Genomic DNA, 144,179 nt, shown 5'->3' on the forward strand with positions numbered 1-144,179 from the left:
TTAGTCTGCAATGGGGTCGATTTAAGCGGAGCCAAATAAACAGAGTAACTTCTGTCAAAAATGTTCCGAGCCATTATAGAGTGGTAGAATGCAGACCTGCTTTGTGAAGCCTACGAACTTTAAAGTTTTCCAAAAAGTTCCTTTATTGATTCAACATTAGACACAGACAGCCGACACGTGTTTCGCCCTATGTGGCGAATGACGCCAGGGCTTTTTCAAGGCTATTTCAATTTCGTTTAGATATTCCTCACAATTCTTCAAATTTCGTCGATGTGCAGAGGTAACAAGGTGGTTTCCTACATACAGTTTTTCTGGCAGCTAAATCTCCCGAGTTGGCAGTGTCCTTCACAAGGTTCTGTGTGCGATGCAAGTCCAGCACACGGAACCTTGTGAAGGACACTGCCAACTCGGCTGTCTGTGTCTAATGTTGAATCAATAAAGTTACTTTTTGGAAAACTTTAATGAAAATGGAATGAATCCCTTATATTTGAATGGTGTTTGCAACTAAGAGAAAAGGATTTAGCCTTGAACCAATACACTTACAAAAAAGGAACATATACTCATACCTATCTTAAAACCAGCCAAGTGGTGTAAGGGCTTAAAACCGGGGCTATCCTGGAAAAAATAAAATGGGGACAGGGGTCCAAAGGTGAACCCGATTTCACCTCCATCATGGTCTTCCACAGTTTCTTGCGAGTTTTGTTACCATATACAAAGAGGAGGCAGAGATCATGTTCCATTGTAAAGTCATCAATACAAATGAAACCCTGTCTTATGGATGTAGATCATGTCAGTGTGCCTAGCAACAGATCAAACTTGTATCAGTGTTTGCTTTGACAATACCTTCCTAGCTATCATTTTATCATAGGTATCTACTGCAATGCATCCAACAATTTTTTGAAAAAAACTATATTTCGTGTTGTCTCCACGTTTAAGCATACGATTGATAATCACAATCGCAAGGGCTAAAGTGTATTGAAAAAACCTCACTGCAGGAGGTTTACGTCCAAACCCATACCCTCTGACAGCTGGTATGACTCAAGAAAGCTGCTAGAGGTCCCTACAGAACAAAGTGTCCAACAGTGGTGTGGTGACAAGGTGTGTTGCCCTGACGAATCTGCCGTTACTTTTGAGGCAGAGAAACATGTTGGCAATAGGTAATGGTATGCGAGGTTAGCTACCAGCCTTTTTAATTCGACAGTTCTCGCCTTGAAATTAGGAATAAAAGGTTGCTAATAGGCATGTCTGTTGATTTTAATCACACCATTTTGTCACTAGCAGTTCCTATGGTTCTGCTCTAGCTCACTCACACTTTTTTTGGGGGTTCTGTTTGGACACATTTTTTCTTTTTTTTCTTCTTTTGAATTGAATGACGACCAGTGATGAGAAAAGGGGCGCAATCTGGTAAGAACTTGCCAGTTACCCCGAGGGTGGTGTTCCCGTAAGGTGTCATTCTCATTGCTACACATTTTTCTGACAGATGATTCTTTCTGCAGAAACTGCTTTAACACATTTCCAGATATTGTTTGGTGTATGCACTGTGTAGACTGATTTTTTTCTGTCTTCTTATGGTGTTTTGTGCGATTGTCAAGATATGGTAATCAATATACCAACTTTTCTTCCCCGTGTTTTATTATAAACGAATATAGTTTTTTTCAGAAAATTGTTGGATGCATTGCAGTACATACCTATGATAAAATGATAGCTAGGAAGGTATTGTCAAAGCAAACACTGATACGAGTTTGATCTGTTGCTAGGCACACTGACATGATCTGCATCCATAAGACAGGGTTTCATTTGTATTGATCTTCTTTGAGTGGAGGGCAACGCTGGTCTTTCTTTTACCTCTGAGCTCCTTCTTGTGATAGACCCCATTGTAAAGTCATGCCAGGAATATATTAATCCTTGATGTGTGATCTCCCCTAACACTCCTTTACTCTTTTAAAACCTTAGACTGTTGTTGACAGATGAGATGCAGCGGTTGCAGATATTTAGAACAAAGATGTTGCTTGTTCTGTAAAACTTAATACCAACTTGCACTGCAGTCTGAAGCTTGTTTCAAAAGCATATTTCGTTCATATTTAAGTGAGTGAATTTCAAAACCAGATCCAGTTTAGAATGTATTATAACTAGGAAGTGGATACTTCTAATACTGCAATAAACTCCAGTAATTTAAGAAAAAAACATTTATCATGAATATATTAATCACTCATTGTTCAACACGTATGAATTTGCAGTGAAAAACATTTTAAGAAAAAGAGGTTACAGTCTTTCTACTATTTTGATTATTCTTTACTGATGGTAGTTGTACTTCTTCTTTGTGACCTGTTTGCACACTGCTTTGGTAGAAGGTACTGTGATGTATTAAATCCATTATTATGAAGTGTTACAGTACAGTAGTGACGCAGTTCTTGTTATAGGTGAGCAGTCAGTTCACATCTATACCGTAATAAGCAAATTAGTTACACATGTCCATAGAGTTATTCTGAGCGTCTTTTAAAGTTTAACTTCTTAAATTGGCAGTGGTCTTTTTATTAACCCTGGGCGGTGAGCTGTGCTCCGCTCGCGGAGTTTGCAGAGTTTCCTAAACTCCGCGTTACGCGGAGTTCGTGGAGTTCCGGAAAACTCCGTTTGCATAGCAGAGCAGAAGTTTTTTTCCTCTCTCGCGATCATCGATGTCATGTTGGCGACAGCGAGCAAGGAAAATCAGCCTCCCTGCGAGATTTTTCCTCGTCCGTGATTGTCAACATCAAGTTGGCGAGCGCGAGCATGAAAAATATACATCCCGGCGAGATTTCTCAACGCGGGGTGGTCAGGTTTCTCATTGCAAGTGGTCGCGCATGCTCACGACCGCTCGCAAAAAGAAAGTGCTTGTTCATTTTGAGAAAGCAGCCGCTTGAGTAAAAATCTATTCAAGGGGCATAAAAGGGAAGGAAGGGACCGATTACATTGTGCAACGTGCCGTTCGTGATGATTGCACTGTGCTGACAAACATCCACACTGTGCAATCACCGCAAACAGCATTTTTCTATGGAACTCCGCCGCTTGCGGAGCTCGGCGTAGCGCGGCAGAGTTTTTTTGCCACTTTGTGGAGTTCTGCATAGCGCAACTCAGAGAACTCCGTCCAGGCTTACTTTTTATCACATGGCTGTGGCTTATTCCTTGGGAGTTAGACAGACTGTAAGAAACAATAAGTTGCCAGGCATGCATACTGCTTGCAGAGTGATCCTTACCATTTGGATGAAAGGTCAGCAATAAGGAAAGAGTGTTTTGATTACGAATATTGTGCTGTCTGTGCCTTTAATATTCTACTATTGAATATTTAAAATCAGTTACTCGCCATAATCTCTTGTCATTATTGATGGTTACGCCCCTGACTTTGGGCAGGAGCTTAGCATCACCCATACATTAAATGCCCGAGAGACCCCCAACCCTCTAAGGACCCCAGTGGCCAGAGTATGGGTCGAACGGAGAGAGTGTGGAAGTGAACTTTAAAGAATACTACAGGTTAACACAGGAGTTGGGGCAATTAAGATTTTCCTGTTACATGAGGATTTAAGATAAAACAGTACTTCGAAGACCCAGAGAGACCCAGCTCCGTTGGACTTGGAGGGTGAACGTATGGCCAGTGGTGATGAATACATGGAGAGAATAAGGATGCTTAAACACCCTTCAAACGTCAAACGAATTTGGAGAACATTATTCTCTAGAATCGATGATGGCTTCAGTGGGCACGTCCACACTACAGGAGGCTTCTCTGCAGCATAAGGGATGGTGCATGACCAGCGGCAGGTGAGATACCCGCCCTGTCACCGTCTAAAAAACTTAACCTGTGACTAAAGCAGCACTTTCCAGTTCTCCTTCCAGCGTTTTTCACAGCACTTATATTCTAATGGAAATTACTGGTTAGAGTTTATTGTCTCGAGAGTCTTCCAAATCAATCCCCAGGCCTCGAGTGCCAACAATGACATCATGGTGCTGAGGGCTGAGAGGAAATGGTGTTCGGTTGCCGGTGTTGCGTTTCAGTCACTTCCCCGGCCTTGGCTGCGGTCCATGGATTGTGTCCCACAGGGTGTCTTCGGAGACTCGCTGACGCTTCCAGCTAGAGGTGCTGCCATTAGCTGCCACTCACAGCAGCTGAGACAAACCACACAGAAGACCGGTAATCCGCGAATTGCGCTAGACTGTAACTGTATAGGCCACCCGTATCCCGTTGCCGAAGTAAGCAGATGATTCCAGCCATTAGCCTCTTGCCACGACCCCCTTCCATGGGAGATACGAGCGACCCGCAGGCCACAGACGTGGCCCCCTCGTGGTGCAAGGTCGCGAGGAAAAGATGGCGTCATGGGCTGGCAGCAGAGCTCTTTGTGGAGAAGGTCAAACAATTAGGCAGAGTAAGGGGCATCTTTGTGCTTGTACCTCTGCTACTTTGGCCGAGTCGACGGATGGTGGAAACGGAGACGTCACTTAGTCTAGCGAGGCTTATCATATTAAATATGCGTGAAAAGCGTTCTTTGTTTCTGTCCTTTCTAACGCGTTTCACTCGCAGTCTGTCAAAGAACATCTCTGTCTTATGCTTGAGAACGTGATGATCATATGTCAGTGCGGAGGATGGAAACAGGGAAGCCATTGAACAGGGCCCTTTTTGTGGGGCCAGCAATGCGTGTCCTTCGGTTACAAGCCTGGGCTGACAGGAGAAGGAGCCCTGAGGGAAGAGTTTTCCTAAGAATGTGAATATTTTGGTCCCTGAAAACAGATTGGGGTGTAGGCGATTTCCTGTAACCCAATACATTCAGAAAACGGTGTTATTATCACACCTATTTACGTTTCCATGTTTTCCAAAACACTGAATAATGGGATTAGTGGAGTGTACATTTCGTATTTGTAAGTAGCACTGTTGTGTTGCTAGACCCTACAAGGTCTCAATAACGAATTAAGGCGTGATATTATATGCAACTTACATAGATGGTCATATGCGAACACTCTCAGGGGCGCAACTAGATCCGTACTTGCGGGGGGGGGGGGGGGGGGGGGGAGGGTTGACTTTGAATATGTGGCGGAGCCTTTATCAACGTTGGAGTCATAATTACACTTAGGGTCTGCCTTCAGTAATGAACATTTGATTTTAAAGCTCAATGGGATGTAGAACATTATGATTCAATTTCTGGGAAACTCATGAGCAACCTGTGCTTTGTGAACTGATTGAGGGTACTTGAATGGATCTCAAATAAATATTTTCAAGATATTTGAGATAACGCACCCCCCTGCGCCACCCTTCCCAGATGTTTTTGAAAATTAGTGGTCGGTGGTGTAGTTTATGCACATTTCTTTAATTATTTTATATTCATACACCATCAGCATCAATATCTTTTCAGTATTTGTAAGATGGGATGTTAGTACACAAGATAATTGGGGAGAGGATGTTGCGCAATGGCCAGAGTTGCTGAATATTCTCCAGAATATTCAGAATTATTAAGTAATACCCGTCTGTAAGCTAAAAGCACATGATCATGTGACGGCTGTAAAGCATAAACTGCACTTGTCCTTGAACCAAATAATCTGGTTAAGACCCTCTGCCTTATCCATAAAATCTACTACAAGAATACCCCATCGGACTACTATGGACTACTACCCCCCAATATAAAGACTAGCTCTTCCCTGTCAATCTTCAGGCGAAACCTTTAGACCTGGCTTTTCAATCTATAGTCTCTGCTTTCTGGTCATTAATATTCTTGCTGTGCTACCAGTGCCAAGATGCCCTAGGGTATTCGAGCGCTTTATAAATTTATTTTCCATTTCATGATAATCAGTGCCGGCTTTTGGGGGGTGCGAGCGGTGCCACCGCACTAAGTGCCAAGGTCAGGGGGCGCCAATTGTGCTCTGAAATCAGCGCCAGTCGTATTTCTCAAAAGCCTGCACTGTTGAACACTGTTGCCCCTCTTTTTTTCATGGTTTTTTCCATGATGTTAATCTTCGTAGAAATAGAAGAGAGATAACAGTGCTAAACAGATCAGGAGCTGCAGTAACATTTTTGCTTTGCTTATGAGTCTGAAAATAAAATAAACGGTTTTGCATGAACGTTTGGGAATTTCATTTAATTGAACTAGGCACATAGAGCCGAGCTCTGCTCTCTACTCGCATCATCAGTATGTCTTCCTACCGCCTTGATTTCTACGCGCACTCAATTTTGTGAAATTTCCTTTTAGTTTGTGAATTGAAACAAAGTAAGTTGTAGGCAGGGCTGGCTCTGTGGTGGTGCAACATATATTATGGTTTTAAAAGCACCAGCTGCTGCATCTTTGCCTCCAGCAATTTTCAGGCAAAAATAAATATGTCACGATAACTCATGTGATTAATGTTCTTTCTGGAGAAAGAGATCAGAGCTTTCTTTAGTGGAAGTTTTAATTCATCCTAAGGTAGCAGAGAGGGTTAATATGCATGCTGCAAAGAAGGTGCACCATGCACATCACAAAGAGCATATTATGTAAATAAGTCAGTAGGTTACTGCTTTTGTCAGAGAGATCCTATTGTTACTAGCAGTTTTTAAGTTAAAATCCTAATGTAGAACAGTGATATGTGAACTGTCATCAAAGAACTACGTGCAAACTGCAAGGTATAGATTAGAGCGCCATGATTTTATCCCCAGTCTTTTATTATCCTAATATTGCAAAATGGGTTCATTGGGGAAGAAATCAGTTCTTATTATTTAAGAGAACCCCAACCAAGGTGTTAAGTTTTATATTTTAAGTTTGTGCTTCTCTAGACCAAGCAGTCTTAAACTATACTGCCTACAAGTATGATTGACATGACTCCTATTGTAGTCCTCTGTATCATAGAACGTTTCCCATACACTGATTTACACACAAATAATTGATTCAGTGGCGTAGCAAGGGGGTGGTCCGCCCCTGGCTGTTTGAGTTTTGGCGGCGGCCTCCCCCGCTCTACCCTGCCATCTCGGGGTGGCAAGCCCCCCCATGCTTCAATCATCCGATGCAGGGCGGCAAACGCAGTGACCACCACGGGCAGCCAAAGGGCTAGCTACGCCACTGGGTTGATTGTCTCTGTGTGACGTAAAAGGCTCTGACATCCTACACTGGTATGAGTGGCGCTATAAAACTAATTTAATGCATCTGTGAAAGATGAGTTATGTGAGGAATGAGGCAATCCATCTTAGGATGTTTACCTAGATTCCGAATTGATGGAGTCTGTTGATCAGGATGTGGTGGGAAACAGTGCTGAAGGTGGCTGACAGGTCCAGGAGGATGAGGGCTTCAGTTTCCTGTGGTCCAGGAGGGCTCTGATGTCGATTGTGGCTGTGATCTGGGCTGTCTCAGTGCTGTGGTTGGCTCAGAATCTGTATTGAGAGGGATCCAGGAGGTTGTTGATGTGCCTGGGGCCCAGGGCTCAGAGGTGTGCGGCAGTGTAGCTACGCGTGGTGGAAGAACCAGGGTTCCTGGCGCTGGGTGCGGTCCAGGCGCAGACGGGCTCGCCTTTGGCATGCCAGCTTTGCACCCGCAGTGTGAGCCTGCTGCACAACCATGCTACGGCCTCCAATAAGTAGGTCCTGGGAGGAGGGAGAGGGGCTGGGGGGTGGGAAGCAGGAGGCGAGAAGTGGCGGAAAAGTGAGCAGTTGGTCGGCTTGCAAGAATAACAAATAACCAAGGCACAGAGTGACAAAACAGAGTGACAAATCAAAACAGAGTAATAAATAACCAAGACACAGAATGACAAAACAAAACAGAGTAACAAGTAACCAAGGCGCAGAGTAACACAATGGATTAAACCAGGCACAGGACAATTGACACGCACAGACTCAGTGGAGTGGGCGGACAAGGCACGAGCCAACTGGAGTCAGTAAGGCACATACAAGGCACTAGATAACAGAACAAGTCAGCAGGGCACAGAACGGAGTAGCGAACAGGGAGGCAGCAATGAAATAGCATGGAAAACGGCAATAGAAGGGCAGCAAGCGTGATCTAGGGGGCAACCAGCAGACAGGAGGAGCGCACTAACCTGTGAGGCAGCGAAGGGGGAGCTGGCACATGCACCCGCTCCTTCTCCTATGATGATTATATTGCAAGGAGAGTGATCAGGCCGAGAATGGGGTGGCAAGGGACACAGAAAGCACTGACAAAATAAACGCAGCCTCGCCCAGCCTCAATAGATGTGATCGGGCCGGAGGGATAATTCATATTAGGCTGACCGTCAGCCTGGCAGCCCATTCGACAGAAACTGACTGAGGGGACAAAGGGGGAGCGCTAAGGCCTTTTTAGCCCAATGGCTGTTTCACCCCTGCTCACTCACTCTCTGCACATCTGCATATATGGTTTATTGCATACTGTCCGTTCACATACATTAGGTATGAAAACATGAATTTCAGCAGACCCAGCACATAGTATCATCACATGGATAGATAATTGGAGTACTGAAGATTCGAATGAATATTGCATTGTGAGGAATATATGACTCTACTCTTGTATTAACAAGAGATTTGATGTTATCTTTGCTCTGTAGTAATGCGTCTGATTCCGCATGTATTACTTAACTTGCTCCTAAAACCATGTTTCATTGGCAACATTTATTTTCACTGCCATTACATAAATATATCCATGTATATACTTAAAATAAGTTCTAAGGGAGTTAGAGTATATTAATATATGGACAGTGTCTGCGCGACAAAACTAATTTATTTATTTTCGAAATTTTTATAGCGCAACAAATACCCTGGGGTGTCTCGGCGCTGTGGAGCTACTAGAATCAAGCATCATCTTACTGGTTGAACAACCATGTTTTTAAGAGCCTGCGAAAGCTCATCAGGTTCGGGGCGGTCTTAATGGCCAGTGGCAGAGATTCCAAAGTTTTGGGGTGGCCACCAAAAAGCGCCTGTCTCCCCAAGTGGCGGTTCTTGTACGCGGTACAGAGAGGAGGCAGGTGTTAGCCGATCTTAATTGCCTCTTGGGAGTATAAAGCTGAAAAGCTTCAGTAAGAAACCTAGGTCCTATGCCATGTACTGCCTTATAGGCAATGCAGAGGGCCTTAAATTTGATGCGGCTTTCGATTCTCAGCCAGTGGAGGTGGCGGATGGCAGGGGTAGTGGGCTTGCGACGAGGGATATTTAAGAGAATTCTTGCAGCCGCGTTCTGGATAGACTGCAACTTCATTAGGACACGCTTCTGCGTATGTAGCAAGAGAGCGTTCCCATAGTCTATTTTTGAGAAAACTAAGGTAGAGACCAGAGTTTTCCCAGCTGAGGTGGGGAGGTAAGGCAGTATTTTCTTAATTTTTTTCAAAATAAAGAAAGCTGAAGAAACAACCTTATTAGTGTGGAGGTCAAAGGACAGCTTACTGTCGAACATCACTCCCAGGTTCCTGGCCTTTTCCACTGGGACAGGCGGAAGGCCCAGCTTTTCAGGCCACCAAATGGACGACCATTCAGGGGAGAGCCTGCCGAAGGTCATAATCTCGGTCTTATCCGAGTTAAGCCTTAGACAATTCGAGGCCATCCAAGTGCTGACCTCAAGCATGGCTCTTTGAAAGTTGGCTGCCACAGTAGGGCCGTCTCTATGGATAGCCAGAACCAGCTGAGTATCATCTGCGTAAGATGTGAGCCGTACCCCATGGGCCTTTATTACCCTCGCCAAGTCTGCTACGTAAATGTTGAACAACATAGGACTTAGCGAGGAGCCCTGTGGGACTCCACAAGGGAGTGCAGTGATAGGGGAATAGAAATCTCCCAGCCTCACTGTCTGGGTACGGTTTTCCAGGAAAGATGAAATAAGATCCCTGGCCAAACCGGTTATCCCCAGAGCTGTGACACGGTTGACCAGAATGGTATGGTCGACCGTGTCAAAGGCTGCTGATAGATCCAGAAGGATCAAGACAGCCGCCCCTCCCTGGTCCATGATCGCCCTGATCTCATCAGAGGCCTTTATCAAGGCGGTCTCAGTCCCCTGCCCTTTCCTGAACCCAAACTACGTTTCGTCGAGGAGTTGGTGAGCCTCGACGAACTCTGAGAGTTGTCTATTCATCAGAAATTCGCATACTTTGGCAGGAAAAGGTAGACACGCAATGGGTCTGTAACTGGCCACAGCTGTAGGGTCTAAGGAAGGTTTTTTTAAAAGGGGTTTTATAACCGCCTTCTTCCACAGGCTGGGATATTGACCTGTGTGGAATATAGTGTTACAGATTTCCATGAGTGGACATGAGATCACTTCTGTGAGTTTTACCATCACAGAAGGGGGGCAGGGGTCCAGGGGAGAGCCCGACTTAATGGCGGAGATGAGTCTGATAATGTTATCCTGTGAAGTGGATGTAAAACAGGGAAAACAGTCAAGATTGTGATCACGAATTACTTCATCCTCAGTATAGATTCTATGTTTAGTTCTAATATCCCCTTCAAAGGATGCATATATATCCGCCACCTTTGTGGTAAAGAAAGTGGACAGTTGATTACAGAAACTCTGTGAAGGTTCGACCCCAGGTCCAGTAGAGGGAGCGGACAGAGTCGTAACAACAGAGAACTGCTCTCTAGCAGAATTGGCAGAGTTCTCTATCTGTGCCGAAAAGAAGACAGTTTTTCGGGCAGTAATCGCATTTTTATATATTCTGAGGGCATCTTTATAGATTTGTTTAGCTATGGGGCAGTAGAGCTTCCTCCAGCGCCTTTCTAGGTTCCTGCAATGTTGGCGGTGAAGTCTAAGATCTTCAGTATACCACGCGGCCGACGGAGATGCTCTATTAGGTCTTGTGAGTTTCTCCGGGGCCACTAAATCGGCAGCACTTCGGATCCAATCCTGGAAGTCTGAGGCTGATAGAGCAGGAGTATCTCCTCCCTGAGGGCAGGACAAAGCCAGGGAATCTAACATCTGAGGGATGTCCGCGTTTTTCCAGGCACGAGTCCCTCCCCTGGTTCGAGGCCTGGGTAATAGATGATTTGCGGTCCGAATATCTAGCTGAAATGTAACGGCCCTATGGTATGACCAGGTGATGGGAATAGTGTCCAAGACAAAAATGTCAGGATCATTAGTGAACAGGCCATCTAAGGTATGTCCCGCCTGATGTGTGATGCCCATGACCAATTGATGCAATCCCAGATTGGAAAGATCAGAAATAAGTTGGATAGTATCGTGGTTGTCCTGCTCTTCCAAGTAAAAGTTAAAGTCTCCCAGTATCATATATTTCTCAGAGCTTATGATATGATGATTTAAGTCAGCAAAGGTAGAAAGAAAGAGGTTTCGGGGGCCAGGAGGCCGGTATAGTAGTATGCCTTTCAGCGATTGTTTGGAATTAATGCTAATAGCAAAGGTAGCTGCTTCACAAGTGGCAGAATTTATGGGATCCAAGGTGGTACGATATTTATCCCTATAAATAATAGCGAGGCCGCCACCTCTTCCTATAGGTCTATCATGTCTGGCTACACTATATCCATCAGGGGTTGCAGCACAGAAGTCCGGCCCTGACCCGGCATCTGCCCAGGTTTCAGTGGCAAATAAAAAATCCAGGTCATGGGCGGTTATAAACTCGCTGATCTGAAAACTATGGGATGGAAGGGAGCGAGTGTTAATAAGTGCTGCTCGGCAGCTGTGAGAAACAGCGTTATCAAGAACACAGGACAAGGTGTAACTAGGGTCTAGGTGGGCTGAAGAATGAAATTGTGAGAGTTGATATTTACACCCCGGACACGGGGGGGGATAGACGCCCACCGCCGTGGTCAGACACACCGTACTGCAGTCGTGATGTGGCTTACCTAAATTCAGCTCATTTAATTGCAGAGAAGAATAACGCAAACGGAGACCAGGGGTCGTGGCCCTGGGCCGTGTCCGGCCGCTGACGGGCGCAGACGGGCTTGGCTTTGGCGCGGCTTCGGCGCGCGCCCGCTGCGCCAGCCCGCTGCGCCGTCTGGTCCTAATGCTAATTTATTGGCCGTTAGGAGGGTGGGAGGCCAGCGCGACTAGAGCGCAGCCCCAGCCCACACCCAAGATGGCGCCCGCCGCCGCCTACAGACAACCAAAGCGGCTAGGCGAGGCGAAAAGATAGCTTGATAGCGTGAGTAGGTGTTAGTGTGCCTCAACTCCAATTCCCGTTATGCTAAAAGAGTAAAATGCCCCCAAATAGAATTTTCCAGCGCAAAATGTAAAGTCCTTTAAAATACGAAGTACAACAGTTTTAAAATGCAGCAATGAGTTAGACTGATCCTAAGTAGCTCGCAGCCCTAGTGCTCACACAGGGAGAGCTCAGAAGGCAGCGAGCGTCGCAAACACAGCAAGCTAAGTAGTCTGGGAGGGCGGGAGGCCAGCGCGACTAGAGCGCAGCCCCAGCCCACACCCAAGATGGCGCCCGCCGCCGCCTACAGACAACCAAAGCGGCTAGGCGAGGTGAAAAGATAGCTTGATAGCGTGAGTAGGTGTTAGTGTGCCTCAACTCCAATTCCCGTTATGCTAAAAGAGTAAAATGCCCCCAAATAGAATTTTCCAGCGCAAAATGTAAAGTCCTTTAAAATACGAAGTACAACAGTTTTAAAATGCAGCAATGAGTTAGACTGATCCTAAGTAGCTCGCAGCCCTAGTGCTCACACACTAAGAAGCAATTGGGTATCATGATTTGATCTCCCACCTCCACTGTACTAGGTCAACCACAAACAACCCCCTTCCCCCCATCCAGGGCTTTAAATCGGATGAAAAAACTGGGGGGTCTCTCAAAGCGACGTAACCAATGTAATTAAGGGTGTGGCTTAAAAACACAACAGCTAAAAATCTGTGCTTAGCACAGTGTGCCGCCCGAATAGTATTTTGCCTTTTGTCATTGCATCCAGATATATGATACAAGTATTATTACACCTACAACAAGTCAGGACTATCGGCTTTGTCAATGGTTGTTAGCTGCTTAAGATAAATAAGCAGCAACTATTGCTTGTACCTAATATTGAAAACGCTTCCACTTAAAGCCCTGGTGACACCACCACAATGTTGCTGCTCCTGAGTTTCAAAAAGAGAAGGGAAATCCAGAGAGAAAATGACTCTCTTTGAAGGATTTCCCTTCCCCTGCAACTCTCACCTGGCATGACGTCATGCCATAACTTCTCCACTACCGAGAAGGGACCAGTGTGAGCAGCGCACATCGAACTGCCTACGTCACTGCAGTCCGGAACAAGCATTTACAATGCAATGGTCTCTGCATTATTAAAGGGAGAGCTATTGGCATTGCTCATGACATTTAAAAAAAAAAATCATAAATAAATAGCATTGCCATTTACATTGCCAATAGCTTGATCGTTAAATAAATGGCATTGTCATTTACAACGTCAATATCTTAATCGCTCGCATATGCATGACCTATTGCATTTACACCCACACAGAATCACACACACACACAGAGCCACCCACACAAAGTCATTCACATAGAGCCACCCTCACACACACAGAGCCACTTACACAGAGCCACCCTCACACAGACAGAGCCACCCAATCATAGAGCCACCTACAAAAAAGCTATCGACACAGAGCCACACACACACACAGAGCCACCCCACACACACACAGAGAGCCCCACACACAGAGCCACACACACAGAGCCACACACACAGAGCCACACACACAGAACCACACACACACAGACAGAGCCACACACACACAGACAGAGCCACACACACACAGACAGAGCCACACACACACAGAGAGAGCCACACACACACGGACAGAGCCACACACACACGGACAGAGCCACACACACACAGACAGAGCCACACACAGAGACAGAGCCACACACACACAGACAGAGCCACACACACAGACAGAGCCACACACACAGACAGAGCCACACACACACACAGTGCCACACACACAGAGCTACACAGACAGAGCCACAAACATTCCACTACAAGTCCATCACATTTACTGAACTGAGCCCTGAGGCTTTCACAGTCTGCAGAAATTGATTCATTACAATATGAGTACAAGGCTGGCTACCTGATAGCGTGCTCAGGGTAGCCGGTTGGGCACAACAGCCCCCTCTTTGTCATACTGTCCAAATGGCAGAGAGAGCAGTCATTGGCAGTAGTGTCTGTTCCTGTCTCACCAGAGCTCAGACCCATGTTTCTATTATGCATCAGGCCCTTGCTTGCTGTCCTCTCTCCGTGACCTCAGACTGACCCACAGTTTGGAAAGGCATATCCATGCTGACCGCCTGCAGCTACTTCTACTCCCTCCCTCAACCCCAGCCGGAAGAAAATGGCACTCGAGGGCTGTGTGGTTACTACAACTTGTGAATCTACTAATCTACAGACACAAGTTATTGTTGGGACTACCTCTCCCTGCCAGACTCACTCTCACAAGAGACACGAAACTGACACTTGCGAGAGAGGCCACGAACTGAATGAGCACATTCCCATCAGACTGAAAAAGGGGTGATATGCGCTGGTGGGCAGTGTGAGGAGGCTTGCACTGCCATGGAAGAAGCAGAACAACAGGAAGCACACAATCCAGGCATCTGTCACCTCCCGGGGAGAGGTAAATGGATTAGGCAAAGCCACAAAGGCACGGGACATCCCCTCAGAGTGTAGAGAGTGAGAACGGAGAGATGGTGTGTATGGAGAGAAAAAGGAAAAAGAGAAGACAGAAATGGAGTTAAAGGAAGGAAAGGAAGAAATAAAGTAAAAAGCAAATAAAAAAAGTGAACAAGGCGTACGTGAGAAAGAGGTGAGGGCTGAGATAAAAACCAAATGAGGGAAATGGATGTGAGGAAGAGAAGGAGAGAGAAAAGGTAGGAGATAGCAGAGAGAAAGGGAGAACATAACAGCATTACAGATGAGTGTCCGGTGCGTGCCTAGATCGCCAAGGGGTGGGGGTCAAGGGACAAGCAAAAGCACAATGACAATTCCAATATGAAACCACAACATCAAAGTTTTCAAAAACAGTTGTACATAGCAACTATCCTTTCAGGTTAATGCATTAAAAAAAACAATAAGAAATAAACTTCTGAACTGCATGCACTCAAGCCCGTTTTGGAGGAACACAACTTATCAGCTGACCCTGGCATAAGAGGCAATTGGCCATCCTCAAGGAAGCCCAGCCAGGAAAGAAAGGCCAGGTGCTCTGTCTATGCAGGTAGTCCACTGAAGGGGGGAGTTGGAGGGGTCCCTAAGTAAATGGATGGGAAATCCCGAACTGCACTAGAAGAACTCTAAGTGGTTCGGTACAGGAAGAACATGTAAAGAGGGTCGGCAACGAGAGAGATAGGGTGGAAGGAGAGCGTGGAGAGAAAAAGAAAGGAAGAGCAGCGGAAGTGAAGGAGAGAAAGCAGGGGATAATGGAGGAGACTAAGATAGCAAGAGAAATGGGGTCACATTGTATAGAGCTACCCTCTTCTGCTGGCAAGTCACTGAAGACGCAACTCCTCTTTGCTTGTGTCGCACTTAGCAGCCTGAGATCTTCCAATCTGTGCAGTGAGGTTACACACAGCACAGACCTCATTCCCTGTGAAGTGATACAACGAAAAGTGCTCTCGACAGTTCCTTCAGTGCAGACGAGTCAGCAACTGCAGCAGACTGCATCCCGTACGAGTGAAGTCACACACAATAGGTCTCTTCATCTGTGTAGACACACACTACTACAGGCAATCGCTTCCCCGCCCAGTGGCGCCGCCTCCCTATGAAAGTAATTCGATCCGAGGCACCACAGAGGGTTACGAACGTTCAGGCTGCTAAGCTCCGGAAATACAATCTCTTTGACAAACACACAGCTGGGCTCTTTTGTATAAAAGCTGAAGTGGTCACACAAGAGTTTCTCATTATTATGCAGTGTAGTCCCGGCGCTCATTTATACTCACAGTTTTCGCAGGTTCTCTGATCTGAGTGATAAGGTTCTTTCTCCGTGACCCAGAAAGGCACGGACTGTCCGCAGGGCCCGAGGGACGCAGGGTTACCACAGAGCAAGCTGCAGCATCTAATATGCCAGCGCATCATCTACACTAGGGTGCCACATTTAGCACGCAAACTGAACTTTTCGGACCCACCTCTAGAGAGACCGGCAACACCAAAGGCATTCTGGGATTACACGCTTCTCTCGGCATTTCAAAAGCAAACGCGACCTCCAGTTCTCGACGGTGTTCGGGACTGCAGGAAGTATCCCAGAGTCTGCAGCAGCCAGGCGTGCCTCGGTAATCACTGTGAGCCACCGTTTGGAAAATCGATTTCCTTAAGATTGGGACACGGGAGGGTGGTTTCATACTATTTACATAATTTATTCGCCTCTGGTGGCTCCTCGGATACATTTTCACCCTTTCCAGGAAAAGGAGTTATTTTAGCGGTTAGAGGGCACGGGGTGGTAATGCGCTAGAGATCAGGTCAGTTGGGTAGTACCGTGGGGCAGTATTGACCCACGGTGTGTTAACAGTGAGTCGTGCGAATCCGACTCAGCCTGTCACATTTCGAGCACAATTGGCTTAATATATCTTATATTAGAGCACTGGATACCAGGGCAGGAAGAGCAGGGTCTGGGAGTTTGCTACGGAAGCAGGAAACCCCACACCAACAAGGGAGACTTGCAAACCGAACTGAAATGTCACTGGAAAGCTGACAAACATTAATGTCGATCGGCAGCAATACAAGGCCCGAGCTCTAGTAGTAAACAAGAAAAACTAGCAGACTTACCTAAACATGCGAGCTCCGGGTGATCACCACCATCTTTCTCCGAGGCGAGGCAGAAATGCCTCGGAGAAAGCATCGTCTTTTTCAGATTCGGGGGCGTGGTTTTCGTTCTCTCCTCTTCCCATTGGCTGGAAGGTAAAATTCCAGCCAATGGGAAGAGGAGAGAAAGAAAACAAGAAAGAAGCTTAAAAAAACGCCCCCGAATCCGAAAAAGACAGGGCTTGAACCGAGTGACGCCCCTCTCCTCCAATGGCTGGCCAGCATTTACTAGGCCAGCCAATGGAGAAGAGGGGCGGGTTCCAAGCCCCCTCTAAGAAACATAAAATCTTCGGGCTCCGCCCACACTGCTTACGCAGTGCGACGGAGTCCTCGACCTAAAAAATAGATCGCCCGTGCCAGGGCATAAAACAGAGCCCGATAGAGACACGTTTCGAGACCCCTTTAAATAACTACCGGTGCTCAGCACCATCAATAAAGAAAGTTGAAATGAGACGTGAATGAGAGAATAAGTCAATGCGTATTTTTAACCTCTTCAGTGCAGACAATGTGATGTCCATAGTCTCTGTAATGCCTCCGCAGTGAAGAGAACATGAACATTGTTTTCTCCTACCAAAGGAATGTAAATCTTTGGGTGTTTGCACCAGAGGCTTCCTCCTGTGATGCACCCACTGGTGGCATACATTCAAGCACTTCTGCAGCCCCTCCTGTATTAGATTAACGACGTCAGTGAACTGAGGGCGTGCCAACATCATCATCATCCGGGAAGAACATTGGGCCACTCGAGACAAGTACGTTTTGCGTACCCCGTCTGGGAAATATTTCAACCCTGGACAGCTCTCAGCATGGGAGAGGCACTGTTGTGAATGAGACTTCTTTCCAGTTGTGCCCTTCCTAAAGGATTACTCCTCGGGGGTCGTGGCAGGGCAGTGATCTATTAGCAGGACCCTTCCACCATGTTTGCTTTGTTTTTTGGGTGTGACCCACCCCCGCACGGGCTGACATCCCTCCATAGACCAAGTTCTTTTAGAACCTTTTGCGGTGTCCACATGGGGTAATTGGGCCTCGTCCCCTCAATAAGCCCTCATAAGGAAGAGAAACTGGCATAAAACATAGTTTGTCTTCGGTCAAAGCTTATCGACCAAGCACCACCTTGAGAAGATTATATGACAATAAAAAGACACTGAAAAGAGGAGATTCCCCACTTTCCAAAGGTGTACCACCCCAAAGGATTCCTGCTCGGGAATTCTGACCCATGAGCCCTGAGCAGGAACCCTTCACAATGTCCCAGGGATTGTTTTGTTTGAGAGGACAGCCTGCGGCAATAAGGCCCACCTCACTTGGGGCCCAAATTGTTTTGTAACCTTTTCCCTTCAATTAGTTGTGTGGGCGGATAAGTCCCAGCCTTGCTTAATCTGCCACCCTGCCCGTGGGAGGGAAAGGTTCCCTGGAGACTGGAAAAAATGACATCAACCATTTCTTTCAACTGCGGTGTGCGCCAGGGTACCTAGCACTACCCCTAAGTAAACAATTTGGTAGAAAATACAACAATGGAAAAGAAAGATGAAAGTCACTGCTTTCAAATGGTGCCCTTCCTCAAAATATTCCTGCTTGCGGATCACGACTGGGCTCAAAAACACCTGAGCAGTAACCCTTCCACTAGACACCTGGGATTTGGGGAAATAGTGGCAGAGAAATGTAAAGTATTTATTTTGGTTTTTTTCATGTACAATGCTATCTACTTTCCAGATGCCTTTTTATTGAATTTCTTGGTTGTTAGAAGAGACTTTGTGGCTGGTTTGATTATGGGTTTTGCTGTTTGTTAATCACAGTTTCTTTACCCTACTCTCACCTGCACTGCAGTGCATCCTCACTTTCAGCTCACATCTCTCACACAATTCTTATCATTCACAGTTTACAAACATTTCTAAAAGTTCTTCTGCACCCTACCTAGCATCAAGTATTTGGGGACAATAAATGTATTCAGAAAACAGACCTGGCCTTTCTATGGTTGACTGCTGCGTAGGACTTAAGTCAAGTATTGGAGAAATGCTATGAGGTTGCATGCAACGGTGAGGTTCGTGAGTCAGAATCTGGGAGTCATTATTCCAGTGGTGAAGTTCATCAGATAATGACTACTATCAAGTGAATCTGAAGATCACAGCCAGACAGCACAGCTAGGCAGTTGTGATGTCCCTTCACAAGCACAACCTGTGCTGGTGAGAGACAGTGGCGTCAAAGTACAATACGGAGCGCACAGAGGTGCCATTGATAGAGCGCGGGCTCACCTGCTTGTTTTACCATACTCACCTGGGCCCATATAAACATGCACACTTTGAACAGGTAAACCTATGCTAATCAGAAATCTTAATTAACCATTTAGGACCTATACCATTGACTTACCAATCCTTGTTAACGGTACCTAAAGTCCTAAGGGATCAAGGGTGTTAGAATAATAGACAGTAATACACATTTCATTCATAAAATAACCACAAACTCGGGAAACGTTTAAACACTTTATCTATGTAAACTCTTAAATGTCAGAGTCCATGCCAATTCAATTAAAGCTCGTTCAATTAGGAAGAATATGATCAAAGCGAAATATGCAGAAGTTTGATAAGAAGTGTCTTTAAGCATTTGGACATAGGGAGGGTAGAAAAAGGAAAACAGTAAAATGACGAACCCACACTAATTTATATTTACCTAGAATGGTGTGAAGACTAACCCTGGCCACCGGCTGGCATAAAGGACAGGACCCCTGATAGTTCCGGTGCCAACAGGGTAGAACAGGTGCAGACCAGAATCAGGACAGGTACGGACCAAATTGGATCAGGACAGGACCACCGCAGGTCAGGACGGGCACCCACAGCTAAAGTGCAATGCCAGCGTCGCAACCCTCTCTGCAGCTAACAGCCGGACCCTGATTGGGTTATCAAACTCCTTCCCAGAACCCCGATTGGGTTATCGAATTCCTCTTCCTCAGAACCCCGATTGGGTTATCGATTCTTCTGACAGAGTGCTCCGCCAACCCCTCTGCTCTTGTTCGCCTAGTGAGTGCTTTGGGTCACTGACAGGTCAGCTATTCGGACAAGTCGGACAATTTAACTAGCTAAGCCTACCTTAGATATACCATTTTCCAGGGCAGTGTACCACCCCCCAATGTTGCAAGTTTGTGTATTCCCTCAATTTGATTGGTCAAAATGCGAGGAGAGGTTATCACACCATACCAGTTATGAGGACACTTGATTCAATAATGCAAATTATCTTTCCCGCCCATAACTTTGTTTTCCCATGCACTTTGATTCCACCCAACAATGAATGTTCTAATAGTAAATACAATGTTAAACAATTTAACAAATTGTCTTCCACTTGAGAGGTCGAAGGGTGAGTTTCCCAGGCACATCTTCAGGCAAGACTGTTGTTGGCATGGATTCAATGCCATGACTTGTGGACTTGGGAGAATTCAGCACATGCGCAGTCGCGGGACCCAAGATGGAGCAACATTGTACTCGATTGGTCCAAACACGAGCTAATAGCAAAGTCAAAGAAGAACAGTTTGAGAACAAAGAATAAATGAATGCACTTTATACCACTTATCTATACTCTATTCCCATTACTATAGCATTAGGAATTAAGCAGAACAAACAATTTAGTAAAAGCGGCAATGCAAGCGTTAGTATGCGAAAACATAGAGAAGCCATTTTAGTTCTAGTGCGCAGAAGCAAAGTTTTCCCATCAAAGCAGAGAGTACGTCATGCCACATGAGTGTGACAGAAGCATGCGCAGAAAAGTTCCCACATTGCGACGGCCATTTTTAGGACACTCGAGTTACTATTAGTAAAAACACATACGCAAGCTTCCCCCAGATGCTAAAATTGTCCGGTGGTGCATTGTTAGTAAGACAAAACATGTTTATTAATGTATTACGTTTCATTTCGAGAGGATTGAATCCAAGCAAGTCTCTTTACGAGCTAAACCTTCCTTCATCACCATGCAGAGCACCGCAATGGTCCTCACTTGGAAAACCCCTTATAGTTTCCATTTTGTAACATGTCAGTATTTGCTGCATGTAATGTCAAAAACTTAAATATTTTGCCCGATCACTATTTTCAACTATTTGAGGATGACATGTTCTGTTTGGCAGTTGTGCAGAAAACAAATTTGTGTGCCAACCTTTTGTAAGGTGGCATGAAGGCACTGTGGTGCCTGTTCTAGGGCACATCTGTGGACTCAAACCTCACTTGGGGAGCTGAATATTTGTTTCAGCCTTATTTTGTGCTTGACAATATTGTGTAAGTCATCAGTACAGTCTTACTGGTCCTTTGTCTCATTTTGAGCAACACCTAGCTTCCCATTGTTCAACAGCAGAGATTGTGTTTAATTCTCCAAAGTACACTCTATTTCAATGATAACTCTGCAGCCTTACCACTGCAGACCATGAAAGACTGTTCACATTGTGACCTGTTGTGGAGGATTTCTCAGCAAAGTTTGATGAGGTTCATACACTAAGGCAAAACATAGCAGTGGACCTTGTACAAGCATGGTTACTGTTCAGGCAATGAATACCTAGTAAGAGACATTGACACAGCATCAATATGTATGTGGACTTAGAGCGTATACTGGAAGAGATTCGACCAAAATGATTGCACAGCATCTTGCTTGCTCTTTCCTTCATTAAGGCTATATCCTTTATATATGGCTATATCCTTTATATATATATACAATTTCTATACAGGAATACGATGTTCAGAAATCTTTACATTGTTGGTACTGGGGTGTGTGGGACAATTTAGAGTACTCACAATTGATCTCCTCAAATATTTGTTTGTAAAAAGCTGTAACAGGTGTGTGTAGTACCGTGCATTGCAAAAAAACAGCTAGCTATGAAATTCTGTGGCAAACCAGTTATTCATCTGCTCACTACATCTTGTGGTGAAAGCACTTCTCCTGTCACGGTTTGGGGTCAGTTGACAGAAGTGCATTAATCCAAATCTATACTTAATAGTAACTATAGAAGGGATGGAGATGTTAAAACTGACCAGTTGCTTCCACTATGCAAAATCTGCACTTGGTCCAAGAATTTTGCTATGTACCTGACACACTTAGTAGAGTATGATACATACATTGCATGTTTTCACACTATCACCAGAAGACTGATGAGCTTCCTTGACATTGATATTGCCAGTAGCATCAGTTTCATAATTGTCACTGCTATAGAAGCAGCAGCCTCCACCTCAACTATTTTGGAGGATATTGTAAGGCTGGAGGATGGAAACTGTGCTGGTAGCATTCCTGCAACAGGGAAGGGTTGACTATTTAAAAAATGCATATATTTTACTTGGCAAAGAAGGAGGTTGGAGACTCAGTGCTATTATCAACAATGCTAATCTATGCCAGTTTGGTGCATTCAGACTTCCTTTACTATGTACCATGCAAAATTAAAGTTCTGGTAAATTTAATGAAGTGAAATAGTCAGTTTGAGAGTTAGTATGTGACTTTAAATTGACTTGCATGGATATATAACTTTCACGGCTCATTTTTTGACTTGCCTTTGTTATCTTTGTACTTATTTCATCTGAATTTGAAATAAATTCATAGAAAAAGGCCTTCACCTAAAGAATGACCATAAATCATAACAGTTTTTCTTTACTAGTTATATTTGAGCCTTTGTGTTTCTAATTAACTTAAGTAAGTATGCACAAGTTGGTGACAATTGTGGCAAGGTTGATGGGGCCCTGTTTCATTTGACTATGTTTTTATGGAAATGGATTTTAGGGATTGTGGGAGTATCTGCCCTATGAATACTATGCTAGTGTTCAAATTTAAGTATGCTCACAGGGCCGTTGATTGTTCCCATAGACGTCCTCATACAAACCTCAAATTTCTACCATGCATCAGAAGGAGATAGATTTTGGCAAATATGAAAAAAATATGTTGAAGTCTTAGAACCAACCAAAAACCTAATTCCACCCATAGGAAGCCTCCTGTCAAGCACAGCGAGTGTGCTAAAGGTGTAAGTACTTCTGTGCCTATCTTGGTGGCCATGGGCATATGTAATAAAACTTAATCTTCTAAGCTATACATTTTTTAGTCAGATCTCAATGTGAGACAAAGGCAGAAAGGACAGTCAGAGTTGTAGACTTGTTATCATAAGGATCTCACATTTGTGAAGAAAGAAGGTGGGGTCTTAGGAGGAGTGACACACCCAGCACTATTCACATAGTCCATATCAAAATCACACACCTCTGCAACCACACATACTAGTCCACTTGTTAACTGTGCACTAGTGGAAGTTGTGCAACAAAAATAATTTACCAGCACTAGATGAGAAGATAGTATGATGAGGCATGCCTCACTATGTCCTCCTGCCCCCTACATTCAGCTGAACTTAACTTGGCCACTGTGTCCCAGGTCCGGAGGGCCCAAGCAGAAGGCTTCTCATTTCGCACCAAGGCTCCTGTCCTTTGGAATGCACTTCCTCTTTCCATCACGACACTGAAAATAATCTGCACCTCATGAAATCTCTTAAGACATTTTTTTCTACCTAAATTGCCAGTCTCTTCTCTCTGAAAGGCCCATAGCATCAGCTCTTTATCTGTAAAGTTTAGTGCTAGGAAGCCCCATTGTTGGAGCAGCTATGTGCTCCATAAAACCGCACAATATTATATAACATGTCAGTGAGGGCCAGCCTTTAGGCTGGACTGTTCCCATGAAGAGCAGGGTCAAGATTGATTTTCATATGGCTGGGTCCAAAGACAGCTGGGTTGAGATGCTACCCAGACCGATTGCCAGTCATTAGTCAAACTGCAAGTATTCCTTCCATTACCTTTTGTGTGTTTGATTATTTCTCTCCATGTCAGCAGACTTAGACCTAAGTACTGCAGCTACCCACATCCCCAAATGATTCAAATTCAAAGGGAATGTCTGGATGTGTTCACTTTGCATTGTGAGGTCTTTTCTGTATCAGGCAATAGGCCCACCCTCAAAAGTTGAGTGCTATTTCTATCAGAAAAGGTTGAAAATGCTGAGTGGCAGGACTGTTGTCAAGACATGCAGATCCTGGAACTTTCCATAACATAAATCTTACGAAACTCTGTGATGTTAGCCAAACTTTGACATTTGCAGGGCATTCTGTGCAAGAAAGGGTAGAGAAATCTAAACACACCACCCTGTAACTCCTGGGTGTCTAATTAAAAACAAAATGTCTTGGATTGGTAGGCATCTTTGGGTGCTGGGCAACCCTAGGCTCAAATACTGCAACTACCCATATCCTCTTATTGGTTACATTCAAACAAAAACACTCAAAGTCTCCACATTGTCTTCTGGGCCTTTCCAGTTCTGGGCAATAGGCTCACCCATATACATATGGGACCATTAATATGAAGATAAGTGTGGGAACTCTGGGTGGCAATTGTTTTGTTGGTCCTCACAGAGTTCAGGTCGTTCCTCTCACAGAAATGTAATTACAATCTGTGATGTTAGCCAAAGTTTGGTGTTTGCCAAACTTTCTGAGTAAAACAAAGTAAACAAACCACACAAGCCACACCAACCTGAACTCCGCCTGATTTCTAGTTTTCAGAAATGTGTGGGGTTGGTAGGCTTCCCTTGTGTTGGCCGACCCTTGGTCCAGATACCACAGCCAGTCACATTCCCAGAATGATTGAAATTTAAAGTAAAAAGTTGAAGTTTAAACATTGCATTTTGGGGTTTTTTGAGTCACGGGTAACAGGCCAATATTCAATTTAAATGTAAGTAAAATCTATGATTTTAGATGACATTTGGTGCCTGCAATGCATCTTGGTTTGAAAAAGTAGTGGGATCCACGAAAGCCACACAACCCTGGACTTCTCCAGGGGTCTAGTTTAAAAAAAAAATAATAATAATACTGTCATTTGTAGGGCGCGAACAGCTACCTCCTAAGAGGTGTCCCAGCGCTGTAGCAACTGGTGGTGTGTCAGGCATCCTGCGTAACACAGAGAGTCCAATGGGAGTACTCCTGGTTAAATACCTGAGATTATTAGACTTCCCTGGATACCGACCAGTTCCATCTTAAAACACTGCTTCCAACCATGTCCTCAGATTAATTGAAATTCAAAGGAAAACTCAAAATGTTTCCAAATTACACTTTGGGACCTTTACAGTTGCGGGTCATAAACCTACCTATATTACCTACTGGCGGACGCCAGTAGGTATATATAGTTAGGATTTTTTCTCTATGGGTTTTTTGAAAATTCTATGTCTAATAACTTTGGCGTTTGTGGACGGAATTGGCTGAAATTTTCAGGAAAATGGCACATTTTGTTTCTGAGCAGCCCTTGAACATTTGGGGGGGGTTCGTCAAGGGGGGGCCGAGAAAAAAGGGGGGTCCCAAAACGCGTTTTTCCCATGTTAATTTCCATAGGGCGGTTGGCCTCACTTTTAGCCCGAACGGCTGAATGGATTTGCACGAAACTTGGCAAAATTGTAGGGACTGGTAGCCCGATGTGCCTTTTGTAGGTCTCAATATATGTGCTCCAGTGGATTTTGAGAAATTAACGTTTAAAAAAAGATATATATCTGTAACAGCGGACCGGGCAGCGCTCTGGTTCGCGGACTTTTCGCGCAACGGAGCTTTGTGAAGCGAAGCTGATTGGTTCTCCGGCGTCTGTCAACATTCCAAACAGTCCGTAGCGGCCGCCATCTTGTCTCTCGGTAGGATCGAGAGACAAGAGGAGGCCAAAGCGAAGGGGCAAATGACCATAAGGGGGCATAGTACATTGTCGCTCACCCCCTAGGTTTGATGTGGAGGTTTTAAAAGGGCCCCGCGGGGCAAAAAAAAATAAAAATAATAATAATCGAACAGCTGAATGGATTTGCACGAAACTTGGCAAAATTGTAGGGACTGGTAGCCCGATGTGCCTTTGCTAGATCTCAATATATGTGCTCCAGTGGATTTTGAGAAATTAACGTTCAAAAAAAGGTATATATCTGTAACAGCGCACCGCTTCGCGTACTTTTCGCGTTACGGAGCTTTGCGAAGCGAAGCTGATTGGCTCTCCGGTGTCTGTAAACATTCCAAACAGTCCGTAGCGGCCGCCATCTTGTCTCTCGGTAGGATCGAACAGCTGAATGGATTTGCACGAAACTTGGCAAAATTGTAGGGACTGGTAGCCCGATGTGCCTTTGCTAGGTCTCAATATATGTGCTTCAGTGCATTTTGAGAAATTAACGTTCAGAAACAAGATATATATCTGTAACAGCGCTCCGCTTCGCGGAGATAAAATTATATGTGTATTACCTAGCTGTTGCTAACACCAGTTAGCGACGGCTAGTAGAAGATAGCGACCATCTTGGGCCCCACTTTGCATGTGAGTGATATTTATCACTAATGACATGCAAAGTGGGCATGCCAAGATGTTAGCGACTGGAAACAGTCGCTAACATCGCTATCTCCTATTATCAACTTTTGGAAATATTCGAGATAAGGGCGAATATTCTCTAAAAGCTACCACCTGCCCTGAGCAGTTCTTAGCCATGTTATCCAATGGGAGGTGGATAACATGGCTAAGAGCATTAGCTCGGTAATGCATGAATATCGCTGAGTTTTCAGCGATATTAATGCATTGCGGTCGTTTTTTATCGTATTTCCGATAAACCTTGATAATAGCAAGGTTTATCTGCGATAATTTCTGACGGTAAAAAAATCGTTGCTAAGCATCGTTAGGGATAAATATCGCTTAACTTTGGTAATATGCCCCAACGTCTGTTAACGTTCGATTCGAAGGAAATCAGGAAGTGTTGAAAAACATTGTCTGCGCCATCTTGTCTTTTTTCAAATGCCACACTTTTGTCGTGCACGGCAGCCATTTTAGATGCCTTGACCAGACCCACTCTGTGCACGCTGTCGATCCTTAGCATGGCTCCCCACCCTCACAAGCATCTCCCCCAGGCAGTGGTCACCCCCGCTCTCTGTCTTATGCATGGGTAATAAACCTCCCCCATCTGCGCTGCTGTTCCCTGAGAATCACACCCTGTGCCCGCCCGACACCTCCCTTTCGCCCTATTCACTACCGCACCCTCTGACACTCCTTTTCCTCTGTGTCCGATTGTCCAGGCTGGTCCTAGGGTATCAGCTAGCCCTGCAGATGTAGTTTATGGCCACAGCTGTAAAGAATCACCCCTCTTCAAAGGAGTTATAGTAGATCAAGGCCCACACTCGATGAGATCCGTCACAGCAGAAGCGTTGCTATTATCTGAAAACCATCCTGTATTGTGATTGGGGAGGGGACCGAGCCTGAAGCGGAAGATTCCAGGGATGACTCTTTGTACATCAAAGTTTTTACAATTATGTGTCACATTAAAAATATATAGCACTCCGACAAAGTAGTAAGATTATAAAACTTTAATAATTTATAAATATATACAAGAAAACAAAAATAGTAATAACATATAAACATTTTTAGGGAAAAACAACGAAGTAGCGGTCGGCTGTGCGAATAGTCCCAACGCAGCACAACGTCCAGATTTCCGGCGTGGGGCGTCGCGGGGGGTGGGTCATCAGTAGCAAACTGTTGTGCGAATAGTTCCAAGGCAGCAGAACGCGCCGAAATCTAGATGACACGAAAGTGATGTCTAGTAAGTTGCCACCCAGCAAATAACGGCATGGGGCGTCGCGGGGGGTGGGTCATCAGTAGCAAACTGTTGCGCGAATAGTTCCAAGGCAGCAGAACGATGGCACCAAGGTGATGTCCAGTAAGTTGCCGCACTGGTTTTGGTATCCTACAATGCTGCTCCGAATAACGGCGTGGAGCGCCCCGGGGGAGGCGGCGTGAACGGGCCTCTCCAGGTGGAGTCTCGTCTGTTGTAGTGGGGCGCCCCTTTACCGTTTCAGTTGCCATTCCGTCCGTTTTTGGTCCACTGTGTCAAAAGCCGCAATTCAGCTGAGTTGCGCCCACTCTTGCGGTGCAGCAATAGGCGGCTGTCACAGGACTCTCAAAATGGCGGCAGGCTGTTTCCTTTTTGGGCCTGGTCCACTGAAATGGCCCTGGGACACCTTGGAAATCGGACGCTTGTCTGCTAGGTCTTGGACCTCATTCTCGAAAGCGTCCCCTCCGCCTTGAGAATTCATCAAAAGTTTTGGGGGCTCCGACTCCTGCAGGCTTCTGGTGGGGAGCGGCTGCCATGATTGCTCGCGGAATGACCACGACTGAGCTACGAGATGGTGGTGCTTTCATGCTGACGCCAGCTTCAGTCTGAAACATCCAGAAACAAGGTGGGGCTTTCATCGTTTGGGGAAAAAAAAAAGTTTTCATCCTATGAAAAGTGTTGTTTTTAGGTCACATGATCAAGCCTTCCATCATTAGGAAACCAAAAGTAAAATGAACCAATGAAAAGTTTTATAAACAAGTCACATGACCTGTTATGCGGCATAGGGTGTAAAATTAGGAGAAAATACGTTGGCACGTGAGGCGGCGTCAGTAGCGGACCGATGTGCGAATAGGCCGAAGGCAACACAACGCGCCAAGATCCGGATGGCACCGAGGTGGTGTCCAGCAAGTTGCAGCACTGGTGTGGCCATCCTACAATGCTGAAAGTCGGCGTGGGGCGCCCCGTTGGCTTGTGAGTTTGCGTCAGTAGCGGACCGATGTGCGAATAGGCCGAAGGCAGCACAACGCGCCAAGATCCGGATGGCACCGAGGTGGTGTCTAGTAAGTTGCCGCACTGGTGTGGCTATCCAACAATGCTGAAAGTCGGCGTGGGGCGCCCCGTTGGCCTGTGAGTTTGCGTCAGTAGCGGACCGATGTGCGAATAGGCCGAAGGCAGCACAACGCGCCAAGATCCGGATGGCACCGAGGTGGTGTCTAGTAAGTTGCCGCACTGGTGTGGCCATCCTACAATGCTGAAAGTCGGCGTGGGGCGCCCCGTTGGCCTGTGAGTTTGCGTCAGTAGCGGACCGATGTGCGAATAGGCCGAAGGCAGCACAACGCGCCAAGATCCGGATGGCACCGAGGTGGTGTCTAGTAAGTTGCCGCACTGGTGTGGCCATCCTACAATGCTGAAAGTCGGCGTGGGGCGCCCCGTTGGCCTGTGAGATGGCGTCAGTAGCGGACCGATGTGCGAATGGGGCCAAAGGCAGCGCAACAATATTTTCTGATTTGAAGACACCACAAGGCGCTGAGATGCCAAGATCCGGATGGCACCGAGGTGGTGTCTAGCAAGTTGTGGCACTGGTGTGGCCATCGTACAATGGTAAAAGTCGGCGTGGGGCGCCCTGTTGGCCTGTGAGATGGTGTCAGTAGCGGACTGATGTGTGAATGGGGCCAAAGGCAGCGCAACAATATTTTCTACTATATTTTCGGAGTAGAAGACACCACAAGGTGCTGAGATGCCAAGATCTGGATGGCACCGAGGTGATGTGTAAGTTGCGGACCGATGTGCGAATGGGGCCAAAGGCAGCTCAACAATATTTTCTGAAGAGAATACACCACAAGGCGCTGAGATGCCAAGATCCGGATGGCACCGAGGTGATGTCTAAGTTGCGGACCGATGTGCGAATGGGGCCAAAGGTAGCGTAACAAGATTTTCTGTATGGAAGATACCACTAGGCGTTGAGATGCCAAGATTCGGATGGCACCGAGGTGATGTCTAGCAAGTTGTGCCACTGGTGTGGCCATCGTACAATGGTAAAAGTCGGCGTGGGGCGCCCTATTGGCCTGTGAGATGGTGTCAGTAGCGGACTGATGTGCGAATGGGGCCAAAGGCAGCGCAACAATATTTTCTGACTGACACCACAAGGCGCTGAGATGCCAAGATCCGGATGGCATCGAGGTGATGTCTAAGTTGCGGACTGATGTGCGAATGGGGCCAAAGGCAGCGTAACAATATTTTCTGTATGGAAGATACCACTAGGCGTTGAGATGCCAAGATTCGGATGGCACCGAGGTGATGTCTAGCAAGTTGGTGTGGTCATCCTACAATGCTGAAACTCGGCGTGGGTCACCCCATTAGCCTGTGAGATGGCGTCAGTAGCGGACCGATGTGCGAATAGGCCGAAGGCAGCACAACGCGCCAAGATCCGGATGTCACCGTGGTGGTTTCATAGTTGAGAGGCACTTCATCTGCAGTGGGGCGCCGAGATCCGGATGGCACCGAGGTGATGTCTAGCAAGTTGCTGTACTGGTGTGGTCATCCTACAATGCTGAAATGTAGTGGGGCGCCCCTTTACCGTTTCAGTTGCCATTCAGCTGAGTTTCGGCCGCTCTTGATGCTACAGCGACAGGCGGCTGCAAGAGGACTCTCAAAATGGCGGCCTGTTCTTTGGATTTGGGCCTGGTCCACTAAAATGGCCCTGGGACACCTTAGAACTCGGACGCTCGATTTTTTTTTCCTTTCCTGTACATGCAAAAAAAGGTAAATGCCCGGTATGTTACACGCTTCATCTGCCACGATGAACTCTCCAGAGGAACCGAAAAAAAATATAGTTGTGGTAACTATACCATGCATCGTCATATGGAGAGGTGGCACCAATTAATTATAGTGCTGCATAAAAGAGAGATTTGGAGGACAACCCCTGACCTGCTAGTACATTCATCAAAGAAGTGGCACTGAGAGCTTCAGAGGCCGCATTCGATACGGTTAGCCATGCGGTTCTGTTAAGTAGATTGGAAAAACTGGGCGTGAAGGGCAAGGCCCTGAGGTGGATACAATCTTACCTAACAGACAGACAACAGGTGGTGACCTTAGCACCCTTCTCATCTCCCAAGTCCAAGGTCTGTAATGGAGTTCCTCAGGGCTCCTCGATCAGCCCTATTCTTTTTAATCTTTATTTGCAGCCTCTGATCCCCATGATCAAATCCTATGGAATTGATTTAATAAACTACGCCGATGACACCCAATTGGTGTTCTCCCTAGAAGGAAAACAGGCGGTGACCATGGAGACCTTTCAGGACTGCATGAGTAGGGTCTCCAGGTGGCTGAAAATAAACTCCCTCCAATTTAACGAAGGGAAGACGGAGGTGGTTTATTGTTCGTCAGCCAAACTGAGTCACCAACCTTCTTGCGAGATCAGGCTTGCGCCGGGAGCTGATCCTTGTATCCCAGTGAAGACTGTGCGTAACTTAGGGGTACTGTTTGATGCAGATCTCCAAATGACCTCCCAGACCAATAAAACCATCAGTGTCTGTTTTGGATTGTTGAAAGCACTCAGACAGATTCTGCCCCTTTTGCCTGATGAGTCTAGACCGCTAGTGGTCAGGAGTGTGATCCTGGCCAGACTGGACTATTGTAACTCTCTATATCTAGGGGCCCCCTTATACATCTTACAGGGGCTCCAGAGGGTCCAGTCTATAGCGGCTAAGCTGGCTCTCAAAAGACCTCGTAGCTCTTCCACTACGTTGGCGCTTAGAGATTTACATTGGCTGCCAATCGGGAGCAGAATCGCTTTTAAGTCCCTATGTATTGTGTATAGAGCCCTGCACAACATGGGACCTATTCCCTTACAGGAAAGGCTCACCTGGTATAAGCCTACAAGGTCCCTGCGCTCCTCCAGCTTGGGTCTGGCAGCAACTACCAGGATTAGGAGATCAAGGATGGGAGGCAGAGCTTTCTGCACTTCTGCATCTAGGCTGTGGAATGAGCTCCCCCAGAATATCAGGCAAATGGACACCTTGCTGGGGTTCAGAAAGAGCCTGAAAACATGGCTGTTCGTCAAAGTTTGATTTTTTCCTGAGCCTATCTAACAGTCCAGGCGGTTTGTTTTTGTGGGACATGACAGCCAGTGTATTGTTTGTTTCCATCTGACTACTTCCTGTTGGCGCCAGGATACCCGTAGGGTGACAGTTGCGCGTTACAAATAATAAATACAATACAATACAATACAATACAATACAATACAATACAATACAAGGGAAACGGTCCCAAATATTTAGAAGAACTTTGGAAAGATTAAAATGACATGTTTAGATTGTGGTAAATTAATTTCATGTGGGCAGATGAGTGTTACTCTAATAAATACAGCATATGAACATCATCATAGTCGATGGTTGGTAGAGACATTTTGACTATATCCTGGACCTGCCCGTCCTCGCCCAAAATGGCGCCGGAATAAATGGGACTCGTAACTCCTTGTTGTGTACTGGTTGCAGAACCTTGAAATCACGAGATACGTATGCAGTTTTGAAGCACATGGCGGGCGGGGACGAGAATTGATTGAATATTTCGACATCCCTATTGATATTAAGTTCTGATGTGTTATTGATTACTGTACTGTTGAAAATTCGAATTAACGTCACCCATGGTACTTGCCCGCAAATGTATATCTAGATAATTTTATTGTAACTGGCCCTGTCGTATTTTAATTATAAAATGTATGTCCACCGATTCCGTAACTGTTAGACACCTTAGTTTATGCAACCTAATGGCCCTCCCGTTACGTTCCTCTACAGTGTAAATGTCTATTCATCATATACGATTACAGTTTGCTCCGTGGCAGGCCCACGTGGTTATAGGCTCGTATTTGTATAATGAAATTTTCACAATAAAGGTTTTTAAAAGAAAACATGGTAGTAGTGTATACATTGGTAAAGTTTTTAATAATAGTCACTGTTTTAGAATCATTAAAAGGCAAGTGAAATAAAGCAGACCAATTACATGAAGGGTAAAAGGTATAATACGAAGGAACGCAGTAAAGATAAATGGTCAAGGGCTGTTGTGTTTTCTATTCCTGCAACATAAAGTGATCGATAAGAATCTCATATTCAGGCGTATCGGCGACTAAGACAGCAGGTCGACCCTCTTTTGCTCAACGGCTCCGTCATGGGACGAAGAAACGCTCTTTTTCTCGAAAAAAGAATATATTTTACTTGCAGGACAGTTGTAAAATTTCCGGGAAAGTACATTAGCCTGGAACATTATAACATATATTTAAGAGAAAATAATGTTCGGAAGTAATTAAAAGCGTAATTTTTAGGTGATATGACCAAGGCTTTCATCATTAGAATAAGAAAAGTAAAATGAACCAATGAAAAGTTTTATTAACAAGTCACATGACTTGTTATGCTTACGTTACGCGCTGCGCGCCCCGGATGACTTCCGGATGCGCTAACGCGGCGCGTCATATGACGCATTGCGCGACAACGCAGGTCCAGAATATAGTCAAAATGTCTCCACCAACCAGCGGTCGAAACACAACCCCTTTCAGCAGGCTAAATAGTTCTGTTAAATGACAACAGAAGGGACAGGCAACAAGAACCATCAGTCAAAGAGGGGAGGGCTAGTTCTTCTCTACCGGGTTACATTGGGGCGCTACCGGAACTGATCGAATTGGTAGTCTACAGTGTTTCTGGATGTTTCAGACCGAAGCTGGGGTTAGCATGAGAGCAGCACCATTTCGTAGCTCCGTTGTGGCCATTCCGCAACCAATCATGGCAGCCGCTCTTTATCGTTATTTTGGGCGGGGTGGGTGGCGGAGCCGAGCTGTTTTGCAGCCATCATTGTGTGGAGTTCAGTTCATCTCACTAGTTTTGTATTTGTCATGAGGGGTTGTTCCTAATGTTTCTATTTTAGCGAGGTCAAAAAGAGATCCCATTAGTGGCCTACTGATTTTGCTCGATTCCTTTTCTTTTTTTTTACACGATTTTTCGTTATCTGCAAAGACTAAACAGAGTATTGCGACTCTGTGTTTGTTTGTAAATAGAGAATGAACCAAAGAGAACTAATTCTAAAACAGTAAATACTTGGATAACAATCAATCAAATGGAGAGAGAAGCAGGCACGACGGATTACAACGGGGGCAAAGGCCTGCGTTAACTACCTTTCACTATCTGCAAAGAGAGAGTACTCCTAATAGAAATGAGGGGGGGGGCACCATTCAAAGCAGATCAGTGTGCATAAACACGAAAATGTTTTCACTTACCACGTACTTGACATTCGACAGCTTATGATATTTGCTATTAAAAAACCATTGAAATTCACTGAAAAAACCATAGGTTATAGACCATATATAGTTAGGAATTAGCATTTACAAAACCTTGAAAATTCACTGAAAAAACCATAGGTTATAGACCATATATAGTTAGGAATTAGCATTTAAAAAACCTTATTTTACTCACACAAAACCATTGAAATTCCATATATAGTTAGTTGCACTAACTATATATCGCGCACCCGCAATCCACTGCTGATCATGTCACATATTACATCATTCATGACATGACTGATGACATCACTGATGACATCTCAAATGACATCACTGATGACATCACTGATGACATCTCATTTGACATCAATGACCACATCACTGATGATATCATTCATGTGACAATACAATGCATCTCCTCACATTTTAATATAACCTCTGTTTCACCCAGTGTTAAATACAGAGTATAATTTTTGAAACCATTGACACACCAATACTAGTTACTACATACGTACTCACTGATTCCTACGTCTACACACACATTCACTCATTCACCCATACAATCATTCATACATACAATCACTCATCTTTACAACACTATCATATGCACTCATACACCTATACAGACACTCACACTCTGCCACTCATCCATGGAGTTACTCACACACCTAGTCAGTCCTGTAAAGAATCAATCACACTTCCATTTTCTTGTCTATACAGTTAAACATAGAGCACCTTACATTTTCAAACATATAGTAACACATACTTACTTTCTTATACAATCATTGATACAAGTACACATTGATCTGCACAGAGTCACACACCTCCCAGCCAGCCACACACACACTCAGTCTCCCATACAAATACTTGGACAATCAATCAATAACCCATATAGTTAATCATATAGCTACTGATCAACACATGCAGTAGTTTACAGAACAACAGACATAATGATGCACAAATTAAGACAGTTTAGTCACTAACCCATGCACTCAGTGAGACACATTTAATCACTCACTCATACATTCAGTCATGCACCTACTAAATCCTTCGTCCAGACAGTTATACATCTACTCATTCTTCAATATCTAAAACATATTTAAACTTTACAGAAACACACAGTCACTGGATGATGTCATCAGTGATGTCATCAGTGATGTCATTTGAGATGTCATCAGTGATGTCATCAGTGATGTCACTGACCATGTCATGAATGATGTAATATGTGACATGATCAGCAGTGGATTGCGGGTGCGCGATATATAGTTAGTGCAACTAACTATATATGGAATTTCAATGGTTTTGTGTGAGTAAAATAAGGTTTTTTAAATGCTAATTCCTAACTATATATGGTCTATAACCTATGGTTTTTTCAGTGAATATATATATATGTAGAAGTGTGGGAAACCAGAACAATAGAGCCTTTGCTATTATCTGCTGAATTTCCCCACTTATATTATTATTATTATTAAATGTGATTTGTAACCGCGCAATTTAGCCCAGTGGGCGTCAAGGCGCCTAACTCAATATCTAGCTGAGTTCACCAGGTGACAGGAGCTTACTGATAGGCCTTAATGAAACACCAGGTTTTGAGGGCTTTCCTAAAGAGATCCAATGAGGGCTGTGATTTGATCTCCAGAGGAAGTGTGTTCCATAATTGGGGTGCCAAGATGGAAAAAGCCCTACTCCCCCATCTGGCCTTCCTAGAGCGAGGGACTACCAATTGGTTCAGCTCTAGAGAGCGTAGACATCTGCTCGGGACATACCGGGTTGAGCAAAGACACAAGAGCATCGGTGTGGCCAGCCATGAGGGCCCTGTAAGTAATGCAGAGGAGTTTAAAAGACACTCTGGAGGTAATAGGGAGCCAATGAAGGCTCTTCCTTGCCATGGTAGCGGATGACATCCATGGCAGGGCCAACACAAATCGCGCCGCGGCATTCTGCACAACCTGTAAACGCTGCAGAAGCCCCTTGTTGGCCCCGGCATTAAGTGAGTTGCAATAATCGAGCCTTGAGCCAACAAGAGCAATCACGATCTGCTTGCGTGCCTGGGGGGAAAGATAATGAAGGATTCTTTTAAGGGTCCTAATAACACCCCAACAGGTGGCCACAGTCCTGTTAACCTGAAGCTCCATAGAGAGCGAGGTGTCGAAGATGACGCCAAGATTCCTAGCAGATTTAGTGGGAGTGGGGCAGGCGCCTAAAGATGAGGGCCACCACTCACCCGACCACACGTCCTGGTCCTTGCCAAAGACCAGGACCTCTGTTTTGTCGCCGTTCAACTTTAGGGAGTTGAAAATCATCCCCTCAGCAACAAGTTGCATGCAGGACCTAAAGTTGGACGCGGAGATACTCACAGAGTGGGTCAGGGACACCATAATCTGCGTGTCGTCGGCGTACGACACCACCTCCATCCCCTGAGATCTTACTAGTCTCGCAAGGGGGGCCACGTAGATGTTGAATAGGGTCGGACTCAATGCCGACCCCTGTGGCACCCCACATTGCAGAGATTTCACCGGGGAGAGGAAATCACCAAGCATCACACGCTGTTCTCTCTGCTGTAAGAAAGAATTCAAAAGACTCAGGGCCGACCCTGTTACCCCTGCCTCCCTTAACCGAGATGTCAAAGTAGAGGGAGACAGGGTATCAAATGCCGCTGTGAGGTCCAACAGTACTAGCACGGTGGTTTGGCCCAGGTCTACTTTTCGGCGAATGTTGTCTACAACCTTAGTCAGTGCAGATTCCGTGCTATGAAGCTTCATAAAACCATGTTGGGACCCGTTCAGGAACCCAGAAGAGTCCAGAAAGTTGGATAGATGACAGTTCAGATGCGCTTCCAACATCTTGGCAGGGGCCGGCAGAAGAGATATTGGTCTGAAATTCTTCAGGAGACCCGGATCCAGAGTGGGCTTTTTAAGTAGCGGTTTCACTATGGCTTTCTTCCATGCCATAGGAAAGGTGCCCTGTTCCATGGCTCCATTCATTATTTCCAACAGGGGAGGAAGAATAATGTCCCTACATTCCTTTAGTACTTTCAGAGGGACAGGGTCCAGAGGAGAGGCTGATTTCGTTCTATCTAAAAGTAGATTGAGACCGTCCAAAGAAAGCGCTGGGAAGTGAGTAAAGATTTGGGTGGAATCACCCGTCCAAGATTCAAGATGCTTAATTCGAGAGGAATCATTGTCATTCATGATATTCCTCTGGGATTGTAGAGCCAGGTAGATATCATCTATTTTTTTTATAGAAGAAATCCGAGATGTTATTACATAGCTCCTGCGAACCTACCACAGGGTCAGGTGTCTGAAGAGAGCAGAGGGAGTCCACGATCTTAAGGAGCTCTTTGGATGAAGTAAGAGAACTGGTAAGATTGGTGAAATATTCCTGTTTCTCCTTAATAACTCTGCTTTTATATTCTCGCAACAGGCACCTGTACACCTCCCGTTCTGTCGGATCCCATGATTTGCGCCAGCCTCTCTCCTTCCTTCTACATTTTTGTCTGAGGAGCCTCAGTGTTTCTGTAAACCAAGTGGCTGTGGGTTTCTGTCGTGCCATATATCTGAGTGAGGTAGGGGCTAACTCATCAGCTGCTTTAGTGATAGAGTCGGCGAGTTCCTGAGCCGCCTCATCCACCGCCCTCTGAGATGAAATACTGGTGGTTTGGATAAAGGGGGCCAGAGCCTCATTGGTGATATTTCTGAAGCTTCTTTTAAAGCATTTATTGGTGGCAACTGAGTTACCCTCGATACGGGGAATATTTAAGTCCGGAGGTACTGCTAGATGATCTGACCATACCAGTGGCATAGGCGTACCAACTGTTAGTCTCAGATCATTGGAAAACACCCCGTCCAAAGTATGGCCAGCCCTGTGAGTCGGGCAATGTACCATTTGGACGAAGTCACAGGCTTCCAATGCGTTAACCAGAGTGGATGTATCTTTGGCTTCCAGATCATCAAGATGAAAATTTAAGTCACCAAGAATAGTAAAGTGAGATCTCCCAAAATAAGGCTCCAGGATTCTAAATAGCTCAGGACAGAAGTTGGTTCTCGGTCCTGGGGGTCTATATAAAAGAATTCCAGTGAAGGACATCGAGGAGGAACACACTTATAAGTCATTGTGATAAAAAATATGCTGTGTAAAACACCCTCAAAATCTCCAGGTAGTAAAGATAATCCCAAAATCGGAGAGGTACGAATAACATCGAATCTAAACTCAGATTCCTGGGCACATTTGAAAATGCATAGAAACCCTTCATGCCCATTTTTTATTCATTAGAGTTTTGCTTGTATATTGATGCATGGTCAAACCATAAATGAAAAATCATTATATGTCACAGTTCAGCTGATGGCAATGGCTATCTTGTGATTTGTACAATTGACAGACTATATGGATATGGATGGATTCCACGCTTAGCTTGCAGCCCCATACTAAGATAACTGCTGCTACTTGTACAGGACTGTTAAGGGGTCTCAACCTCTCTTAAAATTCTTTGATCCTGTAGTACGACAGCTTATTGTGCAGTCTACTATACTCTCCTGTCTAGACTATGCTAGCTCCCTGCTTCTAGAGGCTAACAAAGCAGAGATACGGCAATTACAACGAGTTCAAAACTCTGCAGCCAGAACTCTAATAGGTCTACCCCGCCACTGCTCGGTTGCGGCTAAAATTCAAGGGCTGCATTGGCTTCCGATTGACAAGCGGATCCAGTTTAAAGCTTCTTGCCTATTATTTAAGATTTTAAAAGCTGGCAGCCCGGCGCTTTTGCGCGATCTTTTGAGCCCGTATGTTCCTCACCGACAGCTGCGTTCGCTGGGACAGCATATGGCGACTGTACCGCGGTTCAAACGCTGCTGGGCAGGAGGACGCTCGTTTGGTCATCTTGCTGCCAAGCTATGGAATTCATTGCCGGTACAGATACGGGGCATGGTTGACCTGCTCGCTTTCCGGAAAGCTATCAAAACTTTCCTTTTTTCCTCAGTGTAGGATATAGGTCTGACTGTTCTGTGCTTTAACCTCTCTGGACTGTTGTACCCGTAGATCTGATAACGCCGGGACGCCCCTTTGCTGGGGCAGCTGTGCGCTTTAGAAAACTTTTAACATAACATAACATAGCTCTCTGTGACCTGAAGAATCAGATGAACAAAACGGTATATTGCTTTTTAGACCAGCCCATTACAGATGAAAAGGTGGTCACCCATTGCAATGATTAGTGCCTTTAGAAAAACCATGAGCAATCTACAGAAATGACCCCTTGTCGATTTTCAGAATGTTGTCTTTTTTTCAGGAATATATAGCTTTACAGGTTAACTGACAGGTTTCATACCTCTTTCCCACCTCAAACTACTAGTATGTGTACATCTCAAAATAGGAACAATTGACCGCCAGTTACAAACTATGGAGATCAAGGGCCATATGTAGGTAAATGGCATTTACCGAATTGTAAATACCGAATTTTACTGATTCGGTATTTACAAATCGGTAAATGCCATGTAGGTAATTATTCGGTAACAATTACTGAATCGTTAAGATTTGGTAATTACCGAATCGGTATTTGCCGATTCGGTAATTGCCATTGATTCCTATGGGCCTTGATGCCCATAGGAATCAATGGCAATTACCGAATCGGTAAATACCGATTCGGTAAAATAACCGATTTGTCAAGGGGGACAGGGTGTATCTTTGACACCCTGTTGCACCCCGCATGTACACAGGAATTCGTTATTTACCAGGCAATAGTATTTCATGGTAAATAACGATTTCCTAAGGGCCTGTGGCACTGTTTCCAGTGCCACCTACATCCCATATTACCGATTCTGTACATTTACCGATTCGGTAATTTACAGATTCGGTAAATTTACAGAATCGGTAATTATCTGGCCCCCTACATCTGAAACTACAAATACCGGTCGGACCGGTATTTGCCCACCTACATATGGTCCCAAGTTTCTAACATTTTTTGTGTCTGTTTCTGAAAGTTTGGAAGAAGGAAATCCTAGCTCAGTGAACCTTTTATTGCCATTATTTGGAAAAAACACACATGCTTTGCTCCACAGTACTTTTTCCCATTTTTGAAAAAAAAGAACTTTTAGACACATTTTGCTATTTTTGCAGTTCTGCCTTGTGGAAACCACAAATTCTGAAAGCTTTTCAAATCTTCAACAAGTGGGGAAAAAGATGCAAATTTGACATGGATATTTTTAGTTGAAAAAAGTTATGAACGCTTAGGTGAGAACTGCCCCAAATATCAAAAAGTGGTTCAGCACTTTGGAGAAAATACACAGCACTTAAGGAGTTAAACGTTTGTTTGGTTGTGCCACTAAACAGCGGAGTCGATGTTGTTGTTGTATGACTTTATTCGATATAAAATATCATAAAAGTGTGAACAACCCAATTTAATCACTGAAAACATGCCAATATCAAGTAAAGAAAAGGGAACAATATCTCATTGTCATACAATCTGTACAAGGAAGACAATCATCTTTTTTTTAAAAGTTATAAAAAATCTTAAAATCAATACAAAGATAAAAACAATTCATATACAATAAAAACAGCAGTGCAGATAGGGGGACCTCAATTGTGTTAGTAATTATTAGCGGTGATATCCCTCAGTAGCTTGCTTCTGGTTATCCAGGCACAACCCAATTATTTAGCTGTCCCACAGATTGTACTAAGGGAGGATGTGTCAGTTTTTAAAATGCGCAACGCCTCCTTGTAGTTCTTAGCTCCCACGTTGATGCAGACAGGTTTCAGCCACTTTCTTCTCGCCTGTCTGTACGCTGGACAAGCAAAAAGAAAGTGAGGGATGGATTCAGTGGGAGCTGCGCTGCCAGGGCACATAAGACCTTTCGCAGTGTTTGATTTCCACCCTGCTGTAAATTCATTGAGTGGGAGTGTTCCAAACCTCAACTTTAGATATAATAACCTTTCTCTCGGGGATTGAATGTAATCGAGAAAGGGTTCCAATTTGGAAGTGGGCTTATGATCAAGAAACTGCTCCGTCAAGGTGCCCCGTTTGGAATTCAGTATGGCTTCTAAAAAGACCCACTCCCAATAAGCTTTCTTAACTGCCTGTTTTGGCGGCGGGGTCTGACTTTCCCATGCATCTGCCAGTCCGATGCCCACAACAAGCTGTTTCAGTTTGGATATTCATTTGATCTTATAGCCCATGTCAAGTCGGACTAGCTCGCTAAGGGCAGTAGCATAATTGGACAGTTCTGGGGTCCTTCTCAGGTGCACTCAGAATAGTAGAGGGCGTAGCCTTGCTATTTCGTTAATTGGATGTTTCCCATAATCATGACGGAGCGGAACTAGTGGGGTCGATGGAGGAAGTGAGACCAAATCTCTGTAGAACGTGTTCTCTGATCTCACTAAGTCCATGATGTTCTTGAATCCCCAAAGTTCCACCCCGTAAAGGGTCGATGGTAGGGCTTAGCCCTCATACACCTTGATGGCTGGGGCTACTGGTCTACTAAGGGAAAGTCGCTGGTGTCTTGAGATTGCCCCCGACACCCGTTTGTGGTTGAGCAGCATTTTTGTGAAATGGGAATTCCACTTCATCAAGTTGTTGACCAGTATACCCAAATAGTCGGAAGCTTCGACTAGTTCTAGTGGGGAGTCATTCAACTTGATGGTGTTCCTAGACCCTTTGGATGGTGCCAGGGCCATTAGCTTGATTTTAGATGTATTAATACATAGGCCCCTGGAGTCGCAAAACTGACTGAACCGATCTAATAGTTTTTGTAGTCCCATCGGGCTTTTTGAAATCAAGAGAGTGTCGTTGGCGTAGAGCAGCGTGGGTGATTTCTCGCCTGCCAGGGTTGGGGCATCGGCTGGGTCCTCCCTCAAATGGTCTAACACCCCATTTACAAAGAGGGAGAACAAAGACGGGGCCAAAACACAACCCTGGTGTACCCCCCTCTCTACCGCTACCCTTTCTGTCAGCTGGCCCTGTCGACCCCACCTGATTCTGGCATAGTTCCCCTCATGGAGGCGTTCTATAAAGTCCAGAATCGAAGGGGGGATACCTAAGTCGGATAATACCTGCCAAAGTTTGGCATGAGGGATCAAGTCGAAGGCAGTTCTTAGATCAATGAATGCCAGATAAAGGCTACCTTTCTCAATGATCACGGATTTCCAATAGATCATGTAAAATCTGAAGACCTGGTTTATCGTGCCAACCCCCTGTCTGAACCCTACCTGGAAATGTGATAGGACACTTTCTTCGTCCATCCAGGACCTTAACCTCATGAGGAGGACCCTGCCAACCACTTTCTGTACTACATCGATTAAACTAATTGGTCTGTAGTTGGCAGGGTCCTCCCTATCCCCTTCTTATAGATGGTCACTACCTCAGCGCCTTTCCAGGAATCTGGAACAGCATGTCCCCTGGCAATGAGGTTCATTACATGGAGGACGAAGACGGGCCAAAGCTTTTGGTCATGCAATAATAGATTGCCAGGGAGGCCGTCAGGGCCCGCCGCCTTACCCGGCGCTATGCTTGCAATGGCCGATGTTACCTCATTAAGCCCAAATATTTCCACTGGTGTAGGGACCTTGGTGATGGGGGGCAGGGTCCCCTGCCCACAGGGTGTGCTCACTACATCTCCAGAGTACAAGCTAAAGAAGTGGTCATACCATTGGCGGCCTGTTATATGATTGGGGAGCGGATCTGTTCCCCTCCTAGCACTTATATTAATAAGCTCCCAGAATAAGGTTGAATCCTTCAGCTGTGTGGTGGATTTAAGCTCCTGCCAATGTGATTCTTCCCACGAACGCTTGGCTTGTTCTATTGTACTTGTATAGATCTTTCTAGCTGTTCTTATGTTTACTTGATCTTTTGCCCTAAGAGCTGTGGATAGTTCCTGTCTTTTTTCTCTGCATATAGCAGAGTACCACAGATTGGGCGATCGTGGAGTGCAGGCTTTCTGGTCCCTTTTACCTTTTATGCGGAAAAACTCTCCCAGCCTTCCTATGGTCTCCTGATAGAGCCGGGGAACTTGGAATCTTGCGTATCCTCGCAGGTGATGTTACATGATTCAAATTCCAAGATCCTCTGTTCTATAAGGTCCCTGATAATCGCAAGTGTCTCTCCCTGATTAACGACCTTGTGCCACTTGAGACGACGGTTGCAATTGGACGGTACCACCTCCCTTGTCGACAGCACCAAAGTTATAGCTGTCGCAATGGATGTAGTGTTCTCCCCTCTTGTAATTTGCATGGACAGGGGTTGTGGTCGCTGTCAATACTTGGGATAACCTCCATGTCAATGAGGTCAGCCCATGAACGTATGTCGAGCAGGATGTAGTCGATCCGAGAGGGGGAACTGATCCTATTGTATGTGTTTAATCCGTGGGGATCCAAATGGGTCCTACCATTAACTGCTCTTAGATTATGCTCTAGGGTCAGGGCATTGATTTGTATGGCTCTTTGGGTCCATTTCTTTATTGGAGCTATATATCATGTTGGAATGGCCCAGTTGGTATCCTCATCTCTGATACCCAGGATGTCTTCTCTGCTCAAGGGTTCAAAAGTGCAGTTAAAGTCACCTGCAACAATGATACCAGAGTGGGAGCGATGGAAGACAATTCTAGGTCCAAAGCTGTTAAAGTGGCTGACAATTGGGCCCTTGGAGACCCTCTAGCATACACATTAAAAATCTCCATGTGGGGAACATTTTTGCCCCCTCTAATTGTCAAATGCAAGATATCCTGGGAAGGGGAATTGTGTTTAGTAACAAACCAATTTAGCCCAATATTAATCCAGATATGGGGACCTTTGCCTAAGCTAATCGCCGGGATATAATATGTGGAAAACCCTGGCTTGTGTAGGGGGACCAAACTCCATGTCTCCTGGAACAAGCAGATGTCATATTTGCCAATAAATTCATTCCACTCAGGAAGAGCTAGTTTTTTTTGCTACCCTGCTATGTTCCAGGAGAAAATTGGATCACCCCTATACTTTTGGTGGTTGGATCCGCATGACTAGCCTCCCCTAGCACTGATGAATCGATGTTATCTTTTATATTCTCACTTGTTTTACCTCCTAGCACCAAGGAACCGGGACCCGGAACTATTTCTCTAGGTATGTACCCCTCGAAGACAGGGGGAATGTCAGATGGCCACACATCCTCTAGTCAATCAACTGAGCTCAGCCCAGAGTCCCTCACCTCCCGGGCCACTGACCAGAGCGGGAAGCGCCGGATCTGGATGGAAGAGTGCTCGGGGGGGGGGACGTTATGAACCCAAGTGCCAGTAGGTTCTCTGCAATCTCGGAATCATAGAGCTGTATCTCAATACAATCGGTCTTGGAATTGGCCAGTGTAACCCACCTCACTTTTGCCATGTCCTCCCGTATAATAGATCTACAGCCCCTTATGTGCCTCAACCAGTGTATAGCTTTGTTGCGTACAGACTCGCTACTTTCATAACCCCTCGCATTATTGAGTCTTGGTACCTGCGTCATGTATATTGTTGGCATGTGCTTGTCACAATGGATAATGTAGCCTTGTGACCTAGAGCTAGCAACTTGCTTACTCAGGGCTGGTTTGGGGGGCAAGCAATGGTTGTTTCTAGTGGGGGTGGCCTGGCCCATAGCTCTCCCCTTGGGATCCCTAACTCTCTCGGAATCGGCATATGATCTAGTGTGGGTGGATATAATATTGGTGCCCAAGGAGCCCTGTGGTCGGCAATCTACTGCTAGAGGTGGGCTAGAAGAAGGGTCCCCAAGGTTTTCTGGTCTAGCCCTTTTAACCAACATGTTGGGCATCAGAGGCGGGGATGAGGCAAGTACAACAAGGGGACAATCACGTCCGGTAATAAGGACCTCGACCTTGTCTCTTAAGGAAGCCAGGTCCCTTTCCAACTCTTTGATCCTTTCTAATAGCTCCTTCTTTGTAGACCCACACAAACCACAACTAGCCTCATTCTCAGTAGCTTCAATATCAATGTGTCCCCTCAATGGTATTGAGATCATGTCTTCATTTACATGTTTGAAGGCTGCAAACCTATTTGAACAGGGTACCTGGGTGACGGTAACATAATCCTGATGCGTCCCCTCGGAGGTGTCAACTAATGGTGCTGGATTAATGGTAAGGTTTGGGTCAGATCCCTCTTTGGCCAAAGTTGGTATGTTATGCCGGGTTTTATGACAACAAGGGAACCCTCAAGGTAGTTAAGGACCCAGGGTAACAATTCTTTAAGGCAACAGTGGTGCTTAACGTATCATGTATTAGCAGAAAAAATATTTATAGACAACAATGTGTGCTATAAGCAAGAAAGTGTCCAGCCTTCAATGTAAGAAGAATTCAAAAGGAATTAGGTGCACAAATATACAGTGGGATACAGTCCTGTATCCAGTACATATAAAACATCAACATATATGACATGAACAGAAAATAATGGAAAGATGGTGGGGTATTTTCAGGCAAGCAATGGAGAGGGGACGCTAGTAATCAAAAATTAAAGGTATACCTAGCTGTCCACATATAGTCAACACTAATTTGGTAACACTTACGAGAACCTGGTGTGTAACTATTTAAACTGTCGACGGCGTTTCGATCCTATACAACCATTACAAGGATCATCATCAGGACTGAATTATTTACATTGCCCGCCATGTCATATATGTTGATGTTTTATATGTACTGGATGCAGGACTGTATCCCACTGTATATTTGTGCACTTAATTTCTTTTGAATTCTTCTTGTTTTTAAGGCTTTTAGTATTCAGCACAACAAACACAAGCTCCATAGCCTACATCCACAGAGTGGCCGGCCGCTGTATAAGGAAAACAAGTGAAAATAGCTGGAAAGCAGCATTATAATACACAGCAAGCCGCCTACAACCACAACGGGCCGGCCGCGTCAATCAGTCAATGAAAATCACTTCACTTTAGCTTGTAATACATAAACATGAGCTGATGGCGTGTCTACATTTACGCTCTGTTGATACAAATAAAAATAAAAATAAAGAGAAGAGAACAAGCAGGTAATCAGTGGCATTAAATTTTCAGACATGTCAATACTGGGAAGCAGAAAAATTAGGATCCTTCGCAGGAGGGACATATGACAGACCAACTATCAGGCCCCAAGGTACTAGAGCACCTACATAGTTGAAGAGCACATCCACCAACACCAGCAACAGCAATTCACACGGGTGAGTGCGCAAAGGCATATCAGGGTTCGAAGAGCATCGCACTCAACGCTGCAGCGCGATGCACCAAGAACATGACCATCAGAAGTGACAAAAATCTGCAAATAACTCTCACGAGTCATGAGCCTCCAAATTCGCGTCTCCATTATCAGCCGCTCTGGCTGAAAGGTAGGATGACAGAGGCGACCAGATGTCGCGAGGTCTAGAGGAGCTAGGTAATAAATCAAAATAATTGGAGAGCTGTTCCTGGCAATAAATCATATCTTCTAGCCATTCCTTAAACTTGGGTGCCCTCCCTCTGCCACAACGGCAAGCCACCCACCTCTTTGCCATCAATAACGCCAAAGCTATATACTTGCGAAACGTCGGCGGCACGAGTTGGACATAACCTAATAGGGCCAACAGCGGTGTGCTATCTAAGTCATCCAATGTAAAGCTTCAAAGACCTGTTCCCAGAAGGCCCAGACGGCTGGGCAATCCCAAGCTAAATGTAGCATGTCCGCGTTGGGTACACGGCACCGATCACAGGTATCTGAGTCTCGTAACTGATATCGGTGCATTTTGGCCGGTGTGAAGTACAACCTGTGGAGGTATTTGTAGTGTATGACGCGTAGCCTACTACTAGCCGATATGCGTTCAGTTTGGAGGCAACAGAACTCCCACTGGTCGTCAGTGATTGCAATCCCCAACTCCTCCCCCCATCGTGCTCGGGTCTGTGGAGGCGGTACATCTCGCTGCTCTTGGACAGTGCGATACAATAGGGAGACCAGTTTCGTAGGAGCTTCGCGCTGCAGGAGTAAGTGGAGGGGTGCAAGCGTGGGGGGGCTCTGTCGGAAACGCAGCGTATAAAGCTCGGAGACCATGTTGGAGTCGCAAGTATAGGAAGCTGTCCAGAGGCGTGCGGGTCAGATTTTGAAAGAGGCTATCCGACATGCGGAAGTGACCATTGTCATACAGGTCACCCCAGGTAACGAGAGTCGCCCTCTCTTTAAGCTTATGGAAGACCGTCTCCTGCAGTAGGGGCATAGCAGGTTGTATACCAAGGGCAAAAGCGGGGAGTATAGCGAATCCGCCCCCAATAGCTTCTCAATATGTCGCCATGCAGTGATCGTGGCATTCACAGTATTCTGCGTGCTCTCACGGGCCTTTAAGTTAGCAAATAATACCCCCTCTACGGGGATCAGGTGCGCTAGCCAATGTTCGGCGGCTAGTTGCGGCATAAATCGGGGACGTCGTATCCAATATTATAAGTAATGAGCCTGAGCGCATATATAGCAGAGTTCTAGGTCTGGGATGCCAAAGCCACCCGTGGCGTAAGGCCTGGTAAGAATCGCCCACTGAAGGCGAGCCCGCTTCCCCCCCCACACCAGCCTAATCAGTTTGGTTTTCAATAACCTGAAAAAATGGCGCCCCGGATGGTACGGGATGGTGAGGAAGAGGTAGAGTAGTTGCGGGAGTATGACCATTTTAATCAGGGACGCCCGTCCAGCCAAGCATAGAGGGAGCTTGATCCAGCGGGTTACATTGTCGGTGATACGGGCCAGCGCGACTCCATAATTCAGCCTCATAAGTTCTTCTTTGTCTCGTGTGATACCAATCCCCAGATAGCGAAATTCGTCTTCGCACCATTCCAGCGGGTAATCTAGATGGAAGCGCTGTACCGAGTTTGTTAGATGAAAGAGACCTGATTTCCCCCAGTTAATTTGGACTCCGGATATAAAGTCAAATACAACAAACTCTCGGAGGAGCACATTGAGGTTGGCACAAGGATCCCGGACATACAGAGTAATATCGTCGGTATACATAGATATAAGAATCTGCCGCAGGTGGCAACGCAGAGTCATGTCGTTATGCCTTTGCCGCAGGCGGGCCGCCAACGGCTCAGTGACCAATGGAAATAAAAGAGGCGACAAGGGGCATCCCTGTTGGGTACCACGGGCGATCGGGAAAAGTTTGGACATGTGTCCATTAACCAGCACCTTAGCGTCCGGCTGACTGTACAGGAGTCGTATCCAAGAAATAAAAAGAGGGGGAAGCCCATCCGATGCATAAAGCCAAATATGTAATCCCATTCGACAGAATCAAAAGCTTTGGTGGCGTCAAGAAAGACAGCCACCAAAGGTAAATCTGGGGAGACTGTATCCATAACAGTGAAAAGAGTGCGCAGATTATGGGAGGTGGACCTCCCCGGGACAAACCCAGATTGGTCCGGTAATACCAAGTGTTCTAGTAGCAAACTCAGCCTATTGGCAATGAGTTTCGCCAAAATCTGTGCGTCACAATTGATCAAGGAAAGGGGGCGGTAGGAACTGCATGGATGAGGTGGTTTTTCGGGCTTCAAGAGGGAGACAATGAGCGCTTCTCTCATGGATGGAGGAAGGATACCCACGTCCAAAGAGTCTTCAAAGTCTTGGCGCAATATAGGTGCCATCAGATGTATATATGTTTTATAAAATTCAATCGGGATGCCATCCAGGCCGGTGGCCTTGCCCGACTGCATGTTCATGATGGCCTCCCGGGCCTCTTCAAGCTCGAATGGCGCACTTAAGAATTTGCGGTGCACATCGCTCAGCCACCCCAAGGCAACATCGCTCAAGTAGGAATCCAAATCAAGATCGCGTCGGCCAACGCTCGTATATAGAGTGGCATAATGGTTGGTGAACTCATCTAAAATGCTGGCGGTATCCCAACATCTCGAACCATCTGATTTCTCTAGTTCTATAATGTAGCTGGAGTGACGTGGTCGCTTAATCGCGTCTGCAAGCGCTCTGCCGGGGCGCTCCCTCTCCCCATACCTCCGCACCACCCAATGTTTCCCACGAAAGCGCACCTTCCTGCGCGCTTCTGCCATATATTCAGTTAATGTCTCCCTAAACTTGCTCTGAGTGTCCCCATCTGGATGTGTTGCTAGGTGGGCTTCGAGCGTGCGGAGCTCTTGCTCCAATCTAGAGAAGGAAGAAGTGATACTCCTTAGAACTCACGCTCCTTTAGATATGCAAACTCCTCTAATGGTGACCTTAAATGCCTCCCAAACCGTTTCGACACTCTTCACAGACCCCTTATTTTTTTCAAAAAATTCCCTAATCTCATCCTCTAGTTCCATCCTGAATACCTCATCAAGCAGCATACGTGTGTTCAGCCTCCATGCGCTGCGCGGGTGGTCAAAGGTCTCGGAAGAAAGCGTAAGCAGGACAGGTGCATGGTCAGAATATGTCCTGGCTAAGTGTTGTACCGTGCTAATCATAGGGCCTAGGCCACGAGATAAAAACCAGTAATCCAGCCGCGCCCAAGAGGCGGCGTGAGCAGTGAAATGTGTGCCCTCGCGTCAGCTTGGATGGACGTGTCGCCAAGCATCTAGCAAGCAATTATCAGAAAGGATGTCATGTAGCATCGCAGCGGCTTTGGTGTGGTGGTGCGGTGCAGGGTTGGATCTGTCCACAGCAGGGGCGTAGATGACGTTAAAATCCCCCCCCCCCCCAGATGATATAAATCGAGCCAATCTCCCTCACCTTGTCCCATATGGAAGAGAAAAAGTCAGGGGAATCCGTGTTTGGGCCATAACAACACACAAGCGTCACCAAGTCGAGTCCCAGCTGCCCCCAGGCAAGGCAGAACCTCCCCTGCTCATCACCAAAGGAGCCTACCGCGGCAAAGGGCACATTGTGCTTAATCAGTATGGCAGTACCCCTGGCGTAAGTGGAATAAGAGGAAAAGACCCTGTGCATTGACCATCGGGAAGCGAAAGCAGGGACCCACAAGGGGCTAAGATGGGTTTCCTGTAGCATCGCTATATTAACGTGATGGCGATCCAGGTAAGCTATGATCTGCCTTCTCTTCCGAGGATCCCCCAGCCCTCTGACATTCCACATGATAATGTTTAATGGCGTCTTCTCATAAGTCATCATGTGTGTGAGAGAAAAAAAATAAAATAAAGAAGACCAGAACATGCCCAACCAGGCGAGAGTGCAGTACACGCAAACAGAGTGAGAACCATCATATGCAATGTCGAAACCATCAATCCACACAGGTAGAGTAGTCTCAGGAATAAGAAGAGTGCAATGCAGTACGACCAATCATTCATTACAACATGCACGCCATGCAACACCCCCCTCCCCCCCCCCCACTGAAGCATCGCAAACATGCCAGTCCCATACACCCTCCCCCCGTCCCATCCCACCCCCCACACAAGAAACCCATCAACAATATAGGGCGCACTAAGCTCATGTAGTGGACCAGAACAGGGGAATGCCCCTTGGGGGCCATCCTAGGTGGCGACACAACCTCGCCTCAGTCATACAAGTCAGCAGCCAAAGTCGCCGAACATGCAGACAGAGGTGCCCGGCGATAAGGAATGTGGCACACACAGGGTCACCCAAGGCACTCATGCATACAGCTGCAGTGCGACTGGCACAAATGAAGTGTTCGTGAATAGATCCGCGACCTGAATAAAGAATAAGTGGTACATCAAAGGAAAGACTGTATTTCAAAGCGTACATGAGGGTGGCTACCCCTATCTTCACATCTAAAGGGCAGTTTTTGGCAATGCAATCATATAAAGGTAGAGTAGCACTCACGCCGCTCAGCAAGGCAGTCATAGAATAGAGCCACCCCCAACACAGTCAAGATTGATAGAGCACATAAATCTTACTACTGTTCCATGTCTACTTCAGCCTCCGGGGAATCTCTGGAATCTTCTGTAGCCGCACCACTCCTAGCCGAGCGTTTCAGCTGTTTCAAAAATTCCTCCACTTGTTGAGGCTTTGTAAAGAATCGCTGCTTCCCCTGATGAGTAATTTGCAATCTTGCCGGGTACAAAAGTGCATAGTCAATCTGTACTTAGCCTTCACATCTAAAAACTTCCGGCGCTCCTCAAGCACCATGGGGTAAAAGTCAGGATAGATGGAAAATGTGACACCATTATAGGACAGTTCCCGCTTGCTGCACGCAGCTCGCAAGGTCACATCTCGGTCTCTGTAGTTCAGGAGACGTGCTATTATAGGACGTGTGGTGTTTCCAGGTTTTGGGTCGAGGCCCCAGTGAGCGGTGCGCACTTTCGATAATAAATTGGGCTGAGAAGGCGTCAGCACCCACCGTCTCTAGGAGCAGCTTTTCCACATAATCCTCCATGCGTTCAGTGTTGGTGGATTCCGGAATGCCAATAAGGCGGATGTTATTGCGCCGGCTACGTGCTTCCAAGTCCTCGTTCTTTGCCGCGATGGTGCGGAGCAGGTTTTAAGTCTTTCATCATGCCCATCAAGCTTGTGGGCGATGGCATCTATCCGCGATGACAGCCTGTCCACCTTATCAACAATGGTGGCAAATCCTTGCCTAACCTCCCGGAGGATATCTTGTATTTCAGCATTCGGGGCAGTCGCCACCGCTCCATCCGCACTATTCCCAGCCTGTTCCCAATCACCCTGACTAGGTTGGTGCGTTTTCTTGGCGGCATCGAAGGTAAGCTTGGATTGGCGTGTTTCCCGCTTGCCCATTGTGCCCAAAGAGTATCACAGGGGTCACAGACTTCGCGCTCCGATAGTGCGCAGGGGGATGCACAGCCGGGTTGAGGCAAGGCGCTTAGCGCAAAGCGTTGTGCAGAGTGGAAGCCAGCCCCTCCATTTCGCCAATGTAGCCACAGAGAGCTGGGACAGACGTAAAAGCAATGATGGTAATAGGCGGTCGGGAGATCAGGCGCACTGTGCTGTTTGGAAAGGTGTACTCTCACCTGTGGGTCTAACAAAAATGCAATCTTCCCTATAGTGCAGCCATCGCGCCTCCTCAACACACTCCTGCGCACAAAATCAGGCCTTCCGGCTCCACCTCAGTGCCGGCATACAAAATGGCGCCGGTGGTTCAGCTCCCTCAGCGTGGCGCTACCATCATCTAGGCACCATACGCAGGCAGCAACGGCAGTTCGCAGGAGTCGGAAGGGTCACTGTGTGTCTCTCAGGCAGGGGCCATCAGGGGTAGTGTCTCGCCCTGCAGCGGTATTTAGAAGCAAGGAGACACCGCCGCATAGGTCGGCAACGCCACAGCAGCTCAATTAAGCCAGTGTCCAGCAACGGCCGTGGGTGCGCACTCTTACCGCTGCTCTCCGAGGCTTGGCTCACTCAGGGTCACGCCCGCTATAGGTCCGTCGGTAGCAGTGAGGTCGCGGGGATCAGTGTCCAGATCCTAAAGGGTGTGGTCCGTTAATGCGGGCGATGCGGCCCAATCAGTCGCGCTACAGTCCCGGTGAAGGGTAATCCCCGTGATCAGACCTCAGGCCCTGGCCGGGGTCATGTCCGCTAGAGGCCCACCGGCAGCAGCGTAGACGCGGGCACCAGGGTCCAGGCTCCGCAGATATTGGCCTGACAATGCCGGCGATGCGGTCCAGCCAGACGCACCGCAGCTCCAGCGGATTGCAATCCCACTTATCGGACCCCCGGCCCCGCTTAGGATCACCTCCGCCAAAGGTCCGCCAGCAGCGGCAAAGACACGGGCACCAGGGTCAAATCTCCGGAGGCCGCGGCCCAAAGGTGTGGCGGTGCGGCCTATGCAACCGCACCGCAGCCCCGGCGAATGGTAGTCTCTATGGCCGGACCCCAGGCGTCGGGAGAGTCGCAATCAGGCGGGGACGTCTCTCTCCGCCGATTCCTCAGGCAGCAGACAAGCAAAGAGCACGGTATTTGGCCTCCAGACGCAGAAAGGTCAGTGCCATCGAATAGGTGTGTCAGGGTTCACCAGATCTGCCAGAAAAAGGATAAATTATAGGATAAACGTCACCGGGCGGCAGGAGCTCGCTATAGAGCGGCCATCTGCTAGTGCGCCACCTAGCGCCCCCGTCCTTTTGAATTCTTCTTACATTGATTAAATTGGTGCCCAGCTGGACACTTTCTTGCTTATAGCACACATTGTTGTCTATAAATATTTTTTCTGCTAATACATGATACGTTAAGGTATGTTATGCACTTCACAAATAGGATGCCTATGGGGGGTTTGTTTGGTGAACATAGCAGGGATTACTCTTGTTTGGATCTGGGAAAAAGCCTCATCAAGTGGGCACGAGTCGCTGGCTAGGGATTGGTGCTATTACCACCCAGAACGTCTTCACACTCACTGACTATTGCTTCTATTCTAGTCAAGACACAGTTGGTCGCTGCATGGGGCACCTTCTTTGCTTTTTTACCTTTTTAATTTATGGGTACCCCCCACCCTCCATGGCCTTCCTTTTTCCCATTTTGGTGTGGTAGTGACGAAACACCTCACTTACAGGACCAGTCACAGTCTTGAAATGGGGCAAACCTAAATACAAGCAAGTAAAGTTCAGGAAACCCAGCTGGTATCAGCGGTATATTTACAGTACCTTGGGTGCTTGGTTTGCCAGACGATAGGTGAAATAGGGGGGGCCCAGCCCAGCCTCCTCCGGCCCCTGGCGGCCACAGATGGCCCGCCCTTTGCCCGGGCTTAGCCCGGCACCCGACCGCCCGTGTCCCGCGCCGCGGTAGGGACCAGACGCCTATAACCTTCCGGTGGTTAGGGGGAGGGGCAAGCGGTCCGCCGGTGTCCCGCTGCCTTCTGGGCCTCGCAGTTCTGCCCAGGACCTTCTGCAATCACAAGCGTCTCCCGCCGAGCGGGAGACGCGAGAGGTATTTGTAGCCCCCGGTGGCTAGGGGGAGGGGCAAGCTGTCCGCCGGTGTCCCGCTGCCTTCTGGGCCTCGCAGTTCTGCCCAGGACCTTCTGCAATCACGAGCGTCCCACCAAACAGAAATAGTAATTAGGGTCGGATTGCATTTTATATTTTCTTAAATTGTCTGACGTAAGTGAAAATGGTCAGCAGTGTTTTATAATGGTGATGAGATATCATTATCTATTATAACGTACTCTGTACATAATAGTGTCTGATAGTACTTTTTGTAAATATGTTTTTTACTTGCTTTATTGATTTATTATTTTGCATTCATTAATATTATAACTACTACATTTGGAAACTGCACAGTCTTGTGGTATTGTGTGTGTCCGTTCTTCTTTCTCCTTGATTAGCGTTTCTTGAAGGAATTCGGTTATGACAGGTTCCCTGATACTCGTCCATTCCTTTCTCGTCCATTCCTTTGAGATAACATTCTTCGCATTTGATTGTGGCCTTTTGTGTTATTTAAAGATTGTATCCAGCCAGATGTAATTTAAGATGTTGCACACTGCGCACTTTGTTACTTGGTATGTGAACATTTGTTTGACCACCTTTTGTTTTGCATGTTATTAGTTTTCGTTTTTTTGTGGCGCAGCCACTGTCAATATATCAGTCAACTTTAATTGCATTTCAACTTTAGATTTTTTTATGGAATCTCATGATTTCTGAGGGGATTGTTTGCTTTTGTGCGTAAATTGGTTGGTGTATGTTACTAGTTGTCTAGGCATATTTTGTTTGTCTACTCTTGGATGTATAGGTGTATGATGTAGGATACTGAGTTAGCTGGCGTATAATGGTGGGTGTCTTGCTGTATAATAGACTGTGAGGACACATGAAGGAGAGTGTATTGAATTTTAATGTTGCTTGTGTTGAGGTGGCAGTGTTGTCAATTGATGTTGGCTTTGTGGATGTTAGAGGGTGAGTGTAATGCATTGTGATGGTGGTTATGTTGGTCTATGAGGTTGTATGCTGGCATGTGATGGTGGGCTTATTGCAGTATAATGTTGGTTGTGTGGACGTATGATGATGGATGTGTTTCTATATATTAGTGGGTATGATGCCGTGTGAAGTGAATGTGTAGTGGTGGGTGTGCTCCTGTCGCACAGTTCCACAATTGTGTCTGCCCACACCCATAAAGCACCTCTTTTGGCATTTATGTTGGCTTTCAAACCCTAGCATCTGTCTTTATTTTATGGGGTTGTAGAATCTAAATTTGAACCCACCAGAGTTGGAAATTTGAAAACAAGAAAAAAACACCTTGAAGTTAGAAGAAAAATGTTGAGGCTTTTAAAAATGAACAATAAGTTATGTAAGGACTGTGGCTTCATGCTAGTAGAATCATCGTTCTGTCCTCCCTCTGGTCTTAATTTAGGTGCACTTCAGTTGCTTTGAGACATGCACTATTGCAAGTACTGAATTAAAGAACTATAGTTAAAAGAACGCCTGTTTCTCCATGCTTTCCCTGGGGGAACAAACACTCTGTCTACAGTAACCTCCCAACCACTTAAGTTGAAAAACAAAAAATGTTATGGTTCTCAAAAGATGCATACCTATGGTTCACTTGCCTTTTGCATGTATTTCTATTTTGTATCTGTTGAGGAATGCTAACATTGCGACAATAAATTGCATACCATGAAAGACTTTCCAGGACAGCATGGCTAGTGGTCATGTTAAAAACAATAGAGAGACCGTAGACAGTGGGTAATTGGAACAGTGAATATATGAAGATGATCGGAGGGCAGAAGTTGGGAGGGTGAATGGAAAGAGTGTCTACAAAGCAATGAGTTGGCTTGGGTACTGGGATAAGAGGCTTGATTTGAGTTTGGTGAATGATAGCAAGTTAGTTGACCTGTCGTCTATAGCAGGAGGTGGACAGGTGGACAGGTGTAAAAGGTGATTGAACAGCGCTTGTAACTGAAAAGTTGATAACTTCACTTAGGAGATCCAAGATGGACTTTGGGATACGGCAGGCAGATGATTACCGGCATCTTATTCTGACATTAACAGTGTGTTGATGAGAACCATAGCAGTACTGAAATCGAGGTTGAAATTTAAATGTGTGATAATGAGCTGCTGAAACCTGGCAGCAGTGGCTTTGATGGAAGTGATGCACAGCTGCGCAATACTGTCCAATAGCAAGATATTTAGCAAAGGGGGAAAGAAATCAAGAGGTGAAAAAGAGTTGCTGCCAACTTGGATTGGCTGGAAGAGGTTGGAAAGCAGATAATTCTTGTTTTCGATTGATTGCCCATAACGTCATTGTTATCGTTATCGGCACTGTCTCCCTACGGGTACCCTGGCGCTGTCATACGTGAGCCCATAGGTCATGGAGCAGAGTTGGCAGAAAGTAGTTAAAAGAGTGAGAAGAATCATACTCTAAGATAGAGCCATGCCTTCATTCTTTCCTTAAACTGAAGAAGATCTTCTAGCTGTCTCATCTAAAGTGGTAGATTGTTCCAAAACTGCGCGGCAGTGGTGCTAAAGGCCCTACCTCCTGATTTCGTTTTTTTTAATCTTGGCACTTTCACCAGCTTGACCAAGGCAGAGCGAAGGCTCCGGGTGGGGGCATATCAAGCAAATTTGTTCTGCATTGGTTTAGGTCCAGCACCATGCAGAGCTTTGAATACTATTCAAAGTGACTTAAATTGTTCTCTGCAGTACTGGGAGCCAATTCCGAGAGAGTCAGGGAGGCAGATGAGCGTTGTGGCCTTTTTAAAGCAAGCTTGGCTTCCATAGTCTGGATCCTCTGGAGTCCCTCAATCAAATATCATGGGGACTTCAGTAGCAAGGCATTACAAAAGTTCAGCCTGCTCAAGATAGTGCTTCTCACTATCAGCACTCGAGCCTGTGCTGGTAGTAATGGGAGAATCTTACTGAGGGCTCTTAAAATTGAAAAACAGCTCCTTACTGTTTTATTTACTTGTGTTTCTAAGCTCAGTCTGTCATTGAACATAACTCCCAAATTAAGCACTGTCTCTGAGGGAGCCAGTGGGGTGACTGTGGGTATGGGCCAAAAGTTGATAGGAAGTGGGGGGGGGGGCAGTCTTCCCGGCTGCACAGTACAGGACTTCAGTCTTATTAGCGTTGAATTGTAAGGAATTATCTCTCAGTCAGTGGGCAGTATTCTTCATACAGGCGTGAAAGTCTTCCATGGATATAGACTGGTCCCCCTCTAGTGATAGAATAAGTTGGGTATCATCTGCGTAGGTTACAAGATTGAGATTATGAGCCCTTATGACAGCAATCAGAGGGCTCATATAGATGTTAAACAATATTGGGCTAATCGTATATCCCTGTGGGACACCGTGCAAAATGTTGGTAAGGGTTTATAAAGTCATTGCTAGAAATGGGGGTCTCTAGTTGGCAATGGTTTGCACCTTTGTCCAAGTAGGGACCCTTCTTCCTAGTAAGGGTAAGGGGGATATACTTCTAAAATGACCCCTGCTCACCCCCTTAGTAGCTTGGCACAAGCAGACAGGCTTATCTCAGAGGCAGTGTGCAAAGCATTTGTGCCCACATACAGTAATACAGTGCACACACTACAAATAGACACCACACCAGTTTAGAAAAATAGGTAATCTTTATCTAAACCAAACAAGACCAAAACAACAGAAATCCACAATACGGTAATCAAAATATGACTTTTAAAAGATAGAACCAATTCTGTCCATAGCAAACTATAGATGCAACACTTTCAACACAAAGTACCTTGGATGCGTCACAATCTTAAACAAAAACAACTGCAGGGAATGTGATGCATTTGTTCCTTACGCCTAGGAAAGGCGATGCATCCGTCCCTTACTCCAGGGGAGGTGATGCGTCAGTTCCTTACTGCCACGCAGGGGACGCGATGCGTCAGTTTCTTACTGAAGGGGAGGTGATGTGTCAATTTCTTACTGAAGGGGAGGTGATGCATCAGTTTCTTACTGCGGCCCCAGCGTTCTTGTAGACTTGGCGCCCTGGTACGATGCGTGAGGATCGATGATGCGTCGCTTCTCGATGCGACGGTGGTAATGGCGCTGCGTTAGTCTCTCCAGCCACTTTCTCACAAAGCGTTGGTTCTTGCAGGGCCTGCATCAGAATCGGTGCAGTGATCTCAGACTTTGGAGGTGCTGCGTATGTTTCTTCGGTGATGCATCGGAAACAGGTGTGGATGCGCCTCGCTTCTTGAAGTTGCATTTCTTTTCCAGCTCCCAACTGCAGAAATAACTCAGCAAAAACCACCTCTTGGCATGTCAGAACTCCCAGCAAGAATGTTCAGGGGAACTGGTGGTGAAGTATTTTTATCCCTGAGACTTCAAAACCGGAGGCAAGCTCTACTTCAAGCCCCTGGAAATCTTCCTCAAGCGGTAGACACAGCACACAGCACAGTCTTTTTCCTCTCCTTGGCAGAACAGCCACTGCAGGCCAACACCAGACAGCACACAGCAAAGGGGTAGTACTTCACCTTCAGTTTTCCCAGCTCTTCTCCTTGGGAAAGATTCCTCTTGAATTCCAGAAGTAATCTAAAAGTCTTGGGTTTGGGCCCCAACATTTATAGTCCATTTTTCTTTGTTCTCTGTTGTGAGAGAGGCTCTGTGCTCAACCAAAACCTGTTCCATCATCTCTGGTGCAGCTTCCCTGCAGGAGGTGGAGACAGCATTGTGTAAGGCTGACCAGGCCCACTCAGGTGAAAAGGAAATCTCATACCGCTACTCTAAATGCAGCCTAGGCATATTCAGCCCAGTCCTTACTCACCCTGGAAAGGCAGGACACACCTCACCCCCCCCAAGTGGCTGTCTGAACGGAATGACAACGCCAGGCCCTGTTACTCCAAAGCCAGACAGTTAATACACAAACCTAGCAGAGACACACTGAATGGCTAAGCAAGAAAATACCCACTTTCTAAAAGTGGAATTTTTAAACCCCGAATATAAAAATCACCCTTACTAAAAGATGCATTTTTACATTCTGAGTTCAGGCATACCAAACCCCACTTTCCAATCTTGTTTCCATGGGCAGTTATACTTATAAGTTGTTATAAGTAAACTCCCCACTCTATCCTATGGGACAGATAGCCTTTCACTACTGAAAAACTAAATTGGCAGTGGTTCACTACCAGGACATGCCACCCACATCAGGACATGTCCTACCTTTAACATACATTGCACCCTGCCAACAGGGGTAACTTAGGTCTACCTTAGGGGTGTCTCACATGCTATAAAAGGGAAGGTATGGCCTGGCAAGTGGGTGCACTTGCCAGGTCGATATGGCAGTAGAGACTGCGCACAGACACTACAGCAGCAGGTCTGAGAACCTTTTTAAAGGCTGCTTGTGTGGGTGACACAATCAGTGCTGCAGGCTCATCAGCAGCATTTGATTTACAGGCCCTGGGCACACACAGTGCAGTGTACTAGGGACTTAGTAGTAAATCAAATAGGCCAATCATGGAAACACCAATCCATAATAACAATTTACACAGACAGCATATGCACTTAAGCACTGATCAGTAGTGGTAAATGTCCCAGAGTCCTAAAACCAACAGAAACTGGGTCAACAACAAGAGGCCAAAAAGCTAAAAGTCTGGGGGTAAACCCGCTGGAAAAGCCAGGTCTCACAGTCATACTGTGCCCGTTTATTGTTTAGTTTGTTATTTTAAGAGTGATAGTACCACGTTTGACGAGGTAAGACATGAATTAATGTGCCTAGACACCTCTAGATAGGAGTGGGTTGAATACATCTGAAAGAGATGGAAGAAATGGAAGATATCAGTATGACCAGTAACCCTGCTTATCTTGCTGACAAGTGGCTCTCCACACATCCGTTGCCAACCCACCATCAGACTGCCAACTAAGAAGTGTGAAAAAGACAAAAAAGAAGGCAGGAGGCCATTTCTATCTATGCACCTAAGACCTGGGACAACATTCCAGTATCCATAAAGACCGTCCCAAAGTTGAGCCAATCTTTAAAGAACACTTCATAACAATGTCGTAACAATCCAATAACCAGTAATTTTTCGTTTCACACATTGGCTGTATGCTTCCTATGACTCTGTACAGCACTCCATTGCCTTTCTGCCAAGTCTGCAGTATATAAATGCCACATATATACATACATAGAGACCTCCAAGTCTACATCGGTGCTTACAAATCTGCTCCGTCCTCCCGAGCATGCAATATCTGCTATTATACCATCTGCCCACCCCCTACAGAAGGATAATGACAGAGTTTCATTAATGTACAATCAGGCAAATAGGAAAAATTCAACTATAGATAGTTACATAGAGACATAGAGCTACTTCATAAATAAAAATTTGACATTACAGTTTAAAAAAAATCCCATTGTTACAAAGTCAAGGTAGGAGGAGGGGTACCTCACTGGTATTCTGATTATTCCAGCTGGTGGACATTACATGTGAATCTTTCATCAGATAATCCTGTCTTCATAAAAATATGAATATACTTACTACTTACAAATCTTTACCTGTCAGAAAGGTACTATGGTATTCTTAATTACAGAAATGTAATTCCACCAGTTCATTAAGGAATACAATCTAAAGCAATACAGTGCAGGTCGCACTAGTATAAGCAGATGCAGGACCTTAAAATGAATCTTCAAAAGTATCTTTCTCCTGAAGTTATGTAGCAAGTATTATTTAAAAGTTGATCTTTTTGGGAAGAATGTGTATTCTAGATAATGTGGGGGAATTGGTCACCAAAATCCTTACTACCGAATACAGTTGCTTATGATATCTTCCACAAGCAGCTACTGAGTAAAATACAACATTTCAGCTCCAACACTACAAATGACCTCTCACATACAGGAGCTTCTGTTAATTATTTACTTTCCATAGTATAGAAATCAGCGATCTTACAATCCAGTTTAATGGGGGCGGTCGGGAAAACGAAGATGGCGGATTGAGGACGCCGCCCGGTGCAGCCCGAATACGCTACTCTCTCTACTTCACAGTTAACGGATAGAGAGACGGCCTAAATCAATATATGAGCACATGAGCTAAAAGAATACTTTATTATTAAAGCGGAAACGTGAAAGCGCTCCTGCACTGCTATCAATTACAAACTACAAACTTGTCACAAACTTACTCGGTATCACTTACCAAAGCGGAGTGCCGGTTGCCGAAGGTGGAGAAACGGATGCGGCTTCTGATTGCGAGAGGCTGCGGCAGCCGCGAACTGTGGGCGGAGGCTGGTTGTGCTCGCTGGGCTCGCTGGACGCTGCTGTCTTGGTTAGGCTCTGCAGGTCCGGGCGGCGGCTCAATATTTCGAAGGGGGTACTTGACAAGCGTCTCCAGCTTCGACGCCCGGAGGGGGCATTCGACGCCTGAGGGCTTAGATGACAAATTGATTCCCGTCAAGAATATGGCCCCGAAGAATCAACCACGTAGCACCAGGACCACCAAGGGTGTAGTAACCGCCGAGGAAAGCATTGTTTTGGGAGCAACAGCTGTCGGTAATGCCGCGGGGGAGAAGAGACCGACAGCAGAAAAACAACAAAAGACACCAGCCAGGCCCCTCTGGAAGGAAAAAGTGGGAGTGGGAGTCGAAACTGGAGTCAGCTCACAGAAACTGCTTGATACAGAAAAACCAATGACTGGTAAGCTACAGCCACAGCCACCATGGCCCACTTTGCTAATTGCTGATGAAAAAAATAACTTAACTAAAGCAAGGGGAGCTAAGGTAATTTTAAATCCTGCTGTCTCAGTTAACCATATAAATAATGAAACTATAACGCGAACAAACAAGGGAATTAACAATAAAATGATGAATAACACTGAGAACACTGAGAACAACATTGAGAATATTGAATATGATGATATTATTATTGGCGAGGATACGGATTCAAAGGCGGCAGAATATTTAGATGAACAATCTGAAACAGACAAAGAGGTCAACCATAAAGGAAAGGATAAAATTCAGTCACAGATACATGCTTCAGCATCCGAGGGTACGGAAACAATATTGATCACGGATATGGAGCCAGACGTAACTGTTGCCGAAATCAATAATCTATCTATTCATGAAAATCTCGTCACTCAGGAAACAGATGTGCTCATTACAAGCCAAGCACACAAAGCTAAGGGACTCTCTGAAGACTGCACAGAGGGATTTAATGATAAACTATTGGAATCTAATGACGAATATGAGGAACTGGTCAATGAAGAAGATAATACTGGAGAGGGTCTGTCACAAGATGAGTGGAAAACTGTGTCTCGAAAAAAAGGAAGAGGAAAGGCTAAAAATAAGCTGAAAAACAGGAAAAATACCAATCGTTCTACTCTTTCCTCAGTTATAACCTTAGCTAACACTAGGGGCAAACCTATTATTGATGATAGCCCTCTACGTAAGTGGATCCAAGCTAAAGGAGGGGTAAAATCAATGGCTTTACGTTTGTCGGTAAACAGTTCAATGAGACCACCAACTCTAACACAAGCTGGCCCAGTTCTGGATAAGGCAAACTCGTCTGAACCTTTAAGCCAATCAATCTTAGATAACTCCATGGGGGCAAAGAACCCCCAAGAAGATAGTAATGTCAGAGAAGGTGTCAATCAAAAGGATCTCAATTCAAGTGATCTCGCTGTCATGTCTGCTTCAGCCAAGGAAAACGGCCACTTGGTGAAAGATAGGCCACGGGAGGATTTACCCCCTGTTGAACCATTGGGAGAGACCCCATCTTTGGCTTTAATTTTAAACATGTTGACCGAACAACGGCAAGAAGCGCAACAATATTTCCTGCAACTTAAGGAAGACAATACAAAAACTCAAAACTACTTATTGGAAGTCAATAGCAAAATGAATACGGTAACACAAGAGGTGGAGGAACTACAACATAGGGTCGTGCAGATAGAGGAAACTTCGACTAAAACTGAGCAGAAAAATTCCTGTCATGATGAAGAGATTCGGGCACTCCAATTTAAAGTCGAGGATATGGAAAATCACCAAAGAAGACAGAATCTTAGACTCTTTGGGGTTCCTGAGGGGGCGGAAGGGGCAGACCCTAGAGCTTATATAGTCAAGCTTTTTCAACGCGCGTTCCCCGATCTTGCTGACTGGGACTGGGACTCTCAGCTACAAAGAGTTCATAGATTACCATTAGTCAATAGAAACAAAGGAAGTAAATTTCCCCGCCCGTTTTTGATTTATTTTGGACATTTTTTATTGAGACAGGCTGTCTCTTTAAAAGCAAAACCCAACTCCCCCATTGTCACAGAAGATGTGACTTTTTTTGTCAGGTCAGACCTTTGTAAGTCTACCATGGAGAGACGATGGAACTTACGACAATTAATAGACTCTTTTAAAGCCGCAGGGGCTCAGGTTTTCCTGCAAGAACCTGCGTGTTTAAAAGTTATTCAAGCCGGTCATACATACTTTCTTAACCAGGTTAAGGAGGCAGAAAATGTGCTAGAAAAAATTACTAATGCTTAACCAGTCTATGGAGGCAGGAAATGAGTTTGAAAAGAATCACTAATGTATTAAATACAATAATTCCGATTGCAGATTCTATGTGATCACTGTCTCAAAGGGTTTCAACTAAAATGACAAATTGATTATTTGGGAGAGGGGAACTGGGATTGATATACTTATTGAAGTAGGAGAGGATGATGCGGATGGCTGCACCCTCAAGAGGCTGCCCAACCAACGGCAGCAGGTATAAAGGGGGGGTGTTTTCCTATGGTACGGGGGGGGGGAGTAGCTTGGACTTGGGGAGGGAGGGTTGGAGGGACAGGTGGGTCGGGAGGGGTAAAAGTAAAAATAGCATGACAGGTCAAAAGGAATATAAAACGATGTTAGTAAGAAATAAAACTAAAAAGAGTGATAAGAAAGGGGCAGCGATTTTTAATTTTTACATAAAATGACGTACTGTAGTTGTCTTGCATGGAATGTATCAGGCCTGAATAATAGGACTAAAAGAAATTTAGTATATCAAGAACTGAAAATGTATGATGCACAGTTGGTTATGCTAACGGAAACACATATCTGCTTTAAAGATAAAAAACTTTTGAATCAATTGGGATATGAATTAGTGGTTTGCACAACATTAAATGCACCAATCAGAGGGGTTGCTATGTTAAAGAAAAGACAATTGCGGGGGGAAGTCACTAGGACTGCGGCAGACAAGGGGGGGCGATGGGCAATTATGCAAATTCGGATAGAAGACAATATGTATGTTTTTTGTGCTATATACGGGTCAAACAAAGATGAGCCTCGCTTATTTGATTGGTTGAACATTAAATTACTATCATGGGAGGGCGAGCTTCTCCTGATGGGAGACTTTAATTGTGTTTTAAACTATCAACAGGATGCAACGAAGACAGGGTTAACTTCACGTATGTGTAAAACAAGAGCAGCAATATTAGAACTAGCTAAAATACACAACGTAAAAGACATATGGCGCTGTCTACATCCAGGCATACCAAGATATACATATTATTCGTTCCCCCATAAACTTTGTTCTAGGATAGATCTGGCGTGGGCTTCGGTGGAACTAATGAGCTCAAGACATATGCAGATTATGCCAAAAATCTCCTCTGACCATAATCCGATTATATTTACATTTGGAGTAGCTTCTAGGGCAAAAGAGAGACGTCCTTTTACTTTCCCAAGATATTTATTATCAGACCAGATATCTGTAACGCATCTCAAAAAACATATAAAGGAGTTTATTACATATAATTTGGATACGGCTACTATTCTTTCTGTGTGGGATGCTTGCAAGGCTTCTATTAGAGGAGTAACACAACAATATATTCTTGAACAAAATGTAATAAGAAAGAAGGAGATAAAGATACGGACGGACAATATCTTACATATGGAGAAACAGTTAGCAGATAGCCTTAGTGCTGGGCTGATGAGCAGATTAAATATCATGCTTTTGGAAAATAAACTTCTTACGTTAAGATCAAACACCAAGAGCTTTCTTAGGGAAAAAAATAGTTGTAAGATTCTTAAATATAAACTCACTCAATACGAATGCGGAGATCGAGTAGGAAAGCTCTTGGCATACAAGGTGGCTGAAAACCGAGCATCAACACTAATTAAATCTATAAAAGGTCCTAATGATATCCTGTATTCGCAGCCTACACAAATAATGGAACAATTTGCTTCATACTATGAAAAATTATATATCCCGGAACTTGAGATTATAGGTAATCAGATTCAATCTTATCTAGATGACAAACTCCCTGTAAAAGATTATTTAGATCAGGATATCCTTGACAATATGGAGGAGAGCTATACAATAGAAGAACTACCCTTAGCCGTGTTTTCCCTCCCATCTAACAAAGCCGCAGGGGAGGATACACTTCCAGTAGATTTGTATAAAATATGTGCGGAAGAAATACTACCCCTTTTCTGCTCAGTTGTGAACTCTATTGGTACAACGGGAAAGGCTCCGGAATCTTGGAAAACAGCTAAAATCATGTTCTTCCTGAAAAAAAAGAAACCACCGACCGAATGTGGGTCTTATCGACCAATCTCTTTAATAAACACCGATGCTAAAGCATATTCCAAGCTACTATCAATGCGACTGGCTCCCTATATGCCATACTTAGTCAATGAACAACAACATGGCTTCGTAGTTGGAAGGGACACCACCACTCATATCAACATGGCGATTACGGCATTTGACGTAGCTGCAACTAATCTCACCCCACTCTGTATGATTCTTTTGGACGCAGAAAAAGCGTTTGACCGAGTGGGGTGGGACTATCTGTGGAAAGTGCTAATTCAGTTTGGATTTAAAGACCGGTTTCTGAGAAGTGTCCAGGCTATTTATAGGGATCCCAATGCTAAAATTAGCTATGCAGGGTTACTGTCACCAACCTTCGCAATCTCTAGGGGGACTAGGCAGGGGTGCCCACTTTCACCCCTGCTGTTCGCTCTCTCAATGGAACCCTTTATTAATGCTTTGCAGAAACAAGATAAGATAACTCCGGTTAAACATGAACATAAAACTCTTAAAATAACTGCATATGCAGATGACCTAGCTATTTATACCACAAACGTAACGGATGCTCTAATCGGAATAACAGAGGAAGCAAAGAACTTTGGCGATATTTCAGGCTATAAATTAAACCTTAACAAAACACAAATTATTTTAAATTACCAAGCGGATCATACAATTACAGGAATTTGTGACTCTGCCGTGTAGTTGGGTGTGAAAATCTCCTCTAAAATTAATGAAATTAACAAATTAAACTACGATCCCTTACTAAAAGAAGTTACTACGGTGCTTAAAAAATGGCATAAAATCTCACTTAATATTTTGAGCCGAATCAATTTGATTAAAATGAATATTTTGCCCAAATTTTTATACCTTTTTCGTTCTATCCCCCTCCGACTTAATAATATATTATTTAAGAAATTAGATGGAATCTGTAGTAGTTTTATTTGGAGCTACAAAAAACCTAGAAGGTCAATGGCCATACTAAAATTATCATTGGAAAAGGGGGGACTGGACTTTCCGGACTTTAAGTCTTATTTTTTTGCATCATTTTTAGGTCGGCTTAAGAGCTTACTAGACAAAAACCAAACTTTCTTTTTCTATCAGTTTATGTTAGGTACAAACTCAAATCAGTTCTTAGCAAGAGTACATGATCCAAATTTTTTTAAACGAGTGAAATTTAAGACAGCAAGAGATGCAGTAGGGATCTTTAATTTGATTTTGAAACACTGTGATACTTCCTTTTTTCACACAGATCTACCACTATGGGGTAATCCTGGGTTACCTGTTATCTTTAATGATAAGATGGGGAGGGAATGGGCCACTTACGGAATCAAGACATTAGGCGATTTATACGGCTCAGATGGTTTCCTCCAGTTTTCAACTTTGCAACTGCTTTATAATTTACCTGGCGCAATGACATACAAATATATGCAAATTAAAGATTACTTAGTACGGACTATGAAGCTGAAAAAAACTGCCAGCTCGGACATTTGGGGTTGTTTATATAGTACTAAAAAGAAGTCGCTAATTAGTATGGGATATAAACTTCTTAGTCAGTATAATGCGGACGACTGCATAAGATTGTCACATAAGTGGCCGCTAAAACTAGGAATTAATGTGACACCACAGAATATTTCAAACGCTTTCGTCAGCATTAACAAATTAGTACATTCCTCTAGCCTAAAATTACAACTATACAGGACGGTCAGTCAATTATATCATACTCCACTAAATATATCCGAATGGTCACAGAATAATCTAAATAATGACCGCACTAAATGCCCTAAATGCGATCTGGTGGCAGCAGATCTTATTCACATGCTTTATTCTTGTCCTATGCTTGCAAACTACTGGAAAGAAATAGAAAATACTTTAAGTCAAAAACAATTGATTCATACATCACTTTCTGCACCTGTGGTTTTACTTTCTTTACACACGATGGGGAACAATAATATTAGCTGGCTTAATATAGCTCTGTCTTGTGCTAGATTGGTGGTAGCTCGAGCTTGGATTTCACCAAACCCACCCTGCAGGACGGAGTGGTTAAATCTATTGCACGAAATTTATACTATGGAAAAGGCCCTTGCCAATGGCAGAGGTCGAAAGTCTGTAGCGAAAACTGAAAAAATATGGAATAACTTTGTATAATTCTGAAGGACACAATCTGTACATAATGTTTTTTCTGTTTTTTTCCTGGGTTGGCTTCCCCTTTTTTTTTTGTCTTTATTTCTACATAACGTAAAATGGGCCTTGTCTAGTGCTTGCTGTACAGTCTGTATACATGAATACATGACTTATCCTGGTTATCACTCAAAACTTGTATGTTTAAGAATATGTATTGTATATACTTTCTTTTTTTTTTTGACTTGTTTGCCAAATAAAAAATATTAAAAAAAAAAATATATATATATAAATGCCACATATATACATACATAGAGACCTCCAAGTCTACATCGGTGCTTACAAATCTGCTCCGTCCTCCCGAGCATGCAATATCTGCTATTATACCATCTGCCCACCCCCTACAGAAGGATAATGACAGAGTTTCATTAATGTACAATCAGGCAAATAGGAAAAATTCAACTATAGATAGTTACATAGAGACATAGAGCTACTTCATAAATAAAAATTTGACGTTACAGTTTAAAAAAAATCCCATTGTTACAAAGTCAAGATAGGAGGAGGGGTACCTCACTGGTATTCTGATTAGTCCAGCTTGTGGACATTACATGTGAATCTTTCATCAGATAATCCTGTCTTCATAAAAATATGAATATCCTTACTACTTACAAACCTTTTCCTGTGAGAAAGGTACTATGGTATTCTTAATTACAGAAATGTAATTCCACCAGTTCATTAAGGAATACAATCTAAAGCAATACAGTGCAGGTCGCACTAGTATAAGTAGATGCAGGACCTTAAAATTAATCTTCAAAAGTATCTTTCTCCCGAAGTTATGTAGCAAGTATTATTTAAAAGTTGATCTTTTTGGGAAGAATGTGTATTCTAGATAATGTGGGGGAATTGGTCACCAAAATCCTTACTACCGAATACAGTTGCTTATGATGTCTTCCACAAGCAGCTACTGAGTAAAATACAACATTTCAGCTCCAACACTACAAATGACCTCTCACATACAGGAGCTTCTGTTAATTATTTACTTTCCATGGTATAGAAATCAGCGATCTTACAATCCAGTTTAATAAAGATTGCAGCAAGAACGTTACTTTTGTCAGTACATCTGAGGAAGTAGCTGTAGAGGAACATCAAACACTCGATTGGAGATCAAATACTCGCTGTGAAAGCTGGTGTTTAAGTAAGACCTGTGGTTCCAAAAGATCACTGCTTGGTAACCAGGCTATTCATGTATGAAATCAGAATGCAGCTAGAAACACAGTCTAATTACATGCAATACAGCGGCTCTTGAAAGATGGATGAACAATGAAAACCTATTACCTCTGTTGTTGAGCCACAATGCTATTTATCTACATGAATCATGGTATATACAGTGTCGGCTCCTCTGCTATGGCGGAGGAGTGTCGCCCCACTTCTTTCAAGAGTGCGAGAAGAGGAGACATACATGATAATGACTTTCATTTATTATCATGTTATGTTTCCTTTGTGGGCGGTCCGGTTGACGGGGCTGCTGTGCTCACTGAGCAGGGAAGGAGCAAAGTGGTTTGTCCACTCAAGTGCTCAATGACTGTTTGGTCTGGCTTCTCTGGCTGCCCAAAGCAGTGATGTACACACCCCTGTTCTCCTTGCAGGCTGCATTACAGCCTGCATGGAGAACATGCCCACCCTTACAGCCCCTGGCTGAGCACCATGTCATGGCGCTCAGACCAATCACAACCCAGTACTGCAGTGCTGTGATTGGCTTAGGGAAGGGAGCCTTGCTTCCGGCTTCCTGTTCTTGGAAGGAGACTCAGGAGAGCAGGTGCATAGAAGACACTGGACCCGGCCTCAAGGTAAGTTTTTTTTCATTTTGTAAATTTCTAAACCCCGATCCCCCTGCGCGACCCAGCCCACGACCCTGCCCGTGACCCCACCCGCGACCCCGCACGCGACTCCTTCCGCAACACTCACGGCCCCAGCAGTGAGCCATGCTGGCTCTCCCTGGGTGTATGGACAGTTGCAGTTTAATGTACTATTGTTGCTCTGCCAATACAGGGATTTTGATAGTAATTAAAGGGATTAAGATAGGCACGAAAGAGGTAATAGAAGATTAATTCCTTTATGAAACATTCATTTAACATTTAACATTTATCAGGAATTGACACTTAATGCTGCTAAACTGTAAAATGTTCTTGGAGACAATAACTTGGAGGGGCTAAGAGATTTATTTTATGTAACCTTTATTTAACCCGGATAAGAGGTAATAGAATGTACTAGAAAACCAGTCAGTTAAAAAAATGTGAGTCCTTGAAAGAAAAATACCCTTATTCTGTTGTTTTTACCGGAGACTTCAACCGTAATTTATTGTGTAGTACAACTTCCCTTGAGAAGCTGAGAATATGTAGTAACTTACACAATATACAACCTCAAATTTGAAATCGAACAAGGCGTTCAATAGGTGATACATAAAACCCAAAGAATTCATTATGAACAAAGATTTTAAAAGTCTGATTAGCCAGCTTTGTAATGATCAACAGGCCTGGCCTATATTTATTGCTCAGCAAAGGTTATTTTTCTCTTACAGAATACTGTTTAATTGAAATAACTCCTTTTAAATGTGAAGCAAATTATTTAATATATCCCCTTGCAATAAGCGATCATTTGCATGTACTATTCTTATACTGTAACAGGCATAAAATGAAGTTGGTTGGTACTCTTGATAGCAACACATCATGGGTAAGCACATCAGAAAGTCTGTAAAATAATTGACTAAGGTTCAACACTAGTGTGGAGGTAATCAAGAAATGGAACTTTTTTTAGAGGAGAAAATTTTATTTTCATCTAAGAGCGCATTTCTAAATTTATTGGTGATACATTTGGTTGTGACAAAATAATACACAATTTAGTTGGTGGAACAGCTCAGCCAAAAATTTTACTGAGTTATAGTTTGATACTGTTTGCAAAGTGTTGAAAAATGGCCCTCTCTGAAGGGTTGTTTGCAAAAACAACAGTTGATGGACAGAATGCCATACATTCGCCCCAGTACAGAGATCTGGGCCTAAATCCATCGTTTTTTTGAACTCCACACCACCCCAGTTCAGACATGGCCATATGCAAATCAGCCTTGACCCTGTGCCTCATGGGAACAGTCCAGCCCGAACTGCCAAGCCATGTCTTTCCTGGACCGGAATAAAGCATCCTAGGACCGGTTTCTGGCTATCAGCCGTCATCAGCCAGGATAGCTTGACTCCAGTGGTGTGGAGAGCATGTGACTCACGTCTGAGCATACCCATCCCACTCGGGGTGACAAATGCAAAAACAACAGTTGATGGACAGAATGCAGAACAATGTCACACATTCACCCCAGTACAGAGATCTGGGCCTAAATCCATCGTTTTTATGCACTCCAGACCACCCCAGTTCAGACATGGCCATATGCAAATCAGCCTTGACCCTGTGCCTCATGGGAACAGTCCAGCCCGAACTGCCAAGCCATGTCTTTCCTGGACCGGAATATACCTTGGTTCCTCTAAGGGCATCACTGAACGTGGTGGCTAGACTGGTTACAGGTACCAAAAGAAATGCGCACATATACCCAGTCCTAAAATTCCTGAAATGGTTGCCCTACGAAGCTCGTATTCAACTAAAGATTGCTTGTTTGGCGCACAAAGCAATCCACCTCAAAACCCCAGTTATCTAGCACAAAAGCTTGAATTATCAGGTGGTGGTAGACCCTCAAGAAGCGCTAACACTTTCCTTTTGAAACCACATATCTTTAGCAAAAAAAGAACCTGCCACTGAGCCTTCTCTGGCGCGCCCTGAAGATCCGGAACTCTCTTCCACCAGAAGTACGCAGAATCTCCTCCACATTGCTTTCAACTTGGGAGCCAAAAGATTCCTAATGAACAAGTTATTACCGTAAATGGGTTAGGATCATCTTCTCAAAGTCACTGAGCCTACAACCGTAAGACCTTCATTGGATGCTTCTCTGCTTCACCTCATAGTTTGCCCCCTTCCTAGCCTGCTATGTACCAGTTATTGTATTATTCGCCTTTAACCCTTTGTCCTGTAATTATTCATCTGTGTTATCTTATTTGATGTCGATATTTCTTTTATTACCTTACTGCCATCCTTTTGTAAAGTGCTCTGAAATCCTTCGAAATCGTGTTCGCGATATATAAAACTTTATAAATAAACAAATAAATCAATACAATAAATAATCTTGTGAAAGGGCCTTCTGATTTCCCCCGAGTTTTATGGTCACTTTTGCCTTTCTGTCACCCTTTTCCTGCTGACAGATAATACATCTCTCACATAAAGTTTCCGCAATTATTCTGAATTGAGGATTAAACCAATACTTTTTAAAGACAGCTACAATCCAGTGCGTTCCCCTTATTTAGGTCCATGTATGTCTCTTCTGTAGCACTGAATCTGTCAGCTCAACCCTCCCATTTGCCTTCAGAAATCATCTTTATTTTGGTAACATCTTGCCTTCTGCAAACCTTTTCTTCTACCTCACTCTGCCTTTTGAAAACCTTTTCTTTCGTCTCACTGTGCAGATCTTCCAGCTCTACAAACATTTGCACTGCTTGCACTGAGAGTGACAAATTTATTTTACTCTCTTTTGTTTCAGAATGTTCGTTTAGCTCTAATGTACCAGAAACACAAGAGCACAGCATTTTGCAATTTCTTCTGAAAAGTTGTTGCAGAATGAGACCATGTTATCTGCACTCTTGTGTGTGGCATAGTTTACAATTCCAATTCTCTTTGGCATTTGCAGGGCCGGAAGTAAACCTAGAGTTCACAGTCCATTTTTAATGGGAGTTCCAGATAATGTCTTAAACTCCTTTGGGACCACAACTGGCCAAAGTCATAGATCACACCAAAACCACATTGGCTAGCCACTTTCTGGCCAGTTCATTCTAAATGGGAAATACCTCTTTTTGTTCAAATCCACATTTAATTCTTTAGCCAATTGCTCAACCTTCTCAAATGAATTATGGGCATGCTCTAATTTGTTTGCACTCAGAAATGTCAAATTCATATTTATTCATTGTCGAAGTTTTGTCACTGTAACTTCCTGTTTCTGCCCTAATTTCTAAAGCCTATTAGGTTTGAAAGTATTCATCTCCATCACTTACTTCTTACTTTGTGAAGATGGTCTAGCATCCATCTCATCTCTCCTCATGTTCTCTCTTGTGCTCCTCTCTCTTTACCTGGACTTGCAAATGACCCACGTTAAACGAAGGTAGTGAACAATCTGCCCAGAGACTCATCCTCTCCCTTAGAGCCACTCTCATTCTTTTCAGTCTCCGTCTTTATCTCATTTTTTATTATATTTCTGTCAACTTTTGCTTTATTTTTGCCTGATTCTCAGTAATTGCATGAAAAGTACCTACAGTTTCCAGTACCTCTTGACACCATGCCTTCTTCCTTAAACACAATCTCACATCCAGCTAATTCTTAACAGCTTTACCAATTTGTTCTTTTAACATTTTCCTATGTGCTTTCTTATTCTCGACGTGGTGTGTCACTCATTCAAGGCTTCAAACTGTGCAGGTCTAGGCTGTGGCTTCATCTCAAACATAACGTCTCAAATTCTCAAGCAGCTGCAATTCTATTCTATTCAATAAGCCACAGGCATGTTTGCTCGCCTGAGTTAAGCATTGTCTCCTGGACTGGAGTATCAACTGGGGTTGCAGTCTCTCCTCCACGGTAGGAATCCTAAAGGTATTCAAAAGTGCACCCATTGTAACCTCAACCTATATGTAATATTAATACTGTCATTTACAATGCAATTTTAAAACAAGACCTGCAACGCAATATGTAATGTTAATAACCAAAACAAATATAACCATTGTCTACCAAATGGGAAACGGGATGGAAAATCAAACTAACTACAGAAATGGGATAGCACCTTGAGCACTTCCAATCACACTAAAAAAGGCTCTTGATAAGCAGCAGCCTACCCTTAGAGTCAACGTATCTTTCCGCGGGCACAGAATAAAAACAACTAGTCAGTATTAATTATCATGCTCAACTAGACTAATGATGTACTGTGTAAGGTCATACGTAGAGTAGGGTGGGGGCATAAGTAATAGTTAATTCACTAAACTATAACTAGCAAGTTTCAGTGTTTTTTCATTTTTTAACATTAGTTCTTATCTCATATCAGTGCATAAATATAATGTCAATGTAAGCTTTGTTTCAGCGATTTTCTCAATTTTTATCATTTATGTTCAGACCCTATTAACATATCTTACTATAACATCACTTTAACTTTTTCCAGTGAATTTCTGTGTTGATCATATTCTAAGTTGACTATACACTCAACCCCTGTGGGTATCCAAGCCTCTGTAACGCTAAGTAGTGCACAGTGGAGGGTTGACAGCATGGCTACTTCTCTGTCCAGGCCCTAGGCCCAACTTCCCGCAAACCGTCAAACCTGCCCTGGTTTGCAAACCCTCTCCTTCTACACACAGCCTTCACCTGTGCATAGTGGTGGTTTGGCCCTGAGCCCAACAAAATGTAGGCAGTCGATTCTCTTTGTGCGTGGCTTCTAGCACAGTGCTAGTTGGCTTCAGAGTCTTTGTTTTTAAAGTTGTATTCAATACTTTGGTTCCAGGTTGGTGCCATGGTACCAGACAGGAGACCAGCAGCTGGAATGACAGTTTCTGTGATCCAAATTTTATATTTACATTTTACCCTAATGAAGGGCCTTTCGGGGACCCCGATATCGCCCAGGGGGTCAGGGTGTGCTCACACTCCCCCCTTTTGTGCCCTTTTCCACGAGTTTTGAGGACTCAGGACTGTGTCCCTGAGTAATGTAATGGCAGTCCCAACCGTTTCTTCAATGTTGCAGCCATGCAGTCAGATACTTTCAGTATCATGGGTCCTTCTCTGGATCCATGGTACAAAATGGTTGATGGGAGAAAAGGCTCCTGGGACCAATTGAACGATGCTATTTTAAAACTTTTTTGTGCTGATTACTGCATTACTCCCTCTTGACCAAACAGCCCAATCTGAGGCCCTCTTTTAATGCTAATTCCTGACAGATTTACACCAAATCGCAAGGAACTAGATTTATGAGTAAAGTTATAACTTTGTGCGAAAACATTGATGTAATTACATTCATTCTTTTTTTTCTGTGTCAGAGAGCAAACTTTCTTATGGGGATTAAATTGTGAAATCACACTCTGCTTTGCTTTTCTTGGTCCCTGGATGAACTTATTTTGGGAAGTTTTGTGCAGATTCATCAAACGGCACAAAAGCTATTTAGAAAACAAGAAATTACTCTCCTATTGAAAGTGTGATTGTACCATATACATACACATATCTCACCTTCTGGCGGCCAAGAAAGTGAATTTTTTGTGATTTGGTGTAAATTCATTTTTGAGGAGTTAATGATCAAAAATATTTGTGTATCTGAAATTGCAAGAGTCCCTCGAAACCAACTTCAACAATAGAGTGTTCTGATTGGCCTAAGGGACTGTTTTCCCATTGGACCTTCTCTCTCCAGCAGGAGTACACTCTAGCGGGGGCAATCACTCTGATTGACTGGCTGCAACATGAGAAAAAATGCAGCACACAGCCATTAAAGGACTCAGGGACATAGTCCCTCTCCTGAATTTGTTTTTAAAAAAAACATATAAGGAAGAGGGTAGGGATACCCTGCTCCCCTAGCATTCATAGGTATGTGGGCATACCAAAAGAACCCCTCCAAGGGCCAATAGACAAAAAAATTGTTTAATTATGCCACGATCCCATGGGAGTCCTGTGGGACTCCCTTGGCATTTGAAAAAAAATAATGCACGGCCTGCATTTTTAATAAAGTAATTAGACCCCTGGTATGGGCCAGACCCCAGAATTCTTGATTTTAAAACATTTGAGGAGAGGGGCATGAGTGGGGCCGGATGCCCCCTCTCCTCTATTTAGTATGCCCCAGATAATGCATATTAAAAGGGATGGGGGCATGCGGCTCCCCTGCCCGAGCCTCAATTGCGCCCAAGAGACCCCATCCCTTGGGCCAAATACTAAATAGAGAAGAGGGGGCATCCCCTGGGGTGTGATACTTCACAGATTCCCGAAAGCCTACTCTTGGGACACTGTGGTTCCCTGCCCAGGACGGTGCGGACATATCATGTCCGCACTATCCCAGACCAGGAACTTTACTTTGCTCCTGCCCAGTAGTAGTAGTAAAAGGAAATGCTCCTCCTGCCTGGGCAGGAGCACAGGAAAGGTGCTGGATTCTGCCAGCACCCAGTATAGTGGTGGCTGGGGACCGGGTGAGGGCACAGGGGCACCCCTGTGGCCTCCAACATTGTATTTTGTGGGTGTCGGTGGAGACTGGGGCACCCTCCCAAGGCCCCTGGGATGGGTTCCGCTGAGCCACTATTGGCTCAGGGAAGTAGGCACCCCTTCCCTTAAGAAAAGGAAAGGCCTTTGGGATGGGGTCCCCAGGACCCCAATCGTCTCGAGGAGGTGTGCCATGCACACGTTTTCCCTATATCAAGAAAGTGAGGACTGGGGGGCACTCTTTCTCATATCTAAGCAAAACCAAAGGGGATGATGGACAGAGTGTTGAACATTGCAAGCACGCACCCCCAGTCAACTGATCTGGGTTTAATCCATCATCATTCTTTAGCTCACTCCGCCACCCCAGTTCAGACATGGCCATATGCAAATCAGTCTGACCCTGTGCCTCATGGGAACATCCCAGCCCGAACTGCCAAGCCGTGTCTTCCCTGGAACGGAAACAAGCATCCTGAGACCGTTTTCTGGCTAATCAGCCCTCATCAGCCAGGCTAGCTTGAATCCAGTGGCAAAGTGAGCAAGGGACCCACGTCTGGGCATACCCTGCCAACTTAGGGCAAACAAAGCAAAACCAAAGGGGATGATGGACTGATTGTTGGACATTACAAGCACTCACCACCAGTCAACTGATCTGGGTTTAATCCATCATGATTCTTTAGCTCACTCCACCACCCCAGTTAAGACATGGTCATATGCAAATCAGTCTGACCCTGTGCCTCATGGGAACAGTCCAGCCCAAACTGCCAAGCCATGTCTTCCCTGGACCGGAAACAAGCATCCTGGGACTGGTTTCTGGCTAATCAGCCGTCATCAGCTAGGCTAGCTTGAATCCAGTGGTAAAGTGAGCAGGGGACCCACGTCTGGGCATACCCTGCCAACTTAGGGCGAGCAAAGCAAAACCAAATGGGATGATGGACGGAGTGTTGAACATTGCAAGCACTCACCCCCAGTCAACTGATCTGGGTTTAATCCATCATAATTTTTTAGCTCCCTCCGCCACCCCAGTTCAGACATGGCCATATGCAAATCAGTCTGACCCTGTGCCTCATGGAAGCAGTCCAGCCCGAACTGCCAAGCAATGTCTTCCCTGGACCGGAAAAAAGCATCCTGGGACCGGTTTCTGGCAGCTAAGAAATGGAATTAACTCCCCTTCGATCTACATCTCACAACCAACTACCTGGTGTTCCGTAAAAAACTAAAAACTCATCTGTTGCCCAAAGGCTAACATCCCCCTGTCTTTCACCCCACCTGCAGCCTTGCCTTTTTAGCTATAAGCGCCACGATATTCCTTGGGATGAATGTTGCGCTTTATACATAAATAAATAAATATAAAAAATAAAGACCCCTGGGTCATGGGTCCCGGAGTCAAAGTGACTCAAGGAGAGGGGGCTGCTTCATGCCCTTCTCCGCATTTGAAAAGGTGACGGGCCCCATTGGATGGGGTCCTCGGGCCGATATTGGCCCGGGCAGGGGGGACTGTGTGCCCCTTTCCAAATTTGAAAAGGTGGAGGGTCCCGAGAGATGGGGTCCCGGGGCCAAATCGGCCTGTGGAGAGTGGCTACGTGCCCCTTCCCCATTTACAATATGACTAGTTCTTGCGAGATAGGGCCCCCAGGGCTGAAATCAGCCTGGGGGGTTGTGTGTCCCCAGCTCACATAATATATATATATATATATATATATATGCACTTTATTCTCATTTGAGAACATATCAGCACGGCTTTGCACAATTTAAACTATTCGCTGCTATGCACTTTTTTGCACATTTAAGAGCCCTACATACAACACAGATGTAGATGATAGGTACATTACAACTATTGAATATAAATTAAAACATAAGGAAAATGTTTTAATCTTGTGGTTCTAAATTGAATGGATTCAACCAGTTATAGTAGCACATGAGTATTTGATGTTTATAAATAGGTCTCTTTTCATACCAGTTAGAGATGAGCCCAGCTATAAGCACAAGTCCACCATACTTTTTTATATGGGAAAAAAAGCAATAACTTGGACCAATGAAATACATTGTTTAGAAAGAGAGATGCGATATTGTACATATATGTTGCTTATGACCGGGTTGTGGTGCACCACTGTATTTATACAGCAATAATTATCTTACAGAACCTACAATCTGAAATATTCCTAATGGTTTTAATTATTTGATAATTACAAAAGATTGGAGACTGATATGAACCCGAAATTTGCAGGCCAAATATCGCAATGTAGTCTTTTGTTTAGCTCTATAATCATGTGACTGGTATCTCATGATAGGATGTGTGCTTAGAGCAGCGTTTAAATACAATCAGTAGATCTGCAGTCTTTATGTGAACAAGGGCTTTCGAGCCCAAAACACGTCATCTTGCTGGAATGGTCTAAATAAACATCTTGCCTGATTTACTGCTGTGGTACGTCTCTCCTTCTTCTCCAACTCGGAGGTTGCGGGAGTCCTACATCATGAATATATATATATATATATATTCACTGAAAAAACCATAGGTTATACACCATATATAGTTAGGAATTAGCATTTACAAAACCTTATTTTACTCACACAAAACCATTGAAATTCGCATATATAATTAGTTGCACTAACTATATATCGCGCACCCGCAATCCACTGCTGATCATGTCACATATTACATCATTCATGACATGGTCAGTGACATCACTGATGACATCACTGATGACATCTCAAATGACATCACTGATGACATCACTGATGACATCTCAAATGACATCACTGTGACATCACTGATGACATCTCATTTGACATTACTGAGCACATCACTGATGACATCATTCATGTGATAATACGATGAACCTCTTCAGACTCTAATATAACCTTAGATACACTCAGTGTAAACAGACACTCACAGACTGTCACTCATCCATTAAGTTACAAACACACCTAGTCAGTCATGCAAAGAATCAATCACACCTCCATTTTCTCAACTATACAGTTATACACACCTTACTTATTCAAACATATACTAACACATATTTACTCTCTTATACAATCCTGGATACAAGTTCACAATGATCCATACAGCCACTCACACATTCACTGTCTGTTATGCACATTTATTTATATATGTCAACTCTCACATGTACTGTGTTTTACATATGTACTTACTTTGACATGTAGCACTGAGATATCCATTCACTCACCAATACACTCATGCACACAGTCAACCGCCCATACAGATGTTTCCACATGCACTTTTGAACCCATACATCTAGTGAATCAACTGCTCACACATCTATGCACAGAGTCATACACCTCCCAGCCACCCACACACACACTCAGTCTCCCATACAAATACTTGGGCAACCAATCAATAACCCATATAGTTACTCATATAGCTAATGATCAACACATGCATCAGATTACAGAACAACAGACATAATGATGCACAAATTAAGACAGTTTAGTCACTAACCCATGCACTCAGTAAGACACATTTAATCACTCACTCATACAGTCAGTCATGCACCTACTAAATCCTTCATCCAGACACTTATAAATCCACTCATTATTCAATTTGTAAGACATATTTTAACTTTACAGAAACATACAGTCACTGGATGTAGTCATCAGTGATGTCATCAGTGATGTCATTTGAGATGTCATCAGTGATGTCACTGACCATGTCATGAATGATGTAATATGTGACATGATCAGCAGTGGATTGCGGGTGTGCGATATATAGTTAGTACAACTAACTATATATGCGAATTTCAATGGTTTTGTGTGAGTAAAATAAGGTTTTGTAAATGCTAATTCCTAACTATATATGGTGTATAACCTATGGTTTTTTCAGTGAATTTTCAAGGTTTTGTAAATGCTAATTCCTAACTATATATGGTCAGTAACCTATGGTTTTTTCAGTGAATTTCAATGGTTTTTTAATAGCAAATATTAAAAGCTGTTAAATGTATTCTTTTTTTAAAGGAAAAATATATTTTATATGTATTTAATATAATTTTTTTATGTATATATATATTTTTCTTTTTTGTTTCGCTACCGGTCCGCGAACCGGGTAGCTTCCCGTTAGCTCAATTTGGTGCCGCGACCCGGTCCACGAACCGGTAAATGTTCCGTTTGCGCAACTGCCGCGTTAGAAAACAACATCGTGACGCGTCGCGTAAGCGCGACGTATCGCGTTGTCGCGTAATGCGTCTTATGACGCGCCGCGTTAGCGCACCCGGAAGTGCTCCGGAGCGCGAACCGAGGCGCGAAGCGCAGCACCCCAGAAACGATTCGGGGCGCGGCGCGCAGCGCGTAACGTAAGCGTAACAGGTCATGTGACTTGTTAATAAAACTTTTCATTGGTTCATTTCACTTTTGGTTTCCTAATGATGTAAGGCTAGGTCATGTGACCTAAAAATAACACTTTTCATTGGTTTAGAACATTTTTTTTTCCCAAATGATGAAAGCCCCCACCTTTTTTCTCACTCTGACTTTCAACTTTGTGAGAGGAAGACCTATTTTGATTAAGAAGAAATGGCTTCATTAGTAGCTTCAGCTGGTGCACCCCCACCACCACCACCACCTCCTAGGAAGAGAGGACCACCTCCTCAGGTAATCCTCAATCAAGAAGAGGAAGAAGAGGAAGAAGAGGAAGAGGAGCAAGAGAGGAGACAGTTTTTACCTGAAGAGCCAAGGAGGTCCCATGTGAAAGAAAATTACATCTGGCAATTTTACACATTTCCCCGGGGCCAAAAAAAAGTAAATGCCCGCTACGTTACCTGTCTCATCTGTAACACAGATCTGTCCAGAGGGACTGATAAGAAGTACAGCTATGGTAATTACACCATGCATCGGCACATGGAGAGGTGGCACCCTATAAATTATAGTGCTGCGCAGGTACGTGACCTGCAGGAAAAACCCCCTCCTGTGGCCAGTACATCAACTGAAGAGGCAGTGACGGGACCAGAGGCGAGGGAGACGGTCCCAAACATTCAGATGAACTTCGGGGTCGTGAAGCAAGTCAGCATTTTTTGCGGCCAATTACTTTGCTATAGGGAGAGTAGCATAACTCTAATCAACAGAGCTATTGAAAATCATAAATGTCCAAAACGCCCCAGAAAATAAATTATCTTTTTTTTTGTTGCTCCTGTTGAGCCCTTTATAATGATTGATTTTCGTTTCCCCCCCTCAAAAAAACAAAAAATATATAAAACCGTTCAAAAAATACAAAAAAATTAAAAAAATGTTCAGAAAAATAATAAAAAAAATATAAAACAACAAAAACAATAAAAAAAAGTTCTTTTCAGAACTACCTCCCATTTATACAAAATTGCTAGAATGTTTAGCACTCTGGCAACCTCTATTTCTTTTGATTCGCTTCCCGGTTCGCGCGCCGGTACGCGAACCGGAAGCGAAACAAAAATTATTATTTTTTTTTTTTTAAAAAGGAAGAGTGAGTATAAGGGAAGAAAACAGAGAGTAATGTGAAAAGAAAGACAGCTAGAGAGAGTAACACAGAGATACTGCTTAATAGATCTATTTACCAAAGAAAAGATGTAAGAGGGTATAATTGAGAAAAACAAAATAGATAAGGAAGTGAAAGAAAAAAAGGAGAGTAGAAGAATAATAAACAAGAGTTTCTTAGAGAATGTGAGTAAATGTTCAAATTAAGAAGAAAAACAGTAAAGGATGTGGAATGAGAGGTAGGGATAGAACCGGACTAAAAGAACAACCCTGAGGGAAAGTGTTAAGAAAACAGTGAGCGAAAGTAAATAGGAATAAAACAAGATGTATGACAGTGACTAAGGTTAAAACATGTGGAATAACAGAGTGTGCTTGAACTACAGGGAGAAAGCATAATGAACAAGTAGTGAAAGAGTGATGAGTCAGAGACAGTGAGAGTAATAGAGACGGAGTGAGTGAACAGGAGTGAGGAACTATGAGAACAGAGGGACTGAGAAAAGGAGTGGAAGGAGTAGAGTAAGTAAGTAATATAAAAAGGAATGAGGGAAGTAGCAAAGGCAGGAAACTGAGGGTTAAAGAAATGAAGCAGTGGAACTAATAGAAGTTAAATGTGATAGAAATGTAACGAAAAGAGTACAAAACACTTACCTTATAATTGTCGTTAACTTCGTCACTTGTTATTTTTATACTTTCAATCTGTGAAAGAAAGAACAAAAATTTGAAAAATATTAAAACATGTATTTAAAAATTAGAAAAGACAAGGGAAAAGATTGAAAATCATCCAATTTTACAAAGAAATAAAGTTAGAGATAAACATGCGGGGAAAAAAAGAGAAAGAAACGGTGATAGACAGTCAGAGACAAAAAGAAATTGTAATTGAGTAAATTACTAAGAGAAAAAAAAGGAAGATACTTTCAGTGACAGAAAAGAAGGATAGAAGAGAAAACTAAATTGAAGTTGTGTAAGCTACTAAAAGAAACTGAGTAAGGTAAACTATATAAGGAAAGGGTGAATAAGGAAAAGAGAGTGAGGGAGAGAGGAGACAGAGGAAGTGAAGGAAAGAGTGTCAGATACAGACTGAGTGAGGCAACAAAGAAAGATAAATGAGTGAGGGTGAGTTATACTAACTGATTGCACCAAAAAAGGAGAACCCAAAAATATTTAATTTAGAAAACAAAGGGAGGAAAGATGGAAAAGACAAGCGAAGCTGAAGGTCTAAAAGCTGGAAAATGGTGCAAGGGAGAAAAGAAAAAAGCAGAGTTGGAAACAAAGGTTGAAAGATAAGTGGAGTTAGAGAACAAGGATGAAAGAGAATAAAACAAAAGGCAATGTGAGTATGTAAAGAGGATTGATAGAAGGTAGTAAAAGACGAGTGAGCATGAGACAAGACGAGTACAAATTAAAATTCACTATACAAAGTACAGAATTAATTATACATGTTAAATGGTTTATTTTTGCTGTTCTCAGAATATATCAAATTTCACTAAAAACAGTGAGTTGAAGGTATTCATCATATAACAGCGGGGGAAAAAACCACAATCAAAATGATTGTGTTTAAAAAACCCATATAACATAACCAATCAGAAATCAGAACTCCTCAAAAGTAACTTACTTTCCATGACGTCGAAGGATGTCCTATGAACAGCTTATACTCTGTTGTGCTATTATTTTCTGCCCGCCACTTTCTGAAAGAAAAGCTCCATCATTTTGACAAATATGTTACATACAATAAATGACTTCTCGCTCTCTACCGCACTTCTCCTCAAGGCCAAATAGTGTAAGAGCCATCTATAACTCTTGGAATTCTTCTAAGCAAATCCCGTCATTTTCTTTTTCCACAACTTTCAGAAAGAAAACGTTCAAGATCACTTTCACAATCCTGTACTAGTAATATCTCACCCTTCTTGCTCACTCATGTTCCATATTCCATTCCATTCCAAGCATTTTTTTTGTTTGCTTGTACCTTTGGCACCGTCTGACGAATCTTCATGAAACGTTTCTAAAAAAAAAATTCTCATCTACCTCAGCAACTTCCTGGAAAGTTTCTGGGTGATTTGTTAAGTTGGGAACCAAGAAAAAGGGCGGGTTCAAGAACGCAATTTCCCCATTCATTTTTTCCATAGGAAATTTAGACACACTGCAGCCCAAGTGGCTTAACAGATCTACAGCAAATTTGTTAGAAAGCTAGATCTTGGTCCCAGAAAGTGTTGTGTCTTAGTGGGGGTGTTTTGTGATTTGGTGTAAATCCATTCAGTAGTTTCTGAGAAATGAAGACTCAAAATGTAAAGATATTTCACACCGCAGGGGATCTGTGGAGCAGGCAGATCTCAAAATGAGATCTGATTGACTGCCACTACATTAGTAATGATGTGCCGGCAACCATCTTAGAACTTGGGACTCAATCCTGATCCTAGGAAAATGTTAAAAAAAGATAAAAGGGGGGCAGTGTAGGAATCAGCTGCCCCCTAGGCCAGGTGGGGGTGGGGTCCCAAAATATATATATTTTTAAAATGATGCTGCAAATTTGTGCAACTGTTTTATAAAAACACGCACAGCCCACTTGGGAAGAAAATGCGCCCCACCACCTAAGCCACTGTTGGGCCCTAGGGACCCCTCCCCACAGGGCTGTTTGTAAAATAAAGGTGTGGGGGGCATGCAACCCCCAGTCCCTGAACCACCTTTGGGGCGCAGGGACACCATCTCTCAGGGCCAATCGAATGTTGGGGAGCGGGCCCCCCTCCCTGAACGCACACTTGCTCCAGGGAACCCAATGCCACAAAGCAACGGTGTCCCGGTTATCCCATCCCCTGCGACATGTGATTCCCTGCCCAGGAGAATGCAGGCATACCCTGTCCTCACTCTCCCATGTAGAAAACAGAACTTTACTCCCACTCAGGCAGGAGCTTTGAAAAAAGCTGCTCCCACCTAGGCAAAAGCAAAGTAATGGAGCCGGCTCCCGCCAACACCCAGTAGGGTGCTGGATATGGCTGTGGGGGGCTGAGGGGTTGTTGGGGGTCCCTCTGTGGCCCTCAGTAATGTCTGCATTGTGTGTGTCCTAGGTGGGCACATGCAGAAAAATTAAAGTGTGGCCAGCTACCACAAGGGAAGCAGGAATGTTGCTGGCTCCTGCGTGACCCATGGGGCCACTCGCAGGGAGCTGCCAAGGTCTCAGGGGCCCTGGGGCTCCTCCTGCTGCCCCAAACACAAATGAAAGATCTGAGTGTCCCAGTTGGGCACCCCCCAAAAAAAGACAAATAAATGAACAATAAATGAGAGCCAGAGGCGCTCATTTACTATTCACTGTGAGGGCTTTTTATTGATTTTTATTTTTTTATCTTGGTGCTGCCTCTAGAAGGAGTAGGGGCACTGGTAAGATGTTTTTTTAATGATGTGGCTGGCTGCAGGGAGTGCAGTAACTGTATCTTGAACCCTACAGTAACTATAACTCACGCCCTTGCCATGCACTTTGTTGCTATTTATAAAACCAACTTTATTCGAATTAAACACTGGTAAATCATTAAAGTATATAAAACATAGAATTCACAATAAAATCAGTCCTAAAATATAACCAAATGTATCACCTCTCAGACTGAAAAACACCAGCTAAAAACTGAATCATAACAGCAATCCTTAACAGTAGATAAAAGTAGCGTATATAGCAAAGCTGGCGAACTTGTTTAAAATCCATATTTATAAAAAGAGGGCATATATATTTATGTTGTAGAGATACATTCATAGAGATACATTCAAACTATGTGTAAAGTGCCAATTACACTAGCCAAATCCAGCGGCGTCGGTTGGCTTCGCTGCAGGAGTGTAACGTTTGTAAAGAAAGGGGTACCCCTGACGGTAGTTCCTAAATCAGGGTGTATCAAATACTTGCGATCAAGAACAATTTAGGAACATAATAATTATCTTAACAAACCTGATGAGCATACACAAAATGACATACATGCACCATATATTCCAAATATATATATGTTTTATTTATGTTATTTTATAAATTAGTCATATTTGAAAAAAGGAAGGGGAAGTATGTTCAAGAAATACATACAAAATAGCAATAGCGTCTGTATCAGATGATGCTAACTTATTTGCATGAGTAATTACTTCAATTGTTTTGTTACAGAGGATATATTAATTTGTTTTCTTTTTTTAAAGTTCATTAAACATTTACTAAATCCTATACAAAGTGCAAAATGCTACAAAAAACGAGAACAACATGATTTTAGGCATGGCTTTTCTATACAATTTGCTGCAGGAGTGGCCAAGCCTACTTAGGCAGGGTAAAAAGGGTATTAGGTGTGGTGCTCCAAAAACCGCCGTGTTTCAGCCTGTGTAGTCCCTCTGCCTTTGAAGAAGTGGTGCAGACCACGAAACGCGTCAGGCTGGACTTTCACGTGGTGAGGCATGGCGGCTGTTCCTCGCTGTAACCCCCCCAATAAATGATTGTTGGCAAAGATCTTACCTGTCGTGAGGCTCCTCTATAGCAGGCAACATTGTGGTTGGATTGTTTGAGGCTTGCCTGAGCCGCAAAGCGAGCCCCAGTGCTGCAGAGCGCCAACTGACACCGCTGCATTTGGGACAGGAGCCTGTTATTGAGGGATTACTGTGTCAGCGGGGACCGGAGCCGTATTCCACCACCCTCCTAGGTTTTTACTGAACAATTTGGGGGCCAATGCACAGCAGCTCACATGAGGAATACTGGGCACTACAAGGACCATCAGGCCACAGGAGTGGCCACACCTACTTAGGTGGGGTAAAAAGGGTATCAGGTGATGTGCTCCAAAAACCATCTTTCAGCCTCTGTAGTCCCTCTGCCTTTGAAGAAGTGGTGCATACCACGAAACGCGTCAGGCTGTACTATCACGTGGTGAGGCATGGTCGCTGTTCCTCACTGTACACCCCCCCCCCTCGCCCAATAAATGATTGCTGGCAAAGATTTTACCTGTTGTGAGGCTCCCCCATAGCAGGCAACAGTGTGGTTGGATATATATATATAGCCTCACCTGTATTTCCCTGCTTGTTGGCTCTTTCCTTCCACACTGCTGGAGGGCGGATGTTGATATTTCGTGTCAACCAGAAGACACGTCAAAGAGCCCCGTTCTACAAAGCGGCTGCCTGCTTTCTGGATTCTACGTGAGTGGAGCAATGGAGTGCGCCCAGGTATGGGCTATCAGGCAGTCCACCAACTGTGCGCCGGCACGCGAGGAACACTGCGAAGATGCAGACCGTGACTTCACGGGAGTGTTGGTGCAATCTCGCCAACCTATGACTCAGCGTGTCAGCGTCCTGAGGGTTGGAACGTTATGCAGGGACTCGAGGGGCCAGGTTTTCAAAAAGCGACCTCATTCAGTTTGCCGAGTTCAACACGTCTACAAACTACCAGAATGAACTGCAGTCTCCCACATCACGCCATCTCAGGCACATTGCATTCTGGGTGTTGAAGTTTTTCATTATCTCCAACAGGGCGGATGATCACATGGTTGGGAGGAGTTGTTGAACATACCGTTTTAAATAACGCGGACTTTCAATTTCGGCAAAACGGACATGAGGCGCAGCAGCTAGAGGTATCTGAAGAAGGCAGAGTCCGAAATGCATCATACCTATGCTGTACAGTTGCCAATAAAATAGCCTCACCTGTATTTCCCTGCTTGTTGGCTCTTTCCTTCCACACTGCTGGAGGGCGGATGTTGATATATATATATATACCACCTCCCAAAATTGCACAAACATCGTGACTGTCCACCTGGCCGCCCAATTATTTCCTCCATTGGGAGCCTCACAGAAAGCATGTCTCGTTTTGTGGACCATACTCTGTTTCCCTTGGTATCTACCCTGGACTCCTACGTGCGAGATACAAAAGACTTTCTGATGAAATTACAGAACTTGGTGTGGGAAGAAGGATATTTATTGATGGTACTAGACATTACCAGCCTCTACACAATCATTGAACACCATCATGGACTAGAGGCTGTAAAGTTCGCACTAGAACAACGTCAACTACGTTTTTCGAGACACAATATAATGATTCTCGGATTCGTAGAATTTTGCCTGACCCACAACATTTTTCTGTTTGAGGATCAATTGTATATTCAGAAGTCTGGGACGGCGATGGGTACCTGCTTTGCCCCCAGCTACGCGAACTTGTTCGTGGGCTGGTGGAAGGGGCAGGTACCCAGGAGCTGCACAATAGGAGGGAAAGAAGGAAAGGTCATCTGCTGGCATCGGTATATCGATGACCTTTTCCTAGTGTGGAAAGGTGACCAAGCAACAGCTTATGAATACATCAATGTCCTAAATAGGAATAAAATCAATCTACATTTCTCGGGAACAGTAAGTCCGGTGGCAGCGGACTATCTGGATCTCAGGATCTATGTAGAAGAAGGACATCTCCACACAAGTCTTTTCAGAAAAGAAACTGCTGGCAACTCAACACTCTTTGCCAGCAGCAGCCACCCTCCCCAACTGATCAACAGTATCCCCTACGGGGAACTGTTGAGGCTTCGTAGGAACTGTTCAAAAACATCTGATTTCAAAGCGGCTGCTTCGGAATGTATATCCCGGTTCAGGGTCAGGGGCTATGGGGAGAAACTACTAAACAACACACTAAGTAGAGTCAGAGGAATAGAGAGACAGACCCTCCTGACTAAGAATCCTGACCATGGGAACCGTAGGAGAACACCAGGCGATGACAAGGGCAAATTCAGAGTCATAACCCCCTATTCATCAGGAGCTGAAACACTAAGAGCAATGCTAAGGAAGAATTGGCATATTCTCCTAACAGACATTGTACTTAAAGATGATCTATCAAGCCAGCCACTCCTAACTTTCAGCAAGGCCAGATCATTAGGCGATATGTTGGTGACCAGCCATCTCGAAAAAGTGCCCCCGAGAAGCAATACCTTAAAGGAGCAAAGAGGCTTTTATCCCTGCGGCCGCTGCAAAGCGTGCGCAGGAAGTAAAAGAGTCCTCTCTTATACTATAACTGAGACTGGCAAGAAAATATATATCAACAAATTTATCACCTGCAGCACACAATATGCTGTTTATTGCCTTCAGTGTCCGTGTGGCCTGCGCTACATTGGGAGCACTATTAAGGAGATCAAGCTCCGAATACTCGAACATATGAGAGCCATCGACAAAGTGGACCAGGCCTATCCAGTGGCTCGCCACTTTGCGGAGGCCCACAATCGAGATCGGAGCAAGCTCCAATACTTTGGCCTAGATGTTGTACCCCCTAATATACGTGGTGGTGATCGCCTACGTAGATTGAGGAGACTTGAATCCCGTTATATCATAGACCTCACAACTAAACACCCTAAAGGTCTGAATAGTGGGGAGGAGATGGCCTTCCATCTGGGGAAATAGGTCTATATGATCTGACAACAACATTAGGCACACATGGTTGCATGACGATAGCTCACTGAAATAACTGTAATTAGAACTACTCGAGTGTCATTCTCCATGTATTGTCTGTATGAAATATATGCACAAGCTCTTTAAAATGATCTAATTTAAGTCATATGATGATATATATGTACGAGAGACCTCTTTATGCCACATGATCCATAGTGTTTGATGTACTCCAGAATTCCTCAATATGACTTTATAATATGGTTAGAGTTCTGAAGTTGTGGAATAACCTTTTTGGATCAGTACATGTACTCACTGAAAGGGACTCTCGTTATTTATATTTGCAACTTTATTGTACCTTTGATTTGATTTCATGCGTTGTCTGCTGCGATGCGCGAGGCATCTTACTATAGGAACCCCACACTCTAGCTATGAGTAACTTCTATTGCAATGTTGTAGAATTAGAAGTCTCATATTTGGATCTAATGCATGTGACTACTCAATTTATAAGGGGACATTAGCCGATCCACGGCTGGATGTTTTTAGTGTCCAATTTGGGACGATTATATGATATATACCATGCATATAATATGGCTGTTGCCCATCTGTGGGCTTTAACTCGCACATCAACTTTTGTTTCTTGTGGATCAATGTTATTTACAACAGACACTGTAAGATGGCCGCCGCCATTTAATGTATGGTGTGAATCCCCTTTCTATGTCCATGCTTATGTGAATGTGGGAGTGATGTTGAAAGTTTAAAAACATGCCGGGAGTAAACACAGTGCATCACACACTGACGAAGGCAGAACGCCGAAACGCGTCTGTGTGCACCCCCTTGCTAAATAAAATCTAGCGTGTTGAAACCCTCCACCTTCGAGTGCTGTGATATTTTTCCACGACTCTGGGAGGATTTGGAGCGTCATATATATATATATATATATATATATATATATATATATATATATATATATATATATATATATATATATATATATATATATATAGAGAGAGAGAGAGAGAGAGAGAGAGAGAAAGAGAGAGAGAGAGAGTTGTGATACTTAGACAACATTCTAGGTCCAACAAATCAATACTTTTGTGCCCTTTTTCGTCAGTTTGCCCTGGTGCGAACTGCACCAGGGCAATGTGTTGATGAATCTAACCCTTAATCTGAATATTCACTGCTAAGACGTATCACCTATAGGAAACAAAATTTGTTTTAGCTTTGTTGCTACATCGTGAAGGATTTCCACACTGCTCTGTATGAACTCTCTGATAGTCTGTCAGTTCAGTGCTGGCTCGCTGCTACCATGGAGAGCAGAATAGACACCCTTGGGGAGAGTGCAGGTCGGCAAAAGGCACAGAGGGTGGTAGAAGTGGCTGCCAGGAGTCTAGGATTTGTTTTTAAATTTTGGGCAGGAAGGAGAAGCCATTTTATCTGGCTCCTCCATTAGTCACTGACCCTGAGCAGGGGAAGATCAATTTGGGGGCTATAAACAACTTAAACTTATAGATGGATAAAAACTGAATAATGGGAATGTTTTTCACATCAGGTTTCGGAGTAACATCATTGCTCTTGGTGTCTATTTGATGTCACTTAGAACTTCTCTGTGAAAGATTTCCATTATTCACTGTTACCTATTGTTATGTAGGGCTCCTGCCCCTGTACCACGAGGGCTCGAGGACGCCTCACGTTAAAAGGTCTCCTGGTCAACAAAGGGTTGGAATGTGGGCGATTTGAATAGGTGGGAAATAGTTGGTGGTTAATCGTTGCTGCGGGCTGTTGTGCCGACAAAGTGCTGGTGTCCGCTCTCACTTATTGAAGTGGTGCATCTGGTGACCTCTGGAAGTAGAAGAGAGAGCTGCGTATCTGCATCTGTAAGACCCTTTCTGAAAATTTTGGACGAATTGGCCACTTGTGGTAGCAAGGTCCTTAAGCCAAAAGGATGAACTAGCTGTTCATCCTTTTGGCTTAAGGAGCAAAATCATTAGAATGGCCCATGAGGGTCACCTTGGCCAAGGTTTAACTCAACGTCAGGTCTCAAGACTCATTTTGGTGGCAAGGCATGGATTGACAGATTTTGGAATGCGTTGTTAGTTGCAAGATCTGCAAGCAGGGTGAGAAGAGACTCAAAGTTGGAAAACATGCGGTCATGGGTCACATCTCCAATCCTGGCAAAGCTTGGCACAGTCTCTGCATTGATTTCATTTGTCCCATGTCAGAGTTGGAAGAAGACTGCAGGTTTGCTTTTTTTTCCGGCCTCCATCAGACTTACTTGTTATTTCTTTTCTTTCCTTTCTTTCTTTTGATGGTTTCTCAGGTGTTTCTCTCTTGCTTTGCTTCTCTTGATTCTCCTGTGTTGGTTCTTTGTTCTCCTGTTGAATGAAAGGGAATGTGTTATGTAGTGCTCGCGCCCCTGTACCACGAGGGCTCGAGGACGCCTCACGCCTCGAGATCTCGTGGTCAACAAAGGCTTGGAATGTGGGTGGTTTGAATAGGTGGGAGACAGTTGGTGGTTAATCGTTGCTGCGACCTGTTGTGCCAGCCAAGTGCTGGTGTCCGCTGTTACCTGTGTTTGTAGAATAAATTCACGTACCTTCATCTGCATCGTTGTCCAGCGTTATCCTCCATTCACAACACCTATCTATAATTCTAAATGTGCCACTCCAATGCAGGCAACAGTATGGCCTTGACCGTGGAGCACAGCAGCAGTGCCCCTTTCTAATGCCAACTTAATCTTGGATTTCCATGTGCAGTTATTAATGTTCGTTAAAATTCTTTACCAGATTTTTGTTTACACCGGTAAGGATTCTGGTTTACTGAAAATGGTTTTCTGAAACGTATTTTGAGTGGATGCTTTTCGAACATTGTTGGTTCTAGTTTTGAATCCAGTTGCATTTCAATGGGATTCTATCTAATTTCTTATGTTCCCATTTCACATTTCGAATAGCCTGAACTTCCCCTCCTATAGTTTCCCTTCTTGCTTTGCGCCTTTATTCACCTGTGTCCTGAATGAGCTCGGTAAATGTAATTTACGCATAGTGCCTCAGGCATCTTCAAGCATTACTGCTAGTAGAGTCTACCAGAGAGTAATTACAGCTGGCTGACCTTTGCGTCAGGGTGAACAATTGAACCGCCCGCCATACCGCAACCGTTTTATGAAAAGTAGGGCTAAACATCCTTAAAGAGACTGAACCCGGTCCTCTAACCGCAGCTCCCACAATACTCAGAAAACAGAGAATGAGTCCCTTATGCAAAAGATCCTTTATTCAATTACTTTATTTACAGTGGGCAGTCTTTGTACACGCACATTCATACCTATTATGCTGTCGGAATTTGTATTTGAAAAAACACAATGTCTGAACTCCACTGTGTGCCATTCAGCTGTATAGTTTTGCTTCAGTATGGTTTACAGGATGTAATGCATTTTACAAACCATACCACAGAAGATGTTCAATACCGCTCTATATTCATTTTAATGTGGAAAACTCCATACAATATGTAACTGCTTATAGACCGCATAGTTAGTGAGTTGGTCACAGATGCTATAATAACGATGGGAACATATGTCCGCGATTTGCCCTTGTGCTGTCAGTATGTACCTATGTGGTACTTTGCGCGAACATAACCAAAGGCACTGGACTGATGCTCAGGGTCTGATTACTGACGGCCCTATTCATATAACCCATTCACGAAAGCTTTAGCGCACACAATTGAGAGTTAGGAGCTACAAAAAGTGCAACATGTACCCCCAGAATCTAGCTTTGTAATAGGGCATCCCTATATTTACATGGCAGGAGAGCCCCATGCAAAGAAGGGCACAATACAGATGCAAGCAAAACAGCCATCAGCAGCTGCATGGGTTGTGTGCGACATATGAAGTGACGCACAGTAAGTATGCTTTCTTTGGGCCTCCTTGGGAGAGGAGCAGAGGGGTTCCACAGAGGGTCATTTGGAAACACCCCCTGCAGGCTGGTGCGTCCCCTCCCCCCCCACACCCTGGACTTGGAAAATCATCCTGTGAGCAAAAAATGTAAATTACAGCCTAATTTTCAATACTAAGAAAAACTTAAAGGTTGGACATGTGCAAAACGATTTCTCCTTCTGAGTTATGGACACAATCCTACCCCCACCATAGCCTGATCTATGTAAAACAGCGCCTAAGGAAGAATCAAATGTTATTCCCATTTTTCTTTTACTATACGATAAATGTAAATAATCTTGATAGATGTTATGTAACACGTGCTAACTGTAACTAAAAGTAATCATCACCCAGCTAAATAAATAGATACATACTCAAATAGCAACTGTGCTTTATTTTCTAAAAAAAAGTAATAAAGGATGTGATCTAAAGTTCATTGTGGTAAATAAAAGTGTGAGACGGTGGGATATTAGTGGCAAAGAATGTGTTTTTTTAAAAAGTCTGCAACCGTCCGTCTACTATAAACCAAGTACCCCGTTGTAGCACTTGACTCATTGGCTTCATCAAACAGTACCCTACCATTCATTATTGATAAAGTGCGTCTCATGCACACACTACTAAACACTATGCAGAAATATATCCATGATGGAATGTGGAAATACCTCAGGTGTCACCCTCATAACAGTTCAACTAACAAGCCCTGATTTATCAAGAGGCAGGCCTACTGGCTTTGTGTGCCACCACGTTAATAAATAATTCATGCATTCCACCAATCACTATTTTGTATACTGATTGGGTCAGCCTAAGTGGGACGGGTATGCCTAGACGTGGGTCCGGTGCACACTGTGTCACTTGACAACTCTACCTGACAGATGAGCCAATAACTGGGGCAAAATCGGTCCCGGAAGGCTGGTGCTCTGCTTCAGGGAGAACATGGCTTGGCAGTTAGGGCTAGAGTGCTCCTATTGGAGGAGGGTCAAGACTGATTTGCATATAGCTGGGTCCAAACTGAGGTGGCATGGTATGCAAAATAAACCCTAATAAAACTGAAATCATTCTTTTCTCCCCTAAAAAGAACTCTCTCCCCGTTCAATCATGGATCTCTGACCTTGATGCACTCAACTGCTCACTCACACTGTCCACCTCCGTCAAATCTCTTGGCATTACTATCGACAACACCCTCACCCTTAACGTTCACATCAAAAACTCTGCCAAAGGAGCCCTCTTCACTCTCCGTCACCTCAGGAAAATCAAACCATTCATAGCCACTGATGATTTTAAACTTGCAGTTCAATCACTTGTTCTTTCACGTATAGACTATGGAAACGCCATCCTCAACGGAATCCCTAAGGTCCACCTTGCTCCAATTAAAGCTGTGCTCAACCCTGCAGCCAGGCTCACCACTGACTGCAAACGCTTCGATCATATCTCCCCAGCTCTAAAATCTCTTAAATGTTCCCTATCGAAGGGAGATTAGCTTACAAAACTGCCTGCATTACTCATAAAACCCTCCACCAAAATACTCCGCAGTACCTCTCCAAGAAACTCCTCAACACTGGTACCACTCGTCCTCTGAGAAGCACCAACGCCCTCCTCCTAATCCCACCTCTGCATAAAAAGAAAACCACACAATCTCGCTCCTTCTCTGGCAATGCCCCTACTATCTGGAATACCCTCCCAAAAAACCTGCGCTGTGACCCGTCCTACGCCAGCTTCAAAAAAGACCTCAAAACCCACCTCCTTAACTACTATTGGGGATCCTAACGTGTGCCCGACTCCTGATCTCTTTTCACTATTTATTTATTTATTGTCATTTTTAAAGCGCGGCGAATACCCGTAGGCGTCTCGGCGCTGGCTAAGGGCATAGGTCGACATCCAGGGAGGCCAACGGAACATACCTAACTATTGAATAAACAACCTAGTCTTAAGCTGCTTACGAAATATTAGCAGAGATGGACTAGTCCTGATATGAGAGGGTAGGGAATTCCAGAGTTTTGGGGCGGCAACCAAAAAGCGCCTATCGCCCCATGTGACTGTTCTGGTGCGTGGTACTACTAAATGATTGAGATGGATGGAGCGGAGAGAACGAGTTGGCATGTAGCGGGCAAGATTATGTTTGAGAAAGTGGGGGCCTTGATTGTTGAGTGCCTTGTAAACAATACACAGCGATTTGAACTTAATTCGACTGCAAATCGGGAGCCAATGAAGTTTCCTGATGGTGTTGGAAACAGGTGCAAACTTGGGAAGACCCGAAAGCAGCCGGGCTGCTGCGTTTTGAATTGACTGCATCTTGTTTGTCACTCGAGTTTGGGCATGTAGGAAGAGGGCGTTACAATAATCCAAGGCGGACAACACCAATGCACTGATCAGAGTTTTCCTGGCTGAATCCGGTAGAAAAGGTAGAATTTTCCTTATCATTTTGAGTTTCATGTGGGCCGTGGCAGCAATTTTGTTAGCATGTGCCATGAAATTAAGCCCCACATCGAAAGTGACGCCAAGATTCCTGACTTTAAGAGCTGGATTAGGAGGCGTTCCAAACGATGTTGGCCACCAGACAGATGACCAGCCAGGAGAAAGGTGACCGAAAATGACCACTTCAGTCTTTTCTGAATTAAGCTTAAGACAATTCGTGGCCATCCAGTCACCTATGGCTACCATCCCTCTTGTGAAACGTGTGGCCACCCCTCACCATCCCCTTTAATGGCCAATACCAATTGGGTGTCGTCGGCATAGGAGGTTAGGCTCATCCCAAATGCTTTGATGACACTAGCAAGGTCCGACACATAGATATTAAACAGTGTCGGACTTAGGGATGAGCCTTGCGGAACCCCACAAGGCAGGGACACCTTAGAGGATTGGTATGGTCCTAGGGATACCGCCTGCGTTCTGTCAGCCAGGAACGATGCAAGTAGGTCCAGCGCAGTTTTCTGGACCCCCATCCGTCTGACACGGTCGGCCAAGATCTTATGGTCGACCGTGTCAAAAGGCCGCAGAGAGGTCCAGCATGACCAGAACTGCTGTCCCCCCCTGATCCCGTATGGCTCTGATATCATCAGCCGCTTTTAGGAGGGCGGTTTCCGTGCCGTGGCATTTACGGAATCCGAACTGGGTGTTATCGAGTAGCTGATGTTGCTCTACAAAGTCCGAAAGCTGCTGATTCATAGCTTTTTCTACGACTTTGGCCAAAAACGGGAGACTGGCTATAGGCCGGTAGTTTTTTAAGTCGTCTTTGTTAAGGCTGACTTTTTTTAATAAGGGTTTAACCAGCGTATGTTTCAATGAGATGGGAAAAATCCCAGAGTTAAACATAGCATTACAGACCAAAGTAATGACCGGAATCAATGTGTCCATTACTGGGGCGAGAACTTTAAGCGGGCAAGGGTCCAGTGCTGACCCTGTTTTAATCCTGGAGATAATAAACTTCGTCTGATCCATAGAGAGGTCGGCAAAGCGTGTCAACGATTTGTCCATCGGGGGAAGGGAGGGAGACCGATGACCGGTTTTAGTATTCAAGGCAAAAGCCTGATAAATGTCATTTACTTTCGTGAAAAAGTAATTGGATAGGGCGTCGCAAAGATGTTGTGAGGGGGGAGGTGAGAGATCCTGCGTGCTGCCGGAGAGGAGCTTAGTAATGTCAAATAACTCTTTACTTGAGTTTTTTGCCTTTTCAATTTGTTCGGCGTAATAAATTCTTTTTGCCTCTGCAATCATCTGTTTATAGCGAGCGAGTGATTCCTTGTATATTATTTTGCTCTCGGTATCGTACAGCTTTCGCCAGTGTCTTTCCCTATGTTTGTTGAGTTGTTTCTGCTTTTTTAATTCATCGGAGAACCACGGTGCACTGGGGGAAATTCGGTTCCGGGAAATGGTTTTTAAAGGAACTAACTGATGTGTGGCCTGACTAAGCCAATTATGGAACTGATTAGTCGCAAGGGTGGGGTCGTCTGACAACGAAGGCAGTGTTCTTTCCAGAAATATTTTCAGTTCCCCCTCGTTTAAGTCATTCCAAGCTTTCACCGACTTGGGAATATGGGCAAGGAGTCTAGTCTTAGAGTTGTCAGGAATAACTAACTTACTTAAAATGGCATGGTGATCCGTCCATGGCATGGGGAGGACAGCTGAAATGTGTAGCGTCTTAGTGTTGGTAAATATGCCATCCAATGTGTGTCCTGCCTCATGAGTTGGGGCGGAAACTAGTTGTTGCAGACCTAACGTTTCCATATCAGCTAGGAGACATGTTGTATCGACGTCACTGCCTGATTCGAGATGGAAATTAAAATCCCCTAGCACCGTAAAGGAGTCTTCAAGTGCAATGGATTCTAGTATTGACCCCAAACTAAGCAGGAAAGGGGCACGGGCTCCTGGTGGGCGATATATCAGCACACCTTTAAAATTGTAAAGGGCAGTGAACTTGATACTGAACATTATAGCTTCGCATGAGGTAGATGGTATCGGGGAAGTCCTGATCGGTAAATTATCTCTGGTGATAATAGCAAGCCCACCTCCCCGCTGGCCTATTCTATCCTGCCTATGTATCGTGTACCCGCTTGGGACCGCTATGACCATATCTGGGTCAGATGCACCATCCGTCCATGTTTCCGTAATGAATAATGCGTCCAGGTCACAATCTGTGATTAAATCCGCAATTTCCTGCCTATGTCTGCACATGGAGCGGGCATTAATGAGCGCTAAATGAAAAGTAGCAGCGGGAGAGGTCACATTAGTCAAAGTGTTAATCTTGGTATTAAGAATCGGTATCCTAGAGGTGCAGTGCGGGCAGATAAAAAGAAAGGGCGCATGACAGTGGGTATATGGATCATGTCTGTGACAACAGTTACTTCCTGGGGGACGAAGTGCTCTTAGGGATGAAGGCGCATAGACCAGTCTTGATATTTGGGCAGGGGGTGTGGCAAGAGGCACTGGCCTGGCACGGACGGGCACAGACGGGCTGGACTTTGGCGCGACTTCGGCGCGCATCCGGTGCGCCCGCTGCGCCAGCCCGCTGCGCCGTCTACTATTGGTGCACATTTATAGGCGGCTGAGGAGGGCAGGAGGCAGCCAGCGACTAGAGCGCTGCCCTGCCTTCCTCCAAGATGGCGGCCGTCTATCGCCCCAGCACCTGAATCGGCTGGGCGAGAGAGAACGGCGTGAGCAAGGCAGAGGTGAGCGCTATGAGCGTTCGAGGAAGAGTACACAAGGTCCTGCACAATTTAAAAGTTAGTTTCAGCAATAAATTTTTTTTTCTAAAAACGTTCCACAATGTGCAAAATAGCAATGTGAGGTTTAAAAAGCGATCTGAATGTCAGCAGGTATATTTCAATGACCCCCAGCGTGACCAACACCCTTAGGTCGATGTGGTCTGACTAACCGGCGTTTTTATAATGTCCGGGAGGGCAGGAGGCAGCCAGCGACTAGAGCGCTGCCCTGCCTTTCTCCAAGATGGCGGCCGTCTATCGCCCCAGCACCTGAATCGGCTGGGCGAGAGAGAACGGCGTGAGCAAGGCAGAGGTGAGCGCTATGAGCGTTCGAGGAAGAGTACACAAGGTCCTGCACAATTTAAAAGTTAGTTTCAGCAACAAATTTTTTTTTCTAAAAACGTTCCACAATGTGCAAAATAGCAATGTGAGGTTTAAAAAGCGATCTGAATGTCAGCAGGTATATTTCAATGACCCCCAGCGTGACCAACACCCTTAGGTCGATGTGGTCTGACTAACCGGCGTTTTTATAATGTCCGGGAGGGCAGGAGGCAGCCAGCGACTAGAGCGCTGCCCTGCCTTCCTCCAAGATGGCGGCCGTCTATCGCCCCAGCACCTGAATCGGCTGGGCGAGAGAGAACGGCGTGAGCAAGGCAGAGGTGAGCGCTATGAGCGTTCGAGGAAGAGTACACAAGGTCCTGCACAATTTAAAAGTTAGTTTCAGCAATAAAACATTTTTTTCTAAAAACGTTCCATAATGTGCAAAATAGCAATGTGAGGTTTAAAAAGCGATCTGAATGTCAGCAGGTATATTTCAATGACCCCCAGCGTGACCAACACCCTTAGGTCGATGTGGTCTGACTAACCGGCGTTTTTATAATGTCCGGGAGGGCAGGAGGCAGCCAGCGACTAGAGCGCTGCCCTGCCTTCCTCCAAGATGGCGGCCGTCTATCGCCCCAGCACCTGAATCGGCTGGGCGAGAGAGAACGGCGTGAGCAAGGCAGAGGTGAGCGCTATGAGCGTTCGAGGAAGAGTACACAAGGTCCTGCACAATTTAAAAGTTAGTTTCAGCAATAAAACATTTTTTTCTAAAAACGTTCCACAATGTGCAAAATAGCAATGTGAGGTTTAAAAAGCGATCTGAATGTCAGCAGGTATATTTCAATGAGCCCCAGCGTGACCAACACCCTATACCATATTTGTTTTCAGTAATATATGTCCCTCTTCCTGTACTCCACTTTACCTAAATTACTTGTTAATGTATTGTTCCAGCTCCTGTTTTATTCCTTCTTGTTTTGTAATTATGTTGTTTTAACGTTGTTTTAACGTCTTGAGACCTGTTTTATTCCTTCTTGATTTGTAATTATGTTGTTTTTTTACTTTGATATCTCACACTGCTTTTTCCTTACCCTTGTTTTTATGCTTTTATACCATGTTTGCCTTATACCTGGTCATGTAAAGTGTTCTGATACCTCTGGGTCTAGCCAGCGCTATATAAATCTTTTAAAATAAAAAAATAAATAAACAATGGATTGGGATGTGGTGTGAGTGATTACCAGTGGCTGGGATTAATTCAAGCATTCCACCCATCACTGTTTTGTATATTTATTGTGTTGCAATGGGTATGCCCAGATGTGGGTTCTGTGCATACTGTATCACTGGAATTAAGCTGTACCTGGCTGATGAGCCCACAGCTAGGGCGAAACCTGTCCTGGGTAGCTTATGTTCTAGTTCAGGGAGTATCTGGCTTGGTAGCTTGGGTTGGACTGTTCCTATTGGAGCAGGGTCAAGACTGATTTGCATATAGCTGGGTCCAAACTGAGGTGGCATGGTGTGTAAAATAATGATGGATTGGGATGCAGCCATGTGATTACCAGTGAATCAGATTAAGTCAAGCATTCAATCATCACTGTTTGTATACCACGTTAATAAAAGCAGAAAGATGGCATACAGACAAGGCAACATCCTTAAAATCACTAAGGATGGTACAATGACATTCACTATGACATTTAATGACTCACTGTTAACTTTGTGATTGTCAATAAAGCATTTCACTGCCTTTGGAGGGGGGGGTAGGGGTGAGCTTGCCTGGCACGAAGATGGCCACCTGCTAGGCGAGCTCCTTCTGCCGTTTTGTATATCCTGTATTATCCTGCTCCATCGGGCGGCAGAGCACTTCACAAAATACGGCTGTCAGCTGCCCGTGTGTGTACCTTTGCGTTTACGGAGCCTGGAATTTCCAGATAGGAAATGCTCCTGGTGGCTTGCAACGGATCTTGCGGCTTACCCTGCAGCTGGGGTGGGGCACCAGCTAGACCTGGCCCTGAAAAGTACCTGACTGATCCCTGCTGCTGGCATCGAGCAGAGCCCCTGATGTAGGATGACCAGAATTTTAAAGCCAAAAACCGGGACATTTCACAAAAACAGAAGAAGGACTACAATTTTACTTCAAGTGATGAGAGCGCTCATCAGCAGAGATTTACAGAACAGGCAGTAAGAACATACATAAATGCAATTTTTAAGCCCAGTAGCTTGCCTGTTTATTAAATTGCTTTCTTGAAACAACTGCTAACTATCCCTGCTTTGTAAAACATAAAAAACACCTCCCACCGTTTTCAGTCAACCCTCTAAAAATGGGGACATGAACTAAATTTCTTGAAATTTGCTAGGACAGCTGGTTAAAAACAGGGACCGTCCTGGCAAAACGGGGATGCCTGGTCACCCTACCCTGATGTCTTGAGGGGAGCTGCATGGAGTGGCGGTGACTCCGGATTGCTGGTGACACCTCTGCAGCCGGATACTTTGGGCCCAACATCTGTTCCTTGCTGGGGGCTGGCTCCATGGGCTGCAAGACTCTCTTCGGCCTGTGGCCTTCTGGAGCTATATGGTACAGGGAGGTGAGTGGCTTCTGATGCCCTAGTGGCCTACAACCACTCTGCTGCTGGGGGTGGAACTAAGTTCTACACTCCAGTGACTGTGCTTGTCTTCCTGCCTGAAACTTGCTGCCTACACTCTGGGCCGGATCGGGCCCGCACGGCTTGCGGCATTGGGCAGGGCAGGAGCCCTGGCCTACATTGACTGTGAGGGCTGAGACCGTCACGCTGCCATGATGTGCTGGGGTCGCCAGGGTCTGTCTGTCCTGCTGAATGGGGCTGATCCCTGCCAGTATTAGCTGTGACAGTTTGTGAAAGCAATATGTAATGTAATGTAATGTAATGTAAGGGACATTTCTACCGCACAACTTCCACTCCAAGGAGTATCTTGGCGCTCACACAACTCAGATGGAGGAGTTGGAAGGGAAAAAGAGGTGTCCTAATTTCTGAACACACATTACACTAAGGTCCTGCAAATGGCGTCAGGCAATGAAAAAATCCAAGTTTTTAATGCCTTCCTAAAGGGGGCTTCTTGAGAGAAAGACCGTAAAAAAAAAGGAAGTTTGTTCCAGGCTTTAGTCCCAAGTACAAAAAGGGATTTGCCACCCTTTGTGACTGGCTTGAAATGAGGGGGAGTAAGTAAATTCTGACTTGCTGATCTCAGACAACGCGCTGGATAATATCTTTTAAACCCATTATATAAATAGGTTGGGCCTCGTTGGTGGAATGCCCTGAAGGTGATTAAAAGAAGTTTAAACAAGATTCTTTTACCTATTGGCAGCCAGTGGAGGGTATTTAGAGCTGCTGAGGCTGACGATTTACGGGGCAGGCGCAGTACAAGGCGGGCTGTCGCGTTTTGGACCATCTGTAATTTGTGGAGAACAGTTTTGTTAGCTCCAACGTATAGTCCATTACAATAGTCCAGCCTAGAACTTATTAAGGCCACTGCGACTGTTTTCCTCGCCGATAGTGGGAGAAGATCAAAAAACTTCCTTAGTGCCTTTATGATTTGAAAGCACATGCCTGCTACTGCTACAGCCTGGGGTTTAAAGGATAATTGATTATCAAATTTCATACCCAAGTTGCGGGCAGATGTAATTGTATTGGGGGGCACTTCAGCATCCGATGGCCAGCATGCTGTTGGGGAAAAAAGATTGTAATTCCCTATAGGTAGGATCTCAGTTTTTCCGGCGTTGCACTTTAAATGGTTGTTGGTCATCCATTTAAAAATTGCTGCAAGGCAGTCCTTGAGATCTTCCTCGGCACCTGGTCGCTCCTTATCCAACACCAAAATCAGTTGGGTGTCGTCAGCATATGAAATAGAACTGATCTTGAATGACGCGATCAGTTTCATCAGTGGTGCCATATATAGATTGAAGAGAACAGGGCTCAAACTAGAGCCCTGCGGCACCGCTGAGCTGACCATTTTAGCCTCAGATTGATATGGTCCTAATACTGTTATTTGGCGTCTGTTGGTAAGGAAATTCCTACACCAGGCCAACACCTGTCCCCCTACCCCTGCGGCAGCCAACCGGTCCACTAAGATGTTATGAGAGACCGTATCGAAGGCTGCCGACAGGTCAAGTAGGATGAGGACGGCCTTCTTTCCTTGGTCCATTGCTGCCCTTAATGTTTCTGTAGTGTATAGTAGGGCTGATTCGGTAGAGTGTTCTGACCGAAATCCTGACTGATTGGGATGGAGGACGTTATTCTTCTCCAAAAAGTTAGTCAGTTGACTATTGACAAACTTTTCAGTCAGCTTGAAGAGAATGGGTAACAAGGAAATCGGGCGTAGGTTGGAAAGGGTAGTAGGATCGGCAAGGGCCTTTTTTTGGAGCGGCTTAACAGCTGCCAGCTTCCAATCATTAGGGATACTTGCCGTGGCTAGAGAGGAATTGATGATCTTGTTAATCATTGGATTAACCATCTCTATTAGAAGATGCAACACCGGGGGGGGACAGGGATCAAAAGGGGAACCCGATTTGCTGGCTAAAATCGCTTTGGCAGTTTCCTCCAAGGATACTGGGGCAAAGTCATCAAAGCAGGGGGAAGATATCGTCTTCACTATCTCTTCAACATCCATCGTTGCGGTAGCTCCTGATGGAAAGGTTTTTGTGATGGCCAGGATTTTATTGTCAAAATGGTCAGATATCGCATTACAGAGGTCTTGCGATGGAGGAATCGCTTGCGATAGAGCTGAAGGATTCATAAAATCCTTAACAATCTTAAAGATTGCTTTTTGTTCCTGGCCTGCCATAGATATGGCCTGCAGATAGTGTGTTTTTTTGCTGATTTTATTCCTGCATGATACCTCCGTCTTGCTGCTATATAGATGTTACGTGCGGCTGTGTCGTAATTTCGACGCCACCTCCGTTCCATTGTTTTCACTTCGCCTAATTCAAGCTTAAGGGTAGTTGAAAACCAAGGGGCATTCTTTTTTGCCTTCCTAGGTTTGATATTCTCATTTCTGGATGATTTTAACAACGTGCCCGCTCCAGCAATCCAGTCACAAAAGGTCTGATTGTCTGTAGAGGTACAGTCGACTAGGACTGGTAGGCTAGTCTTAAGTTTCTCAACAATGTCAGGTCTGCTGGCTAGTAACTTCCAGTCCGAAATGGTTTTGGTATGAGATTTATCATTACACTTTAAGAGGTTTATAGAGGGTTTCAAAATCCCAATTATATTAAAAGGAACTAAAAAATGATCTGTCCATACCTGAGGACAAGGGGGTTTAACTGTCAGATTGGGGTAATTGGAACAAATACAGTCTAATAAATGTCCTGCCTGGTGGGTAGGTTCTTGGTTCACAAGAGTAAGGCCCAACACTTCGATTGTGTCCAAAAAACCACTGACCCCAGGATCATTTAGGGACTCAAGATGCAGGTTGAGATCACCCAGTACAGAGAAGTTAGAAAACCTGAGTGTTAAATCAGTCAGCACATCGCCTACAGAGTCCAGGAATTTTGTGGGAGGGCCCGGGGGGCGATAAATAAGAGCCCCAGAGAAAGCAAAGGAATCACGGATTGCCAGGGAGAAGACTAATGCTTCTGCCTCTTTTATTTCCATCAGTTCTTCAGTGGAGCATTTAAAGATGTTTCGATAAATAATTGCAACACCCCCTCCCCGTTGTTCATGTCTATCCAAACGCTGGATAAGAAAGTCATGAGGCAAGGCTATGGCTAGGGCGGGATCACACCACGGCTTTAGCCACGTTTCTGTGACCAAAAGCCAGTCCAAATGTGATTCAGTGATGAGGTCGTAAATATTCTGAGCATTTTTCGCTAATGAGCGTGCATTAATTAAACCACCCCGCACTAGAATAGCGTCTGTGGGTGTCTCTGTTGATGGTTCAGGACTAAATGTCTTGTGACAATGGGCACAGCAAACAGGGCCATGCCAACTTTGCGGAAGTATAGAACAATTACAAGGGACTTGGGGCCCTTGAAAAGATAACAGAAAGTCACGAGACATACCTGGATCTAGAATTTGCAGGAAGGCGGATATAGGGTTGGTCAGAGTCTCCCGCCTCTTGCGCCTCCTTAGCGCTGACGGGCGCAGACGGGCAGACTCTGGCTTGACTCAGGCGCGAGTCAGGCACTTCCGCTGCGCGTCACCGCTGCGCGGGAGGTGTGAGCATTAAATAGAGGCTCACCTGATGTCCAATCTGAGCACTAGAGTGCTCAGGCAAGTGGCACGATCAAAGTCCAAAACACCCCCAAGATGGCAGCAAGGCGCCTCGAGTGGCAGTGAAATAAACGATGTAAACCGCTCTACAAGCGGTGGGGGGCACAATTACAATGCAAGTATGTGGGCGCGATAGTAAGTTTTAAAATCAGGGGCTAAGAACACAAAATGTAACCAAGATGACAAAAACGGAATTATTTAAAAATGAAATAGCGCTGCACACCTAGTCACAGATGGAGCCCCTAAATGGCTGAGGTGTCGGTGTCTCGCGGGATGGTGAACTGTGTGGGGACTGCTGTGTCATCAGCTGCCAGAGGCACAAGAAAGGGCCCAGAATCTGGATAGCATTGCACGTTGTGGAGCCTGAGGTTGTAATATTGGGCAGGGGGCGTCCCTAGTTCGAGGTGACAGCCGTCATATTTCCCTAGCGTGTGCTTGCACCTGATGTGCCTCACAGAGTCCTTGACTATGTGGCCTGTTGACCTGATACATAGTGGCACATATACTCAAGACATTACCTAAGCTATGTTTCGCAGAACGCCGTCTACGATGGGGAAAACTGATAAAAATCAAATCCAAGTTGCAGTATGAGCAGGGTGACGAGTTGGGAAAGAGTGTGGCGCTAAGTAATGATGTGATTGCCCATTTGATTTCTGTGCATACTCTCCGTTCCCTCTTCGTGCGCATTGCCACCAAGCAGTAACGGCATTGCATACGAGGCGGGAGCGTCGTGGACATGAGAGCTATTCTCAGTAGTAGAGTTCTGATTGACCTCACTTTGTGACCTTAGCCTTGGGCTCAGCCAAAATAAACTAAAGGCAGTAGTCAGAGTCTGGAGACAAAGGTACACAGCCACAGTATAAAACAGTGTAAAAAACATATTTAACAGGTAAAATAACTCTGAGTTCATTTGAGTGTTTTTAGCTATGGTTGTGTACACATTTTAACCTTCTTTAGGAAAAGAAAAGACCTGTTCAGTTTTCGATATTTAATTATTAAATACACTGCCTTTACAGAGCAGCTACATCATTATCATATTAAATGTCCTTACTCGTGTCATAACTAAACTATATGAACAAAATGTCAGACAGGTTCTTATAAAGACCATGCAATATATATGTACTAGTTGCATAGCTAAGTGCAACTTGTTTAAAGATTTAAAATCGACACATTCACAATGCTTTATGAACGTTCTAGCTTAGTTCTCCAAGTCCAATGGGGCCGATGCAAAGATGCACACGATTCGTGGCTAATTTCTGATAATAGAAGCTACTCCAGTGTTCACAGTAATGCAATGCACAGTTACAGATAATATGGTTCGAGTGGGACTTCCGGTCTTTAATACTGTGCACTTCAATTCATGTCACTTACTTACAACTGTTGTAATTTCCCAGGGAAACACCCTAAGGCAACTCCTCAAAACCCAAGTAACCTGTAAAACAAATAAGTGACTTCATATACTGTTGTAACACATCACAAAACATTTCGAAATTTTTTGACAAATTTGTGGACCATGTCTGATTGATATGCTGTTGTAACATTTCAATTTTTTTAACCAAGTCACAAGAAATGATTAAACCCCTGCTGCTTCTCAGCCACATGTATAGGTTTTAATTCCTTGGAATTCTCTGGATTTCAGGCGTTACAACTGCACATTGTCTGCAGAGTGGAAAGTCGTTTTCTTATTATTTCATTTCCCTTTAGGGTTTGGGATGTTTCCTTTTGAATAATTTGCACTTGAATAATATCTGTGCTACTTGCATCTCTTTGATTTTATCTGGACGCGTGGCATAAAAACCAAGAACACTGCTTTATCCCCAGGTTCCCCAGTTGACCCAATTATGTTATCCTTAACAAATTCCCTTATCTTTCTTTGCACCGGAATGCACCACTCATGTTCGTGCAGATTATATGTTTCTGTCACTTTACAGAGGAGAAAAACAACCGAGCCCAACCTCACAAGGCATATTTAATGATAATTTATATCACGGCACAGGGTCAACCCCTGATGCTTTGGTTAAATATCGTTTTTTTTAGATCTTCTGCACGTGGAAAACAGGCTTGGCATAAATGATACAAGCAGACCTGCTAAGAATAATGGGGCATATTACCAAGCAATAGCGATAATTATCGCTATTGCTTGGTTAGAGACAAAAATTTACCGCTGAGCTGCGGCGATTTTTATCGCAGATAAACCTTGGTATTACCATGAAATGGCCCATGAGATGGAAAGATTGGAGCGGGGAAGGATTGGAGTGGTTGTCTCCAGTGGTTATGGCAAAGAAGGCAAATGGAGGTGTAAGGCTTTGTGTCAATTTGAGAGAATTAAATCGATTTATGGAAGTGGACAGATACCCATTGCCCAATATAAATGAAATGTTGAGTTCATTGGGAGATGGCAAGTATTTTTCTTCATGGTACTTGATGTCTGCATATCATCAAATTAAATGACATCCTGTGCCTCAGGCATATTCAAGTATGTAAGAATGCCATTTGGACTAATTTCAGCCTCTTCCATGATTCAAAGGATAATGGTACATATTTTAAAAGGTGTTCCAAGAGACAAGATATATCAGGCTGTTCATTACTCACTTCCCTGCCTTGTCCTAGTGTTGTGATGACAGGTAGGTGATATTAGAGACCTTTGTACCCCCTACCTTGCCAAAGGTGCATGCTGATTGCTTAATTCTCTACCTGCCTTGCCCAAAGGTGCGGATAATAATCTTACAATTTACTCTATTTTACATGGCTTTCAACAGTGTGGTCCATTTCACAAGGGACTGAGACATCAACGCTCTGTTGAAGAGAATCACTTAAAATAGTACCTCATTGTTAAAAGGATGCTAACCTTACTGAGTATATTACTGTTAGGGGTAATTGCACTCATAGAACATCACACTGCTTTTATTCAGCTAAAGGGCCTTATTAATAAACAAGAATTAGATCCTGAAGGCCTTTTTAACTTGCACTTAGGTTTTAGTAAGAGCTCCGCTTACAAACTGCGTTGAGCCCACCCACTCACACTAGGTGCAGCGGGTGAGAATCCAATGATGAAGCATGCCACTCTTGGTACTAGTGGGTGTGGATCCTACTAATATATCCATGTGATGCAAGGGTCGCACCGATTCACCTGGTTTCAGATTCCTTTTCACTTAGATATATATATTGAGACCAGTTAATTTGACCTCTTAATACGTTAGGAGTTCATCAGTGGTAAGGCTTTACCTCTCTTGTGCACTGATTAAGTTTAAGGCAGCCTGAGGGTTGCCCCAATGTAGCTTCTCACTCCTCCTTGTTTTTCTACACTTGAATAAAGCTCTGTTTGGTGAGGAGTAAAGCCAATGGTAAAGGCGTCATCAGTTTATGGGGAAAATTTGTGAGAGTTTTCAATTTGATCTGTTTACTACGAAACTTTGAAACAAAGCAAGTAGGCATGACCTGCTTATTATAAAAAGCATTTGTTAAAGATACTATGCTTTTAAAGATTGATCTTTATTACACTGCGCTACAGCCTTAAGAGAGACAGTATTTTGCTTTGCCAACTGTAGTTTTGTTTTTGTATACACTTGTACTTTAATGACTTCATGCCAGATGGTTGCCTTGTGAAAGAGTTATGCTCAGTACATTAGGTTTGATTTGGTTATGGTGACAAGCCAATGATAGAGGCTATAGGTCTCATTGTTTTCTATGAAACGTTATGATAAAGGCAGTCGGCCTGACATACTGATTATGAAAAGCATAAGTTAAATTCAATAGTCATATAAGGGAGCAGAATTTACCATGGTTCCTTTATCATGCATGAACTTTACAAAACAGTCTTTACCACGCAGGTAAGTATTGGTACTTTTACCATGCAGTACTTTACCACACAGGTAAATATTTTTTTAAATAACATAATTTTTATGTTATTTTTTTAAAGAAATGTTTTATATGCGGGTAGAGGTGAAGGGAGTTAAACATAACTTTATGGTTTAGGAATGCCTAGAGTTGGCAAGAGGTAAGGGTGTTTTAGGGTCCTAAATTTACCCTTACTCTACCTCCCCTTTTGACTTTCAGGGTGGGCAGAGGTAAAGAGAGATGAGTGAATTTAAGGTTTAGTGATGGGTATAGATAAAGGAAAGTTAAGGATGATTTTAGAATTTAGAGGTGGGAAGGGAAAACTGGAGCTAAGGGTGATTTTAGCGTTAAGGCATGGGTACAGGTAAAGGTTTTAGGGATGGGTAGACATAAAGAGAAGTATGTGTACATTTAGGGTTGGTAGAGGTAAAGAAAAGTAAGTGATATCTTAGGCTTTTTTAACTTGCACTTAGATTTTAGTAAGAGCTCCTCTTACAAACTGCGTTGATCCCACCCACTCACTCAAGGTGCAGTGGTGAGGATCCAATGATGAAGCATGCTACTGGTGGTACTAGTGGGTGAGGATCCTACTAATATATCCATGTGATGCAAGGGTCGCACCGATTCACCTGGGTTCAGATTCCTTCCACTTTGATATTTATATATTGAGACCAGTTAATTTGACCTCTTAATACGTTAGAAGTTTATCAGTGGTGAGGCTTTCCCTCTCTTGTGTACAATCAGAAGGCTCTATTTTTTTAAACTAGGTTCAAGGGAACCCTGCAAGAATCACTCATACCCAACACTCCAGATATACAAATATTTTTGAGACTTAATATCTCAAAAACTACTGAACAGATTTACATCAAATCTCAAAAAGCACGGGGCGTGGCCAAGGCGGCAAGCATGGCGGACGCAGCTTGAGTGAGCTCCGTCCCGCCGGCGCATTATCCTTCTTAATATCCTGCATCGCCCCGACCTGCGGACAGCCAGACCAAGCGCTTGACTGTCGGTGGTGGGGGGTGTGCCCCGGCGGCGATTTGGGCGCACGAAGGGAGCGAATTCTGGCAGCGTGAGCCCTGGAGCAGTGAGGCCCGCGCCGGGTGCTGAAGCCGGGACCTCGAGTCTCGTGGGGTCCGGCCAGAAGTGCGGCGGCGCTGGGGTCGACCGCGAATGCTGTGCCGGATGTTTGGAGGTGTGGATCCTTGAGCGCAGACAGCGAGGCGGGAGGCTGCAGAGAAGATCCTGGTGCTGACCTAGAGCTGTGCCACGGGAGGCTGCAGGGTAAGCTGCCGGGGGGAGACGAACGACATTGTGGGGAGGGGCGATTCCCTCAGCAACGGGCCGAACCCACTCGGCGGCCAAATCGAACCGCGGGAGCCCAGGGTACCGGGAGAACTAAGGGGCTCTTGTCTTCGCCTCTTCTCCCGGAGCAACCCCCCACGTATTTCCTCCCCCCCTTCCCCAGCGGATGAGTGCAGAGCCGCTGAGGGTGGCGTCTGGAAGCGGGTCCTGTCCGGGCCGTGGGCCACTGCAGAGCGCCGCCGGGTGCCTCTCACGCGGCGGCTAGATCGAGCCGCAGGATGAAACTGGCACCTGGGCCTGACCGGTGACCTGGGCTTCGACATTATCCAACGGCCGAGGCGAATTTGGTTTACTTCCCGCTGGCTGAAGAACTGAAGAAACGCGCGGGCCACGGAGGCCTCGTGGTGACGGCCCTCCCCGGGGGATGCACGACTTAAGGCCTGTGGCCGGCTGATCACCTTGTGTTTGGGGGCACACTGTCGTGGCTGGTGCGGATGGCTGGGGGTGGCGCTGTGGTGGACTGAGTTGGTGCAGCGACGCGCATAGCCACACTGCTATCCTTGGACACTGATTTATGAACCCCCATTGGTCTGGGCAGAGAGGGGAGAGAGCACCTACTCGGCGCCCAGCGGCCTAAGGGATCCCTGTGTCCGGGCCTGTCGATCACCATGACGCGGGGCGGCAATAGTGGAGGTACTACGAAGCAAGGCCCCATCGACAAATTCACAGGGCCGAGTGGTGGAGCGGGGGCGTCCGGGGGCCAACCGGGACCGGGCCCGGACAATGCGGCCCTTATGACGGCAATAACACAATCGAGAGACATGCTGGACGCAAAAATTGGGGCAGTTGGGGCCGATGTCACATTGCTCCGCCAGGACTTACGTAATGCTGTGACCAGAATCACGGAGGTGGAGGATGATGTGGCGATTCTCAAGAAGAAAGTAGCGACGATGGAAGGAATACAGAAGGGCCTTGCACTCCGGGCCGAGGATGCAGAAGGGCGGGCCCGGAGAAACAACCTGCGGTTCGTGGGATTGCCGGAGGACTGTGAGAAGGGCAACATGGAGGCATTCCTGACACAATGGCTGGAGGGGTGGCTCCCCCGGACTCCCTCTGGTACGCAGACATAATATTGAACTTTTAATATCGAAGTGACATAATATCGAAGTTTAAATATCGATGATGAAAAATATCGGAATCACAAATATCGATTACAAAAATATCGTAATAAGTATGTGTGCTGAAATATCGATAACAAAAATATCTAAGTAAAAATATCGTTGTAAATAAATATCGATAAATAGTAAAAATATCGAAATAAAATATATAGTAATAATTATGTAGTAATATGTGTTATTGTTGTGTAATAATTAATAATATTTAGAATTTATTAATAGTAATGTGTACCTATAAAAATATAATAAAAAAACATATATAAATTTAGGAGCGGGATGTTGGGTTAATAGGGGATAAGGGTGGGGAGTGTATCAAAAATGTATATATTATAAATATAAAATTGCAGAATTTTCATTTTAATTAGAAAATATTAAAAAAAAAAAAATGTAATATAAATTTTTTATAAAAATTAATTAATTGATATATAAATTTAGGAGCGGGATGTTGGGTTTATAGGGGATAAGGGTGGGGAGTGTATGAAAAATGTATATATTAAAAATATAAAATAGCAGAATTTTTATTTTAAATTGGACATTTTTTTTAAATTAAAATTTAATAAATTTTTTTTATAAAATGTAATTTATTGATATAAACATTTTGGAGCGGGATGTTGGGTTTATAGGGGATAAGGGTGGGGAGTGTTTTTAATTTATTTTTTTTATTTTATTTAAAAAATATAATAAAATTAAAAAAATATTTTGAAATTAAAAATTTATAATTAAAAAAAATTTTTATTTAAAAAATATGTTTTCAAATATATTTTTTACAAATTTTGAAATTTGAAAGAGATGTTATTTTTACATAATTATTTTAAATTAATATAATATAAACAATGTTTATAAATAAATATATTTATATAGGAGAAAAAATTTAAAATGGTTAAATAATTCTGCATAAAAAAAGTGTTTTACATTGTAAATTTATTAGGAAAAAATTACATAAATACTTCAAAATATTTTTCTTTAAAATATATATATATTTTTTAAAATTTTTATAAAATATCTAAAAACATTTATTAAACAAATATGTACTTTAAATAAAAATGTAAAATTTCGATTTTCGATTTTTTTTAAAAATAAATTGCGCATTTTTTACCAACGCAGGTACCTTTACAACACATACCATTACAACGTAAGTATTGGTAAGTATATAATTATTATTTACATTTTATATGTTTTTTTTTTTTTAAAGGGATATTTTTAAGGGTCCAGGGTCAGTTTTCAGTTTTTGGGTAAAGGGGTATTTTTAGGGTTCAGGGTCAGTTTTCAGTTTTTGGGTAAAGGGGTATTTTTAGGGTTCAGGGTCAGTTTAAGGTTTTTGGGTAAAGGGGTATATTTTGGGTTCAGGGTCAGTTTTCAGTTTTTGGGTAAAGGGGTATTTTTAGGGTTCAGGGTCAGTTTTGGGTTTTTGGGTAAAGGAGTATTTTTAGGGTTCTGGGTCAGTTTTGGGTTTTGGGGTAAAGGGGTATTTTTAGGTTTCAGGGTCAGTTTTCAGTTTTTGGGTAAAGGGGTATTTTTAGGGTTCAGGGACAGTTTTCAGCTTTTGGGTAAAGGGGTATTTTTAGGGTTCAGGGTCAGTTTTCAGTTTTTGGGTAAAGGGGTATTTTTAGGGTTCAGGGTCAGTTTTGGGTTTTTGGGTAAAGGGGTATTTTTAGGGTTCTGGGCCAGTTTTGGGTTTTTGGGTAAAGGGGTATTTTTAGGTTTCAGGGTCAGTTTTGGGTTTTTGTTGTTGGGTAAAGGGGTATTTTTAGGGTTCAGGGTCAGTTTTCAGTTTTTGGGTAAAGGGGTATTTTTAGGGTTTAGGGTCAGTTTTCAGTTTTTGGGTAAAGGGGTATTTTTTGGGGTTCAGGGTCAGTTTTGGGTTTTTGGGTAAAGGGGTATTTTTAGGGTTCAGGGTCAGTTTTCTGTTTTTGGGTAAAGGGGTATTTTTAGGGTTCAGGGTCAGTTTTCTGTTTTTGGGTAAATGGGTATTTTTAGGGTTCAGGGTCAGTTTTCAGTTTTTGGGTAAAGGGGTATTTTTAGGGTTCAGGGTCAGTTTTCAGTTTTTGGGTAAAGGGGTATTTTTAGGGTTCAGGGTCAGTTTTGGGTTTTTGGGTAAAGGGGTATTTTTAGGGTTCAGGGTCAGTTTTGGGTTTTTGGGTAAATGGGTATTTTTAGGGTTCTGGGTCAGTTTTGGGTTTTGGGGTTTTGGGTAAAAGGGTATTTTTAGGGTTTAGGGTCAGTTTAGGGTTTGTGGGGTACAGGGGTACAGGGTTAAAATAAAATTTAATTTACATTATTTTCTTTAAATTAAATTAAATTACATTAAATTAAATTAAATTATATTATTTTCAATTAATTTTAATTAATAAAATTATTATATATTTACCAATACTTACGTTGTAATGGTATGCGTTGTAAAAGTATGAGTTGTAACGTCATACATCCAAATAAAATATACTGTTTGAAAAATACATATACAATGTATATATTCAAATACATGTTGTTAGTAAACCATAGTTTAGTATTTATATTAATATAAATATATTAATATTACATTTTGTAACAAACTTTTTAATTGAAGAAAATATTGTAGAATAGATTTATTTATATACATTTTGTTAAACATTTTGTTAATTTTTTTTACACCATTTCAACATTTTTACAATTATAATAATAAATATTATGTATTTTATAATATTTATTTTTATAATTTTATAAATTGTGTACATTTTTCTAAGTAATTTAATACAAATAAAAAATTAATATTTTTTCATAGTATTCCTTGGTTTTTTAAATTGACAAATACTTTGCTTGCATTAAATAATAAGTGTGTAATTTCTATCATTTTCTTTACTTTTGGGTCCTTTATTTTGTAACCGGTTTAGGTCGTTTTGTGTCATTTTGAGGAAGTTCAGCTAGCGGTTGGGAAACACTTCACGTCTCTGAAGGTAAGGTTTATTTCATATGTTTTAACTGTGTTTTACATTAATTTTGAGAGTAGTTTGGTCGTATTTAGTGTTGTTAGAAGTAAATGTGTTGTATTGGAGATTATGATATGTTGTGTTTGCGGATGTACATGTAACGTACTTTTTAGTGTTGTATTGGCTTGTGTGTAGAGTTAGTGTTTCGATGTTTAAGTTAATTATTCGAAATATTATGTTGCTATTACTTTTAGTAGGACTGTATGTGTTATTTTATGTGGGTGGGAATATTTCTTTTATGTCTTTCACTTGCAGGAGTTCCTGATGTCCGAAGGAAGCGTTTTTTTTTGGGGAGAAGTTTTCTTTAGTTTTATTAACTAATAGTTTGTAGACACTTCTTCACATTTTTCGGTTTTCCTGGAGCGTTTTTTCTTCATTTTTACATTTTTCGGGTTTTTTATGGTATTTCGAAAGAGCTTCGTGGAATGGATTTATCTATTTTGGGACACGTGTATTTTTTCATTTTTTTTTGGGTAACTGGTATTCGAAACTGGATTATTTTGGTGGAAATGGATTCTACATCATTTGGAATATCTTTGGTAAGTTATTTTAATTTTTTAGATTTGTGGGTGGGTAATGTTTTCATGATTATTGTTTAGTTTTATTTATTTCAAAAATAATTAATGTGTGTATATATATTTAATTATATAATATATATTCCATACATTAATTTTTTCCGAAATAAATTATATGAATGTAATCTTATTGCATTACAACATTTTTCTATTGAGATTGTTTTTGGATTACAGTAGTTTACAGTAGTGTTTTGGCTATTATATTGAGGTATTCCATGCCTGTTGTGCTAGGGTACAGCTTTACTTGTTGCTCTAGGTATTTGTGCATTTGTTTTGTTTGTTTGGATGTTTTTGGAGTTAGTTCAGTAATGGATTGCTCCATTCTGAATTCCTGATAACTTTGCTCTTTTTGGAGGCATGTAATGAATTTTTCTAATGTTGGTTTAGTTCGGCCTGTTGATTGGAGGAAGGCATTGTGCCAACCTTCAACTGCGTTGTTTGTTTTAGATTCTCCATTTAAGGTGGTTCTGTAAACATTCCACCAGGGTATTAAGATTTTAGGATTTCTCCTGTGGCCAGATCTATGGAGTCTACCTATCCAAGTGTCCTCAAAGTAGTATAAGAGAGGACTTAACTTTGCTTCATTTTGTTTGTAAAATTGGCTGTCTATTAAAAGGTTGTAGTGTTCGGCCACATCTGTTTCAGGGACTTAAGCTAGTGCTATCAGTTTTTTTTATTTGATATGCAAAAGATGAGCTTGTAGCATATTCTATGCTTAGAGTAGTTTTTTTGTAAATGCCTCCAAAGACACTGATTAAAATGATAATAGCAGCCTTGGATACAAGTATGGGGGTGTATTTTTAAAATAGCTGAGAGCATTGCTTGTTCAAAATCCAGTATAATTTTTTCAGGGGAATAGTCATTTGTTTTTTGTTTGATAATGTTTAATAAATCCATATATGTTGAATTAGTTTTATTTGGAAGCAGTGCATATAGTAGAGGTATGTTACAGTTTTGATATAAGCCATGTATTGTGTAAAGTTGGTAGAAAGGTCTGGGACAGATGTTAAAAGTACCGTCCATCATCCAAATTTGGCATTGTTGGAGTTTTATTAAATTTATAGCAGTACCAAAGATTATCATTCTTTTCTCATTGTTTTTATTGTCGTAAATTATAAAAGGTATTTTGTTTAAAGTTATAGTTTGGCCATGAGTTAAATTTATATCACTATATGTTTTAGGTGGTGGAGTGGTAGTAGTTGTTGCTTTTTTGGTACGTGATATTGTTCTTTTGAGAGAAATTATATTAGGCATTTGGGTAGTGGCTGTTTTTGGGATTTGTGGAATTTGTTCTTTTAAAATTAGGCTTGTAGGTTTTTGGGAACCTGTACTAGCTTCTTTAATGTTTTCTAATGCTGTTCTGACTTCTATTTCTGTTACATTTGGAGGGTGGTTGTGTTCCCTGGTGTAAAAGGACAGTCGCTTCTCTAGTTGTTGCTCTTCCATAACATTTGTTAGAGTAATATTTGCAACATTTCCAATTTACTTTCATCCCAAATTGTTTCTCTTGGGTATAAGTATAACCCATGTAGCAGAGTAATAGTTTCCCTTTTTGACTGGTAACAAATTCAGCTCCTTCTGTCATTTTCTCCTTTTTAAATCTATAAGAAATATATGGTATAGTTATTATAGTTCTAGTTATATGTATTTTAAGTGGGAATTATAAATATTTATCTTGTGCATGCTTACCTTTGGTTGAAGTTTAGTCTGTGATTTTGATGATCTTTACTCTTTTCCTTGTGGTCTGTCTTTTCTGGTGTTTCTTTGCTTGAAAAAAAACATTTATATGTGTTAATTGTTTAGTTATATTTTTTTGGGTAGCTTTTACATGTTTTCCTATAAGTTAAAGCTTTTACTTATTTTATCTTTTGGAAAAGTTTTTGGATATACTTACTTTGGTAGTTGTATCTTTGTTTCTTGAATTCTGTTCTCAGATATTTGTTGTTAGTGGATGTTGTAGTGGTGCTAGAAAAAAATAAGGATATATGCATAAATTATTGCAATATGTTAGCAATTTTTAATTCTTTATGAGTTACTGTTTGTCACATCATTTAATTGACTTACTTTGTATTAGTTGCTTGTTATGCTGAGTTTTAATGCTGTTGTAGGTGTAAGGCAATCTGTTCACTTTTCTGTTGTGGCCTGTATTTTCTTTGATGTCTTTATCTGTAAAAAAAATATATAAACATTAAAATCCATATTTAGAAACATATTTTTGGTAGCAGGTCTGTTTGCTGTTTTAATGTTAAAGCTTCAATTAATTAATGTTGTTCGAGAAAAAATAGAAAATAATTACTTTGTTAGTAGTTTTGTACTTTTCTTCTTAGGTTTTTCTGTTCTTTAGTAGTGAAGCTTTCTGTAGTGGTAGGAGATAATATACAATACATATGTATGAGTAATTAGTCCTTTTTACTAACTGTGTAATTTTAGCAGTTCTTTTAATTAAGTTACATTTTGTTACTTACTTTCAATCCTCTTAATGGTAGGTTGAATCTTAGCTTTCTTGTAGGCGTCCTCAAATGTATCCACAGTATTCTTTCCTGTCTTCTACTTTTCTCAGGTAATTTGTTTGTTGGATGTAATTGTTTATATAGTGTTTTGGAGTTAGTAATTAGTTAGCTATTGGTGAGTTTATGTTTGTACTGTTTTGATTCGTTGGTTTGTATTTTTGAAAAACTGTTGGTGTAATAATTACCATATATGGTAAACGCTAATTAATGTTGAGCATACATACCTTTATATAATATGTTAAAGAAATAATTTATAAATGTGTAAATCATTTATTTTAAAATGTGAAAATATTTTTATTTATAAATTGTTGTAAAATGTTAGTTCTAGTGCTAATAGTAATTTTTTAATGTTTAAAAGTGTTATAGAATAATAATTAAAAAGTTCGATATTGCTTAAATAACGATATTATTGTAGTCGATATTTTTACTCTCGATATTTTTAACGTACTGTTTATAAATTTTAATTATCGATATTTAAATATTGCGATATATATGTGGTCGATATAATTTATATCGATGTTTATGTATTGCGATATTTTAATTTCGATATTTGTGTATGTGTTTAAATAAGTATAGGATGACGATATATTTGATGTCGATATTTTTGTGTCGATAATTTTGTACTACTATAATGTGTGTTCCGATATTATGTCATAGATTCCTCCCTCTCACGCTGCTTTATAATTGAGCGAGCGCATCGAGCACTTCTTCCAAAGCCGCCGGTGGGAGCTCGCCGTCGCCCGGTTATTGCAAGACTCCTCAATTATCATGACTGCGACACTGTCCTGCGACAAGCGCAAGCAAAGGAGCCCTTAATGTATGAGAACCACAAAGTCCTGATATTCCCGGACTACACTAAACTGGTGCAGCAACAACGGCAGTCATTTACTGCGGCAAAGGTACGGCTGCGAGAACTTAAAATCCAATACGCCCTGCTCTACCCAGCCCGCCTGCGTGTGGTGTTCCAGTCCAAGACACAGTTCTTCAATACTCCGGAGGAGGTCTTTGCATGGACAGATGAGACGGTCCGAGTCAGGGTGCATACCGCCCCTGGGACTCTTCCTCCGCGACGGGACCCCCAAGGACTCCCCGGAGATCGAGAAGCAGAAGCAACTGGAGGGCACGCTCTCAGAAGAACCAGCCTCCCAGGGATGGGGCGACGGAAGGCGACAATGCAGCGGATGTTCCGGCTCCGAGGCCATGAGGCCATGTGCTACTCTGAACCTTTCTAGTGGAAGACCTCGGATGGATATAGACGGGTCGTGATCCTACCGGGAGCGACACTCACTCCTGAGACTCACCACCAAACTGTTTGCGCTACAGTTACTGTATAACGGTGGGACGTAGGTCGGGGGATGCTCACGGGAGGGCGGACTTCACCCTGGGAGTTAGAGTAGTTAGGTGGGTTAAGGGTTAGTTGGGATCGGGTGGGTAGTTGTTTGGGATCCATTGGAATAGTGGGTCATTAGCCTCCCGTTGGGGGCTGGAGACTATCTATACCGCGACAGATACTTCAATGAGGTATGGGGGGGGCAGCAGGGGAGTGGTGGGCTGGATTGGTGGCGGGGGAGGGGTAGGGAGGTTGTTGGGGGGTTGCGAGATGAGGGGGAGGGGGTTGGAGGGTGGATTGGGGGGATGTGGCAGTTACTTTCGGCACAGTGTACGTTCGAGTCCGGTTGCAATCGTATGTGTGTGTGTGGTCCCGAGTACCCAGGACCCTGATTTACTTGCCCATAGATGGCTGTTGATGCCCACGAGACAGGCCCTCCACGGGCGTCACTACGTGTGGTGAGTTGGAATGTCCGGGGAATGCTCGATAAAATAAAGAGAAGTGCTGTGTTGCGGCTGGGGAAGAGAGAGCGGGCTGATGTGTTATTCTTACAAGAGACACACCTCCTAGGCAATAAAACACTTAGCTTGCAACGGTATGGCTACCAGCAGGTGTTCCATGCCGGTTTTGTGAGAGGGTCACGAGGGGTCGCAGTTCTAATACATCGCAGACTGCCTTACATACATGAGGCGCAATGGGTAGATGCCCAGGGTAGATTTGTATTCATTAAAGGAATGGTGGGAGATGAGCCAATGGTCTTTGGTAGTGTGTATGCCCCACCCCCATTGCAGGAGGTGCTCATTGAAAAGTTGTTTGATGTGTGGACTGAGATCCCGAATGTGATGTCGATAGTGGGCGGTGATTGGAACGACGTAATGAATGGACGAATGGATCGATATAGGTCCGGAGGGGGTCTTCTGACTGATGCCCCCAACTAAATTGAATGGCATGGTGCGGGGGATGGGCTGGATGGACGCATGGCGATACCAGCATCCTCATAGCCGCGAATATACATATGTTTCTGCAGTACATAAGTCCTTTTCCAGACTTGACTACCTATTTATTCCTCATACCTGGGTGGGGAGGGTAGCCTCCATGTCCATGCTCCCGCGTGGCCTGTCGGATCACTCCCTGGTGGCGATGGAGGTGTATCTGGATAGGAAACGGCAGACCTTTAGATGGCGCTTATCTACGTGGCATCTGCAACAAGACGGCTATAAATCACACATGCGAGAAGCCATTTCTCAGTACTGGGACAGTAATGACAGGCCTGAAACGGAGGATGTAACCCTCTGGGAAGCTTTAAAACCCGTGCTCCGTGGGGTGGACATCCCCTGGTGCGTGGCGGCACGTAAGGCCCATAGGGGAGAAATAGAGGAGACTGCGCGGCAGGTCCGGGATCTGGAGGAGGAATGCAATGCGGGGGGGAATGCAGATGCCGTTGGGCAGCTGCTACTGATACAGCAGTCATACAACTCTCTACTAATGGATGAGGCCCGTCAGCTGTGGTTGGCCACACAGAGTAGGATCTATCAGTGGGGAGATAAATCCAGCACCATGCTTTATAGGATTTGTCAGGGAACTTTCCAAGTGCAGTCCCTACCAGGAGTTTGTGAGGAGATGGGGGATCCGGTGATGGCCCCGGTGGAACTGGCTTTGCTCGATACTATGCGGCCCAATATGCCCCTCGGGAAGACATCCCGGAGGAGGAGGTCGACAAATTCCTGGCGGATCTCCCGCTGCGGGCTCTTTCTGATGAGGGACGTGACCAGCTAGATCTCCCGCTATCGATGGAGGAGCTGGATGCGGCACTCGGAGAACTGAACTCTGGTAAGGCCCCCGGGCCTAATGGATTCCCTTGTGAGTTCATAAAGACATTTCATCTCCAGCTGGGTACACGCTACAGAAGGGCACTGCAGGCGGCCAGGGACCGTGGCCGCCTACTGGCAGACTGGCGACACGCCGAGATTGTGGTCTTCTGTAAGCCTGGGAGACCCCCAGAACAGCAGGCATCGTATAGGCCAATATCGCTCCTCAATGTTGAAGCGAAAATACTGGCGAAAGCCCTGGCAAATCGCCTTCTTCCATATATCACGGATCTGGTTCATCCTGACCAGGCCGGGTTTATGCCCCATAGAGCGACGAGGCACAATATCAGATGCGCTCAGGTGGTGATAGAGGCGGCCCGAGCTGCCGAGATCCCGGCAGCGCTCCTCCTGGCTGGCATTGATAGAGCCTTTGACTCGTTAAGTTGGGTTTACCTCCGTGCGCTTCTGTCTCGCCTAAACCTTGGACCCCGCTTCCTCTCGTACTTACAATTGCTATATACGGACCTGTCGGTGAGGGTAGCGGGAGCGGTGTCGGACCCCTTCCCTATCGGCCGCGGCACCCGACAGGGTTGCCCCCTCTCACCCTATTTATTCGCCCTGGCCATGGAACCGCTAGCGGCGTGGGTGCGAATGGACGCGCAGATGCGGGGACTTGAGTGGGATCAGGGACCATCCGATCGTATTGCACTGTACACTGACGATGTCCTTTTCTTCCTCACAGACATAAACAGGTCGGGCCCAGGGTTCTTGAGATAATGCGGGTGTTTGGGGAGGTATCTGGTCTGCATTTGAACGTACGGAAGTCTACGCTGTGGGTGTTGGGAGGGCGCGGGTGGCAGGGACCCTGGGCGTCAGCGTTGCAGGAGGCGGCTGGCGGCATTAAGTACCTAGGCGTGTTCCTGACGGATATACCGGGGATCGCTTGGGCCCGCAATGTAATGCCTGTTTGGGACCGTGTACTGTCGGATATGAAAACATGGTCCAGGATGCCCTTAAATATATATGGCCGTTCAGCCATTTTTAAGATGGTGGCCCTCCCGCGTCTCCTTTACCAGTTGCAAAATTATCCGTACCCCATTGCGCCGCAGTGGTTTCGGCAGGTGAACTCGGGATTGGGCCAATTTCTTTGGGCCGGTAGGGTGGCGAGGGTGGCGCTCCGCACCTGCTTCCTCTCCACGTATTGTGGGGGCCTGGCGATTTCAGACATTTTGTCCTACTATCAGGCGTCCCACCTGTTGGTACTGAATGAATGGTGGTATGGGGATAGAGGCGACCCGGCCTATGCCCTTGAGAGGTATCTGATGGATCCAGATACGCTGTACACCATTCTATATTCAGCGGGAACAAGGAAAAGGCTCCCAGTGGTTACCCAAGTGGTTTTCCGAGTGTGGCGTGGAGCCCTGCACCGTATGGGATGGTGGAATAAATTAACAAATGAAACCCCGCTGTGGCAGAATGGGCGACTGCCAGCGCTGGCGTCCTTACAGGGATTCCGAGGCTGAGATGCCATTGGTATTTCGGCGCTGGGCCACGTCATGAAAGGCACGACCCTCAAATCGTTCCAAGCCCTGAGAAAAGAATACGATATGCCTCTGACCCAATTTTTCAAATACCTGCAGCTCCGGCACGCCTTGTCCCCCTCCTTGATAGGCCTAGACTCGTTGCTTGAATTTAGTCCCCTTGAGGCCAAGGTGTTTATGGGAGAATTGGGAAGTAAGAAAATATCCACTATCTATCAAACCCTGATCACGCACTGCTCTTCGCCACTGGATAAGCTGCGCACTGTGTGGGAGGAGGACAGAGGTACCTTGGAGGAGGAAGACTGGAAGAGGCCCTGGAGGCTCCAAGAGGAGCAGCAATTGCGGTGCGTCTGCGTTTCATTCAGTTTAAATACCTGCATCGAGCCTACTATACTAGAGATCTATTGTGGAGGGATGGTCTGGTTGCCTCCCCCGAGTGCCTGCGGTGTGGAAGCGCGGTGGGCACGTTTATACATACGGTGTGGTCGTGTGTGAAGCTGGCAAGGATCTGGACTGGTGTATGGAATTGCTTGTCTGAGGTGTTGGGCTGGGACCTCCCCCGCTCGCCGAAACTAGGCCTTCTACATGTTATGGAACAGGTCGGAGAAAATATATACAAACGACATCTGCTGCTTTTAGGCCTCACGGTGGCCAAAGAGATGTGGCTCGGGCCTGGAAAGACCCCAGGGCGCCCCTGCTTGAGGTGTGGAAGAGGGGATTGAACTTTTGTATGTGGCTGGAACGCCTGATCTTCGAGGCCAGGGGCTGCCCCCGAAAGCATTTTAAAATATGGAAGCGATGGGCGGACTATAGAGGGTTGTGGCTGGAACCACCAGCGCCACGGGATGCTGATGTAGATCATCTACAGGTTGACCCTGGGTGAAAAGGGGTACACACTGATTGTGATTTCATAAGCTTTTATGTTCGGACTATGTAGACACTGTGCCGGGAGGGGGGCGGGATCCGGGAGGGAAGGCAAGGGGGAGTTGGGGGGGAAGGGAGTTGGGGTGTATTCTTTTACCTCAAAATGTTGATTGCAATGCTAGTATGTGATGTCTATCTATTTGCTCACTGGGCCTCCGGTTCATGGGGGGCAGTGTCCTCTTTGTAATGCTTCATCGACATAATAAAATTTGTTCTGAAAAAAAAAAATCTCAAAAAGCACACTTTCTGGACCAAGGTCTACCTTCCTGCCAAATATGGGTGTAATTATGTATACCAGTTTTTGCAGTAGTGTTTCTTTAAAAAGTTGATGTAAAATGCATGAGGATTTTGAGTTTGGGGACCCATGTTCAACACAGGGATGGTAGGCTAGACCCTAAGCCCAACCCGCGGCTCTGTGCCCAACTGCCCTGCTGTCCTTTGCACAGCCAAAGGCAATGCACAGAGAGGTTTGGCGGCCAGTGAGGATTGGGCGCAAGGCCTGTCTATAGGGGCCAGGCGCTGTGCCAAACCTCCTGCCACGCATCCCTCCTCCCTGACCCTTGAAATGCACCGTGGGGGCTGATTTCTCAAAAAAAGTGGAGGAAGGCATTGTGGCCCCTTCCCTGAGCCTTAAGAGACCCCGGAGCCCATCTCACAGTGCCAACATTTATTTTAAAAGGGACAGGGCCTTGTGCTCCACTTCCTAAGCCTCTTGGGGCCCCACGGACGATATACCCAGGGCCTAGCTCACAGACTGTGTCGTGGTGAGTCCACCCTCCAGACACAGTAGTTTCCCTCCACCCAGCTGAAGGATTTTTTAAACTTCGCCAAGTGGGAGCAAACATGCCTTCCCAGTCTGCAGGAGCTCTCTCTAAGCGGGAGCTTTAAAAATGCTCCTGCTGGATGGGAGGACACGTCTGTTTCCTTGCCTGTGCTCCTGCGGGCAGAGAAAAACAGATTGTCCCGCCCGATGCAACCATACAGAAATAGCGGCTCCCTCTGGGTGGGACCATTTTCCGCTCCTGCAGTTTACGGGGAGCCGGGGAGGAGCCCCCAACTTGTTGCTGATTGGGTGGGCATCAGGCCACCCAACTATAATGTAGACACGCCTCGGGGAATGGGGTCCCCGGGACCACAACAGGCTCTCCTTTAATATGGCGTTTGACCCTGGGCGATGGGGATCCCAGGGACTCCTAAGGCTCGGGTAGGCGGGCCACACATCCCCCTCCACTTATAAATAGAATTCAGCCCCTGGTGAAGGAATGCCTGAGCCTATTAAGCAGGAGCGTAGTTTGGTCAGTAAGGTTGGGGGGTGTGACCTTTATATTTTCCAACAATGGTGCTGGGAAATGATGTTAAAATACATTTTACAACAAGCAGGACGCATAAGAGGGGCTAAAGGGGCAATGGAAACGGAGACAAATGGAGATTAGTAAGGTTACTAAGTGAGAGAAAACACATTTTTTTGTAAAATAACCAACATTGTTGAAGGCTTTTAAAACAGAGAAGGAAAAGTGTGTGTGCATTTATGTCTGGGTGTAGGTACAAATTCCTGTTGAAATCTGGCAGACACCTCACCATAATTGAATGAAAGTTCCTGTACCCAACTAGTTAGCAGGAAATAAATTTATTAGGTGTGTGTGACACCCCAAACAACCCTCCTGAAGCTACGCCCCTGCTATTAAGGCTCAAGGATGGGGGCTTCATGCTCCCCACCCCTATAATTAAAGTATTGGTCACGCCTGGCCTATTAAAGCCCTGCGAATGGGCCATGTGTCCCCCTTACCTAATATTAATGTATTTGGTCCCTGGGGATGTGGTCCCTGGGATCTCTTAAGGCTCAGGGAGGTGGGCCACGCTCCCAATCATCTATAATAAAAGTATGGCCTGGGGATGGGGCCCCTGGGATCTGTTTGGATGGGGGGCCACACACCCCCTCCCTAATGTTAATGTATTTGTCCCCTGGGGATGGGCTCCCTGGGGACTCTTAAGGCTCAGGGAGGGGGACCACGTGACCCCCTCCTCTCCTTAGCAACAGAGGGCTCTGGGGCTCCTGGGCCCAATAGTGGCAGGGTAGGAGGGCTGCACGAACCCTGCCCATGCCGGGGAGGTGGTTGCTTGGGGGGGGTTAGGCGCAGGGCCTTAAGTCATGCGCAGTGTGGGTTTTCTTGACTGTGGCCAACACCCCGTTGTGTATGGCCGCTCGGTGTGGGGAGGGTTGGCTTTACGTGTGGTAACAAAATTAAAATTTACGTTAAAAAAACTAGAAATTCACTTTAAAAAAAAAAAGGTTAAAGTAACGTTAAAAGCACTGAAATGTAATATTTCACCTCCTGTCTTTGGCTCACCACCTTTTTTAAAAACACATGAATAAATGCCTAGCCATAAACCATGTATGCAGAGTTGCGAAGTGTAATATGATGTCTATTACCATTGTTGAGTGAGTGGGTGGTATCGCTTGAGACTTGGCACCTTCCCACTCTCACTAGTGATAACAAAAAGCATAGTACGCCCAGCGCAACTGTATATTGCAATGCACAAAAATTGCTTTGCAATTTATAATTGTAATTACAAATCCCAAACCACAAATTGCTACCCCTTGAGTCTGACAATGGAAAAGAGGAGTGAAAGAGCCCCCCCTTCCTTCAATTTGCGAAGGAATGAACGAATTGTTTGTAAGTATTCCTGTGATTGCAAAGCTTGGGGTAGTTAACATCTACCAAGGGAAGGTATTAAGCATTTGCAAAGGGTGGGCTGTCCTAATCTGGCTTGGGACGTTGCTCCAATGTATCTCGGTTTCTCTCCCGATGACTATATCCCAGTGTGTGCCATTTATTGTTGTACTGTGTTCCCTGCACATCCAAGGATAAGGGTCACAGTATCGGCTCATGGCTATTTTAAATATTAGACCGAGGTAGGCTGCCTATGCCGGCCTCCACCCTAGTATATGTAATTTTTTTTTCTACAAGGTCCATGCAAAACCTCTGTTTAGCCCGCTCCCTGTGGTTCTGCAATGTCAAGGTTCATAGCAGAACAAAACCCTTCAGAAAGAATGAATAAGAGACATACGTCATCTGTTAAATGAATCATCTCAAAGCCTCAAAGCACCTTTTTTCGTCGGAAGGAGAGGTAGACACAGAGAGAGTCCATAAAATTTGATATTTGAGATTTTTCTTAAGAAATGTCGGCACAGTTATGGAACGACCCGTGTGTACCATCCGACAATTGAGGAGATACAGTCCCTTAAAAGATATACCTTGGAATATCCCCAGCGAAACTTGTGAACCACTCGATGTATTGCAAAGAATAAAGAGGCTTGATATTTGTCGCTGGACAGGGAAGGGATAGTTTAAACCCAGTTTCATATTATTGTAGCGCATCCTGTCATTGGGTAAAGAGAGTGTTTTTTCCATTTATAGAGGATTTCATTTTTATCACGAGCTGCTTTTAAATCCAAAGGTAATACCCCAGCCTCTGCCTGGCCGCATCTGGCCCATTCCGTGGGGCAGATTTGAATAAGCCATTTGCTGGCAAAGAGGATGATTTCCTGCTGCAATAAATCATTTTGCTGCTCGTGTTGCAAACAATCATTCTTCTGTTGCTGTTTTCGGCTGAGTGGACTGTTTCTAATAGAATTCGTAGAGGAGATCGCCACTACATCAGTTTTTTTCCATTTTCCAATTCCCTTCATTATTCTTTGCCACCGAGGTGAAGGTGGAAATACAAAAATGCCGCTTATCATTTATTTTTTGGTTTGTTGCTGAACCTGTTTTTAATGGACGTGTGTGGCAGATTGTTTCGTGGTGGGTTGTTGATTTGCATTTGGCAAGATGTAGATGTGTTTTAGCAGAGTGTTGTGATCCAGGACGAATTCGGATGTGAATCGGCTTCGTACAATCCAATGTACTGAACAAAGCACACCTTGCACAGTTGGATCAAGAGGAAACCATAGCAGACTGAACAACTGGTATTTTTCGCCAGGGATGGCAAAATAAAGAGCTATATAGGGCAGGTTACTTTGGTGTGCCATAGTCATATCCACCTATTTAGAAGCCATTGCATGCTGGTGATGAATGCTTGATCACTTGCTGAAGTGTGTTCATGTGGTTACCCTAGTTGATTATTGATTTGACTTGAGTGGCTGTTGGTGTGTTTTTACCACTTGGTGTGCATTTACTACAGGAGTTAATAAGATACACTTGGTTTAAGGGTCGTTTGGCATATTTTGGCGCTGTGCTGAGCATACTGTACTTCAGTTTATGGAAGTTTGTTAAATGCACTACGCAGGAATACAGATCGTGCTGGACAAGTAATTTAACTTAGCTTGACGCATTGTTGTGCTGTGCTCCAGAGGTCGCTTGGTGCTCTTGACAGGGGGAGTGCAGTAATGGGCATATCAATAGACTCTGTTTGACAGTTATTGGAGCTGTGCTCAGCAGTTAGATACGTTGATTTTTGCAATATTATGTACTGTAGTTGATTGTTTGATGGACTGTGCTCGGTAGGTTGATGTGCAAACTTTCCATGGCGTTGGGATGTCTTAAGTTTAGGTTTAGGGATTTATAAAGCGCATGACTACCCGGAGGCATCCCAGCGCTGAACAAAGAGGACAGATATCAAACGCAAAATTTAAGAGAACAGCCATGTTTTGAGGTTTTTTTTTTAAACACTGCTTATTTTTGATTAGTTGTAGTTCTGGGTCCATACTGTTCCACATTTTGGGGACCAGGTGTTAAAAATATCTTCCAGCCCACCTTGATCTCTTGACTTTTGTTGTATTGATCACAAAATTCGCTCCTGACCTAAGGCATCTACGGGGGGAATAGTGGGAAATCAAAGTTCGCAACATGATGGGGCCTCTCCAATGCATAGCTCTAGGAGCCAGGCAGAGGGAATTGAATTTAATCCTAGCCTGAACTGGCAGCCACTGAAGCTCCTTCAAGGATGCTCTTACTGACTGGTGCCTGGGGATCTTGAGAAGCAGTCTATCTGCCGCGTTCTGCACCACCTGTAATCTATCTGTATCATATTTGGTGGAGCCGAGATATAGAGAGTTGCCAAATTCAAGTCTCGAGACTACCAAGGCTTGTACCAACGTCCTTCTTGATTTCTCTGGGAGTGAACTCAGAATTTTTCGAATCATCCGAAGGATGCCAAAACAGGTCCCCGCCAATTTTTTGGATTGCGTTTCCATGGTTAAGTTCCGGTCCAACCACATCCCGAAATTGTTTATGGAGGTTTTCGGGGAAGGGGCGGGACTCCAGTTTACTGGCCAATTGATCTCCGTGCGTGGGCTTGGGCTGTTACCTTGGATCATAAGCTCAGTTTTATCCCCATTAAGCTTGAGGCTACAATCTACCGTCCAGGATCCTATTTTCTCCAGGCAGGGAACTAGATGCCGATGGTTGGAATCAAGGGTATCTGCCACTGAGACCACTAGTTGAGTATCATCGACATGTGATACGATGGATAGTCCGAGCTCCTGCACTGAGCTAAGCGGTTTAAATAAATGTTAAAGAGGGTTGGGCTCAGGGACGATCCTTCGGTACTCCACATGGGGCCGAGAAAGTATTTGACAAGATACCTGCTTCCATGCATTGAAAAGATCTATCACTTAGAAAGGATGACACCCATTAGTTGGCCGTGCCTCTAACCCTAATGCCTTTAAGCCTGTGGATAAGAATCTCGTGGTCTACCGTGTCGAAGGCCACACTTAGGTCTAATAGCAGAATAGCGGCGGTTCTTCCTTGATCAAGTATGAATTTAAATTTTTCGGTGACAACAAGTTGGGCGGAACCCCATCTAGGTCTCGTGCAGAATACCATTATCTTCCAGTTTAATATGCTGTTAGGTGTGTTTAGTTCTGTGCATACTTATAGTTTCCAGGTTGTCGGCTTATACTTGCTAGATTGCAGTCAGGTGTTGGTAATGGTCCTGTAACACAGGTGACAAAAAAGTAGCGAGAGAGAGCTGGTCAAGATCACACAGAGAGCCAGAGGTAAAGCCACATACAATGAAGAAGCCCTCCACATGAAAGAACATGAGGTCAATGCTATTGAAGAGAAAGCGCTTAAGTGTAAATGCAACTGAGATAACAGAATAACTAACCTCTATGGCGTGCCAAATCAACAGCCGACACAATTAATACTAAAGAGCATGTGGGATAAATCACTCTAGAGCCCCACAAGTTCCCACTCATAAATGCTGTAAAGATGCTCTGTAAAAACCCTCACAGGCAGGAGATAGAGTGTTAGAGATACAATAAAAACAGCGCTAGTTCAGTAAATTTGTGTACAGCACCAGAGAAAAAAATCATTGGAAACCTATGCTGACTCAGGAAAGACGGCAACGCACTGGTGGCTTCTTGTAGAAGAATGCACGTTTAACAGGCTGGCTTGTAAGACATGTTTTTTTTTCCCCTCATTCTGCAATAGAGTGTATCTGGAGTTATCAGGGACCCGCATCTCTACTTTCCAGTCCATCACAACATATGGAGTCGGAGAGACTCGATATGTTTGTTTATGAAATCGGGTCCCCTTACTTCCGTGACACTTTCAATACTTTTTTTTCGAAGTGGGGGAGCTGGCCACCCTGGCCACTCACACAAGCATCATGCTTGTAGATATATTGCCATTGCATAAGCATAGGAAATGAATAGGGCATTGTTCTGAGTCTCCCAATTAATTTACAAACTGAGAGTCTTCCCAAATCTCCCAATAGTTGTATTTCCTGCTGGGTTTTCCTTTCCTATTCCACTTATTTACTCTGTTCACGGATGCCACCCATTCTAAGTGTGTGGGGGGGACTGATCTTATCCACTTGATACATAGTTCCCTTCGTGCAAGCAGAATCAACTTAAACAGCAAATTCTCTTCTATTCTTGTTAAGGCTGTTACCCCCTCTTGCCGACTGACCCCAAAAATAACAAGATCCATACTTACTGTGAATTGTCTTCTCAGTACTGCTTCTAAGATTTTACTCACTTCCTGCCAGAAGCCGTCAAGCTGGGGACACTGCCAGAACATGTGCACACCATCACCCCTTGGTAGACCACATTTGGGACAGGATTTTGTGTTAGTACTACTGAATTTGGATAGATGTTTCGGCGTCCAGTAGGCACTGTGGGAGGTAAAGAGGTGATTTCTCCTTAGGGTGGCAGATTTAACAATGGACCAGCATTTGCTCATGGATACTTGCCACAGGTTTTGGAGGTCCATCGACGGCAGATCCTTCCCCCAGGTATTTTCTGGCATCAGCAAGTCCTCCTCTCTGGCTTCAATCAGTGCCCAGTACCAAAGTACAATTTCTTTTCTCTTTAGGGAATTCGTAATCATCGATGCCTCCAGGATTTTATTTCCACTGCACTTTTCCTTCAGAGTTCTTGCCCAACCAGAAAGTTGATAGTACTTAAACTTCGAAAGAGATGTATTTGTACTTGCACAAAGAGTCTCCCAGTCTGTTAGAGTATTCTTAGCTAATAATTGACCCCAAACCTGAAAACCTGATGTTTTTAGCGGTTTTGCCATACTGTCTTTAAGACACTCCGGAGTTCCTGGAGAGTCCCATATAGGCGCAAACTCACTATAATAAGGGATATTGAGAGTACTCCTGATCTGGTACCATAGTTTGACCGCTGATTTTAAAGACTTCAGTTTTATTTTTTTGAAGTACTTTGGATAGCCAAATTTGTACAGGAAGTGGCCAGCGTTAACGGTCATTACTTTGAGGTGATCCGGGTACAGATCTTGATTGCCTAGTAGAACCCTGATATACTTAAATTGGAAGGCTCTGTAATATTATACTAGGTCAGGGCTAGCAATTCCTCCCTCTAATTTTTTCTCCACAGTTTTCCCCATGCAATACGAGAACTTTTAGAAGCCCAAATGAAGCTTGTTAATTCACCTTGTGTTTTCTTCAGAGTATCTCTCTTAAATTCTAAAAGGATTGCACTGAATAAAAATTTAAATTTCGGGAGGATAGCCATTTTAATCAAATTAGATCTGCCCAGAAAGGTCAAGGAAAGGCCTCCCCACGCCTTCAATAGCTTTCTTACTTCTGCTATTGGGAGACATGTTATTACACATGCACGAAGAATCAGGGAATCACTGACAAACAGTGGATCAGTCAGACAAAACACTGCACCACAAACTGACACTGTACTGAAGCAAGCAGAGCTTTCCAAATACTTATTAATGAATGTATTGTTCAGGTGCGATCAAGCTAGTCCTTCCAAGACACTGATGTGTGATTGTTCCTCCATCCATGACCAGAAATGTAGTGAGCAAGAGCTTCTAGGTAAGTAGCCTCTGGATGTAAAAACTGTCTTACGAGACCGAATTGGGGGTCAGAATCTTTTCCTAGAAGCTGAAAATTGATAGGGACTGGCCATGAGGTAGGGAGTCTAGTTCAACATTGGGAAGACCCCCAGACATGACCCCTAGGAGCAGGCATGGGATGACAGGTAGTGAATGGTGCCAATACCATTTCTGAACCTGTTAATAAGCAGCAAATCAGCCTCCATGTTTAAAACGCAAAGCAACACACAGCTCAACATGCCAGATACATCACATTAGCCTGCCAAGCATGCTCTAATCTGCCATTTACTCACCAACAAACAGCCTGCCCATGCACCTTGCAACAACCCTAGAAATACAATTCAATAGGCCAAAGAGCCAAGCAACCATATTGCATGACCGATGTACAGCATCTCTATTACCCATCTGACAACAAATTAGTACATCTCTACAATCGATAACGCATCCTGACATATTAACACCCTAGCAAGCACATTTGTGAGACCTACAAAGCACAACATGGATATGTGCCACCCATAGTCGACTAAGCTGGCAGGTGTAACGCACCTTTTTAATCATACCCCAGAAACCAGCCTGCCAAGCACAATCCAACAACCTGCCAAGCACTATCTAACAACCTGCCAAGCACAATACATTAATTTACGAACCATATATCATTAGTTTACCAAGCAGATTCCAACATCCTGCCAAAACAACTATCAAGACTCACAAAACTTTGATCAATTACCCAGATTGGATGGGAACAAGTAACCATAATGTTTTAACCTGTGAAGCTAGTGTCACACATATGTGCCTAATCGTGTGTGGAAAGATGACAAAATGTTCTCTAAAGCCCACCTTATCTCCTTTGCTTCTCATTTAACAGCTTCACAAACCAGGCACTCTTTTCCACGTCTTAGTTTCATCAGATGTCTGTTCCATTATTAACCTTCTCTGTTTCCTCTTTCTATCCACCTCTCAATCACTTTTTGGATTAAAAAAACAGTTACATTCGCTTTTTTGGCACGCCCTCTTAGTAATGAAAACCTAGTAAAATCTGGTGACATGACACCTCTAGCTGGCTTGCATCCTAGAAACAACCTCTTCATCACCTAATGGTTTGGCCAACCCTCCTCGCTTTACGCGTTCTTTTCCCCTCGTTCCCAATTTCATTTTCTCTCTCCTTTTAACTCTCGTTCCCAGTTCACTTTCTGACACTCTTCTTTCTTGTCCTTTCGCTCAGGACACTCTGGATTCCATGAGGCCTTCCGCCTCAATGAGGGTCTTCCTGTTTCGCATTAGCTCCCCTCCCCTTCTATTTTCTACTTCACCCCCTCTCTCGTCTTGCCTCTCTCCCTTCTGTCATTCTCTCCTCTTTACAGCTTATGTATTCTGATTACACCCCTCTGGGAAGCTGCATAAAATAGGGTTTTCCTAGTCTGACAGTAATAGGTTTTTCCGGCCTGGGCAGATTATGCGCCTCTGTAACAGCATGAAGTGAACGCGTTACATATTATTGATTTAATAACTAATGCTGCTGGCTTCATGCGTTACGCTGCCACTTACGAGGAACCATTCTCCTGGGAATAAATGGCTTTATGACGTGCAGTGCTGTATTTACTGCTCAGCTGCCTGCTCACGGCACATTTTTTATTCAGCTTGGTTGTTAAACGTCAAGCATATGATGCATGGTTGTGTTGTAAAGTTTAAATATTTCATTATTTAGCCCTACACAGACAGCTATTGTGTTGTAATCCTGTATCTACATGTGTCCTGGGTACGGGATGGGGTAAGGGAATGTGGATTGTGGACAACAGTCTACGTTCAGGATGCTTGGTGTAAGAAGGAACGTTCTAAGTATGTCAGTTGCTTCAAGGCTGGTTGTGAAGGAGGCTGAGCTCTGCTTTGCAGGAAGTTTTTGTACTCAAATAAAAGTCCTTCAACTTACCTCTGGCTTCGAGTCATTCCATAAGAGGTCACAAGAATTGGCAACGAGTTGGCCAGCCTTTTCCTGCAAACCCAGAGCCAGGGACGAACGCATCGAGTATGCGCAGCGTTTCTCCCCCTCGTTTCTCCAGAATTCAATGACTTTCTGGTACTGGCACATCCTTTGGCACGCTTTGGTGTCTTCAAGCTCAGTTTGGACTCTACATAGTCACAACGTTATGGTGTAACAATGGACGGCGCGAGCCCCAACAGGTGACGCGTCTTTCAGCGTGACTCAGCACTCTACGTAACCCTACATGATGTACGTCCGCCATATTGAACGAAGGACTCTGCATCTCTCATCTACTTGGGAGGGAGGGGTGGGGCGGGGAAGCAGACCACAACCAGCTTTTGTGTGAAAAAGGCTGCTTTATTGAAACAGGTGCACATTAACAAATTATAAAACCTCGGCAAACGCCTTACAAAACTAAACCTCACTAAATAAAAACCTACCTTAACCCCCGATCCCCGCCCCCACCCCTAAAACGTCATTGACCCCGCCCCCCACCCATACATTATATCATTACAAAATACCAACAATGCAAATCCCTGCATAATCGTTTAAACTTAACAAATCCCCCAAACCATTACCCAAACTCCCCTGCTTGCCCCTTAACAAATGTTGGTCCCCCAACCCATGGAACCACCCCAACAACTTAGCCTGCCCAACTCACCCTGACGATGCCACAACCAAGCAAATGAACAACCACAATCCTGCCAATCCTTGCAAAAACACCACTGACCCCCGCACCTGCACCTGTTCCAAGCGACAATACAGCAACCAAAACCCATGTATACCTGTTCCAACAAAAACCACCCAAAATAGAAAATAGAAAAGCAGAGAAAATATAAAAAAGAAACTAAGGAAAAAAGAGGGAGGGAGGGTGGGAGGGAGGGAGGAAAAAAGCACAACCAGCTAAACCCCGGCCACCAGGTCACCGAAATCTAAAATGGTGGCCGGGGGGCGGAGCCGCAAGCATTTATGCTTGGGCTCCAAATGGGCTCTACCAAAAAGAAGCCCAAATAGAAAAAACCCGCCCGAGGCCTGCAAAATCCACCCCCGCCCCTCCCAAATTGCCCGGGGGGGGACCTCCCTTTGGTCGGCTGGGGGGGAGCAGACCACAATCAGCTTTTGTGTGAAAAAGGCCACTTTATTGAAACAGGTGCACATTAACAAATGATAAAACCTCGGCAAATGCCTTAGAAAACTAAACCTCACTAAATAAAACACTTCCTTAACCCCCGATCCCCGCCCCACCCCTAAAACGTCATTGACCTCGCCCACCACCCATACATTACATCCTTACAAAATACCAACAATGCAAATCCCTGCATAATCGTTTAAACTTAACAAATCCCCCAAACCATTACACTAACTCCCCTGCTTGCCCTTTAACAAATGTTGGTCCCCCAACCCATGGTACCACCCCAACAACTTAGCCTGCCCAACTCACCCTGATGATGACACAACCAAGCAAATGAACAACATCCTGCCAATCCTGGCAAAAACACCACTGACCCCCGCCACCCTGAAAGCGGGGGGAGGGGGTGTGTGATAAATACTACCCCCCTCCCTTTCTGCCCCCCCAACCGAGTAAAGAAGGGGTGAAATACCACTGCCGGATGACTTAACTGGCAAATTCCTGTACTTTCAGACACCTAGACAAAACTTCCCTGAGCTCCAAGAGATATAAATCTATACCCATCCTGGATAGATGTACCCCATCACTCCGAAAAAACTCGACAGCAACAAAACGAATGTCTCTATGAATCACTCTGCCAAAACCCAGACCTCTGCAAAATCTGGAAATTTCCAAGTTTATCTTTTTGCGCGCCCTATCAATAGCTTTAGGTTTGAGTGAGCCTCTTCAGATTCTACGTGGAACCAGTTCTGTCCACAACACATGGCAACCTGACCACTGTTCCTTCAAAAGTGTAAGGTCTCTCTTCATTGCCCTCAACAAAACTACTCCTTTGACTCCACACAAATCGTTTTCACCCAAATGAATTAACAATACATCTGGGCACTGGCCCCCAACCAACCACGAGTTAAGCACAGGAATCAACTCCCTCCATAGCATCCCACCTTTACCCTTCCACACAACTTTAAACAAACGCTCATTAAAACCCAGTAAAGACCCAAAATAACTGCGGCATGCTTGAACATGAGTCCATTTTGCGAAAGAATACCCAACAATCCAGATGGTCATTTCCACCGCACTGGGGCCAGCCACCGAACCTGAAACGAGAAAAGCAGTATCAGACCAGCCGCGGCAGGTAATGGGAGTACCGGCCGGGTGGTGATGTGAGGAGGGGGGGGGCAGGGTGGGGGGTAATAATGCATGGATTAGGGACTTTTAATGGTAAGTAAACATAAAAATAAATAAAACGAATTTCGTTGCACACAATGCATCACATTTGGTGATGCAGTGTGTGCAACGAAATTCTTTTTATTTATTTTTATGTTTACTTAAATTTTAAAGTCCGTAATCCATACATTACTACCCCCCACCCTGCCCCTCCCCACATCACCGCCCGGCCGGTACTCCCACTACCGGCCACGGCTGTATCAGACTTATGACAAAGCAGATGACGCAAGCACCTCCCCCACATAGTTTCTCACACAGCGCTGAAAGCAGTTAGACGACCAACGCCCTAAGCGCATAATATCCTGTCTAGACCAACCACGATTGTGCGCCTCGGTTGCAGCCTCGATCCGGAAAGAATGAGTACTATACTGCGACCCATCAAGACCAATACTCCGCAAAGCCTTACGAAGCACCATGCATAGCTGGTATTCCGTGACCCGCGACTCATCGGCATGCTGAAAAACACTGACCTCAACACCCCCACCGGATAACATCCACCAACGCCGGGCCCACTGTAACGGGCACGTCCCAGCAGGGGATGACGCCACCAACCAAATCCCTTTACCCCTACTCCTCTGGTCTGTTTTAGATCTGTTCAGCCTCTGTCCGACAAATGCACCTCCTGCCACCTTATGCCCACAATTAACCTAGAACCTAACAACTCAGAAACTCTGAACACCCCAAAAAACATCCATACCATGAGTGTAGAAAAAAGGCATGCCTCAAAAGTATCTCCGCAAACTAACGGCAACGCTTCTAACACCCTGGCTATAGTCTGCCAAGACAAGGGACTCCGAACTGACCGCTCCGCTCCCCACTCCCTAGCCCAACCTTCCAACATTCTCCACCCCACCTCCCCTGCGGAAGAAGAGTAGCCCTAAATGAGTTTCCCCATGAATGCAACGCCTGCTAGCTTACCAGCTATCCTAACTCTAGACAGGCCTTTGTCCATTAAATCAAGAATGAACTGGATAACATCCTCATACCGCCGCCATCCAGGCTCCCGCTTGCAAGCACCTGACTCCAAAAATTCCTTCCAAGCCAGCGCATAAGCGGCCCGAGTGGATGCTAACAATGAACCTACCACCAGTTGTATGACCCTACGTTGCCTACATACCACAAATGGTCCGGCATGGGGGTCGGTGTCCTGTCCGCGTCCTTGGCAAGCCCATGGAATCTCTCCCACTGCGAACGAGACAAAGCATCCGCAATGTCATTGTTCACTCCGGGGATGTGTAAGGCCCTAAAACTGATGTCAAATCTGAGGCAACCTAACACAAAGACTCGCAGCAATTTCAAAATCTGTTCATCTCTGGCCGACTGTCTATTAATGATGTCCACCACGGCCATATTATCAATCGGAAAGAAACACCTTCTTATGAGCCAAATCCTGTCCCCACAATGTCAATGCTACCAACACTGGAAAGAGTTCCAAAAAGGCAATGCTCCTCCCACCTTCCTTCCACTGTTCTGGCCACTTCTCCGCACACCACCTGCCTTGTCAATACAGGCCAAAACCTTCACTGCCCGCTGCATCTGAGAACATTTTCACGTCCCATTCCCAGTCTTCCTCCTTGGCTAAAGGAACTCCATTAAAGGAATGCAAAAAGACTGACCACATCCGAAGATCTTCCTTAACCCCAGCTGACAAATGGACGTGGTGATGGGGCAAATGCTGACCGAACAGTGCCCGACCCAGTCGTCTACAGAAAGTCCTCCCCACCCTGACCACCCTGCAAGCAAAGTTAAGATGGCCAAGCAGAACTTGTACTTCCCTCACTGTCACTTTTTGCTTCGCCAACATTGACTCCAAGAGCTCCAACATCTTCACCTTCTTTTCAACGGGCAAGCGGGCCTGCATTGCCACTGAATCAATCTCAATTCTCAAAAAAGCCATAGTCGCGCAAGGACCCATTGTCTTCTCTGGCGCCAATGGCACCCCAATTTCTTCCATGAGCTCTTGGTACGTGTCCAGAGCTGCTGGCATTCCGTGGAGCCCGGGGAACCAACGAAAAAGAAATCGTCCAAATAGTGTGTTACTAACTCATGACCAGTGCGCTGTGTAAAAAATTATTGCAAGAAGGTGCTGAACGACTCAAAAAGAGCACAGGACATTGAACAACCCATCAGCAATGCTTTGTCCACGTACCATTTACCAGCAAAATGGATCCCCAGAAGATTCCAATCATCTGGATGGACTGGAAGCAATCTAAATGGCAATTTTATATCGCATTTTGCCATCTCTGCAGATGCGCCCGCGGTCACCACAAGTGACATGGCAACGTCAACCGAGGAATATGACACAGAGGCCGCCTCCTCATCAATGAAGTCATTGACTGAAAACCCCTCCGGCTATGATAGGTGTTGAATTAACCTGTATTGACCTGCCTCCTTCTTGGGGACTACCCCAATCGGTGACACAATCAAATCCTCCAAAGGCCAGTCATCAAATGGCCCTGCCATTCTCCCTTCCCGCACCTCCTTGTCCAGTTTTCCTTGCACTATTTCCTTCTGTTCATCAGCCGATTTCAAATTCTTTGACCAGCTCCGCAGCCGCGGCCCGTTGTAACCAAGGCGAAACCCCTTTTTAAAACCTTCCAGTAACATCTTCTTTACACTCACATCTCCATACCCCCGTAGCCCTTCCGCTAATTGCTCTAGCTTAACCGGAGTATGAGCCTTTGGGCCCAATCCCCTGTGGACCTTTATCCCCTTTGGTACCCTGGGACTGTTGTGAGGGGCCTGGAGCGCTGGCCACCGGCCGTGGCCACTGCAGACTGCCTGAATTCCCTGTCCCCCAGCACTTGACCAAGGGATGTTTTCCACCACACTGTGAACACTCGTGCCGGAATCTACAATATTCTCTGGTGCACAGGCCCTTGTTAAAATCCCAGCATGCTCCAACCCCAGACTGCGTTGCTGCTGCATTTCCCACCCCTCCCCGGGTGGGCTTCACCTGAAAGGGCCGGTATACTAAGGGCAATCCACTAGCTGTAAAATCGTTTGTTGCCACAGATCGGTATCCAACTCCCCCCACTTTGCCTCCGGATCCCAAGCCATGCGGGCCCTAAACTCCTCATCGTATTGGGCCCACGCAAAACCACTACCAGTAATTTGCGCCTTTCTGATTACGTCCATGTATTTGAAAATAGCAACGCAGCGCTCCGGGAACTTTTTGCAGTAGACGCTGACATAAATTAAAAATGCTGCTGTCCAATTTTCAATTGTTGAAGGTACTTTTGGACGCTTAGCCAACTCGTATTCCTCCTCCTTGGAACCCTCTTTTGATCTTACTTCTCTATGCAACAATTTCAAAATTTCAACATATTCTCCCTTCCAAATCCATTCCTTTGTTGCCAACATCAAATGTGCCCCCAAAGGTTTTGTAACGCCCATATAAGATAGCTTCTTAATCTTCAAGTCTTTGCTATGCAATGGTTCTTTGATTATTGCGACCTCTTCAGTGTTCATTCCACTCTCTACTTTTGCACTCAATACTCCTTCCTCCTCCCTCGTGCCCACCCCTTGATCTTTCACATAACGACCCTTGTAGAGCTTCCCTTCACTCGGCTCCCCCACGTCCTCTCCCCCTGTCCCAACAGACACCATTTTTGGTTTGGCCCGTGGTTCACAAATCTCACCTGGCTCCAACAAGGGGGCCTGCCCAGGCACCGACCGACATGACACTTGTTCCACGTTGTCCACCATCCGAGGAGCCCTCACCGAGGGGCCGTTCTCTCTTCTGGGTCCGGACACCGCTGCCCTCTTGGGCTGTACCACTGCCGGTGCCTGCAAAAACTACGAGAAGCATGAGAAGGCCCCCCCCAACCTCAACATCACGGAGTTCCCCTTCCTCGTGGCTGTCCTCATTGTAATCCAGAACCAAAGGCTCCTCCATCTGTGAAGGGTTAGACACCAACAACATACCACGGGCCTTAGCGGACCCTTCATGACCTGTCTGGGCCTGAACAGACCCTTGCTGTACACCATGTGGGGGAGCCGACTGTACCCGCCAATACTCCCCCAAACGTTGACCACACTTAGAAACAGTTCCTGATGTCCACTCTGTCCGACGTGAAGGAATTATAGTTGGGGCCAGCGAGGTCGCGCCGGACCTTCATTTGCAGGCCGCGCCGGGATCCCCCGACGGTACGGAATGTGCCGCGCCAGGCTCCACCCTCCCTTATCCTCGGCGCCACTGGGCCGCACTTCGCCCTACCGAGTCTGCCGCTTCATGATAATCCCTGGCCTGTGGAGAAAAAATTCAGACTGATGTGCCGGGACCCGTACAGTAAAAGCCCCACAATCCTCCTGCCTACTTGAAACACCTGCGTCCGACCACAAACCTCTAGCCGGCTCCGCCTGGCTGACCCATTTTACACTCGCCCCACGGGCATCTGCCACAGGGGGGAGGGTTCCCCTACTTCTTCCTCACTGCTCCAATCCAACATGGCCTTGACGACTGAAGCCGCCGGGCCCCGAACCGGACCCTCTTGAACCCGGATACCTACCTTTGAAACTTCTTGTGCTACCGCAGCTCTACCTGCTACCCCTTCCAGCTGACTTGGTAAATCACTCACACCGACCATGGTTTGCTGACGGCCTAGACCTGCCCCACCATCCCCAGACCCAGCATCCCGCAACCCTTCCGCCCAAGATGAAAAAATATCCAAACCCTCCCAAGATCTGGAACCCCCCCTGTCTCCCGTCCCCCACTGACGCTGCCACCATCCTCATAGAACTACCTGAGCCCCCAAAAACATTCCCCCCTGAGGCCCAAATATGGGAGGGGGGTGGCAGGAGCCCTGCATCATAACCCGCCCCTTGTGGTGAAGAGCGCCCCCACCCACCCACCTGGGCCCACTCACCCTCTCCCACAGAACCACTATGAACTGAAACCCCCTCACCTCTGGGGGAATACTGAGGTGAAAAATGGAGGGGACTCAAAGGAACAAGCTCCCCCGCCTCCTCTCGCCCAACCTCGCAAATGCCTGGTCTCCCCCCCAGTGCTGCGAGGCCCTAAAACAGAGGGGGCCCGGGAGGTAATGACAACCCCTGCTCCCCTCCCATCCTGCCCCACACTCTCCGCACGTATGAATTGACTGGGAGAGGGGCAGACAACCCCCGGCTCTCCCCCTCCCATAGCGCTACCTTGTAATTGCTCCCGAGCAGGAGAAAAAACCTCCTGCTCCCCCACCCTCCCTCCTCCCTGCACCATCTCCTCAATTGGGGCACCCGACGCTGAGGCAGAGCGCCTCTTGCTGCCCCTTCTCCCCCGCGCCTCCCTCGCTGCCCGGGGGCCGACGATGCACAAACTTGAACCGCCGGAGCAGGAAGCAGCTCCAGCGGTTCCATAAATGCCCCAACTTGCTCCTCGATGCACATATTAACCTCCGGCTGCGGCAGGGGCCCTGCGCCTGCCTCCCGCACCGCAGCCGAACGTATTTTAAATCCCGAGCCGTCTTCCAAAAGCGCGGGCGGCCCCGCTCACTCACCGCCTCGACCCTGGGCATTTTAGGGGTCATGCAGGTGGCAACGACCGCCGCAACTCCGGCTGAGGCCTGACGCGCCGGTCAGGAAGGCCCAGCCGCGTCCCCCAGGACTAGATCCAATCGTCCCGCCTCGCTTAGAAGCCTGATGGCTTCTAAGACACAATAATCTTCTGCCGCCATTAAAGCTCGTAGATAGCACTAAAGCCACACACAAAAGCACAACCAAAAAGCACAACCAGCTAAACCCCGGCCACCAGGTCACCGAAATCTAATATGGTGGCCGGGGGGCGGAGCCGCAAGCATTTATGCTTGGGCTCCAAATGGGCTCTACCAAAAAGAAGCCCAAATAGAAAAAACCCTCCTGAGACCTGCAAAACACCCGCCCCTCCCAAATTGCCCGGGGGAGGACCTCCCTTTGGTTGGCTGCTCCCCCCAACTCCCCCTTCAGCAACTTAAGACGCTCATGTCACAGTGCGCTCAGCGACTGCACGCTTCTTCCTGTAAGTTACCATCGCTGCAATTCCTACATTTTCTACGTTTTTTATGACACACACGCTAATTTCAAGGTGTGTCCGTGCACTCAGCGATGTGCACCCCTCTTCCTCTATCTTACCATCGCTGCAATTCCTATGTTTTCTATGTTGTCAGTGACACACACTCTAATTTCAAGGTGTGTGGATAATGCTGGATAGTACTGGTACACAAGGTACATAGTACATTGGTGATGCGCACGCTCTTACCTGAAGGTGTTCTACACTGACTTTATTCTGCAGTGTTTGTCCCTATTGAAGTACTGGTTATCATGTTTATTTTGCTGCTTCACTCATTTCTGTTCTTGCATTTCAATTTACTTTTTGCTTCAAGAAAATTTCTGAAATTCGTCACTCAATCTCAAAGCACTATAATTACACCTCCCCTATTTTAAATGCCGTCTGGTCCCCTGGATGTAGAATGGGAGGACTGGATAGAGATGTTTGAGACATAAACAGAGGCCCTGGATGGCCAGAAATGTTGTGCTGAATGAAAGAAAGCTTTATTATTTAATACCCTAGCCAAAGAGGGTCAACACATTTTAAATATCTTCTTGTTTGTTCACAAGCTAATAGAGATGCCATTACAGATGTGTATGTTGAAGCAATGAAAAGCTTGGAGAACAGATTTGCTAAGGAAGTTAATGTGGTCATGAATGTTTAAATTTGACACTTCTCCCAAACAGAAAATGAAACCATAGATGAATTTGTGGCTAGGTTGAGAGAGTTGGTATGCAGTCATAATATCGATATTCTTTTACCGACCTACAGTAATATCGAGTTTTAAATATCGTAGGGACAGAATATCGAAGTCAAGAATATCGATGAGCAGAATATAGACCTTAAGGTTAGTAATATTGTTTGTTTTTATATCAAAGTAAGTATTATCAAAGTAATTAATATCGTTAGGAAATATATTGTTGTTAATAATATCGATATTTATTTTAGTGTTATGTATTTTAGTATGTATTTTATATGTGTTTAACATCTTTTTGTAATGTTTTTTTAATTATTTTTAAATATATTTATTAAATGTTTAGAAATTAGTATTTTTTTTTATAAATGTTGCATGTTGTGGGTGTATAGGGGAATAGAGTGGGAAGTAATTTAATTATAATTAATGAATTAATCATTTGTTTGAAATATTAATTGATTAATTTAGAATTATATTAATTATAAATAATTTATTATTGTGTATTATTGTTATTGTTAATTAATTTGGTAATTAATTTTTATTAGTTGATAATTGCATTAAATGTGTTCTTTTTTATGTGTAGCGGGTTGTGAGTTTAAAGGGGAATAGGGAGGGAAGTAATTTATTATAATTAAGTTCATTTTATTTTATATTAATTTGTATTGATTATGAATGTATTGTTAATTAATTGTTAATTGTTCATTTTGATTAATTTATAATTACATTAATTGGGTTATTTTTCATATGTAGTGGGTTGTGGGTTTATAGGGGAATAGGGTGGAAAGTCGTTTATTATAATTAAGTAACTTTCTAATTTTTATTAATTGGTATTGATTAATAATTTATTGTTATTTAATTATTAATTGGTAACTAATTTGTATTTATTGGTTAATTGATAATTTAAATCATTTTGTTATCTTTTTTGTAGCGGGTTGTGCGTTTATAGGGGAATAGCGGTATAGGGAGGGAAGTCATTTAATGTTTTTCAAGTAAATATGTATTTAATTTTATTGGTATTTATTATTCATATTTTTGTTAATAATATGTTTTTTTGTTTTAATTAGTTATTTAATAAGTATGTATATTTAAATCCTATGCTGTCTTAATTTTCCACACTGTTACATTCACTGGAGTTGTAATTTAAACCCTAACGCTATCCAACACTTTCCCTACTGTTGCACTCCCTGGAGTGGGAATAGTAATTTTAACCCTACTCTATCCAACACTTTCCCTACTGTTGTACTCACTGGAGTGGGAATAGTAATTTTTACCCCGACGTGGAAGACTGTGCTAAAATTTTTGAAGAAGTGACAGAACACTTGATGCTTCTGGCAATGACCATAACTTCATCTAAGGTAGGATTTTTTCATGTTAAAATGCGTTCCTGAATCTTCTTCTTGTAGCAATTGAACACTAACTGATCACGAAATGCAGTGTCAAGATAAGAACCAAATTTGCATTTGGAAGCAAGTACTCGTAAAGTGGCTAAATATTCCTCAATAGATTCCTCTGACAACTGTTTGCGTTTCACAAACAACATGATGTTGAACCATTATGGATGGCTCATCTTTATATTGTTTCCCAAGACGAGCAAAAGCCTCAGTAAAAACATTACATGTATCATCAGAAGATGGATTTTGAATAACAGGTAAACTGTCAAATAGTTGCTGTCCCGCATCTCCCAGATGATAAAATAAAATTGCTCTTTTCCTGGAAGAGGAATATTCAAGAGCCTCTATGGCTTCCAAATAGTTAGTAAAAACTCTTAACCACTTATGCCAGGGTGTAGGAGGCTTACCTGGAACTTTCAAAAACCATGGTTGAGGGAATATACTGTTGTTCGAGTTGGCCATAATAAAAAAAAATATCAGAGAATAATAAAGAGTAATAATTTTTTAAAGATATATGTTATTAAGTTTGAAGAGATAAAAAAACCCGATGTTTCTTTTAAAAATATCCAATGTTTTCATGTACCGGTAACGCAGCACGAAGTGAAAATATTCCAAGCATTATCCCGTTGCGCATGAATGCAGGCTTTCCCAAAGTGCAAAGATGGCCGCTGAAACGTGCTGACGTCATCACATCAATCAAAATATTTGAAGACTTCAAACGTAAGACGTCATCACGCAAGAGATCAGCGAGAGCAAAATGGAACATAAAGAGATGAATGCAGAGTGCGCTGGAATGATTGCGCTCTTCAAATAAAAGCAAAGCCCATCAGCATGAAACAGTAAGTCGTTTTGTTGTGTTTCTAAACGACAACACAAACGGAGTAATGATGAGGCAGGAACAAAAGGAAATCGCATACAGTACTTACGACTTCTCTGCATAAATCGTCAATGTAGCAATAAAGGATTTTGGGGCCGAGAACGATTTGTCCGCCCACCATTACAGCTACAAAGGGTGCCTGCCACATTGAACATGTAAAAGCAGGGGTTTACCATAGGTACCCACCATGTGCACCCTCCACCCCCCAACACCCTGGAGGCCCACAACGGGTGTGACCAATTTTATTTTGACAAGTGCCTGCCAATGGGCTGTTCAGTTTCATGCCTGTACTTTGAAGCGTTCAGCTCCTTCCTGGAGTGAGCCCTCAAGACAAAAAAAACCAGAAAGTGCCATGCACTACCTGGATGAATTCTTGCTCATCGGGAAGGTGGACTGAAATGATTGCCAGCCTTTCAGGAACTTTGCAGTGAGTTAGGAAGGGCACTGGCCCCAGAGAAAACCCAGGGCCCCAGCCATGCCCTCATGTTCTTGGGAATAGAAATGGACACAGGAAAGGGGATGTGTTTTCGGCAGCGGGATAAAATAGAGGCTCTCTGCACAGAGATACAAAACATTCTGACTAGAGAAAAGGTGACACTGGGTATTATCCAGACCCTATAAGGCAGGCCCAACTTTGCCACTAGAGTAAACCCGGAAGGGAGGTCATTGGAACTCAAATTGGCAAGGGCTTCGGCCAAGGTAGTCAGGAAGCATTGCTTGATACGGCTGAACCAGGGGAGCAAAAAAGATCTGGCCACGTGGGCCACCTTCCTGTGACTGTTCAATGAGGAATTGATCTGGCGAGTCCCACTGGCTACCAACCAACAACTTAGGCTCTCTACGGATGCATGAGGGTGCGAAGAATTTGGAGCCATACTAGGAACTCATGGTGTGCAGCAA

The sequence above is a fragment of the Lissotriton helveticus genome, chromosome 5_1 (genome assembly GCF_964261635.1).
Source record: "Lissotriton helveticus chromosome 5_1, aLisHel1.1, whole genome shotgun sequence".
Classification (NCBI taxonomy): domain Eukaryota; kingdom Metazoa; phylum Chordata; class Amphibia; order Caudata; family Salamandridae; genus Lissotriton; species Lissotriton helveticus.